This window comes from Pseudonaja textilis, chromosome 5 (genome assembly GCF_049901715.1).
Source record: "Pseudonaja textilis isolate UNSWEBS1 chromosome 5, rPseTex1.2, whole genome shotgun sequence".
NCBI classification, from domain to species: domain Eukaryota; kingdom Metazoa; phylum Chordata; class Lepidosauria; order Squamata; family Elapidae; genus Pseudonaja; species Pseudonaja textilis.
The window spans coordinates 29,723,220-29,867,398 of NC_141994.1; the positions used below are offsets into that span (position 1 = coordinate 29,723,220).

The window sequence follows — 144,179 nt, forward strand, 5'->3', positions numbered from 1 at the left end:
TTATAGAGCACAATTTTGTGAACTATGCTTAGATTGGACTGCAGGCAGCACAGTTCCAGATTGTCCAGGCCCAAAATTTCAAGCCTGGAGGCATAGAGAATGCTATTGTGAGTGGAGGAGTACTTTTCTCGAGAAATACCTCTGAACCCGGTCAATTGTGTTAATGTCCGATATACAGTGTGGGTTCCAGGCAGACAAGCTGTAATCGAGAATTGGTCTGGCAAAGGTTTTGTAAGTTAACAATTCTATGTTGCCAGAGAAAAAGCTTTGAAAATAAAGTTAACAATTCTTAAAGCCTTTTTGGCAATGCTGTTATTGAGCTCAGGGGCTTAGATCATTTAAGATAAGTACTCCTATGTCCTTGACAGTGAGAGTCATTTATGAGATCTCTTCCACCTAACTTGTATTTGGTGTTCTGATTTTTTTGCCAATGTGTAGGGCAGAGCATTTATTAATTGAAATTTGGAGTTGTCAATTGCACAACCATTATGACACATAGTCAAGGTTGCTTTGTGGGACAGCAGCATTGTTGGTGGTATTAAATAATTTTATGTCATCAGCGAAGAGGAAGCAGCTGCTTTTAATGTTGTTACATAGGTCATTGGTGTAAAGCAGAAAGAGTGTGGATCCTAAGACACTACCTTGAGGGACACCACTATTAACTGATAGGGCCTTCCCTATTTTGGCCATTTGTTGCCTGTTTGACAGGAACATGGCTATCCATTTGTGCAGGGTCCAGAGATGCCGTAAGAACTAAGTTTCAGCAGTAGTTTGTTGTGCACCACTGAATCAAAGGCTTTGCAGAAGTCTATGTAAATTGTATCTATTGCTTTATCCTAATCTAGATGTCTAGTCCAAATATTTCTGCAGTGTAGGAGTTGCAGATTACAGGACAAATTTTACCCGAAACCAAACTGCTTGTTAGAAGGTAGGTTGCTTGTTAGAACAAGGTTATCTGCATTTGATAGCTCAAAGAAACATGCTTTAAGCCAAATACAAAATTACTGTTTCTGATGAATGATTATGAATTTCATTTGAAAACATTGTACGAAGTCATAACAAGCTTCCATTGGGAACTTCTGCCAGGATACGTTTAGATGGATAATCATCATAAGAACAATTTGGGGTATGACTAGACTTTTATCTGATTAAAATAAAAATAAAAATCCATCCATAGCTCAACAAAAAAAATTAAGAGCTTTTAAAATGGACAAACTCTGAGTATGTTTTAATTAATTCATTTACATTAGAATACTATCTATTACAGATCCGAAACAATTAGCAAGCTATAGCCTAACAATGGCACAGAATACAGTAAATCTATGGAAATTATTACATAGTTTATTCTTGGGTTTCATTCCCTTTCTGTAAAATTTAAATCTTTAATTTAAATATTAATAGTTTGCCTCACTAGAGTTACTATGGGGATAAATGAAACAGTTTTGCTTTGCAAAACTTCAAAAAATAAATAAATGAGCTTCTTTCCATTGAAATGCAGTTTTTCCACTAACTTACCAGATAGTTGTCTTATGTGTATAAGAACCACGGGCATCATAGCATCTTGTCTACCATCACTCCATCGTCAAAAAGCTTTAGATACATGGCTATGTAAGGAACAAACAACAACAGTAAAAATCCTTCATGACTATCAACAATTTAGAGAAGAAGGCATCTTGAATGAGACATGATGATGGATTTTACTCATTATAATAATCTGTAAAACAGACATCCTATTAACCGTCTTACAGATAATCCAATAGAACAAATATAAATGTGATAAGTAATTTGTCAGACTCCAATTAAACACTGGAGCGGTTTAATCGCTACTAATGTCACTTTCAGCTGAAGTTCAATATTCTGTTGTCATGTCACCCACTGATTTTAAAATGCATGCGTAATGCACACCTCCATCTTTTCCCTTTAAAGGTGTTTCAGTGGGTTTCTTTTTTGGCATTTTATAACCCAATTCTGCAGTTATAACGGCAACTGTGCTGTACATTAGTTGGTTTGTTCCATGCAGTGTGCTGGATGGGATGGAAGTTTAAATGTTGTTGATGGCAGTTAGTAGACCTTTCACTTGTTTGCTATATACTTCGTGAATGGCAGGCAGTCTTTTTCTTTCTGTGTTTTCTTTGATGTGGTTTTCAATTTTTTATTTAAACATTTTCACTAGAATACTTAGCTCTACACTTTTGAGTTGTTGCACCTTCCTCCTGTATTCTTCTCCTGTGTTCTTCTGCTGGTTGGTCAGTTTGTTCAGGTGTTGGAACTGTTTCTTCAGCCTGTTCATCATTACTTGTTGTTTTCTTTCTAGCCAAAGTATCTAGATGTTGCATTATTTATTTTTACTATTTCTTTTATTCATTAGACATGAAACTCAGTCAGCTGAACATTTCAAAATGTATCACAAACACCAGTGACTGGTACTAATGGTTGATACAGGTTACTGCCAGCGTCCTAGGTATCAACCAAGTATCTTCTTAAAATATATGATGTTCTGAGTAGCACAGCTTTTTGCAGTTCCACTTGTGTTATTGCAGGAAGCTGCAATTTCTTGATGTGTTTTGTAAAATTTTTGGGCATGGTACCAAGTGCCTGATGACAATGGATAGCTCTGTTACATGTTTCATCCATAACCATGTAGTTTTGATGGCCAGGCTGCAATATTTTGGGATTTTTTTCAGTTCTTCTTCTTTGACTCTGGTGTCTCCTGGTAGAGCAATATCAACAAATTACATGCTTCAGCCCTTGACAACCATAATATCTGGCGTGTTGTGTTCCAAATGGCAATTGTCTATATTCAAAAGTCCCACAAGATCTTCACCATCTCTTTCTCGACAACCTTTTGCACTTTATATTCCCTTGCCTTTTCAGATACAGGTAAGGCATATTTTTTTACATAATGACCAGTGGATAAATTTAGCAACTCAATGATGTCTAGCTTTGTAGTTAATTTGCGTGATTTTGCTGCACTCACATATTAAGTGTGAAACAGTTTCAACTTTGTCATTGCAAAATTGGCAGTTTGGATTGTCAGTGGATTTTTGTATCTTTGCTTTTATTTATTTATTTATTTATATTTTTATTTATTTGTCAAAAGCTTACAATACAACAGAAACAAGAATAAACATAAGTTTAAATACAAGAAATAGGAACTAATAATTGGGGACAATAGGACAGGGACGGTAGGCATGATTGTGCGCTTATGCACGCCCCTTACAAACCTCTTAGGAATGGGGTGAGGTCAATAGAGGTTAGTTTCAGGACAAAGGAGTGGGGGTTTGAGCAGGTGACAACAGAATCAGGTAGTGAGTTCCAGACATTGACCACTCTGTTACTGAAATCGTACTTCCTGCAATCGAGGTTAGAGTGGTTTACATTTAGTTTATATCTGTTGTGCGCTCTTGTGTTGTTGTTAAAGCTGAAATATTAATTAACTGGTAAGACATTGTAACATATAATTTTATATACTATCCTTAAGTACAATCTTAGTTGGCGTATTTCAAGGTTGTCTAAGCCTAGAATCTCAAATCTGGTGCTGTAGGGTATTCTGTTTTGAACAGAGGAATGTAGTACTCTTCTGGTAAAATACTTTTGGACTTGCTCAATTGTATTTATGTCTGATATACAGTGCAGATTCCAGACAGCAGAGATGAATTCAAGTATTGCTCTAGCAAAGATTTTGAATGCCCTAGTTTGCAAATCAGTATTACCAGAGAAGAAGCTTCATAAAATTAAATTTACTACTCTTATAGCCTTTTTGGCAATCTTGCTGCCATGAGCTTTGGTGCTTAGGTCATTCAATATGAGAACTCCAAGGTCCTTGACAAAGTGAGGGTCATCAACAGAATGTAAATCTTCCTGGCCAATGACTGAAATAAAGGACTGACTGATCAATGCAAATCATAGCATTGCCAAACCTGATAATCTTACTTCTTAATCGGATGAAGAATCACAATTACTGCCTCCCTATTATACAAATGAAATTGGATCAATCAGAGCAACAGCAATGAGTGGTTACAAAACCCTTTTTTAAAAACATTTAAAAAAATAAAAAAAAGAAAACAAAGGCTTTTACAATAGAATTAGCAGCAAAATCAGTTAGCAGTATTTCAATTCATCAAATATGATATATAAGAAATAAGAAATAAGCTGGTGGTCAGCTAGACATATTTCTATTTTTTTAAAAAACCAGAGAGACATAAGTTTTCTTGCTACTACAAGGAATTGAGTGGCCAAGCAGTTTAAAATCCCATTTCCTTAGTGGGGAAGCTTTCTGCCTTCATAACAGTAAATTATGAAAGTTAAATGTTGAAGGGAAATTAATTGCTTATTGTACTGTGAAACAGAGTCAAGCAATTCATATCTGATAGATGGGGCCTTTTAAACATGTCTCCAACATATAAAGTGTGGTGATTCTCTCTCTCCTTCTCTCCATAGAATTCTTCCATAGAATCAGTTATAAAAATAATGAAAACAGTAAAAGATACCTAGCAATAAGTAAATAACCAAACAAAGCAAACATAGTGCAATGCTCAATCCTTCCATACTTTCCATTTTCAAAGCTTATTGTACTATATTTTGCATACTCATTACCTATCCTCAAGGGGGATGTTTTGGTATTTAGTGTGCCTCCATAGGTACACATGCATATAATAATAAACTTAGAAAATGAACAGGTGTGTCCTTCTTTTGAGAGCCAGTTGGATATGGCGGTGAAGGCATCAAATTAGAAATCAGACACTATGAATTCTAGTCCTTCTTTGAGCACAAAGTCAGCTGAGTGACCTTGGACCACTCACTTTCTCTCAGCTCTAGGAAGAAGGCAATGGCAAGCCACTTCTGAAAAACCTTGCCAAGAAAACTGCAAGGACTTGTTCAGGCAGTCTCCGAGAATCAGACATGATTGAACAGAAGAAAAAAAAACTCTTTTCATCTGATGAGACTCATAATATGAGATTGACTTGTGGGAATATGATGACTTTCCCATTCTTAAATATTAAAATGGAGTTGTACAAAAAGTACTGCACTGAGTAGCGCAATGCAGGAAAAAAAAATCCGATTTTTTTTTCCCAGCCACCTCACATTCAGAGAATTGGGCTTCAAATGTACTTCAGAGGAGATGTTTTCAGTGAAATTCTCATGTTAGGGTGAGGCTTGTACTTCTGTGGCCTGTCATTCTCTGTTTTCTTAACAATTTTTTTAAAGTTGTTGATTCCACAAATCCTTTTCACAAAACTGCCACTTTCTTCCCACTTTCTTTGCAGTTCCATACCTTGGCCATATTTGTGTTACAATACACTGCTGGAACACAAGAAAGGCTTGATTTTGGCTGTTCAAGAGCAAACTATTTGAACTAATACAATCAAGGCCAGAATTGAAAAATAATCAAATAATTCAAAGTACGGATTGCAAAGAACAGAAGAAACAGTAAAAAATATATTCCACTACTGCAAGAAGATCGCACCAACTAATTATAAATAATGGCATAACCATAGTCACCAGAATGATTCATTACAACATCTATAAAGATTATCATGTACCAGTGATAAAAAAATTGGTGATAACATAGAATTAAAAAGTAAGTGAAAATGAGCAGGTTAAAATATTGTGGGATTTCCAAATTCAAAGTCTTGGCTCATAAAACATCATATACAACTGGTTGAAAAGAAGAAAATGTGCATAATCAATGTGGCAGGATGAAGGGGCAATAGAATAGAAAGTATCAGCAAACATCAAAAACTATCAAAGTTCTGAAAATCAAAATTGAAACACCAGCTCGAGTGATTCAGGTGGTAATCAACACACTGTATGCCATACCAAAAATTCTTGGATAGCCCTTAGAAAATGTGCACATTGACAAAAATGTTATCTTAGTTACAAAATGCCACACTGCTTGGATCCATACATATACTGCGCCAATACATTACAACATCCTAGATTCTTGGGAAGAGCTTGATGTGTATGAAGTCCAACATTAGTTAAAAAACTGTCAGCCATGACTTCACCTTGTTGTGAACAGACTAGGATAATTTAATAATTTACATTATTATTCAGCAAATCACTTATAATATTTATGACCCAAAGACATTTTCTTAAACATTTTTAGGTAAACATATTTAAAGTTGCAATATTAAGCACATTTAATTTGGAATAAATCTCATGAAATCTTTTCTTCAGATCTATTGATTGGGGTGGACTTACTCTCAGGCTATTATATTGTCAATGGAATGGCAACTAAGTGGAACATTTCATCAGAAAAGCTTCTAGGTAGCCTTTGAAAGCAAAGAAAAGCCTTGCAGCAGGACTCAGAGGAGTTGAAAAGTGAGTAATCTCAGCTGGCAAATATTCTTTCAGAAGTATTAACAAACTAAACTGAATCATATAGTATCAGATGAAACTGTGGTCAGTGACTTTAAAAATGGAATTAACAAAACAGTAACCTACATGATTTGCTTGACACCTGATTGTTCAAAAAACATTTCGATTTCTTTTAATTGGCTATGAAATTTCCAAATAACTGAATCCATTTGTTGCTGTGCATTTATATGGATTATTCTGACTAGAAAATATGTGATAATGTTTATGTTATAGGAATTATTCTTATTTATTTATTTTCCTACAGCCCATCTTTACAAAAAGCAAAACAAAACAAAATAGACTCAAAGATATATTACATAGATATACCTTCAGTTTCTTTTAAAAAACCAGGAAACACCTTTTTAAATAAGGATGGTAAAAATCATAGATTTTCTATATTAAAGTTAATTTTTAATTAACCCCATTAATCATTAATAGGCTTAACCCCATTCCTATGTAATTGAGCCCAGTCCCATTAATTAAAAACATGGCAAATTATATTTTATTTAAACACCATACCGAAAGCAAACTTTTCCAGAAGTTCTTGAAGGCAAATGATAATGAATAATCTGTACACATACTTCATATAAAACTATATTCATTCAAGACAAGAGGTTCATGAATTACAAAAAAAGACTCCCTCTTGACATGTATTTCTATTAACATTTCACTAACCAAAAAAGGTCTGCAGATGTAATTTCTCCTTTGAAGCAACATATGTTTAAATTAGTCTTTGACTAGCCTTACTGGAAAATAGTGGATGTTTGCATAAAAGCTTGATTTGTTTCAGAATTCTGGTATATTGCAGAATGCGCTGCAAAATTGTCATTACAAAACCAGGACTCAGTCAAGCTGTCTTCATGATTACCTATTACCACCATTAACTGCACACAGTTCCTATCCATTCTTGCAGAACTTGTATTTTATTAATTAGTAAAGGTGCATTTATAATTTATCCAATTCCTCATGCATACCTCTTTCTTCCTGGCTACAAATGTCCCTTCCTGCTAAGTATGAAACTAGGGTTTCTTTCCATTACAAATTAAGCTGGACTTTATGATAATAAAGAGCATCATTGATCTGGAATCATCAATAGGAAAAATTATAAAATTATTTTTTGGTTTCAGAGCCTTATAAATGCAGATATGCTGGTGATTCTGTAGTATATTAAGAGAAATAGACATTGCTCAATTGTGTTTTGATTCATTTAAAGAAACTTACTATCATTAGACACAATTGTATATATAGAAAAATGAATATGTAAGCTGATGAACTAGATTTTTCATGAAGATAATTTTCAACTACAAAATCATATAATCTAGCAGTTCACATTTTTTCCAGCTAAATATTCAGGAGAGTGTCCCAACTGAAGGAAGCCCCCCACCCCACCATCCCCAGATAGAAGAAGAAACCACGAGGTAGCAAATAATCCAAATACAATACAAATAATTAAATTATAAAGGGAAGAAAAGCCCTGTCTGGCTCATTGGCAGAACTCACACCTCAGGCAAGCTCAAGCTCAAACATTTGAGATGAACCTAACTACAAAAAAAAAACACCACACACACACACACACACACACACAATTAGTACTAGAATATAGAAAAAGAGCAAACATAGTAGCTGTTGCTTGTTAGACCAATTACCAGAACAAATAGACACAGGAATTAGATTTTTCAACCTTGCTTCCTTTCAGAAATAGAGATTAACCTTCCTCCTTCCAGATAAAGTTGAATAGGGAAAATTATCCCATCAATAAACACAGGATTAAACATCACCAAGCACAGAATTAAACATAACTAAAAACCAGTTTTAGACAAAAACTCAAAGGGTATATAACAATCACATTTGAATATCAGTCTTTCTAGCTAGCCAAGAAACTTTGCTGAATGTCAATCATCTTGGTTTCTTGTCATTAAAAGACCTCTTTCGGGCAGCTCTGCTTCGTTATTCCATTTATTCTTCAAAGCATTGTTTCCTGGCTGGAAGAATCCTCATCTGGAAGCATTTTCCTCCCAACACAACAATTCAACAAACAAAATGGAAACCACTGAAGTTAACTAAGATTAAATAGAACCTCTGGTCACAATCATAATTCATTCCATAACTTTGGCAGTTTCTTCATCTTCTAATGTTTCATCTTCAGGAATTTCTGGATCAGGGATTGTGTTTGATTGCCACCTGAGTGTGTGTTCATGACCAGGTTCAAAAATGCTGTGATTTTTTTTGGTCAGAACCCAATTTGGTCATGGTCAGAAGCATTCGTGACCAGAGGTTCTACTGTATTTCTTATCCGTACATTTCTATCCTGCAAAAACATGTGCCTAGAATCTTAATAATAGCTAAAATAAAAGCAATCCCCTATTCCCCAAGAAACAGTAGAAATAGCTTAAACTGAATGTTATTAGGTAGAGCAGAATTAAATTCTCTTTCAATATTTAATTGTTTATAGGAATTATAGGTAGTAAGATCCATTAGATATATCTTCATTAGCTATCAGGAAGATGAGGTTAAGTAGCATGCTAATTAAATTAGGAGATGATAATAAATTAGAAAATGTAGCAAATGCCCTTTCTTTAGTAAAGTCACTTTAGTTTTATATAGGTCACAAAGCTTATTACAAACTGAGAAAAGGAAATTGTAGCCTATAGTGCTGCTGAATATAGCAGGCTTATTTTTTTAAAAAAACAGTAGCAAATGGTATAATAAAGTTGCTTGAAAATATACCTGGAAAAGATTATTATTAAATTTATATGCTATTGAGTCCCAACAATTCTGAATGGTTTACAAATGATTTTTAAATAGTGTGACAATAAAAACAAGAAACAGAAAAAGTTAGAGATGGCAGAATAACAAACTGGATAAAAACAAAAGAGACTAGTATAGGTTGAAAGTAAGTTTCAGTCATCTTTACCAAAGGCCTGGCTGACTTGACAGCCAGGTCTTCGGGGCCCTTGGAAATCACCCGGACAGTGGGGGTTGTCCAGATCTTGGAGGATTCTAATGATTCTAATGAGACATTGCAAAAAGAAAATGCTTTCTGGGGACCCAATAGAGGGCATTGCTTAATTGGAGGAACTTTGGAGCTGCCAACCCTGCAGAATCAAAATGGCTGGGTAATCAAGTAATCAGGACTATGCCACATTGAGATCCAGCACTGGAAGCAAACTGGCAATCAGTGAAGCTCACAAAGCAGAAGTATACCCATCACTGCTTATTCTGCTGCATTCTGGACCAGATGAAATTTCTGGGTAATCTTCAAAGGCAGGCCTGTGTAGAGGTTATGCAGTAATCATGCTCTGAGGTAAACGAGGCATGAGTGAATGTCCGATTTAAGAGTAAACAAACATATTTTATTCCACTGGTTTTTAATACTTTAATTCAGATTTTTGCATAGGTTTCCAATTGTCTATTTCTTCCCACCCTATTCCTGCCAAAACTTTAAATTTAGCCATTTTGAATTATGAATCTTCGTTTAATGTAAAATACTTGGCAATGAAATGGAAAGGCAAAAGTAGAGAGTCATAAATAACGTCATTGCTCTAGCAGCATAGAAACAGAGGTACATACATATGTATATGTATACCTTTCTTCAATTTGCAAACAAGCCAATACAGGTAGTCTTTGACTTACAACAGTTCATTTAGTGACCAAAGTTACAACAGCATTGAAAAAAGTGACTTATGACCATTTTTCACAGTTACAACCTTTGCAGCATCCCTAAAATTCATATCTCAGCAAAGTCAGAAAGTAATTGGTCTAAGTCTTGTGTGGTTGTTCTGACCCAGGCTTCATCAAACTTAATAAAATACAAACTGTATTTAAAAGTAAAATATTTTTAATGTGACGCTGGGAATTATTTGCATTCCCAGCCAAATCATCAGTTCCTTCAGATAAAGAGCACACCTTTCAGTGCTGTCAAATGATGCCAAGAAACAGAAGTCCAATTAAGGCTAACATAAACTAACCCCAAAACCTAGAAAAAACTGACCAGAGTACAGAGCTTCATGAAGGACTCGGAGATTACTGAACTGCTTTGCTTCCTGCAAAGCTCTCCATCATTGAGGACTGACTTTTATCCCTTATGGGAGGGGCAATCACCTCCCAGCCTTACTCCTGAATTTCCCCTTCTGCTTCAGCTGCTCTCACTTTCTAGAAGCTCTGCACACATGGGCACTGGGAACAGGTTCCCCAGGGTCCTCTGTTTCGCTGTTGCCAGACTCCAAAAACTCAGAAGGCACCACCACACTCTCAGATGCCCCTGACCCCATTCCTGCATTGGATGCAGGACCCTCCTCCAAGTCCTCACCAGACTCCCTGACTGGTTCCCTTTCATCCTCACTGTCTAATACCTCTGCCATCTGCACCAGTTGCCAGTGAACCACAACACTGGCATGGCTTGCTTTCTAAAAAAACATCAACATGTACTTTGTTAATCTAATTATATTATGTTTGGTTAGTTAGTGCTTCAGCTCTTGGACATGCTTTAGTAAGGCAGTCCTCTTTAGGTTTAAAGTTTTTTAGATTAGGCTGGTAAGGAGCTGGCTGGCTGTTCTCCCCAGCCTGGCAGATTCTGGCTAGGTGGCCTTTTTTGCTGGCACTTGAGGCAGATGACGTTTTTGAAGTGGCAGTTTGCTCTTGCGTGGTTGCCTCCAAAGTTCAAACAGTGTTGAGGTGAACCTTTTTTCAGAAATGCTGTTCCTCTTTTGGGCCAGCTGTGGACCTTTTAGGCATTTGACTTCTTCATAAAAATCTGCGTTGACAGCTTCTTCATAGTGTATTGCTGTGCTGGTTCTTCCGCTGGAGTAGCTGCTGGAGCCTTGAATTTCTGCCATGGAAAGCATTGACATTTCTGCAGTTTGAACTTCTTTGATGGCTACTTTTAGGCTAAAGTCAGCTTTGGCCAGGAGACGCTTTTGTAAATAGAGGTCTCTAATGCCACAGACCAACTGATCTAAAAACATGTCATCCAGGTCTCTGAAACCACAGTGAAGGGCAGCTGATCTGAGGGCAGCCATGTAATGACTGATAGTCTCTCCCTCAGCCTGGTTCCTCCTTTTGAAAGCATGCTGGCCAGCTATGCGGGATGGTTTCAGCATGTAGTGGTTGCTTAAGACTTCTTGTAGCTCTTCCCATGTCATGGCTTTGACAGACTGTGGAGCTAGCAATGCAGTAGCGGTATCGAAAACAGTCACTCCACAGAAACTGAGGAAGTATGCCTTCTTTCTGTTAGCTGGAATATCTGTGAGTTCTGCGGTGTCCATGACACATTCAAACCAGTTGATGTAGGAATTCCAGGTTTCAGTCACAGGGTGAAATGGTGGAAACGTTGGTGGCATGGACATATTCTGAATTGTTTAGTGACTTAGGCTCAGTGACTTTAGTTCAGTGAATGAGTTTCAGCTCTCATTGCCTCAGCAGATGCCTCACTCTGCTAATCCCATCTTTGTTGTCAGTTTTGTATTTGGCGCAGGAATAAAAGAGGCAGAGGTGAGAGTGAAAGGCTAACAGCTTTATTGTAACATTTGCAGGTTGCCGCAGCTTGCTGCTAACTAACAGACAGCCGGCTGACAGGCAACAGCTGATCCCATTTGACAGCTCCTTTTATACTCATCTGTGGAACAGAATCAACCAATCAGGAACACTCCCGCTTAAAGTGCAGGAGTGAAAACTTCAGCAGCATGCAATAGTTATTGTACCGGCCACTCAGAGAAACAGATAAGCATACATTCCCATGGCCATCTTCCACTGTATTGTGGTCCGCCAGCAGCCTTTGTAGATGACAGCAGAGTCAGACAGTGGGGAGGAACATGGGCCAGTCCGGGAGTCTTGGGAGGACTTGGACGAGTGTCCTGTGTCTGATACAAAGATTGGACCAGAGCCATCTGGGAGTTATGTGCTGTCTCTGGAGCCTCCAGAATCTGTCAGCAGCAAGGCAGAGGAACAAGGGGAGCCTGTTCCCAGTGCACGCATGCGCAGAACTTCCAGAAGGCAAGAACAGTTAAGACAAAAAGGATGACTCGGGAGTAAGGCTTGGAGGTGATTGGCCCTCCCATAAGTCATAAAAGAGGAGCAAATAGACATGAAACTTTGCAGGAAGCAACTTTGTACTGGTTGGTTTGAAACCTGAAGCTCTGTGTTGAATTTGTGCTGGGTTTGGCCTTGTATAACTAATTGGAAATTTAGTCATTGGCAGCATTTCAGGGAAGATAAAGGTGCATGCTTATCAGACTTATCCTGAAGGAGTTTGGAAGACTTCCATGGGACTATTTACAAACTGTTTGAGACTCATTACAGGCTTTGAATGACTAAAATTCATGGCCGTTGAAATAAAGAAAACAGGGTTTGGGGCTAATGTGAGTTTGTTAGTGTCTCAATAATCCTTGGTCAGAACACACTGGCTATTAAAGTGAAACAACCCACATGGCCATCCCTCCTATACATTTCCCAAAAGGTGAGAAAATCTCAGGGTGCTTTGGCACCAGGCTACAAGTTATAAAATAGTTGTCACAGGCAATAGTAATGAATCAGATTAAAGGTCCTCCCCTTCTCCCAATTGAATGGCAGTATCACTTTTAGGGATCTGACATGCTGCCTTCCTTAGAAAACGGAGAAATCCATGTGTGAAAAGATAGAAGAAAAAAACCATTATAGTATATTAAGGTTTGTTGGGGTATTGGGAGTGAAATTTTTTCAGTAATGTAGGGGCCCTAACATGGTGTTTAGCTACCCTTCATTTGGGGATGGAGGTAAATATTTCCAAGAAACTAAGTCTTGAGTTTTCCCTCTGCAGATCCTAGAGTCAAAGATTTCCTTGATTTCAAAGTGTTGTTCACCTTCTATCATGATGGGTGGTGTAGATGCAGGTGGTCTGAGGGCTGAGATTACCTCTCGTTTGAGTAAGCTAATTTGAAATACTGGATGGACTTGTCTGATTGTCTTTGGAAGGAGTAGTTCTACTGTTACTGGATTGATGATCCTAGTGATAGGGAAAGGTCCAATGAACTTTGGCCCTAATTTCTTTGATGGCTCTAATGATTGTAGAAATTTTGTAGATAAATATACTCTGTCTACAACATGGAAATATCTGGGTTCCATTCTTTTCTTGTCAGCTTGAGTTTTAAAAGCCTCTCTAACTTCCCTTAAAGTTAATCTAACTACTGGCCATGTGTTTTGCAAAGTATCCATCCACTCCTTAAGTGGAAGGATGGTGGGTTCTTCCGTGGGTAGTTCAGGCATGGGGCTGAAATTTTGGCATGTTACTACTCTAAAAGGGATAAAACCAGTATTTGAGTGTACAGAGTTATTCAATGCAACCAGCAAAAGGCCAACACTCAGTCCAATTATCTTGTTGGTAAATAAAGCATCTTAGATATTCCTCCAGAACCGAGTTCGTTCTCTCAATTTGACCATTAGTGCACATGTGATGCAATGAGCACAACTTTGGGTGGTTCAAAAAATCCCATCAAAAATTTGGAAATGAATTGGACCCCTCTGTTGGAGATGATTCTTTGCGGAGCTCCATGAAGATGATAAATGTGTATTAGGAGTAATTTGGTTAGACTTTTGGCAGTTGGGATCTTTTGGCAAGGTATAAAATGTGCTTGCTTCGAAAACAGTTCTGCAATGACCCAAATAACAGTTTTCTCCACACTTTCTGGCAGTTCTACAATAAAGTCCATAGAAATCTCTCTCCAGGGTGCTGAAGGTTCAGCTACTTTCTATAATAGTCCTGGGGGTTTCCCTGACGTCTTTTGTTGCTGCAGAAATGGGGCAGCTAGCTACATAATTCTCTATGCCCTTTTTTAGTGATGGCCACCAACATTGTCTTTTAATTAGGTGTAACATTTTCACAAATCCGAAGTGTCCAGCTAATTTAGAGTTGTGGCCCTTGCCGTCTTGTGCAGTCTTTGGCTAGCTGGAACATACAACTTTTCTCCCATCCAAGCTAAATCATCTTTCATCAAACATCTGGATTTGTGGCTCAAAAACCATTCATTGGTGGCCAATGCTTGTTTAAAAGTTTGAGTGGTGTCGTTGTCCATTAATGTCTCCTGTTTTGCCTGGTATCTGGTGATTATTTCAGTGACCAATTGATTGTTTTGTACTATGGACTTGATTATGTCTGGCTTTGCAACGTTGTATTGTGGTTTTCTGGATAGTGCATCTGCCAGAAAAAAAATTCTGACATGTAGATATTTGAGAGTAAAATCAAATCTTTTAAAGTACCGAGCCCATCATACCTGTTTTGGGGAGAGCTTCCTTGGGGTCTTGAGGGCTTCTAGATTTTTATGATCAGTCCAGAGTTCAAAAGGGATTTTACTCTCTTCTAGGAAATGCCTCCAAGTTAAAAACATCCACCGAACTGCATAAGCTTCTTTCTCCCAAATGGCCCACCTTTGCTCAGCCTCATTCAACTTTTTGGATGTGTAGGCACATGGTTGTAGTTGGTCTTGCTCATTTTTCTGAAGCAGGACCGCCCCTACTGCCACATCGCTGACATCTGCTTCTATGATGAATGGTTTCTCTGTGTGCAGATGCTTTAGAATTGGGTCTGCTGAAAACAGCCATTTAAGTTTTTCAAATGCAGCTTGGCATTCCATTGTCCAGTTCAAAGCTGTTTCAGTTTTGCGTTGTCCTCCCCCTTCATTTCGGTATATATTAATATGTTGTTCAGGTAAACCAGGACTCCCGTATACAAATGCTCATGTAGCACTTTATTTATTAATTGCATAAACACTGTGGGTGGTCCTTGTAACACAAATGGGAGCACTTTGAATTGGTAGCATCCGGGGGGGGGGGTATTAAATGCTATTTTCCACTCATCCTCCACCCTAATTCTGATTTGGTAGTAAGCCCCCTTTAAGTCCAGCTCTGAAAAAAAATTCCCTTTAGTGAGGTGTGCTAGAATATATGTCATGCCCCTGTCAGAATCTGATTCAGGGGGAGGCCGAGCAACTGACAGGGAGTGGGAGTGTGGCTCCATTGGCTGTAGAAGAAACTGGGGAAGGGCAAAGGCCAGCTGGGCAGAACAGGGGAGAGGTAGAGCAAGGGAGAGGGAATTCAGAGGAAGACCCAGCCCCGCCCCTCTTCATCCCAGGGCATACAGGGAGGAAAGGAGAAGGGAGCAACTTGACTTGTGTGGCTTACGGGGCAGGAAAGGGCCCTGATTCCCTTTCCTGGGGGTTTGATTTTGGGTTGATGAAACCCCTTGCTAGGTTTTTCTCAATGAATGCCCTCAGTTCTTCCAGCTCCCTTGGGGACATGCTATACATCTTGGGTTTAGGGAGTTTGGCACCAGGTAGGATTACTATCACACAGTCAGTGGAGCAGTGGGGGCGGGGGGGAGCTTGTCAGAGCCAGATCCCTATATTCTTTGGGTATGCCTTAGATCAGCGTATAACCAGGCATGGCTGTTTCTCAGTGCTCTATCCTCCCCCCAGTGTCTTTAGGTGGATTCATAGCAAAACTCATGTGCATCTGAAGTCTTATGGTACCTTGCTTCCAGTTAATTCTGGGGTTCCATTTTTTTCAGCCACGCAAGGCCCAAGACTAGTGGCCATTCCATGCCAGGTGCCACTATAAATGTAAGCATTTCTTTGTGGCTCCCTATGCCTATTTGTAGAGGCTCAGTGGCAAAAGAAGCTGTCTCACCCGCTAGTTCCATCCAGTAGTTTATATACAATAGCTTGCCTTCTAGTTTTAGTGGTGGTGTAATTTCTTCCTTGGTAGTTCCTTGATTAGACTATTGTTTTCAGACAGATATTGGTCTAAGTACTAATCCCTGCTTATCTTCATTCTATTTCATGTCACTACATGTAGTGTGCATTTTTTATTCCTTCCCCCAAACCAGCAGCTAGTCATGAGAACATTCAAATAATTTCTCCCTCACTATTTAACCTCAAGGCAGGAATTTATTTTGCTCAGGGATTTAGTCAACTTGCTTAATAATCAGGGTTAGTCTGCAGTTTAGCTGTGTGTACATTCTGATCTAAGAGAGATCTCTAGAAGCTTGCATTGCTAAAAATATCTGTTACAAAGTATTTGTTTTATTTTTGCTTGATAACCTGAGCCAGATTTTGTTTTAACAAACACTCAGTGGATCTGACACTCTGAAAGCTTGGGAAATTAATGCTGGAGTCAGGACTTCAGAACTGGTGAGGCATTAGTTACAAAGAAATGAATTAAACGTTCATTTTCATACTTGAAACATTCCCTAGATACATTTCTCACTTGAACAAACATAAAATATGAGCAGGTTAATCTCACAAATTTACTGAAATGGTCATCTTTCATCTTCCATTGTAAGAAGATAAAAGGAGGTCAGAAGAAACATAGAAGAAAGAAGGGGGAAAAAAGGAAAGAAAGTATAAGAAAGCTATTTTTTTGTTCATTTTTGTTATATTCTCCATTTAGTTTTGACAGACTAATACACATGGAGGTCAAGAAATATATTCTATATTTTTAAATATTATAATTTGCATTTTAAATTGGAATATCTTCTTTAGTGCCCGAAAATCCCAAAATGTAATGCTAATCAAATCTTAGAAGGAGTTTTCTTTTCATGATAGCTGCCATTCTAGGATTCATTTCTGTGTTGGCATCCCTCACAACAGAATCTTTCCATGCATGTATTTCATTATTATCTAAATTAAAAAGATGTCCCTTATACTATTTGCTTGTAAGTTATGCTTATATGTGAGCTATACTGTGTGGCCTCTATTAAGATGGATAAAAAGACAACTTCATACAAAATTGTTTTTTTTTAAGGATTATCTAAGAAAGGCAGATGGGATATCTAAAATAAAACATCAAAGATTTACATTTTTATCAATTATAATCTGATATTTTGAGGAGTAGGTTGTTACTATCCTATCATTTCTGATCAGTTACTAACAGTAAAATGGAGAAACCCAGACAAAGCAGTCATATGAAGCTGGAAGGAGTTACTTCTGTGACAAGAGCTAGAAGAGCTAAGTATATAGGGATGGGCTGAGCTTACATGCTCAGTTTTCTAATGCCAAAAGGGCAAGACATGGAGCAAGTTGATGAAATTAAAGATAATATATGCAGTCACATTTGGGCAGAGTGAAGATCTACTGGACAGTAAAATCATTTTTGGCTTGAAGCCTGTGAAAAGTAGAATTAAATAAGCCTTGGAGAATAAAATAGATTGGAGAGGCTTGCCTTTCATAAAATAATAAAATATAAAACTTGCTACATAGTCTCTGGAGAATATGATAAAACTGAAACTGAGGGTGGAATGAAGAGACCAAATGAACATAATTGTGTGGCAAACACATTTAGAAAGCTGAGACCAGGATCCAGTGTAATTTCGTGTCACTGCGATGAAAATAAATTAAACATGGGTTTAATTCAAGATCAATTTGCTTTAAAGAATATCCAGGAGCCTCTGAAAAAAAATAAAACATCCCTTTTTTGTTCTTCATTTATTATTTTTACCAATATCATTATAAAATTATATACTGTGCATTGTGCAGAAATCAGTTATGGATTGGGAACAGGGAACACATTCATTTTATCCAGTAGAAGAAGATTATATGCTACACATAAAAAGGGGCAGAGTTTTGATCATACTGTTGTAGCCACATTTTTTTTTTTTACTATATCCTGCAGATATCCTTGGACTATGCAGAAATATGCAAGACTGACGTGTTACTGGGATGGGCAAAAGAGAAAGAACCCACTTGGAATATATTTTAGCAGTTTATGATTGGCTTTTAATCACCAGGCAAACTGTTATAGGCCTTTTAAAATGCAATAAACATCTGTAAACATCTGAAGAAGTATTTAAATCATCTTGAAAAGTTCTGCCTTATCCAAAAATATGAGTCCAAAGTTTGCGAAGTGGTGTCCCAAATGTGACTTTTAATAGGGCTACTGGTAGACAGCAAGCCTGATTATTCCTTTTCATTTTAGCAGTCTGATGAATTTGGGTAGGAGTGCATGGATAAGAGAAGAAAGAATCCATATAAGAGAGTATAGCTCGTTGAAATGTGGAATCCTTGGTGCTCTCTTAGCTTGGTTGTTTGCTTACAAATGTTTCATTATTCAACTAGGTTACCTAGTTGTTAATGGGTAATGAAATACCTGCAAGCAAACAGCCAAACTCAGAAAGAACCAAGACCTCCATAGAAGAAAGAATGTAGGTTTGGGGTGAGAATGGAGGACACTGCATATGTATAGTTATCTATGAATATTTAGATGCACATCTAAGAGTTTCTCATTCTCCCTTTGAAAGATGGCACAGATCACACTTTGTCTCCCTGTCACAAGCTATTTAGAGCCTTACACTGTGTTTGAAAAAGAACTCTATTCCAGACCTCCTCTTGCATAAATTTAGTAAGGACTGACATAGATTAAAGTAGCAAAATCTTAGCACTTGATTTTGTAATTAAGGGATGAAATAAAGTGCGTTGGCACCCACAAAGGAATAACCCCAAACAAGAGATAGACATATATTGAATAGATGTTACATTATATTCCCACAGTGAACTATTGTAATGAGGTATTGATATGCCAACCACTTGAAGTTCTCAGGCAGGTACTGAATGGCAGTTCTGAGAGCTTGGGGGTTGTTGTGTTATCCCTGAATGCACTCATCTGGCTTTACTCATTTCACACAAATAACTATAGTAAAAATCACTGAATGAGAAAGCAGATTATAAAGATAATGAATGGCACGCACCCGGGTAAGTCTCTTGTACCTTGTAGAATTATGTTTGCTGGAGATGTCAAATATATTGGTCAGGAAGAATTGTCCTGGTTAGTATTTTTATTCTCTGCTTTAAAAAAGAAGATTTAACATTTCAGTCATAATGAGGGAGCAGGTGAATTTAGTTGTGTTTCCGGACAACTGTATACTTTCTCAGAAAGAAATAGAATGAATTTGGTGAGCTTTGTTCCTTAGTAAAGATGCCACCTTGACAATGCTTCTAAATGCTACCAAATGTATAATTTATGTATAATTATAGGATTGCCCTGCCCAGGGGTGGAATTCAAATTTTGTAACAACCAGTTCTGTGGGCATTGCTTAATTTGTGGCTGTGGCTTGGTGGTCATGTGACTGGGTGGGCGTGGCTTGCTGACTGGACGTGGCTTGCTGGTTATGTGACTGGGTGGGCATGGTTTGATGGTCACATGACTGGGTGGGTGTGGTTTGGTGGCAATGTGACTGGGTGGGCATGGCCATGTGGCCATGTGACTAGCAAACCAAATACAAATGGTCCTCACTTAATGGTTGGTTGCTCACCAAGTGATCTAATTCATGACTGATCTCCCCACAGCTACTTGACCTGTTTTTAGAGTTTTGACAGCCATACACACACACAGACACAGATACAGATATACACACACACACAGAGTCTTCTGAAGCCAGGGTTTGTGTCCTTCCTTCCTCTCCTTTTTTTCTCTTTCTCTCTATCCCTCCTTCCATGTATTTATATATCCATCTCATTCACTTTCTCTCTCTCCCTCTCTCCTTCTCTCCCTTTCTTTGTTTCTTTCTTTCTTTCTTTCTTTCTTTCTTTCTTTTTCTTTCTGTCCCTTCCTTCCATCCCCCTCTTTCTTTGTCTGTCTCTTTTCTTCCTTTTCTTTCTTTCACTTTTCTTTCTTGTCTCTTCCTTCTCTCTCTCTGTCTCTCTTTCTTTTTCTTTTCCTCTCTCTCTTCCTCTCTCTCTTTCCCTCTTTCCCTCTTTCTCCCCCTCTCTTTCCCTCTCTTTATCTCTTTCTCTCTCCCCCTCTCTTTCCCTCTCTCTCTTTCTCTCTCTCTTCCTCTATCCCCTCTTTCTTTCCCTCCCCCCTCTCTCTTTCTTCCTGTCTTTCTTTCTCTCTCTTTCCCTCTCTCTCTGTCCCTTCCTCCTTCCCTCTCTCCTTCTAAAGCTAAGAGATCCACTTGAAACACACACACATGCACACAAACACACTTCCAACCTTGCTCGTTAACTTACGTTCTTCCCGGCCAGTCTCCTAGAGTCCCAGGGACCAGGTGCAATTGTCCATATGCACCTGGTCCCACATTGCCCGGAAAAGCTGGCAGGCAAGCTTCCATGTCCCACAAAGGGGCCAGGGGTGGGACTTCCTCCCCTCCCTCAAGCATTCATTCAAATGCTTGAGGGAAACAGTCGTCTGAAAGCTTACCTTCCTTCCACAGTTGGTGGCAGAGGGAAAGGTGAACCAGCCAGGGCAGAGCCATTGCACTCGGCTGCCCACCAGCCTGCATCTTGTCCCCTGCTGCTGCTCAGATTCTCCGCAACTGCTGGGGCTCGCAGCTGCCAGGGGGTTTGCAGGAAGCAACCAGGAAACATGCGTCCACCCACATTGATGCTCTGCCAGCCACCCCTCCTTCACTCGGCCAAGCATTTTAGGTGAGTGTGGGCCACTGAGGAAGATCCATTCTCACAAGGCTTGACTTGCACCATTCTCACAGAATGCGGCCCGCATTCAGCCAAAGCACGCAGGCCGGTGGGTGGCAGAGGGAAGGGGCGGCAGGCAAAGGGTTGATGGGAGCCCAGGCAGCATAATGCTGTGGTCCCTGGTCGCCCCTGCCCCTCGCCCCTAGCAGGCAAGGCCAAGCAGCTGTGGAGAATGTAGGCAGGGGGCAAGATGCAGGCTGGTGGGGACCTGAGCAATGACAGGTCAGCCCTGGCTCACCTTCCTCTCTGCGACCAGCATGCCAGGTAAGCTGGAGGCTGGGGACGGTTGAGGGAGGGAAGCTTGCTAGGCTGTGAGTGCCACATGGGTGGCACTGGCGACAGAGCAAGCCAGGGAAGTGGGATGGGGGGAACCTTGCTAGCCCGCAAGTGCCATAAAGGCAGTGCTGGTGGCTAAGCAAGCCAGACAGGGGTGGGGGGGCAGCTAGCTAGGCCACAAATACTGAGGGTGGTGGCGGCATGGCAGTGGCAGCAAAGGCCAGCCTGGGAGTCGGGACTCAACTGGGGCTGGCCGCAGCAGCAGCATGTGGCGACCGGAGCTTGCAAAGCCTCACTCACTTAGGGAAATCATGGTGGAAGGCAGACAGTGATGGCTGGCAGGCATAGGCAGACTACAGACAGCAAAGGCAGCGATGGCAGCGATGGCAGCGATGGCAGCGATGGCAGCGATGGCGCATGGCCGAGACAAGGAGGGGTGGGGCGAGTGGGGATAGAATGCAGTCAGCTTGTCATGCATGCATGCAATGTCGCGCATGCGCGATAAGGACTGACTGGGCAAGGAGCAGAGAAGCAGGCAGAGAGGGCTGGGGCCAGCCAGGGGGCCCTTTTACTGGTTCTCCAAACTACCGGGAATTGTAACAACAGGTTCTAACTGAACCAGTCCAAACCTGTAGAATCCCTGGCCTTGCCAGGCTTATACCAAAGAATCCAGAATTTCCATAAATATGTTTTTAAAAGATTTAATTTTTGTTCATTTCTAAAGCTTAGAAAATATTTGATTGCGCTGAACAATACTGGAAAGAGAACAGGTTGAGAACATGCTGACATGGAGTAAAGTGAGGATATGAGAAACTTTGCACAACATACTGTAAATATATCATTCTGGACCTTGAGGAACATCATAAGTTGATACTTGTACATTTTATCATTCTCCAGATATTTTTGTGGATTTTAAAAAAAGTAAATACTCTCTGGATGCCAATTTTCAAATATCACATTGCTGTGCCTAAAACTTTCCTTGAAATTTCCCTCTTCCTCTTTTAAACTGTGAAAAAACCACTATCCCTTATTTCCAGAAGAAATCTACTATAGAAGGCTATTGCTCTGACACATTTCATTAATATCAGTTAGATAAATTTCACCACAGAGACCAATTTAAATTGATTTGCACCAATAAGTTGTTGATGACTACTAGTTCTCCAAACAGACTGTGATCGAATGTGCACCTGCAGAAACAGAGAGGAAAGATATTGCCCACTCAGAGCATTCACAGGAAAAGACCTGGGTTAACAGACTGTGCAGTCTCAGGAGTGGGGAGAAGAGGAAAGTGGTTCAGGATAACCACACTCTAGAATTTCTCAGGATATATCTAATAACTTAGAAAGATACAGCTTTAGTTTGGCAAGATTATGTATATTGGTGTGTGAGCAAATAAAAGACTGGACTCAATTGAACTTCAGGGTCTCAATTCTGGGCTTGGCCTTGTTGAAAGGCTTGAAAATGCCTTTCTTCCAAGGGTTCTTTTTTTCCTGCTGGGAGTGCTCCAGAGTAAGGACATAGACAGGCAGCTACTTGGAAGGCAGGTTCCTTTAATTTTCAGGAAGGCAAGAGATAGCAAGAAGTCAGCGTTCCTGGGGCTAGCCAGCTTTGTGTAATAAACTCCTGATTTTTATACCTTTTCTCCTTTTGTGTGTGAGTGCTTAAATCCTGTCAGGGGGGGTTGTCTTCATTTCCGTCAGGGGGTAAACTCTGCGGGGTGGTTTGATTGGATTATTAGTTCCATTTCTTATATTTGTTTAGTGGCAATCTCCTGTCTGCTATGTGTCTTTTGTCTATTTGTTTTGCTGATTTGGCATGGCCTTTTGTTTGTAAGGGATTTCTTTTTCTTGTTTCCCTAGCTTTAATTACTTGGCTTTTGTCTAGGGGGCTTCTTTCAATACCTTTTATCAAATCTCTTTTCCTATGCAAGTTTGCTTTTATGGCTAGCCTGATGTTCCCCTCGCATTTTTTCTGCTTGGGTGTCACTCCTGTCCTGGTGAAGTTCCCTTTCCACAATCCTTCATTTTTTTTTTTTTTTTAAAGGGTGGTCTCTGATTGAATGTCTGGGTATACTTGTTATTTGTGATCAATCTGGATCATTATCATAGCTGCCTGTCTCCCCTTTAATTTTCTCTTCTGAGAGGGAATACAGGCCTTTAGGCAGCTAAGGCAGGGTGGTACACAGACAGAGGCAACACATGGGGGCTCCAAAGACACAAATGGTGACTGCGGTTGTTATGAGGATTTTGAGCCAATGGAAATCTGGCATCCATGAGAAGAGCCATGAAAAGTCCAGGAATGATTGCTCCTGACCAATATTCTGAGATAGCTCTTTCAGGTGGTGGATGTCCTTCCCTACGAGTTCTGAGGTTTCGTCCAGATTGAGGCAACACATCCCTTGGAATTTTTCGCAGCCATAGTTATGCTTCAAGAGAAGGAAGCCTATTGCTGCCCAATTCTCCAAGGTGGCTTCTCTGACCTCCCTCAGTTCTCTGTTAAGGGCATCCAGGGCATGGGAGGTCAAATTCAAGCTTTTTGCCAGGGTACATGCTAGTCTATTCAAATTTTAGAATTTCGCACTGCCAATCCAGGTACCCCTACCAAGGATATTGTCAATGAGATGTATTCTGTTTTTGTGGGAAGGGAGACCTTGGAATCACAGTCTGAGTCTAGGGTTTGGAAGGCTCTCCTGTGTCGTCTCTGTAAGGATGACATAAGCATGGTTAACCTTCCCAAGGTGCAGGGGCCATTTGTGGCATTTGCAGGAAGGTATGAGTAGGCTTTTAAGCCATAAAGGAAAAACCATCCTGGTGGGAGCTTCAGGTAACTATATGAAAATGATATGGTCTCTGTATAGTTGCATTTTAGTTCTGTGTTGCTAAGACTGGTGTATTCTGTGACCCTAGGTGTGCTGCACCCAGTGACATTATGATTTCCCTCCTGCTAAGCAAAAGTTCTCTTGCTAAACATTCCCATATGTTTTCCTTTCTCTGGCATAAGCTTTGGTTCCAGGAGCGCAGTTTCTTGTGTTACAAATGTTACAATTATTACAGATAATAATACATAGAATACATTGCATTTCATGTTCCCCATTGCTAGATTTCTTTTCTTCCCTTCCTCCCCCCTCTTTTTTTTTTAATAGCAATATAAAAAATGTAAAAGGTCAAGTATCAAAAAATTATGAGTAAAGTCCTTTTTGTTAAAAAAAAAGATGAAAAAAGGTTTAAAAAAAAGGAAAAAATGGAGAAGGTGAGACAAAAATTAAAAAAAGTTTATAACTCAGCACCTGAGAGTCCAGTTTTGTGTAATGCAACCTTTGCACTTGGTTCCTCACAGTGGTGTGGTTTAACAGTGTTGAAGAATGCTGCAAGCGTCCATTGATCTATGTCCCGATCTTTCTTGAGTTTGATGGGTGGGATTGATTGTGGTGGAGTTTGGCTATGGTCTATGACTGCTGGCTTTGCATGTGTCCAATGTAGCCAAAAGTCTCATTCTGCAAACCTTTATGGCAGTGTGTGTAGTCAGTAAAACTTGGTGGGGTCCTTTCCACCTGGGTTGTAGAGGGGAGGTTCTGGTGAAGAACTTGATCCACACCCAATCTCCTGGCTCGTATGGATGCAGGGCTTCTTCCGGGGGTAAAGTCTGTGTCAGCGCACTCTGGGTCCAGAGGGTCTGTAGTCTCTTTTGCAGGGCTGTAAGATAAGAAGAGAGAACCCTATCCCCCCTATCTAAGCAAAGGGAATGAGGATCTAGGCTGAGAATGAGGATCCTAGTAGGGTATGGGGGGGGTTGACCAAAAAGGATCTCAAAGGGGGGAAATACCTATATCTTGTCTTGGTCTGGTTCTGAAATAAAAGAGGGCAATTGGGAGCACTTGTGGCCAGGAGAGGTGTGTCTCCTTTAAGTAGTCCCACTTCTGATGTATCCCAGCCCCATAAGGAGCGTGGCAGGCTTTTTAAATCTTCATGGAGTCCTGTGTTGCTGGTTATCAGCATGATTGTCTTGTGTGTGCCTTTTCCTGGGATTTCCAATTGCAGCCCCTGTTTTCCACATGTTATGGTAACTCCCATTTTACACAGGAGATCCCTTCCTAGTAGAGACAGTGGGGACTGGGGGCAAATAGTAAATGCATGGTCTACTGTGAAAGGTCCTAGTTCTACTGGTACGTTGTGGGTAAATTCTACGGGGATTATTTTCCCCCCCACTCCCATTATGTTATCCTGAGCCCTTCAGCCACTGAAGCTTTATATGGTGGTTCAGTAATTAATGAAGAGGTGGCTCCGGTATCAACTAAGCAATTGTATTTTTTTCCTCCTATAAGGATAGTAACAATGGGTTCCCCTTCTGGGCCGTTTTTTAAAGGGATAGCTAGTCCATTGAAGGTAGCCATGAATTCAGTGCTTTCATTATCATGCTCTAGTCAAGAAGGGGGTAAGTCTTGTTCTCTCCTTTGCTCCCATTGATGTCTACTGTTATTATTTTTTGGAGGAAAGGGAGCGCTGGGTGGTGCCTGATGACTGAAACTTTGTTGCTCAGTGTAATGGGCTGGATTATTGCCTGGCCTCATGTTTCTAGGTGGTGGGTGATACCGGTTGCAGGGGGGTGGGGTGTTGCCTACATTGCTTGCTGAAATGACCTTCCTGTCTGCACCTATAACAATGCTGACATTTGCCTTGCGACCATCCTGCTTTATCGCAATACTAGCATTTCTTTGAATTATAGGGGGTTTTACCTGACATTTGTCTGGCATCATGTTTCATTACAGCAAACATTTTAAAGTCTTCCTGTCTTTCTACTCATCTCTTTCTATCTTTCTCTTCCTCTTTCAGCTTGTCTCTTTGATCATAGACAAAGTTAGCAATCCTGTGCAACTCTGCTATGTCTAAGGTTGGCCAGTTAGAGATGAAGCAGTGGAAATGTTCTTTAATATCTAAGGTGGACTGATCCACGAAGGCTGAAGCTAAAATCCTTTGGTCCTTAAGGCAGCTAAGGTCTAGGTGGGCATATGCAGTAGCTGCTTCTGACAAGCGGACCCAAAAGGCATCAGGGTTTTCCTTTTCCCTTTGTGTTGTTTCTTTTGAAATTCAGACTAGTTTAAAAGGTTTTTTTTCTTATTTCCTCTAGAGCTTCTAGTAAATTATCTTTTGCTCTAGTGTATTTGTCCCATTGATTGGTATCATTATAATCCCAGTCAGGGCGATGTATTGGCCCTGCGATGTGGGCTGGGGCTGCCTGACCAGGGATAGTTGGTGGTTTGGCTATTTGGACTTTTTTTTTTCTCAAACAGTTTTAATAGTTCGTCTTTCATTAGAAAGACTTGTAACAGCTGAGTCATGTCACCCCAGGATGGATTATAGCTGTCTATGATAGATTTCAGGGTTTTAATAACTGTTTGAGGATCAGCCCTGAAAGCTGGGGTATCCTTTTTCCAGATGACTAGGTCAGAGGCAGAGAAGGGAGTGTGGGTAAAAACATATTCTAGTTGTCCCCTATTTCTGCCTGGCACTGGCTTGCTTAAAGGGGGAGCCATAATCCGTGCCTCAGTATTCCCTTCCCTGAAATGGGTTTCAGGTTTCTTTCTTTCTTTTTTATTTTTCTCAGTCAGGTCTTTGGTCCTAACAATTTCAGCCCAGCAGTACCAATAGGGTATTTGGCTGGGCTTAATGCATGTTCTAAGTGCTTTCAGGGTTTTATAATCTAAAGTACCACTATCAGGCCAAATTTGTCTACCCATGTCATCTCGCAATAAAGCCCACTTTTTGCTAGCCCACTTTTTGCAAATTCTTTTCACTTCCAGTTAGGACAGGCACTTGCCTTTCATCCCAAGCCTCAAGTAATTTATCCAAGGGGGTCTCTTCCATTGCCCTCGAGCTACAACTTCCCATATTCCCTACCTGATGTGGGGATTACTTTGGTTTAGCCGGGCTCCCGCCATCAGTTTTCAGACAAAAAAGGTCTGGAAAGGACTCCGGTTTCCCTACACACGGAGTACGGGCCCCTTTCTCGTAGGGAAACTCCGCCGTCAGTTTTAAGACCCCCCTAAAAAACGGGATCTTGGAGGACCGTCTGCCCCCTAGCAGCACGGTACGGGCCCCTTCCTACACTCCGCCGTCAGTTTTCAGATCTCCCTTAAAGGTGGGGATCTGGAAGGACCTGCTCTGCTTTGTAAGGCAAACTATTTCCAATTTTGTTTGCCAGCAGCCGGTACGGGCCCCTTCTAAATGCACAGGGCTTTACTTGCGGGATGCACTGGGACTATTTATTCTGCTTTCTATTTATTTCCCAACAACAGTTCCTTTCTCAGCCCACTCGGTTTTTCTTACGTCCTTCAGAAGGACTCACACTCTGTGATTACCCCTTGCGTTCCCAAATCCAGCCGGTCATGGCTTGTTGGAGCTAGCAGCTGGCTGGGGTGTGGCTGGCAATCACAGAGGAGGTGAGGTCCCACTGTTTCAGCAGAGAAAACCCACACTCACACACCTGGTACACTCACGCTTCCACTCCCCTCCCTAGTAAGATTATAAATTTGAAGTGGTACTCACCTGCTTTCAAGTAGCTGTTGAGCAGAAAAAAGCTCAAGGACTCCCTTTACTACCCTTATGCCTTCCGGGCTGGGTCCGTGGATGTTTTCCCTGGACAAAGAAGGTCCATGCCGGCTGGGTTTGGATCTGCGGGCCCGGTCCGGTGGCAGGGTTGGCTGGAAAACCTTCATGGTCGCCAATTGTTGAAAGGCTTGAAAATGCCTTTCTTCCAAGGGTTCTTTTTTTCCTGCTGGGAGTGCTCCAGAGTAAGGACACAGACAGGCAGCCACTTGGAAGGCAGGTTCCTTTAATTTTCAGGAAGGCAAGAGATAGCAAGAAGTCAGCGTTCCTGGGGCTAGCCAGCTTTGTGTAATAAACTCCTGATTTTTATACCTTTTCTCCTTTTGTGTGTGAGTGCTTAAATCCTGTCAGGGGGGGTTGTCTTCATTTCTGTCAGGGGGTAAACTCTGCGGGGTGGTTTGATTGGATTATTAGTTCCATTTCTTATATTTGTTTAGTGGCAATCTCCTGTCTGCTATGTGTCTTTTGTCTATTTGTTTTGCTGATTTGGCATGGCCTTTTGTTTGTAAGGGATTTCTTTTTCTTGTTTCCCTAGCTTTAATTACTTGGCTTTTGTCTAGGGGGCTTCTTTCAATACCTTTTATCAAATCTCTTTTCCTATGCAAGTTTGCTTTTATGGCTAGCCTGATGTTCCCCTCGCATTTTTTCTGCTTGGGTGTCACTCCTGTCCTGGTGAAGTTCCCTTTCCACAGCCTGATATAGACTGTGATATGGTGATATAGCCAAGGTATGATGGCTCTTACTACATACAGTCTTTCCCACTTTTCAAGCCTTAAAGGTGTTGCACTTCAGCTTCCAGTAGAGTTGAAGACTGAGGATATTGAGAGTTGTAGCCAAACATACACAGAGACACAACCAGCTAAATAAATGTGGCATAGCCTGTTCAAAAATCTTGTTCTTCATAGCTTCATGTACTACTATGATATGATATTCCTTGTATGTATAATGCAATTCTCGATAGTTTATTTTTTGTTGTTAGGATTGCAAGGGATTCCTTGAAGATTTGAATAGTAGATATGCCACACTGCAATGTTTTGAAGAGAGAAATAAATATAATTGTTTCCTTTCAGAGCCTCATAAGATTAAAAGGTCTGTATTTCTATGGACTGCTTGTTGTGTGATACTAGTCATTTAAAAGGGGTAAAAAAAGGTTTCCTCCTTCTTTGGAACAAAGCAATATAGGTAATCCTCATGTAATAAACATTTGAAATTATTACAGATCCTCCAAAGCTATATATGTGACCCCATTTCAAAGTTACAATGGCTGAAGCCATTTGCCCTTACCACCCACAAGAGGGTTGCTGTAGTACCCCCCTGCCTCTCTCAACCCCAACCCATTATAATGAAACCCTGCGGCACTTATGCCTCCTCCCTACATGTCAATCATGCCCCACACTTACCTGTTGAAGCACTCTGGACCTCATGTTGTGGAAGAAGAGCAGGCCATGTATCCCCAGGCTGTGCAAAGACAATCCAAATGTGGCCGCCATTTGTCCTGCCCTCTGATGGGCGAGCACAAAATGGTGCCCACCAGACTACTTTGTTTTGCTGCCTTAGAGAGATCTGCACAGTGCTGCAGAAACTTTTGAACACTGCAGAAACCTTCTGCAGCACTGTACAAAACTTGTTAAAGCATCTGAATGAAGTAATTTGCCCCAGGTGATGCAACAGTTACCCAAATGTGACCACTATTTGTGGGCAGCACAAAATGGTATTTGCTTTCAAAACTGTGCCAGGCAGCCATGCAAAGAAGGAAGTCAACCCAGCACTCTGGAAATCCTTGTTGTTCTTCAAAAGGTAAGTGAAGAGAAGGCTGTTTGGCCTAGTGAGATGGGAATCAGGCCTTAAACTTGGTGAGGACCAAGTGGGAGTAGGAAAAGTCTATTGAGACCCCAGGTGCAGGAAGTGAGGCATGGGGCATCTCAGGAGGGAGAAGGCCTTGGGGGAGCCAGGGCAGGCCAACCTAGACCTGTGCTAGGCCTCCAATGACTTCCCTTATCCAGGAGACATCCCACACTCCATTGAATGATCTGCAAGTTCATTTAACATTTCACTGAGGAGAGCAGGGTTCATGGTTGTTAGGTGACACATTTCACCTAATGACTGCAGTGACATGTGATCATAATGGACAGGTTCCATTACAGTCATATCTCAAGGTGTATCTGCAGTGCACATTCAAATGGGAATGTGTCTTTAGTTTGTATGTGAATGAAATATTCTATCACCATGCTTCTCTAGTACTGGACAATACAAATGCTATTAAATGTAGTAGTTAATGTAATGTAATGTAATGTGTTCTGCTGACCAGTGCTGAGGAAATTTTTAGTGTAGTATATGAAAACAAAAACTAATAAATATTCACATTGTGCACTGAGATTGGGAAGTGGGTATGTGAGCAAATGCGCATTTGGATATTGCATGACTGTCCAGATTGCATCTGAAATATAATTTCAGATTAAGTCAGCCTCAGTTTTTTCTTGAGAAAATACACATTGTCTTGGCCCAATCTCATATAACTGCAATTAAGATAAATAAGATGATAGTTGTATAGCTTAAAAAGTTCAGTAGGAATTATTTGACCCAATGAAACATCTAAGACTTGAAACCAAAGAGATTAAACTTCATGAATTTCATGATAAAACTATCTAGAATATCTTTGGAAACTAGCCTTCAAAGATCATTTCAGTTAGGATTTATGAGTTGGAAGAAAAGCAAAAGGTGAAGGCAGAAAGATGTCAAAGCGTCTGACTTAAAACATTTTATCATGTAACAAACATGGCATTTAACTTATTTCAAAAATGAGGGGTGGAAACTTAATAGATAGAAGAATAAATTGTGAAGTCATAAATGTAGGAAGGGCCTAGGATTTGGAGTATAAAATATGCATTCAGAGGTAGATATAATCATACAGTAGTGACAATATTATATTAACATTTTGGGGGAGGTCCTTGGTGCCTTCTGAGTTGAGTTGTTTTCTTGCAGCTAAGTAGTGTTGATATGCTACCTAGCTTGGTAATGAAATGTCAACAAGAAAACAGCCAAGCTCAGAGTGGACCAAGTTCAATCTGAGCTACAAATATTTTCTTCTGCCAGTACTATCGTTTTTACAGTTCTGACAGCAGATCAGGAATGGATGATGGAACAATTGCTGTTGTGAATACTGAAGGCAGCAGCATCATACAGTACAAAGGGTACATTCACATGTAACAATTGTATTATTCTCAGTTCGGTGGGCACCCCTGTAAGCCTGTGATATAGCTAATTAAACCTACTACGGCAGAAATGAAAGCGGTTTACCTCAGAAAAGCTGGGGTTTAGGATAAGTGATTTCCAAATCACATGCATTCTTGTTTCATCCTGCTTTTCAGTTCTTAAGTTTTTCTTTCTCCATCTAGAAAACAAATTGTCACAATTTTATTCTATTCTTTCTTTTTTATTGTTTATTGTTGTCATTTTAATCCACTAGAATATTAGAAAGAAATTGTGTTAAAGGGTTGATGAGCTTAACAGTTGTCTAAAAGCTTAAAAGAATTTAACCAAATTTGGTCTGGCAGAAGAAGCTGACATAAGAAAAATTATGTTAAAACTGGCCAAGATTCAATAAGGGGCAGAACTAAACACATTTCAGAAAAAAATGACCCCATTTGGTTTGGAATCATTTTTCAACTTCATCATAGGTACTTCATCACTATGATAGAGTGAAATAGGAATTCTTGCTTTTGATAATAGAACTTTAAAATAGAACTTTGTTGAATATATTTAGCTTAAAGAGAACAAAATATATCTAGTGTATAAATTATAGTGAGAAATTACCACTTTTAGAGGTAATAGAGGATCGTTTAAGCTAACTTAATTAATTAATACTTACCAAATAATATAAAGTGCTAAATAATATTGTAATTAACTACAAGTTAATGATATTATATTATTTAAAATGGATATAAGATTGTGATATAATCTAATCAAAGTATAGTATTTAAAGTGGATATAAGACTGTGATATAAACAAACGATATATTGAACAGTTTTGACCATAATACTAAACATTAAAAGAAGGGAATAATTGAAAGATTGGAAAGAGAAGTATAAAATATTATTGAGAAGCAGGAGTAACTAGGTGAAAGTTAAGTGGATAGTAGAGTGGACTAAGCTATATAAATTAATAAAAATGACAACAGTTACACGCACGGGAAAGAAAATACCATCAAACCCCTCTTTGGCATCAGCATCACCTTTGGGACAGAGATCAATAGATACAAAGTTAGGAGCAGAAAAAGCAAGTAACCCAGCCAATACTCAAATGATACAGACGACACTTTTGACAATCCAAGAAACAAAGTTTAAGATGCAAGAGACTATCAATAAAAACCATGAAGAAATGAGAAACAACATGTACAAATTAGAGAACAAAATAGGTGAAGTTCAACAAATCATAGAAAAAAATGAACAAAGAATTACAGCGGTTGGAATTAGAATGGAGCAGACTGAAAAAAAATGGAAGTAGTAGACTACTTGGAGTGAGTAACATCATTATCCTTGAAGAAATAGGAACAAGGTTATTATTTTACATAAGACAGTATCTCATATCATATCATATCTCAGAAAAAAACTATCTTGTAATCTGCAACTCTTACATTGCAAAAACATATGGACTACACAACTCGATCAGGGCAAAAAAATAGACGCAATCTACGTAGACTTCTGTAAAGCCTTTGATTCAGTGGTACATGACAAACTACTCCTAAAACTAAAATCTTATCTCTGGACAACCGCATAACTGGATAGAAGCATTCCTGTCAAACAGTCAACAAATGGTCAAAATTGGGAGCGTGCTATCAAATTCTGTACCTATCAATAGTGGTGTCCCCCAAGGCAGTATTCTAGGACCAACTCTCTTCATATTCTACATAAATGAACTCTGTGATCACATTAAGAGCAACTGCATTCTCTTTGCTGATGATGTAAAGCTGTTCAATACCACAGACAATACTGCTACCCTTCAAAAAGATTTTGACCATCAGAATGTTCAAACAAATGGCAACTTCAAATCTCAACAAATAAATGCTCTGTCTTACATATTGGCAAAAAAATCAGAAAATAAAATACAAGCTGAATAGTCAAGACCTTGTTGATGATCCAAGCTCTGTAAAGGACCTTGGAATACTCATCTCTAATGATCTAAGTGCTAGAGCCAACTGTAACTACATAGCCAAAAAGGCATTAAGAGTTGTTAATCTAATCCTACATAGCTTTTTCTCTGGTAATATCACACTACTAACTAGAGCATACAAAACATTTGCTAGACCAATACTTGAATACAGCTCATCAGTCTGGAACCCACATTACATATCTGATATTAGCACAGTTGAGAAAGTCCAGAAATATTTCACAAGAAGAGTTCTCCACTCCTCTATTCGTTGTAGAATACCTTATGCCATCAGACTTGAAATTCTAGACCTAGAAAACCTTGAATTACGCCGTCTTTGGTCTGATCTAAGTGTGGCATATAAAATCATACATTGCAATGACTTACCTGTCAATGAATACTTCAGCTTAAACCATAACAACACAAGAGCACACAACAGATACAAACTCAAGCTTAACCGCACCAAACTTGATTGCAGGAAATATGACTTCAGCAACAGAGTGGTCAACATCTGGAATACTCTACCTGACTCTGTGGTTTCTTCCCCAAACCCCAAAAACTTTAACCTTAGACTGTCTACTATTGACCTCACCCCTTTCCTAAGAGATCTGTAGGGGGTGTGCATAAGCGCACCGTCCCTGTCCTATTGTTTCTTTTATTTTTCTTATATGTATCCATTTCATGTATCCATAACTATGTTTATACTTATACCTATTATCTTATAATTGCTTGACAAAATAAATAAATAAATATTTCTATTGCTGCTGCTTCTGCTGCTGCTCCTCACAAATGTGCAGAAGACTCAAAGCTCAGTGAGAACATAGTATGGGTCTTGGAGACAGGAAAAGAATTAGAGAAACAGAAAAAGATATAACTGATTATTTATTAATTTATTCAGAGTATGACAGCAATAAATTTGCATCTTATAATTTGTGTCATTTCATGAACACTGTGTTTGAGCATTTACATATAGTCAAAGCAATTTCAAATTACATTTTGGGCGATTTTTGTTTGTGTCAGATTGCTATTTATTGATACATATTATAGAAAAGCTTTGAAATGTATAGCAATAAATATTAAGTGATACTTCTGAGATTTCTTGTGCTACTATGCAAGCAATTTTTATTCATGTTAAAAAAAACATCTGGCCATATTTTGGCAAATTTGCTATATAAAATTTGATATCTGTCTTCGATATATGTATTGCATTGCATGGTGGCAGAAGTAATGGTCCTGTCTATCCTAGTGGAAAGAGCCCCTTTCTCTTTCTTGCTGCTACCGCTGTGGCTGCTGCTGCAAAAAAAGGAACTACAACAGACATTTATCTGGATATTATTGAATTGTTGTAAATGGTGGCACCTAGTTAACATTTAGGGAGCCTGTTTTGTAGTGCTTAAGGTATCAGGCCATGAGATATAGTCCTGCCATAGGCACACAGCCAGTTGAATGATCTTGGGCCAGTTACTCTTTCTCAGCACTAGGAAGGAGGCAATGGCAAACCAATTCAAAAATCTTGCCAAGAAAAGTGGAGAAATCTGTTCAGACAGTTGCCAGGAGTCAATATTTTAGAACTGTAATCCAGATTAATATCCTGGAAGAAATGCAATTGCAAATCACTTCTATTCTGTTATCAAAAAAGGATGTTGGCATTATTGATTTATTCTATAATAAATAGAATTTAGAATAGAACTAACCTACCAGGTCTTCAGTGCCTTCCAGAAGAGTATTAGAGCAGGGGCCATTCTAATCTCTGGGGGGATGATGTTCCAGAGAGAGGGAGCCACCACAGAGAAGATCCTTCTTCTTGGTCCCACCAGGTGTATGTCTCTAGGGGATGGGACCCACAACATTCTTTGCCTTCCTGCTCTGGTGGGTCAGGTAGATGTGACTGGGAAGAGACGGTCCCTCAGATAACCTGGTCCCAAGCCATGAAGGTTTTTAAAGGTGACAACCAGCATCTTGAATTGCACCTTGAAACAAATCGGCAACTAATGCAGCTCCCATAGGAGAGGTGATACATATGCACACCAAAGTCTGCACAAAACCAAGCAGGTTGCTGCACCAACTGGAGCTTCCAGATGCTCTCCAAAGGCAGCTCCATGGAGACCATGTTGTAATAGTCAAGACGGGAAGTAACTAGGGCATGAGTGACCATGAGTAGGGATTGTCAGTCCAGGAAAGGGCTTACAATCCACAGTTGCTCTTCAACCAGGAATCACGTGTTCAGGAGATTCCCCAAATTACACAAAGGATCTGTTTGGGGTAGTGCCACCTCATCCAAGACCAAAGGTGGCAATTCTCCCTGGGCCAAAGAATTCTCCCTAGAGCCACTTGCCAGGATTCAGTTTCAACCTGCTGCTCCCACAGCCTCCAGGCACTGAGAGAGGGAGGACACAACATCACTTAACTCACCATGGGCTGAGACATATAGCTGAATATCATCAGCATATTAATGATATCTCAGTCCATGGATGTACTGATCTCATCCAATGGCTTCATATAAATGTTTATATTTAAATTTTCATTTAAATATGATTGTATGACCTAAGATAGAAGAAAGTGTAGGCCAATAAAAAAAATGTATGATCGAAAGATGGTATATTTTTTCTGAAATGGTATAGAATAGAACACTAGTAAGCAGGTCTGTTTATGCTCCCTTGGCGACGGACTGAAATCTGCAATTGTCTACAGTTGTGGTCTGTGCTCGCTTCTGGAGGGCCCTGATCTACCTGATTTGGTGCCGAAGCCACCCCATAGAGGTGGCGGAGAAAGGGGAGAATGCCAGCTGAGTTGAGGCATAAACTATAAATTCCCCCTCCTCGGCGAGGCATAAAAATCCCTCTCCAAAGGCGGATGCAGCAGTGGCCAAAATGGCCACCACAAAGAGGAAGATCTGACCGGACAAGAATTGTGCAGGAGCGTAGAAGGAGGACAGCTTGGGGAACCAGGCTAAGCAGGATTAACATCTGAATACAAGGTGCCCTGGAGCTAGAATACTTAAGAATTCTTTGGAAAAGACTTTTAAAGCTGTGGCAAAGAAGTGGGGGGAGAGAGAGATCTGACAACTGGAAGTGGCTTTGAATTTTGAAAGAAAAGTTAGAAGAGGAAAATAGTGAAAATGATCCTGACACTCAATAGGCAAACTTAAACCTGAAATTGAAAGTGTCAAAAGGCAAACAAGGAGCTTTTTAAACTTAAAAGCCAGAAAAGAAGAAAAAGCAGAGGAAGGGGAAAGGGGGTTGGAACTTGGACATGGAAAAGAATGCCACTTGATGCTAAAAGAAATTAATGTGAACTTTTAAAAGACTTTTAAAGAATAACAAAGTAAATGAAATTTTGCTACAATCAAATAGAGCCCGCGGAAAGTGAAAGTGGAGCTTGGAACTTTGTAACAAAGAAAGAAGCAAGAAAAAACTGTTCTGGAATTGTTTGATCATTTTGGAAACTTTGAACATTGGATTATTACTGGATACAATTGAAATTTATTCTCGGAAGCAATCTTACAGAATTTGGTTGTCTAAAAATTTATTGAAAATTTATTGAAATTTATCCTGGGAAGCAATCTTATATAATTTGGTTGTCTACAAGTACAAGGAAGTGTTGAAAGATGGCAGAACTTTACTTGGAACTGAAAATGGAATTAAAAAATATGAAGGAACAACTGCAACTACAAGGAGAATTGTTTGGCTTTCCTCTGCAATTTCTGAAAATGGAAGTTTTGGACGATGAGGATCAGCGAAAAACTTCAGAGGAAGAAGAAGACTTGAATAAAGGAGAGGCCATCTTTAATAAAAAAAATTGGGACAACGAAGTTTGAAACTCAAAAAGGGGGGAAAGGGACTTAAAAATTGGAGATTAGAGGAGATAATCAAAAAAAGGAACAGTGTGAGAAATAAGCAAAATATAAGGAAAGAGCCGAAGGGAGGATTACAGAAGGAAGCATTAAAGAGGGAGGGGGACAAAAAAAGTGAGAAAAAGAGGGAGAAAATAAATGGGAAAAGAAGTTATAAAAAACAGAATCAGGAAATAAAGATTTATGGGACACGAACAAGAATTAAAGGGAATAATTTGATAGACACAGAGATAATGGTTGAAAATACAACTAAAATAGAGCATTCTGCATGGTGATAAGGGATTGTGTAAATATTTTAGAAACAAGAAATTATGTAGAAAGCAGGAAAATATACATAATTAAAGTGGAAGATGAAACAGGGATTGTTACTTAATGGAATGCTCAATAACAGATCAAATAAAAAAACAAAAATATGTAAAATACAATTGAATTATATTAATGTATATTAAGGATTTATAAAATATGATTGAAATGATTCATGAGATGGATTGTAAGGGAAATAATACCAGTTTTTCCTTTTTTAAAGGATGAATTTGAACTGATTAATTATCTTCTTCCTTTTCATTCTTTTGTTTTTTATTTCTTTGAAACTTAAAATTGTTTAGAGATAATTTAAAGGGGAAGTACCACCTTTAAAATCTGACTAAAAAGGGATTTATGTTATAATATAGCTATTAGGTCATGGGAATTATAATTGTTTAATGGGATAATTTAGAAGTAGAATTTTTAATGGGATGTGAAAGGGAATCAGCTATATGAAGGTGACGACGCACTTTAATTGGCAACCATAGGGGAAACCTTGTTTTGTAATGTTTGAAATGTGGATATGGATTGAAATTGTACACAGGACAGATAAAAGTATAAGTATAATTATTTTGAAAGTATGAAAACCTTGAAAAGGATATGGGATAGATTTAGATATGAATGAGACAATTATAAAATAAGCCTGTGGGAAGTATTTGAGGGGAAAAATTAATAAAGAATATTTAAAGTAGTGATAAGACATGAAATTGAATGTGAAAGATAAAAGATGAATATGTAACTGAGATTATATCTGTATGGAGATTTGAAAACCTGGAACCAAGCTGTTCACTTTAAAAAATGTTTTATTTTTCTTTGTTTTGTGAAAACCGAAATAAAATTTCTAAAAAAAAAAAAAAGAACACTAGTAAGCAGTGCTTTAATTATTTCCCTTACTGCTTAATGAAATATTTATTAGGTATTTGAATTTGAATACACTGGTGCTGCCGGTAAATAGTTGGCCCCCTCAGTGTTAACTACTGCTACAAAGCAGAAGCAGTTTGCTCTGTCCAATAATTGGGTAGACCAGGTTGCCATAATAGACCAGTCTCACTGGAAAAAAAGATTAACCTCTCCCCTGGTATAGCCAACAAAACGAAGAGAGCCCATGGCTTAGAGGTTAATACATCTATCTAGTATGCAACAGCCCGAGTTCGGATCCCTCTAAATATTTAGAGCTATTTAAATAGCTCTATCTAAATAGAGCTAAATAGTTTGAAATAGATCCATACTAGTCTTCCTTTATTTCTTTGTCAGTAAACATTAATTTAATAAAAAAATAGTTTGTTGTGAAAGCAACTGCCTGCAAAGTCTCCTGGATTGGGGCTAAAAGACGAAAGCGGAAGCAGTATGCTCCATCCCATAATAGAGTAGACCAGGTTGCCCTGATAGACTGGTCTCACCAGAAAAAACACTTACTGCTACAAGTCTTTTCTGAGAAAGAGCAGACTTGTTCCAGAAGAATTATGAGACTGATAAAAGTCTGGAAAAGCATTCATTTTAAAGAAAGGAGTTGAAAAATTTCATATGCCACAAAGTTTGCAATTCCAGAATTTTTACTATCACCTTTTAAAAAAATCTCAATTTTCAATCATTTCATTCAATCATTTAAAAAATGTGGAATACAATCACCAGACAATAGGTACTATAGTATTTATCTTTAAAAATAATACATTTTCAGAGAAAAAATTACTTACCTGAATTCACTGTTATTTAATTGAAACCAAGAATTGTACTGTGTAAGAGTAGAATGAAAGCTTTGGATATATGTCATTCTTTCTCACCAATTACATCATTCAGTTATATGCAAGTTGTAATATTCTGAGATAATTTTATTTAAACAATAGGTAGTAAACGTACTTCTGGATCATCCCAATGACTTTCTCATGGAGAAATACAGAAATGACACTGACCTTGTCTATAAAAGTCATGGTGTCTTCTGGCAAAGCTGTCATTTGATTTGATGTGACAGTTTGTAGAATAGGCAGTCAGAGAACACCAAGACATCTCTGTTAATACTGTTGCTAGGGAAAAAAACACAGCATTCACAGACATCTCTGGAAAAAATATTAATACTGAACACTGAATAACAATCAAGAATAACTAACGAGGAGAAAATTATGGTGCCTGGCTTCTTCTTATCTTTCAACTTTCTTTTATGAAAATGAAGGGTAAATGGAGAAATTGTTCACTTTTGTTAGCACTTGTTTAAATCCCAGCTATGTATAGAATTCTTTAATCTTATTGCGACATACAGCATTTTGTTTTGTAGGACAGTTAGGTTGTAGCTTTCTTAAGTCTAACTAATAACATAAGCCTAAGTTGTTTTTATATTTATTTTGTTTTCTGGTAAATCCAAACCTTTAATATAGCATTAATTCAACTATTTATTAACAAAAAAGAAAGAAATATAAAAAATAAAAGCAGAAGCTCCAGAAATCCTCCTTTCTCCATTTATCTAAGTCACATCATTAACAAATTATTTAATTATATTACACTGTTTTAATTCTTAAATATCTAAATTAAAAAGTATTTTATTTATTTTCAAACAAATTTGTTCAGTTTCCAGAGTAACATATATTATTACCATACATTTACTTGCCAAAACATAAGTCTACAATTTACATTACACCACAATTCAAGGAACTGTTATCACCTATTCTACATCATGTACCATTGAAGAGTGTGTATGTGCTTCCCAAGTTGTTTCAAAAATGACTGATGGAAAATTAAGAAACAAATGATGCTGAGAAATTCAGTAATGGACCTTATAAATTTTATTGAATAAAATAAAGAACCTCATTTCAAATGTCATATAGACTTGTGATGCATTTCAGCTTAAACTGCATGAAAAAAGTCTTGAGTGTTCATTACTTTCTTATTTTGAAGGACATTCAAGATTTTTCTCCACAGAAGCAATTCAGAAATATCATTTTTTAATACAGTTACTAAGCCTAGAAAGCAAGCAAAAACAAAATGGTTAGTATTGATTATTAAAATAAATTAAAACCATGATTTCTAAATCAAATTTTAGAGTCCACTCTAAAAGGGCAACGTTCGGCTCACCATTTTTTTGCTGCATATTCGTAATTCTTTGATGTTACTCTTTAGATTTATAATCTCTCATTGTCTGTACATTCAGAAAAAAACTGTTGCCGCAATGATGTCACATGGCTATAAATGAATACACTTTCCATCAGTTTCATTGCTAAACAAAACAGCAGCAAAGGTCACCTTGGAGTGGAGTGACTATTTAAAAAAACAAAGAGTATAAAGTGTTTCAACTTTTCACTGTGAATGAGTAACAGTCTTTAGAAATATTGAACAACATACATTTAAATAAACATAAAACCTTAACACAATGCTTCTTAAACATGTTTATGGTAACTATAGACAATACACATATTTTCCCACAAGATTTCAGCTCAGCAAAGATAAAGAACATAATCTTTAGCAGGGAGACAAATAACTAAAGAACTAGAGACTCTTTGAAATCCAATCATGTTTATTGTTATGAAGTAGTAATAAGCAACACTTCTAGGGGAAATATGCTAATTGAAGGAAAGTTAAACACTTCACTTGCTCTATTCAACATTTGATCTGTTGGTAGAATGATCATTAAAAAATTTAAATTAAATTAATTAAAATTAACATTAAGGATTGCCTTTCATCCTAACTTAAGAAAGTGAAGACTCTTGAAACGAAGTATTTCAAAAGGAACGTTTTATTAAGCAGATGTGAAAGCAAGCCATTCAAAGCAGCGTCTCAATACCCTTAGGCAAGGCAAGTAGAATTAAAGCAGTAGACACCCCTCCCTTTAGCCAGATGCAGATTCAGCCAATCCACAGATGCAAAGATGTTGTTGTATTGGCCGCTCTGAGAAACATATATTTCCATGGCCATCTTCTGTTGGTTTTCAGTGTGAAACAACCCACGTAGCCCTCCCTCCTATACATTTCCCAAGAGCTGAGAAAATCTCAGGGCACTTTGACACCAGGATACAAGTTATAAAATACCAGTTGCCACAGGCAATAGTAATGAATTGAATTCAAGATTTCCCCCCCTTCTCCCAATTGAATGGCAGTATCACTTTTAGGGATCTGGCATGCTGCCTTCCTTAGAAAAAGGAAAGTTCCACCTGTGAAAAGATAGAAGAAAAAAACATTATAGTATATTAACAAGGTTTGTCAGGGTATTGGGAGTGGAATTTTTTCAGTAATGTAGGGGCCCTCACATGGTGTTTAGCTACCCATTCATTTTGGGATGGGGGTAAATGTTTCCAAGCAACTAAGTATTGGGTTTTCCCTCTGTGGATCCTAGAGTCACGGATTTCCTTGATTTCAAAGTGTTGTTCATCTTCTATCATGATGGGAACAGGTGGTGAAGGTGCAGGTGGTCTGAGGGGTGAGATTACCTCTTGTTTGAGTAAGCTAATGCACAAACATAAATACTGGATGGACTTGCCTGCGTGTTTTTGGAAGGAGTAGTTCTACTGTCACTGGATTAATGATCCTAGTGATAGGGAAATATCCAATGAACTTTGGCCCTAATTTCTTTGATGGCTCTAATGATTGCAAGAATTTAGTAGATAAGTATACTCTATCTCCAACATGGAAAGGTTTGGGTTCTATTCTTTTCTTGTCAGCTTGAGTTTTAAAAGCCTCTCTAGCTTCCTTTAAAGCTAGTCTAACTACTGGCCATGTATTTTGCAAAGTATCTATCCATTCCTTAAGTGAGAGGATGATTCTTCTGTGGGTAATTCAGGCATGTGGCTGAAATCCTGGCCTGTTGCTACTCTAAAAGGGGTGAAACCAGTACTTAAGTGTACAGAATTATTGAATGCAACTTCAGCAAAAGGCAAAAGCTCAGTCCAGTTATCTTGTTGGTAATTAATAAAGCATATTAGATATTGCTCCAGAACCAAGTTTGTTCTCTCTGTTTGGCTGTTTGTGTAAGGGTGATGTGATCAGTTCAGCCTCTGGGCGGTACCAAGTAAGCCAAGAAATGCCCTCCAAAATTTTGATGTGAATTGGACCCCTCTATCACTTCCGGTTGTTGGCTTTGCTAACAGCAGGGATTCACCTTCTCTGCGATTCCTGCTGTGCTAGCCGCCTTGGTGCCTCTGATCCTGACGGATTTGGAGGCTAAGGCTGCCCTTTGGGGCAGCTGAAGAGAGGGGGGATCCGGACGGGGGTGAGGAACATCACAACCCCCCCCCCCCAGCCGGCAATAACCCCCTTTTCTCAAGACGGTTCCAGCAGTGGTCTTTATGGCCACCATAAAGAAGCCGGCAATTGGATAATAAAGAATGCGCAGGAGGGAGAAGGAGTTTTCTTTTTTTTTAAAGAAAGTTTTTTCTTGGTCGAACTGGGACTTTAAGGATATATTTAACACCTGGGAAAGTAATGACTTGGAAGCTATTGTTCCCGATTGATGTTTTTAGCTGCGAAGAAAAGTGACGAACAGGGGAAGTTACTCTCCCTCCCTTATGGAATTAACAAATGGAAAAGGGAAACCAGCCTTTTGGTAGAAGGTAAAACCTAAACTCCTTTGTTATACGTGGGAAGGGAGAGGCTTGCGAAAATCAATTTTTACTCTAAGACTTTGCTGGAGGAGATGCCTTGAAGATAAAGAGAATTTTCTTTCCCTAATTTGGCTTCACCCCTAGAAGAGAAACTGTAAAAAGAAGAAGCTTTTACTCTGCCTGGACTGTCTGATGACTGTGGGACTTTGGGACATTTGGGAACTGTTTTAAGCCTTGAAATAACTGATTGGTTTAAGAAGAGGATACAGAAAGAGAAGAAGAAACTTTAAAATGGCTCTATCTCTTGATGAACTAAAAAAACAATATCTAAAAACAAAGAAAGAAGGCAAAGATGTTATGGGAGAAGCCCTTTGTTTCCTAGATATGGCGCTTGCTATGTGTCAGCAAATTAAACAACAGCTTGAAGAAATTGAGGAAGAAGAAGCCATTTTTAATGAACTAAACGGCGTGACTAAGAAAGAAAGGAGAAAGAGAGGAGCGAAAAGGAAGGACTTAAGAAATAAAAAATATTTATGAAAGAGAAAAAGAAGATGCAAAAACAACAGAATGCTAGAAAGCAAAAGGAAAGAGGAATGCAGAAAGGGGAAATTAAGAAGACAGAGGTTTTGAGAGGAGGGGTAAAAAGTTTAGGCGGGCTAAGAAGGAAAGGGAAAAGGGGGAAAAAAGCTTCAAAGATATAAGACAAGATGGAGATAAAGAATTTTTTTTCAGGGATAATGGGTAATATATGGGTTTTTTTTTTTTTAAAAAAAGGGGGGGATTCTGCAAAGTACACATGAGTATTGTAATAGTGGTATTTGTATTATAAGTAGATAACCAGAACTTTTTAAGATCTAATAAAAGGCTAAAATATCAAGGTATAACTTTAAAAGGTTTAATAATGAATGATAATAAGTTTTAATAAAATACTAAAGGGAATGTTTAAAATATTAGTTTGAATATAGAGTTTAATGGATTGATGTGTTGATTGTTATGGATTTATTATTGTAGTATTGGTTTTTGAAATAGTAGAATGTACTAAGCAGAATCTGATTGGGATTTAGGTGTTATTTTAAATTTTAACTTAGGGGAATGATAGAAAGGCATCATACTCCGATTAGTGATTCCAGGGGAAACTATTCTTTTTTAAACTGGAAATGAGACAGATGTAAATGGAGAAATGGACAAAAGATATAAAAATATTTTTTTTTAAAAAAAAAGCAAGATTAAATATATAAAACAGAATTAAGATGAGGCAAAAGTGGAGAGGAGTTATATAATAGATATAGAATGGTAAATAAGATGGGTAATGGTATATAAGAAAAGCGTGAATACAACTGAGTCCATACAAAAAGAGGTAATCTGGGGCCAAGTTACTTTCTAGAAGAAAGTTTTATGTTTTTTATGTCTGTGTTTTATGTGTGTGTGTTTAATTAAAAGTTAAATAATAAAATCTCGGAAGAAGACTAGATGAGAATAATTATAAACAAGCCAGAGGGAAATATAAAGTTGATGACTGGATAGCAGATAAATCAGAAAGGAAATATGATTGCATAATGATTAAAGAGAAACAATGTGGAATTTGGTAAAGGGAATTTACGTGTTTATATGGAAATGGGATAAATTATAAGTATGTGATATAAAGCAATATGTTACCTGCCTTGTAAGGATCTACAATGGAAAGAGGTTTTATGTTTTAATGTTTAATGATGTTTTGTCTTGTTTGTTTGTTTGTAAAATCAATAAAACTTGTTTAAAAAAAAAAGAAATTATCCTTTGTCAGGATCCATGAAGATGATAAATGTGTATTAGGAATAATTTGGTTAGACTCTTGGCTGTAGGAATCTTTTGGCATGGTATAAAGTGTGTCTGCTTTGAAAACAAGTCCAACACGACCCAGGTAACAGTATTTCCAGCACTTTCTGGCAGTTCTATAATAAAGTCCATAGAAATCTCTCTCCAGGGTGCTGAAAGTTCAGCTACTTTCTGTAAAAGTCCTGGGGTTTTTCCCTAACGTTTTTTTGCTGCTGCACAAAGGGGGCAGCTAGCTACATAGCTTTCTATGCCCTTTTTTTAAGGATTGCCACCAAAATTGTCTTTTAATTAGGTGTAAAGTTTTCACAAATCCAAAGTGTCCAGCTAATTTGGAGCTGTGTCCCCTTGCCATTAAGTGCAGTCTTTGGCTAGCTGGAATATACAACTTTTCTCCCATCCAAGCTACGTCATCTTTCATCAAACAGCTGGATTTGTGTCTTAAAAACCATTCATCGGAGGCCAATGAGTGGTGGAATTCTCCATCAACATTTCCTGTTTTGCCTACGATCTGGTGATTACTTTAGTAGCCAGTTATTTTGCATTATGTCTGGCTTTGCACTATTGTATTATGGTTTTTTGGATAGTGCAGCTACCAGAAAAAAAATTCCCCTGGGGAAAAATCAAATCATTTCAAGTACTGAACCCATCGTATTTGTTTTGGGGAGTTTCCTTGGGATCTTGAGGGCTTCTAAATTTTTGTGATCAGTCCAGACTTTGAAAGAGATTTTGCTTCCCTCTAAGAAATGCCTCCAAGTTAAAAGCTCTCACCGCACTGCATAAGCCTCCTTCTCCCAAATGGCCCATCTTTGCTCAGTCTCATTCAACTTTTTGGATGTGTAAGCATATGGTTGGAATTGGTCTTGCTCATTTTTCTGAAGCAAGACTGCCCCCTACTGCTACATCACTAGTATCTGCTTGTGTGACAAACGGTTTATCTGTGTCTGGGTTTTTTAGAATTGGCTCTGCGGAAAACAGCTTTTTAAGTTTTTCGAATGCAGCTTGGCATTCCATTGTCCAGTTCAAAGGCTGTTTCGGTTTTGGGTTGCCCTTCCCCTTCATTTTTAAGAGGTTGATAATGGGGAGGGAAATCTGAGCAAACATGAGGATAAACTGGTGGTAAAGGTTGGCAAATCCCAGGAAAGTTTGTAACTGTTCACACGTATGGGGTGTTTCCCAAACAAGTACCGCCAGAACTTTTTGAGGGTCCATTTCTACACCCTAGTGTGAAATGTGGTACCCCAAATAGTAAATGTTTTCTTGGTGGAATTCACATTTAGAAAGTTTAGCATAAAGTTTGGCAAAACGGAGTTTGTTTAAAACAGCCCGGAGTAGTTTTACATGTTCTGCTTTGGTCTCAGTATATATTGAAATGTTGTTCAGCTACACCAGTAACTCCACATACAAATGCTCATGTAGCACTTCATTTTTAAATTGCATAAACACTGCAGGGGGAAGCTTGAAGCCCAAATGGGAGCACTTTGAATTAGTAGCAGCCAATGGGGGTGTTAAACACAATTTTTCATTCATCCCCCTCCCTTATTCTGATTCAGTAGTAAGCCTCCCTTAAGTCCAGTTTTGAGAAAATGTTCTCTTTAGCTAGGTGTGCTAGCATGTCTTTCATAGGGGGAAGGGAGTACATGTTCTCCACACTCATTATGTTAAGGTTGCAGTAGTCCATGTTGATATATTTTGAGCCACCTTTTTTTCTCTAAACAATACTGGGGCTGCTATTTTTGGTTGGGCTGGCTCGATGAAACCCCTTGCTAGGTTTTTCTCAATGAATGCCTTCAGTTCTTCCCGCTCCCTTGGGGACATGCTATACATCTTCAGTTTAGGGAGTTTGGCACCAGGTAGAATTTTTATCACACTGTCAGTGGAGCAGTGGCGGGGGGGGGGGGGGAGCTTGTCAGAGCCTTTTTTGCTAAAAATCTCAGCCAGATCCCTGTATTCTTTGGGTATGCCCTAGATCGGCGTATAACCAGGCATGGCTGTTTCTCAGTGCTCTACCCTTCCCCCAGTGTCTTTAGGTGGATTCTCTGAAAAACTCATGTGCATCTGAAGTCTTATGGTACCTTGCTTCCAGTTAATTCTGGGGTTCCATTTTTTCAGCCATGCAAGGCCCAGGCCTAGCGCTCATTCCATGCCAGGTGCCACTATAAATGTAAACATTTCTTTGTGGCTCCCTATGCCTATTTGTAGAGGTTTGTTGGCAAAAGCTGACTCCCCTCCTGGTACTGACCAATTTAGTTTGCAAAAAGCGATGGGGGTTTTCAGCTTTCTTAAATTAATCCCCAATTTTCCTACCAGGTTTGGGCTGATTAAACAGTGGGTGTATCTTGAGTCCAATAAAGTGAAGATTTTTTATCTCCCTGTCCCGGCTGGGGACAAACAGTCTTAAGGGGAGGGTAAGCAGTTCAATTGGTTTGCTTACCAGTGGCTCATCCTCTGGATTGTTTCTGAATGAGTTTGGTTCCTCCTGTTGAGATGCCAGATTTTCATCCTCAAGGATGGGAGGGGATTGAAACTCTATGGTTTCCCTGCTTCTCAGGGTGGTCTCCTTCCCATGCTGACCAGGTTTCACAAGTCCCCCCCCCCCGTGGGCATTCTTGTTTCTGGGTGGGTGCTTTAGAATGACATTCTGCAGCTCGGTGCCCTTCCTTTCCACATTTGAAATAGGCTGATGGTTTCGAAGCAAATGTGGTTTGCAGTTTGAAGGGCTTCTGTTTCCCTTGGGGTGGGGATTTCTTCCACACTTGTCCCGCTTCGTACTGGTTTCTGGCCAGGTGAGAAAATCTCAGGGCGCTTTGGTGCCAGGATACGATTTATAAAATATCAGTTGTCACAGGCAATAGTAATGAATAGTAATAGTAATAGTAATGAATCAAATTCAAGCTCCCCCCCCCACTTCTCCCAATTAAATGGCAGTATCACTTTTTGGAATCTGACAAATACCTTTGTCCTTTCTATTTAGAAGAAAATAGATTGTAATTTAAACAGATATTATAGGAGGTAGAAGCAAGGTTGCACTCCCATTATTTTGTGTAGGGAATAATTTTAATATTTAAGAAACATTTTTTCAAAATTACAATATGACTTTAGTGAACAATGTCATTTTCAGAGATCTGCACATGGAATGGACTACTATTCCATTTACCTTTTCAATAATAAATAAAAGAAAAAAAACAAGTGACAAGTTCCCATTCAGGACTATCAAAATATTTTGAGTTTTGTTCTATGGAATAAGATAATTAATATGCAATAGGTAAAGAAAACATGTGCAATGGGTAAAATGCAGGGTACTCCATTCTGAATTTAAATGCATTTTTATTATTATACCCTTCCTGCTTAGTATATTTGCAAACAAAATTTTCAAAACAGCAAAAGGTATAATGTTCCCAAGCTAAAAGTATTTTGAGCCTATAACTGGTGTATCAGCAATTCTTCCAACTCAAGACATTTTGTTTTTAATTTATTTTGGTGTTAGGACTACAAGAGGCTTGTGGAAAGGGAGATTATCTTATTTATAAGCCTGATCAACAGTGAAGCTCAGAACTTGGTTTTTTTTGCTGTATAGTCAGATTATTAGTGCTAATGCTGAAAATAAAAGCGTTATGCAATATATGCAAAAGAAAATGCAATTCTCTTACAAAAGCAGGTGGGACAGCCTTTCAAAGATTTTCATAACTACAGATGTTAGAGCAACTGGTCTGTAGTCATTCAATTCCTTGATGGAGGGCTTCTTTGGCACTGGGATAACAGTAGAGCATTTGAAGCAAGAAAGAACATAGCACATCCCTAGTGATTTATTGAAGATTTGAGTGAAGATGGGGGCCACAGACTTTTAAGCAAGGAGTTATCTTGTCGGGCCCTGGTGCTTTTCCTGGCTTTTGCCTGTGAAATGGATCTTGTGCTTTTTTTTCTGTGATCACCAGAGGTTGTGAACCCAATGGGTTGGGGACAGTTGTAGGAGGCTTGGCTGTTGGTGGTGTGTTTGAGATGGGGGTTGTGGAGATAGGTGGCTGTAGTTTCCTTTCAAACCTACAGTAAAACACACTCAGGTCATTTGCTAGTTGTTGATTTCCTTCTGCCTGGGAAAGAGGCTTGTTGTAGCCAGTGAGGTTTTTAAGAGTTTTCCACCTGTTTGCTGGTTCATTTGTTGAGAACTGATTCCTTAACTTTTCAGAGTACCTTCTTTTTGCTGCTCTGATCCCCTCTTGTTAATATATTTCTGATCTGATTCTGTCACCTTTTCTGTAGGCTTCCACTTTGGAACAATGTAGCTGCTTAAGTTTAGCTGTGAACCAAAGTTTATTGTTACTATATATTTGCAGGTTTTTTGTTGGTACACATTTAGTCTTCACAGAAGCAGGCATATGATGTTACAGTATCTGTGAGCTCATCTAGGTCTGCAGAGGTATCTTCAAAAACATTCCAATCAGTGCAATCAAGGCAAGCCTGGAGCTTCAGCTTTGCCTATTACTCTGCATTGTGATCTGGCTACTGCAACAATGCCATATGCTAATAATAATAATTTACAAAGGACAATAAGTTTACTTTGCTTTTTTGAGCATGGAAATAAAATAAAAGTCTTCTTCAGATTGAAGTTGGTTACTAATTACTTCATGGACCTTTTTTCCTGGCCACAATAGAAAAAAGATTTGCCATTGTCTTCTTTCAGGAATGTTCTTTTTTAACTTCCCAGTCTAGCCTACAGTCTTGGTATTCCTCATTGGTCTTCTATCCATTTATTAATGATGTCAGACCTTACTTAGATTTTGAATTTAAGCAAGGTCATCCTGGTGCTACCATCTATGCTTCTAAAAACATCTTCTGTTTTGTTCATATTTGGCATATACACAGTGGTGCTTCATAATGCAAGTATAAATATTTATTCTAATACAATGTTTTTCATCATGTTGCTTTCTGTATGCTCTCCCACTAAGATTTTAATGAGCTTTTCGTGTGAAAGTTATCAAGGGACTGTGACTGAAAAACAGCAGCAATTAGAATATATAAAATAGATGTACTGCAGGACTTGGGAATGTAAATCCATTAGTTTTGTGCAATGGGGGAAAGCTTCTACTTGCATAGTTCATAGATATTAAGAAGACCAATATTATTTTTTTGTGATAATTACACATACTGGAACATGTTTTTTGTTAATTAAGCGATGAAAATCGGGCCTTTTGAGCTAACATCACATACTCCTGACATCTGAGAAGCTTAACTTCTTTTCTGAAGGGCAATAGGAGGGAGAAAAATTGTAATTCCATAGTTGAGTTCCTTTTACAAAAGCCATATATTTTCTAAAACAAGATTTCCAGTTTTGTGTCTGATGAATGGTGTTGCTTCTGAACTGCCATAATTTTCAGCTCTCAAACCCTCTGAAGCAGTTGGAAGGAGATCCTTCATTGTCTTCCTTTCTTATAACTTGAAATGTTGAGAGCACGCAGCAAAAATCAACTGTTTCATGATTAAGAAAAAATAAATCCATTCTCACAAGATCAAAGGTAAAGGAAAAAAACATCAGCAGCTCAGAAATTGGCAGAATTTTCTCTATGAATTAGAACCACCATGGAGAAAAAAGAAGAAACCCATCCACCCCAAGTTTCACTGCAATTGAAATGGAAGTAAACCAGGAGTGGGATTCTACCGGTTCTCACCTATTCGCTAGAACCGGTTGTTAACATTCTAAGCAGTTCAGAGAAACGGTTGTGAGAAGAAATTATTGGCCTAATCCTGTAAGGAAGGCAGGAAGGAAACATTCTGGTGTTGCTTACAGAAACTGCCTCTCCGTTAACTCTTATTTCATTCTTGGCAGGACTAGGCGTCCTGTCTCAGGAAATTCTTTGGAGTCTTTTCCCCTCCTTTGCTGGTATATTGCTTGTGTGGAGTGACCATTCAAAGTTACAATGGCACTGAAAAAAGTGACTTATGACCATTTTTCACACTTACGACCGTTGCAGCATCTCCACAGTCATGAGGCCTGGCGAGGAAATGTGTGCCTTGATATGAGTGATGTGTTGGCCACATCCAGCCAGTCACATGACCACCAAGCCACACCCACCAACTAAGCCACGCCCACAAAACTGGTTGTTAAAAAAATTGAATCCCACCCCTGAAGTAAACCAACTTAGTTCTACATTGTTGCTGATGGCCTGAAAACAGGTAATTTCAAACTAGTTTGAAATCTTCAGTCTATACTAGTGCATTAATGGATTTAATGTGTTAAATGTATTTCATACTTCGTTCAAAAACCTACAGCGCCATAAGAACCTAATTCCTATTTATTCTTTGTAATAATTTTGGTATATTAAGAGATGATAAGTCAGTCTACGGCTACGCAACTCATGTCTACGCAAATGAATCTCTTCCCATTTTTAAAAAAAACTTTTTGATTCTTTGTTTTTTTTCTATTTTTTTATTTTCTTTTGATTTTCATCATTCTTTTCTTTAATTTCAAAAATTGTTTTGCTAATTGTATATAAGAATATAAACTACAAACAAATATATGAAAAAATGGCTGAGCAAAGTTTGAATCTGGGTTAAATTTTCTTATAACGTAATAAGATCTGTTATGATCCCAAGAGCCATTGTGTGTAGTGGTTAGAATGAAATACTGCAGGAAAGCCGTTCGATTCTCACCAGCTAAAGGTTGACTCATCCTTCCATCCTTCTGAAGTCAGTCAATAAAATGAGGACCCAGATAGTTGGGGGCAATTTGATGACTCTCTAAACTGCTTAGAGAGCTGTAAAGTAGTTTAAGTGCTATTTAATTGTAGTAAGAAATATTAAGAGAAAAATAAATCATGTTCTGATTTTGCCTGTTCTGGCCTTGAGAAAAAATAAGCAGTAAGTTTTAAAAAATTATGAATGCTAATGATGTCTTTGCAAAAAAAAGTACATTTTGTTTATTTATCACAGAGACTTTCCCAAAGTAGTGCCTTCCAGTTGTGTAGGGACTACTCCATCTAGCATAATCCATTCAGTATGGCTAACCCAATTGAAAGGCAACTGATTGGGTATGCTGATTAAAAAAATAACCTGATTGCACAGGTATTCAACTGAAATACCTGCAAGAGTAAAAACCAGGTAGTTTATTTTTTGAGAAATGTTTTCTAATGGCATAGAAAAGTAACTTAAATGATAGCCAAGAATGGAATTAAACACTAAAGATTGACAATCAATCATTAGGTAATGTACTTTGTGCCATTTAGCAGCTATCAAAATTAAAGGAATTATTTAATTTCATCAAGTTGCTCAGCTGTGTCATCTTCACAAGGCAGAGCTCAATTTAACTATGAACAAGAAAACAAACAGCTATGATAAAATTTGCGCTGACATTTGCAGTGAAAATTCAAAAAGCATGCCTCAAGTGTTGTTACCTTGGTTTGCTATTTGAATATGAATGCAATTCCAAATATGAGAGATTAAAGAGCCCATCAGCAGAAAGAAATGACAACAATAAATATTTACATGTCACAAAAAGGATTTAGAGACCATCAAGTGAGGTCAAATCTGGCTATTTTTTCCACTCAGATAATTTAGTGTTCTAGAGCCAATGCATTGTAGGAGAAATTTTTATAGATCTAATAACTTAATTTATTTTCAAGGAAATAATCCAAACCAGAGGTAGTATTCAGCAGGTTCTGATCAGTTCTGGAGAACTGGTAGCAGAAATTTTGAGTAGTTCGGAGAACCAGCAAATGCCACCTCTGACTGGCCCCGCCACCATCTATTCTCTGCCTCCCAAGTCCCAGCTGATCGGCTGAGTCTTCTTTAGTTGTCCTGCACAGGAGAACGGAGCTGGAAAGCAGGTTAGTGGGGTGGAGAGGGAATAGGATTTTGTAGTAATCTTCCCCCTGGAGTGGAGTGAGAATGGAGATTTTACAGTATCCTTCCACTACCAAGCCCACCGAGCCATGCCCACAGAACTGATAGTAAAAAAATTTGAATCCCACTACTGATCCAAACAAAATAAAAACATCAAATCTAAGTAACAGAACCAGTAGAACCTCTTTAGAACACTTTTATTTCTGATTTTATGGAACTAGATATTTGAGGCTTGCTCTGTAATGTCATCAGAATCAATTAAGTCATGGTAACAATCACAAAAGAGGAGTAAAGGAAATATGGAATGAATTCAAGAAATTCTAGGCTAATTAAGAGACAGGGGAAATATTAATATGTACAATAACAGCCTGACTTTTTCATAAATGCAATTTATATTTTTCTCTTAGGAACTATTGGCATTATGCTCCAAGCATGGAATCTGAATGCTCTATAAGTACTAGACTATTGGCAGAAAGTCTGCATGGGAAGAATTACATACGCCACTCGGTTTTTCTACTTTTTCTTCCTTAGATTAGTAAATCTATTTATGTCACATCCTGGATTAAGCAAAGTAGAAATCACAAATATCTGGTAAGATCCTCATTTAAAATGTTAGAATTGGAACTCATATTTTATTTTTATTCTAATCTATGGTTTATTCAAGAGAGACAATTCCAGGGATTTTAATCTGCATTTCATTTCAAAAGGCACACTGGAGAACTTTGCACAGTTTGTTTAATTCCTCTTGCTGCTGGAAAGCCAAGCAATGGTGACTCAGCTCATATAGTGAAAATCATAATTCATTAAAAATCTCAATTATCCTAATGGCTAATTAGGATTGTATTTATTTCATTGCCCCATAAATTGAAGTCATCTTCATTTACATTATTCATTGAATTACATTAAATTGAATTACAAAATTATTTGTCACATTGTATAAAATAATTTAAATAGTGTATTTGGAATTTACACAAAAACTGAACGTTTTCAAGATTGAACATTTAACTCAGTTCTAATGACATAAATGAATGGTTGAACCTGAAAAATCTCAAAAATCACTATTAAAGTTCTGAGACTGAGATGAAAATAAAACCCTACCTTCAGGAGACATCTAATTTCAGATAATAAAAGAATCTGGAACTGGGTTGGCAAAAGAATATTCAAAAAATGAGAGAACTCATGTAGAAATTGGTTTTTGTAATTTGGGAAATTGAAGTACTTAGATACTCAATTATTTTTCACTTACTAAAAACATTTTGCACAGAACTTTTATATTTTATCTTACATTTCTCAAACCCAAGAATAGAATTAAATATTCAAAAAATGTATGTTTACAAATGTTAATAGCATTATAATTATTATCCAAAGTCAATTGATTTTTCAATAAAAAAGATCAGCTATTATATTTTTTATGTTGGAGATGTAACAATTTAAAGAAACTTGCATATACAGTGGTCATGTCCACTAGTATAAATATTCCTTAATGATCACATATTTTAAATATGGTGAATAAGACTCCTGGAAGAAAATTAAGTTTAAAAGATAATGTTAAATAGCATTCAATAAGTTGGCTGTTTATGATTCCAAATATATCATATACAGGCTGTTGAGAAAAACCTAATTACATAATTTTGAAAATAATATATGAATAATATATGAATATATGTACAAGACTGTATGTACAAGGATGATTTAACATAATTAGTCAATTCTTAGCTTTTGAACTGTTTTTTTTTAATTAATGGAGAGATAAGATTGGACCATAAAATTGGTTTAACTGATTATTTAAAAGTTGAATTATAATACTTCAATGTCTTGAGGGAGATGGGATAATAAATAAATCAACAAATAAATAAGTAAATAATAAGATTTCTATAACATTGTAGAACTGATGAAAACTAAAACTTAATTTTATTGTATCATTGTATTTCATTTTTATTAGTTCTTCAAGTAAACAATTTACTTTAATTTTAAACAAATTTTAATTGTTTAAAAATAAATTTAAAAATATTCTTAATTTTTGTGTTGCTTTAAAAATCAGTGAAATATTTTTAAATGATATTTTTAATTAGAAGTCTTGCTGTAAAGGGTCCTAAAATATTTAGAATGAGCCTTAGTTGTTCTAATCGGATTTGTTCTGATAAAATGTTTCCATGTTTTTTTGTCTTACTTATTCCATTATTATCAATTATCATAGTAACCTATTGTGGACTCAGTTTCTTATTTGAAAATCCATTTATTTTCATTTATTGATATGCAAATCTTTCACCTTTTATAGCACAATAATTTAGGGTTGGCTTTAAAACTAATCACAAAGGAACTAAACTAAATGCTGAAAACCATATTTATGGAATTTGACTAAACTGAAGCCCATATTAAGTCTACTGCAACATAACAATTTATCATACTTTTCAAGTGATCTCCCCTTACATATAACTTTAAAATATATACCATATTAATCCCTTTACAATACCAAGATACCTAATTCTATATCCAATTCCTCCCCGGAATTAAATTTTGGATTGATAGATAGCAGAATTACACACTATACATTTCAAATCTGACTTTACTCATTGTAGTTTTCCACCATCCAGTGTCAAACATAACAAGGATATGAAATAATTGTGCAATAATTTTGCATCAAGTGAAACAGCACAGTACCCAAAGATGTTCATTCATCATATAATTTATTTCTAATTATTTATGTCAGGGATTTGCAATGAAGACTATTTACCTTTTTCATAAATTAAACAATGGAGATTTTGAAATACTTATACTTATTTACTTTGTGAATAAGTATAGATTATTTCCTTCTTTACCTTCTTTAAGACCAAGCTGCACTTTGAGCCTCAGTATTTCTAGATAGCATGGTATATATTAAATGACATATAAAATTATTTGTCATACTGTAATAACTCAGGGGAAAAAAGTTTACTGCTGCTTAAGGTATTTAATTAAAAAAACAGTGAAATTATAAAATAGAAGATTGAAAAAAATTCAACAAACCAGCCACTAAATAGAACTAAAATTTCTGAAGTAGGGAAGAAAAACATCAATCATTTCTAAATTTGAAAAAAAAATCCCACTCAGTAAACATCAAAGCATCTACCTATGCATCCAAGCAGCATCCAAACAAAAGACATCTAATTTTTTAAAAAAGAAATCTTAAAATCAAATGCATAACAGCAAATTTCAGAACAAAATTTACCATGCATCCCTATCTTCCTTCACAAAATGACTATTGTTGTTAATTATTATTTACCACCATCTCTTAAGGACTTGATGTTAATAAAGCCATCAATTAAAGTTCATACAAGGAACATTGTTTTCTTTAAAATTATACAAAACAGATATTTTAACAACAAAATATTGTGAAGAGTGTAGAAGAAAATTTTCATTTTTGACCAACCTTTTATTTACTTGTGAGGAACTGCAGTAGCTGATTAGGAAATGACATCTGACTAATGATTTATTAGTATAAGAATGATGTGTCCAGATAAGTACTATCTGTCAGCAATAATGATTAACAATGATATTACATTTACATTCCTATAAGAAAAACAACTTCAGTGTGTTGAAATATATAGCCTTGGAGCTTCAAGATTAGAATTCAAATTAAAGTGTCTAAGGCAGTGCTGTATCCAAAGTCAATTTCTGGAATAGTAATTTGATTAAACCAATGCAGAGTTCCACCAGTATTTGAACAGAGGACTGGAAATAGTTCAAATAAGCTATATCAGTACATTTCAAAGAGTTAGTTTGTAGAGGTTAAATATTTTGAGTCCAAGCCCAGGATCAAAAAGACTATTACTTTTTCAGCATCCTTTTAGCATCCTTTTCACTTTTTGCCAAAAAGTGTAAGTTCTTTCTTTTTGTGTTTACAAATACACAGTTCTTTCCATTGAAATCTTTATTTTAGAGAGTTTGTATGTCTAACTTTCTTAAACTAGTGATCTCCAGTAGCTGTTGGTTATAGAACATATCCTCACTGAACCAGTTTGTACCAGCAATTTTAACCTAAACCTCAAAAATCATCTTTAACTAAGAAAACTTCCAGCTTCTTTGTAATGAGTGTTATCAGTCTTGAGTTTGAAGTGGTTTTATTTTTTGCTATCGAGTTACCTGTAAAAATAAGATATAAAAAAGAAAAAATCAAATTTAGATGAACAAAATAAGATTTATAATGGCACAAATCTATTGATACAGACTTTATGCACAAAAAGCATTTTTAACATGCAAACAGAAATATGGGAATTATTAATAATGTGTATTTCAAAGCAAACAGAGAAACCTGAAACTGAAACAGACAGCAATAAGAAAAACAATTTCCTGAATTGTCAGGGGGAAAATGGTTAAGGTATTTAACTAGACAAAGGCCTGCTGAAATTATCCAATATTTCTATTTGAGTATGCCCCCTTGTGTTGAAATCAGATATTCTCCACCAAATCTATTATGAGTAAATCTTTAAGTTGTACAATTTATAATGACCTATTATTTACAAAGTGTCAAAAAACCCACAAAATATTAGTTAACAAACAATATAAATTGATAATTGCTAAAGAAAAGCAATCTTAAGTATTAACAATAATTCTCAAATATTTCATAATATTATAACATTTCATAATTCTCAAACACTATTACTTTCTATAAAGTATATGAAAACAATTCTAAAAATAGAATACCTAGACAATTCAAAATTAAATTATTGTGTAGGATTGGGGTAATTTTTGATGTTGGCTGGGATAAAAATACTCTATGAAGTCTCTATGAAGCAATACAAAGGAAGCTATGGTTAATGCACATAGTATTTTTCTTTCTTGAATTATTTTTTACCCAATGAATTCAATTTCTGACATTACTTTAACAGCAAACATAAAAAAGCATGATTCTCCAATCATAATTTTCTGATGTTTTCTGTTAAAGTACTAGCAGATATTGAAATCATTGGGGGAGTAATAATTCAAGAAAAAAATACTATGTGCATTAACCGTAGTTTCCTTTGTATTCCTTCATTTGGAAAGGAGACTTCATTAGAGTATTTTTATCCCAGCCAACATCATAATTAAAAGGGCCACTGAAAAAAAAGTATGCAAGTCTGAAGATTTTAAAATAATTAGTGTTTCCATAAACTTTTCTTTGATTAAAAAATGAATAGAAAAGAAAAAATCTCTGCCATATCAAACCACCTTTAAGAACGATTTCTGTTTTGTCAGTGGACTCAATAAATAATCATGTTGTTTTTTTGGTACAAAACTTCATTAAACAATGCTCTCTTTTCTCTCGAGGCTTGATCCACTGGATTGGCTACGGTAATAGTACATCGGGGAAATCTCCAATTTTGAGAGGCCACGCTCCTTTATGATGAAACATTCCTTTGCCTTCAGCAAAAGCCATCTGCATACAGCACTTTTATCAACTTTGAAGCATGGAAACACTGAGAGAATACTAAAAAGGTTGCTTTAGGAGTTTAGTCCTTTTTTAAATGCTCAAAAACCCTCTCTTATGCAAACAAGAAAGAAAGAAAGCACTAATGGAGTAAGGTTGTTATTTATGAAGGCAAGTAAGGAAAAAAAAAACACTGAACGTACCAAGGTAGGATGTATAATTCCTTATTGCCTGTCCTAGCTTGTTTTTGACCTGGTGCCCTCCAAATGTGCAGCTCTACAACATGTGCTGGCAGGAGAAGCTGGATTATCTGGAAATAACAACTATGGAGGGCTACCTATTCTGACCATTCCCAGGTCTGCAAGGTCTGAGGAAAAGCACTTTCCAATAGAATTTGTCCCAATATTAGCTGGAAGGATGGCAACCGCCCCAGGCAGCAGAATCTGAGGACAAAAAACATAGCCTTCATAAACTCATTGTTCATGATTTATGCTTCTCAAGTAGCATTCTGCTTCAGTGATGGGAAAACATTCTCTCATCACCAGTGTTGATATAACATTAATCTTACTATCCAGTTGGAATTTGTATTGAAAAAAGCGACACCATCTGCCAATGGTTAGACTAGGCTTATTTCCAAAACCTCCTGTTTGAAATCTTTAATCTGCAGAAACATAAGGACCAGGGCTTTCTACACATAAAACATATACTGTGTTACTGAGCTATCCTATCTATAGCATGCAGTAAAGTAGGACTAGTCTATATTAATATAAATATACTATATTTATGCAAATAAATGTTTCTTATAGCTATGTGATAATCACATTTTAATTCTTTTTGCTATCTTTTATCTGCAGGATTGATGGTTAATCAGAATCTGAATCAGTTTTAAGAACCAAGTAATCTGCGTTTGAGTCTCCAATGATACTTCCACTCAATGGGACTATTTTTTATTGACCAACCTTCTATTTCAAGTTACTCTAATAATATATACTAACAGCAAGGTTTTAAACATACTAATATTTTAAAATGGGTTAAAATGCAATTATATACAATATTCTCCTGTTACAAACTAGATTTTTTTTACTCCTGTTTTTTATTTCTTAGAACAATGGTCTCTAACCTTTGTGGCTGGGTGGTCCGGCAGGGAGGAAGAGAGTAACCTGGACGCACAAGTAGCATGCTGGTGTGCATGTGTGCCTCCCCACAGCTCAACATAAGTGGCGAGCCGGTGTGTGCACAGCTCAACATGCATGGTTTGAAATTGGAATTCAGAAGCAGATTTTAGACCCTACAGACTAAACAGGCAGCAAACTTTCAAAAGGAGAAAATGTTACATTACGGGAGATTAAATGATGGACTCTGAAGGATAGAAGGGATTGTTCTTGATGACTAAAACAATATTTTAGATTAAAATATTAAAGCAAATGTATGTCATCTGGATCCAGAAGCCTATGAAGGATCAAAGACATGACAGAATAACATCCAAGTGGATTTGACAATGATCCTTTCCAACTGACATACAGCATGTGAAGACAAATTATATCCAAAGAACAGCTACAACTGTATCACCCCAGTCTTTGAAAAATATAGACTGTGTAGACCCTGGGGTCATAGATCATCGATTTTTTCAGTCCATAGAAGGCCGTTCATGGAATGCAATTGGAAGGGGAAAAATATTGTAAATTACTGATAGTCTAGGAAAATCAAACAAGTAGATGAAAAGTGATTTAAAAACTAAATTGCCCTAGATCAGAAGCCCCCAACCTTTTGGACACCAGAGACTGATTCCACGGAGAAAGGTTTTTCCATGGACCGGAGGGTTTCATGTGCTGTCTGCATCCCATGGATGGGATTTTACCTGATTGCACGGCCTTGTTGCTGGCCTAATCTAGATGATGTCATAAACTAGAATGGAATAACTGTTAAAAGTAAGTATTGCCAAAGCATGGGAAGTTTTATCAATTAAATTGATTAATTTAAACTTAATTCTATAATAAATGGAAATGAACACCCTAATATAAAGGATCTCAGAGAAAGATTTCTGTATTGTAAAAAGGGGAATGTTCTTAAATGGGATCCCTTAGATCACTCAGAGAAGAATATGAAAGACCATTGGCTCATAAAGTTCATGGCCTTCATTATCTATGCACTGATGCTCACAGCATAGGAAACAAGATACACTTGAACTCTTCATACAGAAGGGCAAATATGATTTAATAAATATAACAGGGCTCTAGGAGTATGACTTCTATGACTAAAATATAGTAACTGAAGAATACAAATTGTTCAAAAGGAACAAAACCAGTGGAAAGCAGATGGAATTGCACTACATGTTAAAAATATACAGTACACCTGTTCAGAAATCAAAATGCTATTCTATAAATAAGCATAAGATGAAACAAAAACCAGTATTGCTATATCTGTTTATATTATTGGTCTCTAAACTAATGAGAATGCATAGATAATCTTCCAAATCTTTCAAACAGCCATGAAATAGGCCTTATTTAGTCAACATCAGTTGAAAAACAGACTTTCCCAAGCATAATCCTTCCAGGAAATTCCTTACTTCTCTTGCTGGCAATTTTCTCTTTCAGAAGATGGAGAAGACATAAGCATATCTCTTGACTTGAGACTAATTTAAGAAATACTAAATTCAGAGAGTAGTAGTGGTAATAGAAGCATTTGAGGGAAATGCTATGTAACATTGGTTTTCTTGATTGTTATTATTACCTTTATTGTCAGAGTACAACTTGTGTACAATGAGATTGGCTGAACCTCCCTTCGTGCACACACACCCAACACATAAGTGCACCAACGTGCCTACCGTCCCTGTCCTATTGTTTCTTTTATTTTTTTAAATTTTTCTTATATGTATCCATGTATTTATAACTATGTTTTTACTCATACCTATTATCTTGTAAGCAATTGACAAACCAAATAAATAAATAAAAAAAATAATCCAGACCCAATCTGATTACCCTATGTGACCTTGTTGCACAACGCACCAGCCCCGCAAGTCTGTCATATTATGTTGACATGAAGTTATTTTCCATTCAGTAGTCTGACAGCCCATGGGTAGAAACTGTTCTTCAGCCTGTTGGTACAGCTGGCTATGCTGCTATATCTTCTACCCGATGGTAGGAGAGTGAAGAAGGGCTGACCAGGATGTGAGTTGTCCCTGAAAATTTTCCTCACTCTTCTAAGGCAATAAGCCCCAGCAATGTCATCTCGTGTCAGGGAACAGCGCATGATGTTTTGTCCTAAGGAAATGGAGTCTCTGTTGGGCCTTTCTGGCCACCTGGGTTGTGTTGATTTTCTAGGTGAGATCTTCATTGAGGTAGACTCCCAAGAATTTAAAGGAGGAAACTCTCTCCACACAGCCTCCCTCAATGTAAAGTGGGGCGGGTTCCTCTCTCTTCTTCTGGAAGTCTAAATCATCTCCTTTGTCTTGCTGATGTTTAAGTGCAGGTTGTTTTCTAGGCACCATGAGGATAATTCTTGAACCTCCCCCCTGTATGCTGTTTTGTCTCCACCTGTAATGAGACCCAATATGGTAGTATCATCTGCAAACTTAATGATCACAGTGGATGGGTCAGACGATACACAATCATGTGTGTACAGTAAGTACAGATAGGGACTGAGCACACAGCTCTGTGGGGAGCCAGTGCTAAGCTTCAGGGAGGTGGATGTGACAGACCCAGCCCTCACTGTTTGTGGTCCGTCCCTCAGAAACTCTTTGATCCAGTCACAGATGGAAGAGGGAAAATCCAAGTCAGTCAGCTATTCGATAAGGATGCTCGGCAGGATAGTATTGAAGGCCAAGTTGTAGTCAATGAAAAGCATCCTGACATAGTTTCCGGGTTGCTACAGATGGCTCGCTACAGAATGTAAGGCAATAGCTGGTGTCGTCTGTCGACCTGTTCCCCCTGTAGGCAAACTGATGCTTGTCAAAGTCTGGTGGGAGGCATGTCCTAAGGTGTTGGAGAACCAGTCTTTCAAAGCATTTCATCACTACTGATGTTAATGCGATAGGTCTGTAGTCATTTAGGCAGTTAATTGCTGTTTTCTTGGGGACTGGGACAATAGTGGAACATAGGCTGTTTTCAGGGAGATGTTAAAGATCTTTGTCAGGACCCCTGCTAACTGATTGGCACAAGTCTTTACCACTATCCCCAGCACCCCATCTGGACCTGCAGCTTTTCTGGGATTCACAGACTTCAGTGCAGCTCTCACTTGATGTTCATATAGGACGAGTGGCTGGGAATCAGAAGGCTGGCAGGCAGAGGCTACGGGGTCTGGTCTTTTCACCTCATAGAGGGTGAAGAAAATGTTCAACTTCTCTACCAACGAGGCATCAGCATTGACCGTGTTTCTCATGTTGCCCTTATAGTTGGTTAGTTGCTTCAGGTTATTATCTGATCAGTGGTTGTCCACCCTATATTTGTATTGTTGTTTTGCTATCTTAATGCCTTTTCTAAGGTTTGCCCTGGCCTCTCTCTATATATCCCTGTCCCCTGCCTTAAAGGCAGGATCCTGGGCTCTCAGAAGTGTCCGTACCTTGGCAGTTATCCAGGGTTTTACAATTCCTATAGACTCTGATGCACTTGTCCATTGTTTCACTGTCAGTGCATACTTTGATGTAAAAGAGTATGGCATCAGTGTATTCATGCAGGTATTGATGTTCAAATACATTCCACTCAAACAGTCCTTCAGCTGACTGAGAGCACCCTCTGGCCAAATTTTAACCATTTTCATGACTGGCTGAGTTCTTTTCCTGAGAGGGACATACTTCAGGCATGACAGAAGTGAAAGATGGTCAGATGGACCCAGGTAGGGGAGGGGGATTACTCTTTATGCCTGTTTCAGATTGCAGTACACACAGTCTACAATGTTCTTCCCTCTGGTAGAGAATTGCACATATGGGAGAACTGTCTTTAAACAGGCTTGATTGAAGTCCTCAGCCATAACAAGAGCTCCCTCTGGGTGAGTTTGCTGCTGCCTGGAGATGACATCATATAGCTTAGAAAGCACCACACTGACATTGGCATCAGGTGGAATATAAACAGCTATAGTAATTATCACAGTGATTTCTCTAGGCAGATAAAATGGCCTACACGTGACAGTCATCCGTTCCACATCTGGGGAGCATTACATATAAACTACTCTGCTGTTAACACACCAGTCACTGTGTATATATACAGAGTCTACCTCCCTTGCTCTTACCAGTCACATTTCTATCAGAGCGATAAATGACTCAACTTGTCAACTCTACTGCCACATTAAGTATAGCTGGGTGTAGCCAGGTCTCTGTTACAATCATCACACAGCTTTTGCAGAGAAGCCTGCTTGCTGCCATCTGCAGCTCTAATTCATCAATTTTGTGGATGAGACATGTGGCGATGCTCAAAAAGACACTTAGCAGTGCTAGTCTATGGGGCTGCTTTCGGAGCTGAGCCAACAGACCAGCTCTACAGCTGCGCTTTTGTTTCCGCTCCTTTCGCTTTCATCGACACCGACCAAACCCAAGAACAACCCATGGAGATCCTGGAAGCTTCACTATGCAGTTCGGCATGTTGTGGGACTGCTGAAAATCACTGATAATCCCGGATTGACTTGCGAGCCTGATGTTTAGCAGCTCTAGGCGCGTGTAGGCAAATTTTGCTCCTCGCTCTACACTGTGCACACACATCAATACACACATCATTCCAAACACCATACACTAATACCGGGAGCTGGAGGCCACTGCGTGTGAATGCACCGCCATCTTGGTGGCAGAAAGCCAGGATCAGGAATGTGGGGAAGAAAGCAGCCTAACTGCCTGTTTGGTGGAAGAAAGGCAGAATCAGGCAGGATTGTTAAGAAATTTCAACAGACTATAGTTAAGCATGTACCCTTGGACTTCTAAAAGCAGTTTGAGTAAAGTCGTAACAATTATAAAAATATTTTATAAAATTATAAATTTTATTATAAAATAAAATTTTTATAATAAAATGTTTATCATAAAAGGTGGAGGATGGAACTAATACTAAGAGAGAAAAAGTAATAGAGGGCATTGAAGTTGCTGAAACCTTGGGCAAGAGTGACCAGTGTCTTAAACTTTAAAAAAGCTGATTTTAACAAACTCAGAGAGACCCTAAGAAAATTTCCATGGATAAAAATCTTAAAGGGGAAAACAATTCAAAAAGCATGGGAAAATATGATCATAAAAGCCCAGTTCAACACAATACCACTGAAAAAGAAAAATAACTCCAAGAAGAAATCTGCATGGTTGCACACAGTGGTGGGATTCAGCCAGTTCGCACCAGTTCGGGAGAACCAGTTGTTAACTTTCTGAGTAGTTTGGTGAACTGATTGTTGAAAGAAATCATTAGGGCAGAGAACCGGTTGTTAAATTATTTGAATCCCACCACTGGTTGCACAAAGATCTCTCTGATAAACTGAAAGGCAAAAAGGATAAGTATAAAAAAATGGAAAGAGGGCCATATAACTACGGCAGAATACCAGAAGATAGCCTGAATCTGCAAAGATGAAGTCAGGAAAGCAAAGGCTCAGAATGAACAAAGACCTGCAACAAAAGTCAGAGATGATAAGTTTCTTGCAACATATAAATAACAAGAAAAAAAAGTCAAGGAAACAGACAGTCCACTAAAGACAGAAGATGGCAAGGAACTAACAGGCAGTAGAGAGAAAGCAGAATTATTTAATTAATTCTTTGCACCAGTCTTCACACAAAAACAAACTATAGCCCAACCTACCAAAAACATAACTGTAAAAGACAGTCTAGAAATAAAAATTAAAATAAGCAAAAAAATGGTAAGAGAACACCCGTCTGATCTTGATGAATATAATCACCAGGGCCTGATGGATTACATCTCAGTTCTGAAGGAGCTGGCAGAACCGTTGTATCTCAGAACCATTGTACCATATCTTTTAAAAATCCTGGAGCACCAGGCAACTACCAGAGGATTGGAAAAGAGTTGATGTGGTTCCCATCTTCAAAACGGGGCAAAAAAAAAAACAGATTCAGGAAGCTACAGATCAATCAGCCTAACATTTTTCCCCCAGAGTCTGGAAGCTTCCTGGTGCCCTGATCTCGCAGGACTTCAGACACCCATTCTCTGCAATATTGGATGGGTGTCTGAAGTTGCATGAGATCATGGCCCCCAGAAGTTTCCACTCTTTGTCTGGGTGAAAAGTAAGTGCCCAGATGCAGACCAGAAGCTTCATTTGCATATCCAATGGGGCTCTTGCCTCAAAGCACCTCATCAGTGCTCAAACACTTTTTGTCCAGATGGAGACTGGAAGCTTCTGGGAGCCATGATCTTGCGTGACTTCAGGCACCCATATGCTTTTGCAGAGAATGGATACCTGAAATCCCACAAGATCAGGGCACCCAAAAGCTTCCAGTCTCCAGAGAAAAAGTGTTTCCACACCAATGAGAGGCTTGAAGCAATGCAATTTCCCTGTCTCAGTCTTGGCACAGAAAAGTATTTGCCTAACTCTATTCTGATTGATCCTGAGGCAAGAAACTAATAGAAATGGAACACAGCCTGGTGGGAATTTCCAAAAGTTGAAGATATCAAAAGGGCAATTGAAAATAATTTCAAAGAGTATAAAAATAGGAGTCAGCAAAAGAAGCTAATGAGGTTACAGAAAATCTTACTGAAGATGTAGATAAATGCAAGTAATGAATAGAAGGCCATACTACAAATGAAAGCACAGGTGTCAAAAATGCAAAACCTGAAAATGAACTGAAATCTTGGCAAAAGATTTAAGAATAACAAAAATGATTCTTCATAGCTGATCAGTGTTTGACAGTAAAGTGGGAACAGGAAAAAGAAAAAGCAGAGTCACTCGACTCATGGTTAAATTTAATATTCTTTAACAAAAAAAGTATGTACTTCACAATTAAACTATGACAATCAAGATGAAGGCACAGGATTGACGCTTGAGATTGAAAGAAGCATGGTCAGGAATTATTTCTTTACTTTGAATGAATTTGAATTTCAGATAAAGGGAATTGTCAAGTAGTGTATGAGATGGTCTGGCTTATATATCTTCCTAGAGCATACCCAGAAAATGATGAAGTACCAAATAATTAGAGAAAATGAAATATTGGAATTGTTTTTAAAAAGAGAAAGCAAAGGTGAATGTTTGGGATATTTTAAACTGGATTCATTTACTGAGCATGAGATTAGAGCCAAGGGTCAAATTGGCCCTTCCAACTATATGATGGTATGCAATAAAATTCAAAAACGTACCATCACTCTTCGACTCAGTTAGAAATGACTCATGGACTTGCTCCAAAGACATATTAGCCCAGAAAAATTCTAACATCACAATTAATGTGATGTTAATTGACACCTTATCAATTGCTATTTAACTGCTGATACTGCACATTCATAAACATGACATCTATAGGGATTATAAATTTATGCTGAAATGGATGCAATGTATTTGAGTTTGTTCGTTGTTATTGTCATTATTACTATTTTTGTTGTGTGAAACTTCTAAAAAATTTCTATTGCTAGCATCCCTGTTGCTCCCTCTTTTTTCCTGTACATTTTACACTTTTAAATTACACACTTTTATTCTGAGTAATAGTCAGAAAAGGCCATCTTTGCCATACTCTGGAACATAACTCCTAATATAAGAGCAGGAAATATTACCCACTATTGTTAATGACATCTATTCAATTACACATTAAGATAAAATGAACAGTCTGAATGTAGCAAATCAATTTCATAAAAATTCAATTCAATTTTAGCTAATATCCCTTCAAGGTTTTTCCAGGAAGGGTTTTATTTTTGGATTGTGTCCTAGCTTTTCAAAAGAGCAGCTGGAAGGTACATGTCTATTACAATTTCCTCATTTTCTTAATAGAAAAAGAGAATTTGACAGCAGTACTGAGCTGAACTTAAAAATCCTTGGAGAACACTAACATTCCAAAAGTGCTCAAATCAGTTCCAATCAACTTTATATTAATTATTAATATATCTGAAAATTAACATTTGCCTTTTGTTCAGCAGCACAGATTGAAAAAGATGTAACTCTTAAAATATGTATATGAATTAACTTTGATGTACTTCACAATATATTGTTTTTTAAAAATAGTGTATTTTCTTTGACATACTTTATATTATAAATACAAATAATTAGACGCTTTCATTTTCTGTGTACTCAGTGTGTAGTGATAGTATAATTACTCTGCTGTTTCAAGACTTTTTAATTTAAATTTGTGAATAGCTGTCATGACTCAGGTAGACTGCATATGAACTCACTAGTTAACACAAAATTAAATCTAAAATAATTTTACACCTTAGCTAAAGTTTGACAAATATAAATTCAGCCTGCATTGCATCATTTACAGTACAAGTAACTCAGAAAGACTGAAAGAGAAATGTATTGTTTAACCATTGTAGTACTGTGTCTACTTCTAAAGTGAGAATAAATTGGAGATACGGTAATTAACTTATGTGTCTGAAGTGGATCAATGACAATTTTCTACAAAGAATGGAAATGCATATAGGAATTTTAAACATAGCATGTTAGAATTGGGAGTGATTATCTTCCCAAAGTATATAATTTTCTCTACAAGATTATAATTCACAGTGAGAAATTTGTTACAAAGTAAATTCCCATATGGAAAGTAGTAATAAGATAATGTGACAAAGAATAAGAAGAGAGAGAAAACAGATCACTATTCAATCCTAATATTCCTATACTTCTATTTTATTAAATATTCTATTAACAAATATTTGCTTTATTCCAATTGAAGACAATTTGGTTTGATCTTATTTGCTATCATATTTTATGCAGTTATCCTAGACTTTGAGAATTCTGTGTCTGAAACCAATTTTCTTAATCACTACAGGAACTGTGTCACGTTATAATTTTCCTGTGGTAGAAAACTGAAAGTTCTTTTTCCAAATGATATTTTATTAGATTCTATTTCTCAGGAACAAAATAGGGTATAACAAAACACAAGAATCAAGAATAGATCAAGGCAGCAGGTGTATTAGATAAGGAGATGTAAGGAGATCTTCTGTAATTGCATGACAGAAGATGATATTAGTTGTTTTTTCATCTTATTTGCATAATTGATTAATATGACTAGATGACCAACAGAAAATAGATTGCTAATTTCTTACCGCTATTAACCTAGCTCTTACCAATGAGTTGATTACTCAGTCAATGAAAAACCGGCAATTCACTGTGAGAAAAAAGCACCATGGAAGAGGGATGATGTCTGAACAGCCATCACTGAATAGAAAATGCTTTTTCTGAGACTGTTACTACAAGAACATGCACAAGAACATGTTTTTGTTAAACAAAAAAAAATATGTATGTGCATTGCAAGCAATCCACATTGTCTTATTTTAGAATGAATTCTCACAGTCAGAAAAATATATTGATTATTTTTCACACTCTGCAAATTAGACATTTTTCTGAAAATGCACAGGTTCCACAAATGTAGAACCATTTGTAAGAATTTTGGAAAAGGAATATATTTTCCAAAAATCAACAACAATATGTGAGACTGTGTAAGCAACAGAAATTATAGGAAATTATAAGAAAACTTTCAAATGCAGGACATATTATTCAACATAAATATGTCCAGGACAGAAGATGGGTGACAGGAAGGGAATCCACCCAGTAACCCTCAGCTCTATTCAGTTGCCCAGACTCCACCCCCACAAGGGTTTATGGGGTTATTAAAAGGGGATGATGATGTCCAGAACAGAAGAAATAAACTTAAAAGGCAAGAAATAACTATCCCAAATTACATTTTGCCCCAAAATAAAGTCAAAATAAAGAGAGAGAGAGAGAGAGAAACAGCCCCAGAACACATTTGCTTTTTTGTCATCTAAAACTCTCATGCAAAAAGTTAACAAGCTTTATTAAATACTTCAAGACATGTAAATGAGTATTCCTGCACTTTTAAATTTATTTCTAATTTGACCTTTCATGCAGAAAAAAAGTATTCCGTTAGGAAAATATCTTGGCCACTGTACAGTATATCTCTGTAAAATCATATCACATAGCTTTCTGAAGTAAAAGATGTCAGTGATGCTTATTGCTATATATTCCAGGAATTTTCTGACTAGTTTGTTAATGTTCTAGGAGAAATTTAATATATAAGCAGTTTTGGTGGTTTATGACAAACTGGAGTGAATTTAGTTGTACCATTCATTAGACTATATATCAAATGTTTCTGCTACTGTTTAATAAAACTAATATTAAAGACTGAATCAATTTCAGAATAGAAATTCAAAGTGTAGAACCTAGGTTGTAGTCATAGCAAGTTAATTCAAAAAATAATATAACAATCCTATAATCCAGGGTTCTGGGAAGCAGAACTACAATATTGAAATATCACCTGACTTCACTAATACTTCCTGTTTTTAATCTAATTACCAAGTCTCTTGTTTTATTTCATATGTTGTTTCTTCATGAAAAACTGGTGTATGTTTTCTCTAATCTATCTCACTCATTTTTAAAAACATATGGAACTTCTTAAAATTTGTGGCATCTTGAGACTTCCAGTTTGAGCTTCTTCAGCAACAGACTGAAACCTCGTCTCTCCGAGGCTTCGATCTGTACTCGCCACTGGAGCACTCCGAGCCGGCTGGTTCCGGGGCTAAGCTAACCCACAGAGGTGATGAAGAAGGGGGAGACTGCCTGCAGGGTTGAGGAGAGCCGCATCTCTCCAGCTGGCCATTACTCCCTTTCCCAAAGGCGGTTGTAGCGGTGGTCAGAAATGGCCACCACAAAGAAGAACTCGACCGGAAAAGAATGTACAGGAGAAAGATAAGAAGAGAAAGTTTTGGTTGACCAGGTCAAACAGCAAAAGCCACAAATAAGGTACCCTGGAATTTAAACTTAACAACATTGTTCCCAAAGAAGATTTTGAAGCTGCAAAGGAGAGAGAGAAGAGAAAGGATTAGGTTTTTTTTTCTTCCCTTCCTTATACTGACAGCTAAGAGACTTAAGCAAGAAACTGGGAAAAAAGTCCACTTTGACATTAATAGGCATCTAAGCTGAAAATAAAAGTCAAAGGGATAAATAAAGATTTCTGGACATTTAAAAGTTTTTAAAAGCTGGAAAGGAGAAAAAAAAAGAATAGAAGGGAAAAATGGAGGAGACTGCCTGGAATTAAGGAATGGAACTGTAATTAAAAGGAACTTACAGTGAAATTTTAACAAGATTCCTCAAAGATACATTTTAATTGAAACTTGGTAACAAAATAATAGGACCCCAGGAAGAGAAAGTGGAAAAAAGAAGCAAGTAGAAACAGCCTTGGATTATTTGGATTACTTGGTGATTTTTGGTTTTTGCATCTAGATGACTAAAATTAACTGGGTGGTTGTTTAAAAGTTTTTAAAATGGTATCACTCTTAGAAGAACTGAAAACGGAACTTAAAAAATGGAAAGAAGACACACAAGAAGGGAGAAGTTCTTTTGGCTTCGTGTTTCAATTCTTAGAAATGGAGATCTGGAACTATGAGAAGCAACAAGAAATGCTTGCAGAACAAGAAGATTGGGACAAAGAAGAAGCCATATTTTTTTTTAAAAAAATAGATTTTATTGAATTTACAGTTTAAAAACACATTAACGGTACATTTACAGAATAGAAAGAAAACGGCTGAGGGGAAAGAAAGAAAACGCCCGGCCTAACACACCGGATAAAGGCCGGTTGGGGGGAAGGGAAAAGATATAGAGGGGAGAGGGGGAAGGGAGGGGAGGGAGAATAGGGTAAAAAGTACAATTAAATGGAAATGCAAAAGCACTGAAGGAACATTTTTCCACACGTGGTGGTCTTGTAGAACTATCCAGAAGAAGCCATCTTTAATGATCAAATAATTTTAAGTGGGGGGAAAAAAGAAAAGGGGGGAAAGAGAGTGAAAGGTTTAAGATTAGAAAAAACAACCAAAAAGAAGAACATTTTGAAAGATAAGTAATATTAGAAAGCAACAGAAGAGGGGATTACAGATGAGAGAGTTAGAAGTAGAGAGACGAGGGGGTAAAAAGGGGAGGGAGAAGAAGAGGGGGAAGAAGGCAAGGAAAAGAAGTTGTAAAAGACAGAAACAAGAAATGGAGAAACAGGGAAAAGATATAAGGATTGTAACCATAAGTTTGTTTAGAGATAATGGGTGAAAATTTAATTGTAAAAGGGATTCTGCAAAGGTACATAAGATACTTTGTTATATTATAAATAAAAATAACTTTAGAAAATATGGTGATGGATAAAATATTTATTGTAATGCAGTGGGGTGTTTGTTAATAAATAAATGAATTAAAATGATTGAGAGAATTAAAAGGGAACATTTTTAATTATTAGTAATGATTTATAAAAATATAAGTGAGAAATATGGGGAAAAAAAGAATTAACTATGGAAAGTTTGTGTGTTCTCAAGGAAATATGATATTCAACTGAAAAGAAATGTTAAAGATGTTAAGAATTTAATGCATATTAATGATAGAATTGAATTGGAATGGAATGTGTTTTATTTACATATATATATATATAATTTTTTCTTTTTAAGAATATAGTGTCTATTTTAAGAATGTACCAAGCAGAATTCAATTGGAAGTTATGTATTATATTGAATGCTATAATCTTAAAGCTATACATTGAAGCTTAAATAAGAGCTTGAATGGATAAAATTAAAGGATATAAAGGTGTCACACTCTAATTGATAACTACAGGGAAAAAATTGTTTAATAAGGAAAGATAATGTGAAATTGTAACAGGACAGACAAAAGTATAAATATAGTGATTTGAATTGAGATTATCAAAACAAAATTGAGAAAATTAGAAGGGGAAAAACTATGTAGAAAATATAAAATGGTAATAAGATATGGAATAGAATATAAAAATGAGCATGAAATTGAGTTTTGTGTCTGTATGAAGAGGTGATAACCTGGGACCATGCTATTTTCAAAAAAGATGTTTTATTTGTATTTTGTTTTTGTGAAAACAAAAATAAAATTTTCAAAACAAAAAAAATTGTGGCATCTTTACAGGTGATTCCTTCCATTTTGGCTTCTATTCTTTCTTATATGGAGCCAATTCTCCCTTCAGTCCAGGGAAGGGACTACATCCTCAGGGCCTCCGTCTGAAGGAGATGCATCTGTCAGGCAGCACCCCGAAAGCGCTCTGGAGCTGCTGCTTGCAGGGTAGGGTGGGGTTCGGCTTTCCTTGCCAAGTAGCCCCAGTGAAGGAGGCACATCACCAGGGGTCTCTACTCCTGGCAGCTCCTGGGTGGCAAACCCACCCAGTCTGAAGGAGGCGAAGTGGCCAGCTAGAAAGGAGTGTTCCCCTCGTGCACCCAATGCACCGAGGCTGCCAGCAGCTCAGGCCCAGGCCCAGCAGGCAAAAAATGGCCACTTGTGAATGGGGAAAGCCAGATCGCCATGGAAGCCCTGGTTACCCAAGCCCAGCAAATATGGGGGGAAGGCATGCGACTTGGCTGGGCTTGGGCGACCATAGCGCTGATGCAGATCGAGCTTTCCTTGCTCATGGTGGCCACCTTTTGCCTGCTGGGAATGGATGTGCTTTTACCACTTCTACTCGGCCTTTCTAGCAGGCCACTTCACCTCCTTCTGGCTGAGTGGGTCTGCCGAGCAACCCAGGAGCCCCCAGTGATGTGCCTCCTTCACCGGGGTTGCTCAGCAAGGAAAGCCAAGCCCTGCCCTGCCCTGAGAGCAGCAGCTCCAGAGCGCTTTCAGGGCACTGCCTGACCAACACAGCTCCTTCAGACAGACCCCCCGAACGTGTCTTGCAGCCGCCACCACCCTGCCACATCTCCGTTCCAAGCTGAGGATTGCAGCCAAATTCCCCATTCGGGCAGTGTTCCTGGAAGGCACACCTTGGGATAATGGGACTTCCCTCTGCATGAGCAGGTGAGTTGGCAGGGTGCTGTCCAAAGCGGTGCCTGGGACTCAAAGGCCCTCTTTCTCCAGCTTTGGGATGGGTGCCCTTCCTACCCTGCCCTGTGCCGTGCTTCAGGGAAGCCTGGCTGGGCACCGCGTATTGGGTCTGGTAGCGGATAGGGAAATGTCGTCCCCTCCTTTGCTTCCTGCAGGGACTGCTGGTGGAGCATCCCTCATGTGCACCCGCTGCTGCAGTCAGGTGTGCGAGGAGAACTTACTCCACACACAGGCCAAGAGCAAGACCTGCAAGGAGAAGATGACCAAGGGTGACCTGCTTTCCAACTGCAAGTCAAAACAGACAGTGGGACAGAATAAGCGCATCCAGCAGTCCAGATCACATTCCTTCCCACAGCCTCTGCTTGCTACTTGGACAGCCAGCCCAATCCTGGAATTTGTTCTCTAATTATCCTAATGTTGGAGTGGAAATTAATATACAGCATATGCAATGGTTCAAAGACTAAAAGTATCACCTCCATCCATTCAAGAGTCAATGACAAAAACAAAATTCTCTTTTTAATCAGGACCTGCTGAGAGTTATTCTAGTGATGAGGCAGCAGACAGGTAGGTAGTTAGGAACATAATCTTAAGTAGGACAAAAGGACCCTAGGAGAAATAATTGCCAAGAAATAGGAGGTGAGGTTAGTATGGAATAAATCACTCTAGTTTCTCAAAATAAACTATAGATCTGTACTAAACCTGTAAAACACAAGTACATTCACCAAAGCCAGAACATACACTCACAGTATAAAGTTATCAAAAGAAGCAATGCACACCACAACTCTCAATACTTTGCAGATGCATATCTATATACTACCTGTAAATTTAGAATGCATCTTGATACATATTTTTACCATGTTAAATATCCTATAAATTGTAAAAAGTATTGTTTAAACATTGATATATATTCAGGGGTGGATTGCTGTGGTTCAGGAGAGCCCCTAGCTAAGATTCTGTGCAATTTGGAGAATCCCCAAATCCCACTCCTGGCTGGCCCCACCCACCCACCCAGCCCACCCCTCCCAGGAGTCCCCACACAGCCCGTTTTGGATGCAGGTAAGTGCAGGGCATGCATGGAGGCTTGGGGATGGAAAAAAACAGGCCTCCCGGAAGTTTGGGAAGGCCGGAAATGAGAGCCTCCAGAGAGCCTGCAGAGCCCAGGGAGGGCAAAAATGCCTCCCCACCATGGTGCAGGAGGCTGACTATAACATGCCCACCATGTCCACGCCCACCCAACAGTCGGGCAGAGAACCTGTTGCTAAAATTTTTGAAGCTCACCTCTGTATATATGTTATATGTTGTATATGTTGAAGAGTACATCTTCCTATAAGAAGGTTCCATTAAGGGCTTACAGCAATTATACTAAATTGTAAATAAACGTATTAATGGCGCAATATAGACAGCAATATTTTCTAAGGGCACCATCTATAACATCTGTTTGATAGCAGATACATTGAGTGGGTAATGGGAGCTGCACAATGTTATATTTAAAGTGACACCACAGGTAACCTCAGAATGCTTTTCCTTATCAGAAATGAAACATTTTCTATGATTTACATTTTTTAATTAAACAGTACTTCACTTGTTGCAACATAGGGTGTTACTGAGGCAACACCTCAATTATAGAATTGTTTCTCAAAGGTGGAATTGTGGCATTTAAATGGGAAATGAAAACCATTTTATCTCCCTGTTACATTTTATAATGTAACATAATTAAAGGTTTTTAACTCAAATTTTAGTTAATTTATGACATTTCATTTGTTTTGTTCTGCTATTTAAACTGCTTTTGGTCTCCTCATTAGTGGTGTAAAGCAGTTTAACAAACACTTTCATGGAAGTATAGATAAAATATGTTTAAAGAACAATCTGATAGCTTAACTTTTACTACAACTACCTGAATTTATACATACCTGCTTGTCCTTTGATAACAAACCAGGGCTGGAACATCTTTCAGTAGTTTTGACTCTCTCCTCATCAACACACCTTCTGACCCTTCCTGAGAATCCGACCAAGACTAGGATTCATTACAACTATTGCTCCAAACGTGGAGACAGAACATTTTGTGTGTGTGGAATATCAAAAAATGTCATCAGGCACTGCAGAAATCTCCTTTTTCTTGTATGGTTTTACACATTAGCCTAAGAAACAAACACATGTCAAGTACTAGGATGAGTTGTGTAAAACAGAACTGGGATTAATGGCAGAATATTTGTGAAGAAGAAAAAATACATTGTATCTTTTTAAATGTTTTAAACAAATACCATGTTTTCCTACTAAAACCAAATGACAAAAATATTATTCTTCAAAATCAATATATTGATATAATTATATTGCAGATAAACAAAGTGTTTAAAGTCAAATATATCATTCATTTAATTGATGTAGTGTTACCGAAGAGATAATGGATATACAGAAGAGGAAATTAATGGTTTTTTTTAATAAAAGGACCCAATTAACACATAATGTTTTGGAATATCATGGAGAAAAAAATCCAAGATATATATGAGCCATAATCACAGTATAACATAGAACATTGGTGGAAGATAAAACTAAAGGAATTCAGCTACTAAAAACTTTCTATTGAAAATTAAAAACAACAAATGGTTAATTTTTTTTTAAAAAAAAAGAGTTTTGAGTAGGTCATTATAAAATTCAGTCAGGTATCCAATTCAGTAATTCAGAAAACATTCAGTTTGTTTCAGACATAGTTGGAGCTTGCCCATAATTCTTCAAATCAACTCAGAGACCGAAAACTGACACTAGACATCCAAAATCCTATGTTTATAACTGATTATTATTAACACATTGCTAATATTATGGTGTTAAGTTTTCAGACAGAATGGTTGTGGTCTACTTTTCTTTTATTCTGATGGTTCATCAGCTGTGGCTGGCATCATCTGAAACAGAGTAAGTTACATTGAGGTGTACCTCTCAAGACTCACAATAAATATATGGTACTCTATTATTTGGAATAAAAAAAATCATAGGACTTTTCTTAAAGAAAAGACTACCTGCCCTACCTGCAAACAGTAGCCTTTTCATATTTGGAATATGATTCTTACTTTTTTAAAAATGTCACCTGAAAAAAATCAGCAATCGCAGACCCTTTTCTAAGCTTATATATCTTGCCAAATTTAATGTAAAGAAGAATATTTTCCAAATAATTTCCGACACTACACTCTTTCTGTGTTGCCTTACAGGGAAGTTTCATGTCTTCCTTTATTAATATTGATCTAAGTGCTAGAGCCCACTGTAACTACATAGCCAAAAAGGCATTAAGAGTTGTTAACCTAATCCTACGTAGCTTTTTCTTTGGTAATATCACAGTACTAACTAGAGCATATAAAACATTTGCTAGACCAATACTCGAATACAGCTCATCAGTCTGGAACCCACATTACGTATCTGATATTAGCACAGTTGAGAAAGTCCAGAAATATTTCACAAGAAGAGTTCTCCACTCCTCTACTCGTAGAAAACCTTATGCCACCACTTGAAATTCTAGACCTAGAAAACCTTGAATTATGCCGTCTTCGGTCTGATCTAAGTATGGTATATAAAATCATACATTGCAATGTCCTACCTGTCAATGAATACTTCAGCTTCAACCATAACAGCATAAGAGAACACAATAGATACAAACTCAAGCTTAACCACACCAAATTTGATTTCAGGAAATATGACTTCAGTAACAGAATGGTCAATGTCTGGAATATTCTACCTGACTCTGTAGTTTCTTCCCCAAACCCCCAAAACTTTAACCTTAGACTGTCTACTATTGACCTCACCCCTTTCCTAAGAGGTCTGTAGGGGGCGTGCATAAGCACACCAACATGCCTACCATCCCTGTCCTATTGTTTCTTTTATTTTTCTTATATGTACCCAGTTCATGTATTCATAACTATGTATATACTTATACCTATTATCTTGTATGCAATTGACAAATCAAAATAAATAAATAAATAATAAAAATAAAATAAATAAATAAATAATATCTGTTTTTACCAAGCAATCCCTGATCTACCAAGAAATAAGAATATTTGCATCATGGCCTGAATAACATAGTGCAAGATGCAGTGTTGAATCACTGTCCTTTTTTAGTCCAATTAATCACAAGAAGGATGGAGAAAAGATGAATCCTGCCTAATATCTTGTGTGCATAATTCCAATTAATTCAGGAAGACACTTGATTCATGCTCCAAACATGATCTTCCATCATTACTTTCATTACTTTCAGTCATTTACTTTCTTTTGCTACCCCGGGGTGGTATAATTGTCGTGCTTAAGTAATACAAGATATCCATGCATAATCTACAAGCAAAATAATAGACTCAAGCTGTATTAAACAGCTGAACTTACACAAGCTCCAACTCACCAAATTTTTATCATGCAACAGTACAGATGGAGATCCATTTCACTCTTTAGAGCTACTATCCCCTGGTTCCATGTTTAACTGTTGTGCCTATCAAAATATTCATTTTTGTTTGGGGGGGGACTAAAGAGAAGAACTTTTTACACTCCTCTTATTTTACAACAGTATTTTTCTTATTTCTTAGCTCCTTACAAGACAGAATTTGTTCCTTTCTTTGTTTAAGTCTTTTTTACAATACAGATAGTCCTCGAAGTATGACCATGTATGTTGCTAGGTGAAACATTGTTATGTGAGTTTTGCACCATTTTGCACCATTTGACAACCTTTCCTGCCATGGTTGTTAAGAGAATCACTGCAACTGTTAAGTTAGTAACATGATTGTTAAGTGAATCTAGCTTTCCTGTTGACTTTGCTTTGTCAGAAAGTCACAAAAAGTGATCATATCACCCCAGGACATTGCAACCGTCATAAATATAAGCCAGTTGCCAAGCATCTGAATTTTGATCATGTGATCATGGGGATACTGCAACGGTCATGTGAAAAATGGTGATAGGTCACTTTTTTTCAGTGCCATTTTAACTTTGAACAGTCATTAAATGAACTGTTGTAAGTCAAAGACTACCAGTAATGCAATGAAGTGGCCCATTATAAAATCCCAACTCTTATCCTGAAATTCAAATCACTGCCTTTACCACAAGAGTACGAGAAAGAACTAAAGGAGACATCTGAGATGCTGCCTCTGTCTGCTACTTCCAACATTTGCTATTGAAATATTATGGTCTCTTTCAAGACAATTACTAGCATATTCTCCTTCTTACCAGGGGGCTTTTCTGGGATGACACTTAGTTGCTATACCTGTACTCCATTGCATTTGCTGCTGTTTGCTTTTCAAAAATATTCCTCTTTGGAATAAAAATGGGGTGGCTGATATCAGCTACTGAGGGTGAGGAACCTATAACTATGAGAATTACATATTGTTATAGTTGTAGTTTTTCATCACTTCATATAGAAATATTGGAGTTGTGATGGTTGCTCCAAAACACTATTCAAATACAGAAGGGTACACAATTAAAAACCAAACAGATTGGATAAGACTGAACAGTGTCAGTTTTAGCTCTAACAGGTACCACATGTTATGCTACACATGATTGCGTTGTGTGAAGTACAGATGAATTCATACCCAATACCTACTAAGTAAAAAGTGTTATGAGTTTGCAGCAAAATTCAAATCCAGAAAAGACACAGATGACTGACTCGGCAGGATACATTAACTTCCTTTTGTATAAAATAAGTAAATGTACAATACCAGTACATTTACTTATTTTATATAAGTAAAGGTTTATATAAGTAAAGGTTTCAAGCAAACACAAATAGAAGCAGATACATTACAGCTCCAGTTCAGAGCAGAACTCTAGTTTCAGCAAGCAAGCAAATTAGTTTCTCTTTCACTTTAATGCTGAGCTCAGAACAGAGAAAAACCATGTCCAGATTCTCTCTTTTAAGTTTCAGGTCCCAACTCAGCTCTCATTGGCTGACCTTGTTACTAAGCTCTATTGCAGTTTATGAATACACTCTGAAAAAAGACTGCAGTGAAATCAAACAGCAAAGTAAACTATATGATTTATTTGCACACAATGATTAAGAACAGGTTCACAGAACTGAAAACTCAATTTAAAATGAAATGCCTGAAGAATGAGAGCCAAAATTGAGCAAGGAGAACAACAGGTAGGGAAGTAAAATTAGATCTGCAAGTAAGTTCCAGAGAGATGCAACACAGACAGTTGTTTCTTCATTACACACATCTGCCATACTGAACCTTTAAATTTATCATTAATGGCCTGAGCCACCTGACCATTATTTTTATGTTAGTTGGTCTCTTTTCTTTAATGGCCCATTTAATTCCCAACAATAGCCTCCCCTCCATCACAGAGACAGTTCATTTACTCTTTGGACAAGGATTTCAGAACTTCTGTTCCAATCTTCTGTTAAGTTTTTTACGGCAAGAAAGACCGGAAACAGATCAGCTTATCTGAAGAACAATAAGAACTTCTATTATGTTCTGTAGAAAAGCTAAAAAGCTAAATACTTTGAAAACATTCCAATAACTGCTATGTATGAAATGCAATTCTATATGTATATATAATGAAATCAAGATTAATATTTGGTTGCTTTCTCTCATTGTAATTACTCTCAGTGTAATGAAACAATTGTCTTTTATCTGGATGTAAATGGTAACTGGCCATTCCAGAGCTATGGAAGACTGCGACCCAAACTACATCCTCCTACATCAAGACAATGTCCACAAAAGCATGTGTACATGTAAAGTTTGGGGGACAATCCTGGACTTTGATTTCATTATACTGTAGAGGGAAAATGATCTGTTGCGTATAAGGCTTTACTCATGGCTGCAATAAAAATTCTAATCTAATACAATTTTATCTACTAAATAAAATACTTAATCTTGTGTTAAGTCAAACTGGTAAATATAAATCCTTTGAACTATATGTGTAAGTTGCACTACAAGCTCACCTAACACTCTGTAACACATATTTCATATAAACTGGTGGACTTACATTATGATCACATACTTACACAAGCACACATAATTTTCCGTACTATTCTTCTGAAATAAGAACTCAGAAAACAGTTTTAAAATTATTATTTTTTTCTGTTCACTTATGATATGTTTTATATGTTCTCAAGCTATTCAGTTTATAAGGGATGATTGGTAAATATTTATTGTTTTCTACCTCTAAAGAGTAAACTTCAAAGTTACATTTCTCCTCTAGGGTTTCTTAAGCTGATCAAACAAGCTGAAATAGTAATCATATTGATGGCAAAATAAATCATAATGAATATGAATTTATTATTTAACAACTAATTATGGGGAAAGGGGATTTTTTATTTAAAACACTTCTCAGAAATTTAAAACTTTATGCAAAATGTTGTTCAAGTCATGCCTGCTTGGGGAGAAAGGACACAATTATCTTGATAATACATTTATATTAAGAATTGAAGGGAAATTTAAAATACATAAGTTGTGCACATAAGTCTTAATGTAGATTTTTTTATATATGAATAAATATATTGGCATAAGCAAAAGACCTGAGAAAAAAATTGTAATATTTTATTTTATGCCTTTAAAAGAGCATTTACTCCTGGAGACTGCCCATACTATTCCCTGACATTTTCATGGCATGATTTTAGAAGTGATTTGCTCTTATCTTCTTCTTCCTACAGCTGAAAAAGAGTAACTGGTCTAAGGTCATCCAGCTGGTATTATGTCTATGGACAGACTAAAAATCAGGCTCTCCTGATTTCTAGCCTTACCACTCCACTAAACTAGTTTTCTAATATTATATAATATACAGGTGAAACTCAAAAAATTAGAATATCATGCAAAAGTTCATTTATTTCAGTAATGCAACTTAAAAGATGAAACTAATATATGAGATAGACTCATTACATGCAAAGCAAGATAGTTCAAGTCTTGATTTGTTATAATTGAGATGATTATGGCTCATGATGATTATGGCTCATGAAAACCCCAAATCCACAATCTCAGAAAATTAGAATATTGTGAAAAGGTTCAATATTCTAGGCTCAAAGTGTCCCACTCTAATCAGCTAATTAAGCCATAACACCTGCAAAGGGTTCCTGAGCCTTTAAATGATCTCACAGTCTGGTTCAGTAGGAATCACAATCATGGGAAAGACTGCTGACCTGACAGTTGTACAGAAAACCATCACTGACACCCTCCACAAGGAGGGAAAGCCTCAAAAGGTAATTGCAAAAGATGCTGGATGTTCCCAAAGTGCTGTATCAAAGCACATTAATAGAAAGTTATGTGGAAGGGAAAAGTGTGGAAGAAAAAGGTGCACAAGCAGCAGGGATGACCACAGCCTGGAGTGGATTGTCAGGAAAAGGCCATTCAAAAGTGTTGGGGACTTTCACAAGGGGTGGACTGAGGCTGGAGTCAGTGCATCAAGAGCCACTACACACAGACGGATCCTGCACATGGGCTTCAAATGTCGTATTCCTCTTGTCAAGCCACTCCTGAACAACAAACAACATCAGAAGCATCTTACCTGGGCTAAAGAAAAAAAGAACTGGTCTGTTGCTCAGTGGTCCAAAGTCCTCTTTTCTGATGAGAGCAACTTTGGCATCTCATTTGGAAACTAAGGGTCCTTGGGAGCCAATGACCCAGAGTCTGGAGGAAGAATGGAGAGGCACACACTGCAAGATGCTTGAAGTCCAGTGTGAAGTTTCCACAGTCTGTGTTGATTTGGGGAGCCATGTCATCTGCTGGCATTGGTCCACTGTGCTTCATTAAGTCCAGGGTCAACTCAGCTGTCTACCAAGAGATTTTGGAGCACTTCATGCTTCCTTCCACAGACAAGCTTTATGGGGATGCTGACTTTATTTTCCAGCATTTTCCTCTGCCAACAGCACCAAAACCTGGTTCAATGACCGTGGGATTACTCTGCTTGATTGGCCAGCACACTTGCCTGCCCTGAACCCCATAGAGAATCTATGGGGCATTGCCAAGAGAAGGATGAGAGACATGAGACCGAACAATGCAGAAGAGCTGAAGGCTGCTATTGAAGCATCCTAGTTTATTGAAGCATCCAGTGCCACAGGCTGATAGCTTCCATGCCACACCGCATTGAGGCTGCAAAAGGGGCCCAAACCAAGTACTGAGTACATCTGCATGCTTATACTTTTCAGAGGTCCGATATTGTTCTATGTACAATCCTTGTTTTATTGATTGCATGTAATATTCTAATTTTCTGAGATTGTGGATTTGGGGTTTTCATGAGCTGTAAGCCATAATCATCTCAATTATGACAAATCACAGTTTGAACTATCTTGCTTTGCATGTAATGAGTCTATCTCATATATTAGTTTTACCTTTTAAGTTGCATTACTAAAATAAATGAACTTTTGCATGATATTCTAATTTTTTCAGTTTCACCTGTAGATATACAGTATTTCCTGAATTGTTTACTGTAATGTTAATGTAGAAGACAGATAACTAGAAAACTGGTAATTTAAGTCTATACAATGCCAAGAAATCAGGTTCTCTTGAAGATTATACAGTTTTTTATTCTGGAAAACTCAAGAGCTAGGTATTTAATAAGTCTCTATCAGTTCTAAATTAGTTGCATATACTGTTAGTCCTTTGTTTCTGCTGTAGAATATTATTCTCAAACGACTGTCACAGATTCTGTCTGCACTCTACTTTCTCTTTCAGATGCATCACACAGCATCTGCTCTGGTTTTTGAATCCCATTGCACTCAGTATTAAAAAAAGCTGTTCAATCTTATCTGCAGAAACTTGCATTTTTTGACATCATTCTACAATGTAAATCATTTTGTAATCTTCCCATTGCTTTTTCTACAGATTGCCCCACAAACTCAGCAATTTCTCTTTCAAATTAAACCAGCTGAGAGTAGCATCTGGAATGATATTTCCTTACTTTTTTCCCACATGTTGATGATTCTCTTGTCTAACAGAGACTTTATTTCAACTTTCTTCAATTTTGGTTTATTCCAGATGTGTTGGCACTGCAACATCCAGAATTTCTAGTCTGGGGAAAGTTGTAATCAATCAATAATGTTGGTATACATACATATACTAATTTTCTAAGATAAATGAAACATAACAAATCATAATATGTGCTATATTTCTATTTCTGAAAAGAAGAAAAAGAAAGCAGGGCTCAAAAAGGATGAAAAACTATAATCATATTTCTAGTATTTTTATCAGCACTGATAACAGTATCTGTCCTGCTTTGCAGTTACCTAAATTGCATATGAATGTGTGGTAATACTAAGGGAGGACATATACAGTGGTGGTATGCTACCGGTTCTGCTGTAGTAAAAAAACAAACTACCGGTACAGCCAAACCAATTTCCTAATGAGTGGATTTGCCATGTAGCCACAATTCATAGAATCTACTGTCTATCTTCCCTTGTTCTAAGTGTTCTGACCCAGTCTTAGCAAGTAATGATAAGCCACTTACTCACGAATACAAACAAACCCTTTTCAAACAGGGTAGGAACAGTCTTTCATTCATGTGGATAAACAAAAATCAAACGTGATTAGTTCCAACAGACGAGGCCAAGAAATCTGAATTGCTTGCTAAAAGTGAACAGTTGTCTGTGATTACTAGCCACTCCCAAACCCCTACTTCCCAGCCAGGGAGGGGCTGGCTAGCATTCACTTCTGCTTTTCCTTGAAAGATGGCTTATTGTTTTCCTTTGCTCTCCTATCTTTTCCACTCTGTGCATATGTACGTCTGGGATGGGCCCAATCTGTTCCTCCCTCTCATTTATCTCAGGCCCCAAGGATAGCTATCTCTCCATCTGGGGGAGGACAGAATGCCCTGGCTCTGCCTCTGCCTCTGATTCTGCTTCCTCATCAGAGCCTTCCAAAGGCTCCAAAGTTGACCTAGGCTCTCGCTCCACTTCCTCTGACTACAAGTCCAGTTTGGCTCATCACTAAGAGTGAATATTAAATTTCAAGGCATGCAGATCAATTATAAATAATTATCATGACAACAGTTAAATCAAAATAGCTGTTAGATCTAGATACAATAATACTTAGAATAATCCACCAAAGTAACATATTCATAAATAACTTACATATTGCCTTTGATAGATATCCAAGGCCAAGCCAATTATTTTTTTTCTCTATTACACCTATTCTACATCTGTATTGAGTTCAGAATTCTCTTTACAAAATCTGGCAACTATATTTCATGGGAAATTCCCACCTACCCTTGTTGTTTTCACTTTATTCCCAGATGAACAGCTCCACCCTTTTCGATCTGGGAGGACTTTGCATTCCTCCCCTTCAAGACATGGTTGCATGTGGCACCACCATTTTTGTTCTACAATTGAGGCTAAAGAAGAGGGAGAGAAAAGCCTATTGTTTTTAATTAAATCTTTTTTGCCTTAAATCAGAGAAATATTATCAGGATGAATATACAATATATACTGGTGATGAATATTAATACTGTACTGAGGTACTGTTAAATTTATATACTACATTGGACTAAAATAGTATTTGATCTCATCCATCATACTTTTTAAAAAAGTTTATAAGACATATGTGTGCATTGTATGAGCAAAATATTCCTGGCTGGAGTTTCTGTACCTTCTGATGTCTGCTATTTGCATCAGAATAAAACAAAAGGTAGTCTGATGTGCAAATAAACAAAATAAACTTAATACAATTCCTACTATAAAGGCTATATGGCCATTCATTTTTCATAAGGGCTTTATTTCATTTTCAGACTTCATAATTTATATCAAAATTTCTAGTTATCTTTCATTTTAAGTACTTTCACCATACTCCCAAGCCTTCTTCTCTCTCTCTCTCTCTCTCTCTCTCTCTCTCTCTCTCTCTCTCTCTCTCACACACACACACACACACACATTTCAACAATTGTTTTCATTTAAAAGAATCAATCTTAGAAGAGCTACAACTCAAAAAGAAAGAACAAAGCACCAAAGATATCGCACCATCAACACAGGAAGGAGCTGCTCGAGTGGTACCTGCTACCTGACCAGGAAAGCAGGAACACTTGACTGTCTGTGATCTTTCTTCTATTTTATTCTTATTACAACATCGGTGGAGAGCCACCACTTCACAAGTTCCAGTTTTAACATGATGAGCTGTAAAAAGAAGATGTTGAGAGAAGTAATGATTCAACATAATTAAGAAGGACATACAAATTGGAACTTACTTGCATTGCAAATTTCATTAGAAATACTAATGAATGGGTCTTTTAGTTTTCCCTAAACTGAAACATTTATAACTCTTTAGGTCTCAAAAAAGGAAAAGAAGGGTGTTCATTTGACATATCACACTGTGTGGCAAACAACAAATTACAGTTAACAACAAAACACTATCAAGAAACCAAACCAGATCAATTTTCTGTTTAGTTATCTTATTGCTCATCTGAAATGTGTAGAATGTTACACAAGAATCCTTCCATTTTAGTGGCTGTAACAATACAGTAATTACCTAATTAATATATCTCTCTAAAACCTGTTGCCCATTATTCTTCAAACTAGGATTAGCTCTGAGCATATCGGTCAAGCACTTCTGCATTCATCCAGTCCTCTCTACCATTACCAGTCTCCCTTTTTTCCCCTCTCTTTCAGATAAACAGTGAGTATTTGTGGTCCATGGGTTTCCTCTATCATCTTTGTCATCTTATTTGGAATTCCTCTATGCATGGCAGTATCTCTTTAATTTTCTCAGAAATTTGATGGAAATTACTACTGGCCAGCCTGGTTCCAGGTTTTCTAATAATATATATAATTATCTCTGAAGGCAGAATAACTAATATGATGCTTATTGAATTATCATTAGTAAGTTACAACTTTACTCCATCAAAGACTCAAGAATATGGTGACATATAAGACAAAGACTGCCGTAGATTAGAAACTTTCAATTTCTCAACAAATATTTATTACAAAAATAAAAGTAATCTAGTTTTTCTTCTGATTATGTAGCTCTTTCCATTTACCAAAGAATATATAAATAAAATCCAGGTTACTAGGCTAACAAAGAAATATAGAAAATTCTGAACATTAATTAATAATTATTATTCTTAGTAACTTCCATCTGATAGTCTTATGTTGAAATGGAAGGTTTAAATGCAGAAACTGATGCATAACAGAATATCTTAAGAATAATGGATATAAAGAGTGGGCAAAGCAGGTAATCTATGAAACTACATGGAGGGGTCCAAATTTTTCTGTTTTTTTTTAGGGGGGTTGTCCTGGTTATTAAGATTATACTAGCACACATACATATTTATTACTTAAAATGTTATGTTAAACTTACATAATGGTCCCATGCATACTCCCACTTCAAAATACCAGGAAAAGTTCAAATATTGGTTTTGAGGGCTACTTTTGAGGGCTCTTTGAGCTTAGACTATCTGTCTCTGATTTAATACAACCAACTTTTATATTTCAGCTTTGTGTCACAGTGGTTAGAATGAAGTACTGCAGGCTACTTCTGCTGATCACCAGCTGCCAGCAGTTTGGCAGTTAAGGCAGTTTGGGTCTCACCAGCTCAAGGTTAACTCAGCCTTCCGCCCTCCCGAGGTCTGTTTTTGCTGGCAGAGGGTCTCCGGAGGCTATCGTAGCCAAAAACGGAGTTCGGAAGCCTGTTTTTGCTGGCAGAGTGCTCAGATCAGTACAGGCTTCTGAACTCCACTTTTTAAACTTCATAAACTTATGAAGCATTTCTACCAAAAGATGACAGAGATAGAGTGAAGTTGGGTACAATATTTAACTCATGAAAATAAAGGAAGCTTATATAACAGAGGAAATAGAATAACATTTATTACATAAAACAATTTTGGTCTCTGAAATGTTGATCTCCTAGTTAGATTTCAGGAGTGACAAAAAAAAATCTAACTCAACTGCAATCTCTCTGTTATTTTACCCTTTTGAGTCTGAACATACCAACCAGATAAGTCATGAAAGCCTCTGTATATAGATAATTCTCTTCAGTCTCCTCCCTTCCTGAAAATACATCCATTATTGGGCATTACAGATTACTTACCACACAGCCCTTTTTCCTTATTCTGTATTTGACCACTTTTCTGTAAGAGCCCAGAAATACATGCCAATTTTGGGCTGAGACTAATAACAAACCAAGAACTGGCCAGAAACAATATAATACTCTATGTACAAGCCCACCTCTGCTCCCCATTATGAAGCATAAAAAATAATCCCTTCCATTTTCAGTTTTCTCAGAGATTAAACTAGACTGAAAGTTCCTCTGTGAGTTTATTTGCTTTTTTAAAAAATCACAGTTTCTATATGAACTTTTTATTTAGAAATATTATGCATACAACCTTTTGTTCATGTCCCCATATCCCAGGAAAAGAGGGAAAAGAGAAGTTGAAATAACAGTTGTTTCCTTGATGGAGCATATTCAACAGATTTTTTTTATGTGAGTGAGGAAATCCGTACCTCAACAATTAGCTTCCAAAGATTATTTGAAATAGTATAGTATAATAGTAGTATTATAATAAAGTATAATAAATATAATACTTAACGTGGTTCATAGAGCAAGTTCTCATATATTGTCTTTCATGGCATACCCACCACAAGAAGGATACCTAGTTGCATCCAAGATGCAATATTTTATTAAGATTCATGAAAGATAGTAAAGATACTTCACATTTCCTCCCCCAAATAAACCTAAAATCTTTTATAGCCCTTAGAAACTGTTAATGAATAGCTTACAATGGTCAACTTGCCAAATCTGTTGCATTATGCCAGGAATAAATCATCATCTTGTCTCCACTCCACCAGCTATTGTCATCTGTACAGGAAGATTTTTGTCTCTTTGGCAAACAATCAAGAAAAACTGCTTTGTAATTGTATTATCAAGATAGAAATTTCCTAATGTCCCAAAGAAAAGGTACAGATATCCCAAGTTGGTCTTCTAAATACAGAAATAAATTTCATGTTAAATTAACTCAGCTGAGTGGAAATAGCTGCATTAACAGAAAACTGGCCCAAATTTATCACAACAAATTCAGATTTATCTTAATCAACTATGCAAAACCAAAATCCATCAATGAGAGCAATAAAGTTTATTGTACTTTCTTTATTTAGATAATGTGTATGGCAAGTAAACAGGATTTTAGTATGGAAAATTCTATGTGAATATGGAGTTGGAAGTTGATTGCTAATAGACTACTAATAAGTATACATTGGAAGGAAATCATATATGAGATTAAACAAAATTATATGTTATGTCCTTAATTAAATGGTTTTTAATGTATTTCTGGATAAATATTAAGGGACACTTGTGGAGTTGTTCATATTTACTCAGTTGTGCTGAGTAAATACAAACAAAGCTGAATTGTTAGCTCAGAATCCAAATGATTTGCAGCAAATGTTAGATATATTGTATGACACAAGAAAGATTATAGATCTGAAAATCAAACTCCAAAATAGATATGTTGACAAGATAAATAGAAAAGTTTATGATGAAAAACTGAAGAAAGTAGATGAAGTTGTATAGTGTTATATAATTACTACTAGATATGGAAAATGGAGTGTTAGGATTGGTAGAAAAATAAACATGTATGTAGACCATTGCGCAAAATGAATATTTATTAAAAGAAGCAATTATTTCTTTAATATTTATTAAAAGAAGCTTCTTCTATTTTTTCATGTAGTAAGCAGGGTTGGATTTGTTAAGAGAAATATAAAAGTTAAATGGAAACTGTTGTGATAAGGCAAGAAGAGTTGGGATCAAGAATGAATAGATGTTAAATGAATTTTATTGAATTATTGATAAGTACAGAACAAGTACACTGAATGATGTTAAATATAGCATGAGACCAAGCTGCTCAAATACATTATTTACACTTACAAATTTTAACTGTTTTAGGTAAGCCCCTTCTTTTAGATCTACCTTAATCAAAAGCATGTTTTCTTGCTTAGAGCATTCTCCCATAGAATCTCATGTTATCTTATTTTTGAAATTTTTCAGTAAAATGTTTTGATGAATGTAAGAATGTTTGTTCCTGAGTTGGATTGTTGGCATCTGTCTGATTAATCCATTTCAAATTAGGTGTTGGATGTTTAAAAAAAAAATTAAATTTAAATTTGTTATTGTTAGCCTTGTTGAGAGTTTGTACAATAAACAGTTCAGTACTCAGCTGCAGAAAAATAAAACCCTTAATCAAAAATAAAACATATTAAGACCACAGCTTTTAATAACTCTATCAGCCTAAGGCAGCCACCAGGGAAAAAGTTTGTACAGATTTCTAATTACCTCACTTCTTATGAAAACTGGTATTCTACATTAAATTCAGTTCAGCTTGAACATTTGACATAAAATCTTATCTAAACTAATGTCTTGTGTAAAATGCAGTATCTTCCTTTGCCTGTGGATTACAGGATAATGTTTCTACAAGTGACATTCAAAGGCTTCTTCAGTTAAATTTATTTAATCTCAAAGAATCAAGAAAATGAGAGTTCTTCAGAAAAGCTCATTTTTCACATAGGCTACATATATCGCTGTTTACCCTGAAAAGATGTTAAAGAATGAGCCAGATGGTATTCAGGATAAAGTTATGAAGAGATATGAGCATGTAAAAGAATAAACATAATTCCATGAGGCTTCTTTCCAAATTTTTGATTCCAGTTTGCCTTTCCAAACACCCATCAGTGTAACTGAAAAAAGGTAAAAAGTTTGGTGGCAGGAAGATTCAGTGGTTGCTGTGTCAAGCCAGAGTCGAAGAAAAGAAAAACAGTTTCCCCAAAGTTCAGAATATCAGATCTCCAATGAATCTAAGAAGAAAAGCTTGCAAAACAAACTCAAGGCTTCAGGTTTAGCGAAGTGCTTAATAAATAAGAAGACATGCTGTATATTAACTCACAACAATTAGTAACACTGCTTCAGGGTAGAAGAGGTAAATCTAACTCCCAGGTATGAAATAATACTTTCTGGTTTTTTAATTGCTTTAACAATTCAGACTTTTGGTAATAAGCCAAAAGTTAGAATTTGGCAAGAAGATGTACCTCTGAGCAAACCTATACGTTAAAATTTTGATAAGAAAAAATCAGTAAGGGTTCTTGACCTTTTTAATTGTGTAAATTTAAGCTTCTTGGCTTTATAAGATAAACTGGACTATTTTATAATTTGTCTATTTCCAATTATTCATTAATGTAGCTTTTTTATTTCCTATTGCATAAATCTGAACAAATTATCACAATGCATTTATAAATATAACAGAACTGCACCATTCTAGATTATGATTCTGAAGAACTTTCTTTTAGTACCAAATAATCTGCCCTATACTCAGGGGTGTGATTCCAATTTCTCCATTTTTTGGAACCAGATAACTGGAATATCGAAGAAGTTGTAGTTCCATGGCCAGAAGCTGAAGAACAATTGCTTACCTTTAATGAAATCTTTAATTATGAAATTAATATCAACGATTATAGAGATTTCATAGAAAATGTTTTAAAAGATTCAAAGAACTATTCAATTCCTGACCGCATTAAAAAAAAGCTAAAGATATTGTCAGGATAATTGCTATAAGTTCAGCAGAAGCGGAAAGGGGATTCTCAAAAATGAACCTCATATGTTCAGAACAGAGAAGTCAGCTAACTGTTTCTAACATAACCAATCTGATGACCATTAGTGTGATTGGCCTACCTCTAAAAGAATGGGACCATCTTCCTACTGTCAAAAAATGGTTATGAGCACACTATCACACAGCCGATGATCCGAGGGTGAAAACTAAGAAAAGTGCAAACGAGGAGGGCGCCAATGAAAGAACATTGTGGAAACATCTCAAATAACACTTTTATGTAAGTAACTTGTGTGTACCTCCTTCATAGTTTGTGTGTGTTTGTTTTATTCTTATTTAAGTAGTAAGTGCGTGAAATTTAAAACTTAAGAAAATACTTTCTTTCTGCAGGTCATTCATTTGGCTAAACAAGTCAATGATGTGAAGACACAGAGCACTTTTATCATTCTTATGTAAGTACTTGTGTGTACCTCCTTCATTGTTTTGTGTACTTATTTTATTCTTATTTAAGTAGTAAGTTTTTTGTTGCTGTTCTTTTAAAATGTTTTAATGGTTTTGTCATATATTTTTAAACTATAAGCTTCCCAAATTGGTTGATTCTATGGGTACTATAGAAATTGAATAAAGAGATAAAAAATAAACTTGGTACTTGACCATCTAGAATATGTAGTCCTAATATGCTCTGTCTGTCCTCTGCATCCACAGGCTGCCAAAGGATCTCACTTTTCTATCTCATTTTTCTATCCTTACTACTTAGACTACAGTTTTGTTTTTTAAGACAAATATTGTATGTTGCTTATCACAAGGCTGTGTTATTATAAAGGCTTTTTTTTCTCAATTTTAATTTATTTTCTTTATCTGAATCACAGCCTTGTTACTTTCTTAAAATATGCAATTAACTGTGATTTAAAATAAGCTCCAAAACAAAGTGGTTATTTGAGGAGCAAATAAGAACAAATGTACAGTTGTTTTTATTATTTCTTATATACACCACTAGCCAAGTATATGTCACCAGAGTCTACTGGAGTTAAGTGGCCAATAAATTTAAATAAAAAAATAAATGTCATAACCTGGGTATGATTGTGAAGAAGAGACAATTCTCTCACTTCAGTGATAACTTCCACTGCTACAATTGATTATTTTCTCCAGCCAGTGGGGTTAGCAGCAGTAGATATAAACAGCTGAGTAAATAAACATGGCTAATATTTTCTGTTCTCCATCCTCATGTCTTTTCATATCTATCTTTAGCCTCAATTGTTTAATATCGTATCCTGTAAAACTTGATGAGACCCCTAAAGTCCAGGCTTTGGTATCTTTTTTCACATAATAAATATTCTGCAACTTACTTGAAAATAGGGCAGGGGCAATGGAAATACCAATGGAAAAAATTATTTTGAATTATTCTCATAACTTCGATAAATTGCACTTAAAATTTCATAGAAATGAGGAAAAAGAAATCCAATGGTTTAATCTTTGTTGTTGTTAGTTGCAAAATTGTGTCCGACCCATTGTGACCCCATGGATAACATTCCTCCAGGCCTTCCTGTCCTCTACCTTCTTCTGGAGTCCATTTAAGCTCATGCCTATTGCTTCAGTGATTCCAACCAGCTACCTCATTCTCTGTCATCTCCTTCTTCTATTGCCCTCAATCTTTCCCAGCATTAGGCTTTAATCTTACAAAGCAAAAAAAAATCTTTCTAATAATAACTATAATGAAAAATAAGGCATATGGAAGAGGAAAAGTTTGGGACATTTAATTTCATTATTTGTCCCAGAACATCTGCCATGTATATGAAATAAAGATAACCGAATATGAAAAGATATATATGATTAAATCAGTGGGGCACTATAGAAACACTAAAAAAAAAAACCTTCTGACAAGTCAGTTGGAAAAGTTAGATTCACTTAATGTCACTAATTTAACTGAAGTGATTCACTTAACTGTGGCAATAAAGGTTGTCTGACATGCTCTTGTCTGGAACCTTTTTTCTTCCTTACAGACAATTCCCCAAAATTAATTAGCTATTTTATAAAGGAGGGAACAGCCCTTAATCAAGGCAAAGTTGCTCAGAAACCTAAAAACATCTAAAATTTCCTACCTTTGCCTCAGCATTAAAATAGAACAGTGGATAAAAGCTTTGTCTAGAATTTAAGAGGTTGTTCCAAAATTCAGCAAATATGTTGATATTTCCTTCATCTAGCTATCTGAGGTCTTTTCTGGAGTTAAAAAAAAAATGCAGAGTCCACTATTCCATTTTTTAATCCATATATAGAATAGAATTCTTTATTGGCCAAGTGTGATTGGACACACAAGGAATTTGTCTTGCTGCATATGCTCTCAGTGTACATAAAAGAAAAGATACATTTGTCAAGAGTCAAGAATCATAAGGTACAACACTTAATAATAGTCCTAGGGTACAATAAGCAATCAAATCATACTAGAAAACAGTCAATATAAATCATAAGGATACAAGCAACAAAGTTACAGTTATACAGTCACAAGTGGGAGGGGACAAGTGATAAGGAGTGATGAGAAGATTAATAGTAATAGTAATGCAGACTTTGTAAATAGTTGGACAGTGTTGAGGAAATTATTTCTTTAGCAGAGTGATGGTGTTCACAAAAGAACTCTCCATGTGTACAGTTGTTCTGGTGTGCAGTGCTCTATGGCATTGTTTTGAGGGTAGGAGTTGAAACAGTTTATGTCCGGGATGTGAGGGGTCTGTAAATATTTTCACAGCCCTCTTTTTGACTCATGCAGTATACAGGTCCTCGATTGAAGGCAGGTTGGTAGTAACTGTTTTTTCTGCAGTCCTAATTACTCTCTGAAGTCTGTGTCTGTCTTGTTGGGTTGCAGAACCCAACCAGACAGTTATAGAGCTGCAGATGACAGACTCAATAATTCCTCTGTAGAACAGTATCAGCAGCTCCTTGGGCAGTTTGAGCTTTCTGAGTTGGCGCAGAAAGAACCTTCTTTGCTGTGCTGTGTTGATGACGTTTTTGATGTTAGGTGTCCATTTTAGGTCTTGTGATATGATAGAACCTAGAAATCTGCTCTACTGTTGATACTGTGTTGTCTAGTATTGTAAGAGGTGATAATATGGGAGGGTTTCTCCTAAAGTCTACCACCATTTCTACAGTTTTGAGTGTGTTCATTTCCAGATTGTTCCGGTTACACCACAGGGCATGTTGTACAACCTCCCGTCCACATGTGGATTTGTTGTTTTCTCGAATGAGACCAATCACTGATGTAACATCTGCAAACTTCAGTATTTTAACAGATGGATTATTTGAGAGTCTTTGGTATATATGGAAAAGAGAAGTGGAGAAAGCACACAGCTTTGGGGTGCTAATTGTACAAGTATTAGATGTGATTCTGCCTAGCTTCACCTACTGCTTTCTGTCTGTTAGGAAACTTATGATCCACTTACAAGTGTGTTCAGGTACCGCTAGCTGGTTTACTTTAGTTAGAAGAATGTCTGGAATGATGGTATGGAATGCTAAACGGAAGTCTATAAAGAGGACCCTTGCGTAGGTATTTGGAGATTCAAGGTGTTGTAGGATGTAGTGCAGAGCCATATTAACATATTTGAGGTAACAATGAAAATCAAATAACAGAACCTTGCAGCTAAAAAAACCGTCCTCAGCTAGGTAGATAAAAATAGTAAAAAAATAGAGGAAAAAATAGTAAGTTTTAAAAATGTTTCTGCTGAAAGTGAGCTGCTAAATGGGGTATGATAGCCAGCAAATCAACAGAATAATTTGCAAACTACTTACAAAGTTTTACCAGTCCAAGCCTGTTTTTTTTCTTAAACCAGTTTAAATAAACAGCTATGAGCACAGAAACAGATTAAACAGTTTATGTTGATATATCTGCAGTCACAACCTTAATTTCTCAAACAATTTATTTTACAAATTTAAATGCAATAGTGGCCAACAAATTAGATCCAAAGTATGAAAGTGAGAAAAAAATGTTATACAAAAAAAATTACAGTAAAATTTATTTCTCCCTGCTGTTACACTTTTGGAAAAAGTTGGCAAAATGCCAGTCTAATCTTTTGTCACCACCATATTTACAGGTCTTTCTGCCAAATACTATAACATTTTGGTCTTTTTAACTGTTCCTATAATAGTATCCAATAGTATCCAACAGCTACCATTTTTAATTACAGAAATAAGTAAAAGGGTTTTTTTTCTAAAGTTTTTTTAAAAACACCAAAGTAGCAAGGAAAGCCCTACCTGATAAATTTCTCAAGCTGGTGACTATATTGACAATCCATGTGCCTACAGATCTCATCCCAACACATCCGAAATGCATGAAATAGGGGAAGGCTATACTGGGGCAAAAATTATACTGTATATTTGTCAGAAATTCACTGATGTAGAAAAAAATTTGGTATTTCAAAAATATTTTTTTCTGAAAGCCTAAAATGTGAAATAAATACTTATTTGACAGTATTAGCAACATTATAAAACATACTTTAAATTAAAAATACATTAATTTTGTTACAGGACCTTAGAGCAGATACAAAACATGATTGACTATCTTCTAACATTAAGAGCCGAGGTGGTGCAGTGGTAGTACTGCTGGCTACTTCTGCTGACTGCTGTCTGCCTGTGATTTGGCAGTTCGAATCTCACCAGGCTTAGGGTTGCCTCAAACTTCCATCTTTTCAAGGTTGGTAAAATGAGGACCCAAATTGTTGGGGGCAATATGCTGACTCTGTAAATCACTTAGAGAGAGCTGTAAAGATCTATGAAGTGGAATATAAGTGTTGTAGTTGAGCAATGAGAGGCTAGACCAGGGCATGGATGCAACAAGACTTTATTGTAGCAATAAAGGACTGAACGTGTTAGCTCTGCCTAGAGCAGGCTCCCAGCGATCAGCGACTGGCCGGACCCTGCAGCTGGCTTTTATAGCCGGCTGTCGAGGGAGGCCAGCCAATGAGGGGCAGCAAACGCCCCCGCAGCATGAACGGACCTGGGTGGGGACTTTGGCAAGTTCCAGGGACATAACAATAAGTCTAAGTGTTATTGCTTTATTATGTCTTTCTTTATAGTTAAATTGGCATTTATTTTTTCAATTGGTCAAACAACTTAGATGAGCCAATCCAAAATTTATATGGTTTGAATGCAAATACTATGGTAGCCACAGTTGTTTCTTTCAAGTATTTGTGAATTTTGGTTTTGTTTTCTTTGTTTTTATGCTTTTAGCCACATGTAAGCCACCCAGTATTATTACTGCAAGTTGGGCAGTTATGTAAATGATCTAAAATAAATAAAGATAAATAGGTATTTTACAATAGTTCAAGAGCTTATCAAATAATTGATAACAGAATGGGCAAGCAATTGTCTTCAATACAACTATTTTCTAGAAATAAAATCAAAGCAAAATTACCGTTTCCCTATGTTGCAGGAATTATTATAAGGGAGATAAGAAAAACAAAGGATCATGAATTTACTATGTCTAATATGATAATATCTTTACTTCTATCAAAACCTCTCTTCCTTTTAATTGCAAAAATAAGAAAATCATTGTGAGCTATGTAATCCAAAAAAAGGTAAAATATGCAAACATATGGATTTCAAAAGCATAGCATTAAAACTATTATTAGTACCCTTATATATTTTTACTTAGAGCTTCCTTCTATTCATCTATAAATCAAAAGATATTGTTCCCTGAAGAGAAGACCTAATAAAAAATAAATAGATTATGAAAAAGCCAAAAATCCATATTCTATGGATGTTTAAACAGAATTCTCTCATAGATTACTAAGAAAGCAGATTTATTCTCACACAGTGAATCTGCAGAATCATTGGAACACTTCAGAACAGAATGTATTCTCTGAGGTTTTTCTTAGAACTCATTTATAGCTCTTCAAGGAGCTCTTTGAAAAAGGATATTTTATGAATAAAATCTTTTACATAAGCCTATTTAATTTATAAAGTATACCAACTTCAAATGAAAAGGACAAAAACTGAGATATAAAGAGAAATTCATGAAATTCGGGTACAAAAATGTCTTCATGGATAATTTGCAAAAAATTGAAGTAAACTCGTAAAAAAAAAATTTCAAGTGTAATTTCTATCCTGGCCAAACCACAAGCAAACTATTTTTTAAAAAACAGTCTAATTATCCATGGGTCAGTCCAGCCATCCAGCCATCCAGCCATCAGCCATCCAGTCATCCAGCCAGCCATCCTTTGTCTTCCCTTAAATTAGCATGCTCACTGTAGAATTTTGAGAGTTGAAGTCCACACATACTAAACTACAGAGGTCGAGAAACTCTGCTTTAAATCACTTTGTCCTACCACATTGATACATAGAACGTTGTTTCTTACCTTTGTTGTGATTTGCCCCAGATGCTATTTTCCCCCACAGTGTTACAACAAATATTATTATTAGCAGTTTTCCTTTCGTTGCTTTCTGCAAGTATCTTTTATTCATCCTAGAAGGAAAAAATACACAAAATGAAAAATTTCCAAAATATATTTTTTCACTTTATAAAAATAGTTAAAAACATTTCCAAACACATACAAATCAGTTACTTGCCAAATACAACAGGAAGTTAATCTCTTTAACATAAAGTCAGATCTAGTTCAGTTCATCCACTTAAATCTTTCTGCCCAAACAAAAGTCTCATATAATGGTTCTAAATATGTGAGATTCATGGATGGGCATTTAGCAAGTCCAGACAAAGATACTTTCACTTGAATGCTACCAAACCATGAATTCAAAACAAATTGGGTGCTTAATATGTTACTAATACTTTGACTGGAGCACCCAAAATTGGTTAGAAGATAGGCAACTATATAAATGTTTTAAATAAAAAAATAAGTTAAAAATACTTAATACTAAGGATCAGCAGGAGCTCATTAATTCTACAAGAACTATTAATATCAGTTCCTCATTCCTGCTTCCTTGTTTGGACTTTAAGCATTTCCCAAAATTTACATCAATGGGGATAGTACATAAATACTGTTAATTAATTAATATTAAATTAATTATTATTAAATTCAAAGAAACAAAAATGTACAATAACATAACTGCCCAGTTGTGGCCCAATTGTGACAGTGAGGCTATATTATCTATAATAGTTCCAGAAAAAACTATATGTATTACTCAAACAGTGGAAGGTTTATCGTTGGGAGATAAAGCAGTACAGAAATTTCTAAAATGTTGTGACTGACAAGAAGAACTCTGCTAATAACATTGTGCCTAATAGGCACAATGCTCCAAACCGTCATAAAAAACAAAGCACTTGGTGAAACATCTGCAATACAATCATTGTAGAAAGCTTCTAGAGCAGTCAGGACTCCAGAATAAAAGTCAGTTTAGCTTATTCTACTTACAGGCATTTCAAATATTATAATACACCCAGCCCAATTTCAAAGATTTCTGATTGGTAAAAATGCCAAAGATTCAAATGTAAGCAGTGATTTATACATATACAGGTAAGTTATATAGCTAAAAATGGCCCTCCATACACAACAAGGAGATAAGGAGATATAAGCTTTGGAAACTACAAAAAACCCATAATATTTTAGGGAGATAGTAATTTTAAAACACTCAAGCATGATGAACTAGTAAGACAGCTGAAAACCATATATAGCAGAAGCAATTCATGAAGAAATGAAACTGAAGACTCTTCACTCGTGACATTTTGGCACTGTAGGATAAGTTTAGCACTTCTGTGATTCTATACTATTGGCAAAGAAATGCTTGGGGGAAGCGAGGGCATCTGGGCACCAGGTGCTGAAATGGGCCCGTTTCTCTCTAGTTGCTGCCTAGGCCCACCGAAGAGAAGGCCAGCATCTACTGGCACTTAATCATGACAGCATTCCAGCTCTGGCCTGAAAGGGGCAGCTGGCATGGCAGGCAGGATGCCCGCTCACTTCAGCACCTTCCCCAACCCTCTGGTGCTCTGCTGGTGCTTTGGCCCTGGGTTGCCACCTTATGTACAGGCCCAGTCCCTACCATCTGACTCAGTTTTCACCTGAGTGACGTGATTGAAAATTTCCATTGTTCCTCTCTTGGACTTTTGGGAAGGGTTTTTTCAGAACACATCTAACCAGTTCGCAGACATCAATAAAAAATTAGATACTGATTCTATTGAACTGATGCGAACCAGCTGAATCCCACCACTGATTACACTGACTATCAATTTATTTCCAGATTATATATAAAATGTTCCCTATCCAGCTGGAGTCCAGGATTCCTGTCAGAATGTCATCTTCTAAATCGGGGTATCAAACTCAATTTCATTGAGTGGTGCATCAGCATTGTGGTTGCCCTTGGGAGGCTGGAGGCATGGCCAGGGTGGGTGTGGCTGGGTGGGCATGGTTGACTGGGTGGACATGGCCAGCTCAACATTGCTCATGTCAGGGGCCACCTCTTGGGGACCAGGCAGGCCTGCGGGGATCCAGGTGTCTCCGGCAGAGAGAAGCAGCAGCAAGGCTGGTACCGTGCCTGATTCACCCAAGGAGCAAAGACAGATGGTGGCATTGCAGCGAGGCAGCCCAGCTAGTCACCATCACTTCCATACCCCTTGTGTGCTTGACCCCTGCCATCCAACCTTGTCCTCCAGTGAGCCTTCTACCCACCCACCTGTTAAGTTTGAGCAATGAGAGGCTGAACCAGAGCATGAGTGCAACAGTACTTTATTTTACAAATAAAGGGCTGACCGTGCTTGCCAAGCCTGGAACTGGCTCGCAGCAATCAGCCCAGTTGGACCCCGCAGCCTGCTTTTATAGCTGGCTGCTGGGGAGAACCAACCAATGGGAATGGGGGAATATCACCCACACAAAGTGAGTGGACCTGAGTGAGAACTCCTTGAGTCCTCAGGACATAACACCCCTTCCCCCCAGATGGGAACACGCATAGTCCTTGAGGTAGACGGGGGGGTTGTGTTGGCGTCCGGAGCGGCGCAACTCGGGAACATTGTCTGTCTGTTCGGTATCAATCTGTGACGGTTGAGCTGGCATAGTGTCGCCAACACTCTCTCTGGACTGGGCATCCTCGGGAACCACCGGGTTGGTTTCTGGGGTCGAGCTCTCGTGGGTTGGATCAGGTTGGTCAACTCTCTGGGCGCTGTTGTCCGAATTTGGGCTGACCGGAACGACCGCTGGCGCAGACTGGTCGCTGGGTGCGATGTGGCTGGGCGGCGGATGAGACGGTTCCCCTTCGACTGGAGGCTCTGGATTCTTGTTTGCGAGGTTGCTGAGGCGCCTTCTGAGTTGGTCTATGTGCCTCCTCCAGACGCGACCATCCTCCAGCCTGACTCTATACGATCTTGGCCCGGTGACGGCGATGACCTCGCCCGGAATCCAAAGCGGGTCCCCAGCGAAATTCCTTGCGAATACCGGCTCCTGTAACATAAAATGTCTAACCCCCGAAGTGGAAGCGAGGGGAGAGTCAGGGCAGTATTGTGGGTGCAGTCTATCTAATACAGTCCTCAGGCGCCGGCCCATCAGAAGTTCCGCTGGGGACTTATTGGTGACTGCACAGGGGGTTGAGTGCTGGCTCATCAGGAACCGTGAGAGTTTGTGGTGCCAGTCATCTCTGCCAAACCTAGCGAGGGCCTCTTTGGTGGTCCTGACGGCCCTTTCAGCCAACCCATTACTCGCAGGGTGAAATGGGGCTGTGAAAATGTGGCGAATGCCAAGGTTGGCTGCAAAGCGGCTGAATTCTACTGATGCGAACTGTGGGCCATTATCGGAGACCAAGGAGTCGTGTAGTCCATGTGTAACGAACAGGCGCGTTAACACGTTGGTGATTGCTAGTGTGGTGGTCGTGGATAGCTGTGCCACGTCTATCCACTTGGAATAAGCGTCCACGACCACTAGGAACATCTTTCCATGCACGGGCCGGCCAGATCGATATGGATTCTAGACCAAGGGCGCTGGCGCTCTCCCATCTGGTAGGGGTGGCGATGGGGGAGCAGGACGGGATTCCTGGCAAATGCTGCAGGAACTTACCCAATTGACAATGTCCTCGTCTAGACCCGGCCACCACATGTAGCTGCGTGCCAACGCCTTCATTCTCACAATGCCGGGTGTCCTCGTGCACGCCTCCAGGACTCGGACGCAGCGAGGTCGGAATGACCACTCGAGTGCCCCACAGAAGACAACCCTGCAAACTGGACAGCTCCTGCATGCGAGTCTTAAAGGGTGCGAATTTGTTATTAACGTTGCCTCCCGGCCACCCCTCCTCACCCAGTCGAGCACCTGGGCGAGCGTTTGGTCTGCCTTGGTTTTGGCGGCGATGTCAAGGGCGGTGATGGGCAGGTCCAACTGTGTGATTTCAAAAATGGCATTGACAGGAGCTGGGTCTTCAGCCGGAGCGGGTAAGGGGCAGCGACTGAGCGCGTCAGCGTGGGATAGAGTTTTGCCCGGGCGGTGGATAAGTTTGTATGAGTAGGCCGCTAGGAAAAGTGTCCACCGTGTCATCCGAGGGGAGAGGACTTGAGGTGTCTGTTTGTCGCCGGCCAGTAGGCCCAGAAGGGGCTTATGGTCGGTGACCAGTTCGAAGAAGTGGCCAAAAAGGAATTTGTGAAACTTTTTCACGGCTGCAACAGCTGCTAGGGCTTCCTTGTCAATTTGGCTGTAATTTCGCTCCGTGGCCGAGAGCGTCCTGGAGAAAAAGGCGATGGGGGCCTCGGCGCCATTGGCGAGTCGGTGACTAAGGACCGCCCCAATTCCAAAAGGGGATGCGTCTGCTGCCAGTACTAAAGGAAGGTTGGGGTCGAATTGGATGAGCACTGCCTCTGACGTAAGTAGTGATTTGACGGCGTTAAACGCCTGGTCTTCTTTGTGCCCCCAGTGCCACGGTGACTTTTTGTCTAGTAATCTGTGTAGGGGTTCGGCTACTGAGGCTTTATGGGGCAAGAAGGATGCATAAAAGTTTAGGAGCCCCAAGAAAGCTTGTAGTTCCGTTTTGGAGGTCGGTGTGGGAGCTTCGTGGATCGCCCTAACCTTGGACTCCAGGGGGTGAATGCCAGAGGCGTCAATTTTATAACCCAGAAAGTCCACCTGTCTAGTGGCAATGGCGCATTTTTCTTTTTTTAACTTGAGGCCATGCTGTCTGAACCTCTCTAACACTGCTCGCACTCTCTGGAAGAGTTGGGGTCTGTCCTGGCCGAGACCAAGATGTCGTCGAAGTAGGGTACTACACCAGGGAGGCCCTGTAAAATCCGCTCCATGAGGGACTGAAAAATACCGGGGCAACACTTACGCCAAATTGGGAGACGCTTGCATCGGAAGGCACCCCTGTGAGTGACGATGGTCTGAAGTTCCGCTGTTTGGTTATCAACAGGGAACTGTTGATATGCTTGAGACATGTCCAATTTAGCAAAAATACTGCCCGGTTCGAATGTGTGCAATAAGTGCTGAATGACGGGCACAGGGTAGGCGCTAACTTGTAAATATTTATTGATTGTTGTCTTGTAGTCCGAGCAAATTCTCAGGCTACCATCTTTTTGAGGGGTGTGATAATGGGCGTCTCCCACTTGGCGAAATCTGTTGGCTCAATGACCCCTTGTTTTAGTAGTTTATCCAATTCAGCGTCTAGTTTTGGTCGAATAGCAAATGGAACTCTACGTGGTTTTAATCTGATTGGGACTGCCTGGGGGTCAACGGTGAACGAGATGGGGTTCCATTATAACACCCCAGCTCTTCGCTGAACACATCTGCGTAGTCAGCGAATAAGGAGTCAGTGTCTGAGGTTGAGACAGCATGGACTCCTGTTAACCCTAGGCCGAGGTGGGGAAACCAATCGAGCCCCAATAAGGTGGGTAGATTGCCGTTAACTACCACTAGAGGTAGGTGGCCTTTAAAAGCTCTAAAACTGACAAAGAACTTGCCTCTGCCGATCACGGGAATGGCCTTCCCCTGGTAATCCTTCAGACCGAACTGGCATCTCTGAAGCCGGGTAGTAGATAGGCTGGGGTGGAGTCTCTTGAGGGTGTTCCACGAGATTATTGAGAGCGCTGACCCTGTGTCAACCTCCATGTGGCACGGTTTACCTTCTAGGGAAACGGAGAGAGAAATTTTACTAACAGTGTGGCCAGTACGCCTGGCAAGGTGGTGCGTGCGACAGTTTAATACTTGCCTCTGTGGTCCCGAGTGCAGGAGGACGGGGTCTGTGTGCAGCGCTTTGGGGGCTTGGCAGACTCTCGCAATGTGCCCCCTCTTATGGCAGTTGTTGCAAACGGCTCCTTTAAACTTGCAGGTGGCCCTTTGATGTGATCCCCCACAGGCTAGGCACAGCGTGATGTGCTTGGGTGGACCGGTGTATTCTTGTTTGGCCCCTACCTGCGACCGTCTGTCATTGGTGAGGCGATGGACATCGTTCTCATCGTTGTGGGCTTCCTCCGCTTCCACCTCTTCGGAATGGACTGGGAACGATGCTAGCTTGGCACTTGGGCCCTGAATTTCGGTGGCTGAGTTCATTGCTAGCTCGGCTGCTAGGGCCTCCTCTACCGCTTGCGCAAGGTTGAGGTCTTTTTAGCTAGCAGTCGCCTCTGTAGGTTGAGATCCTTGACCCCACAAACTAATTGATCGAGGAGCATGTCCTCCAGGTATGTTCCAAACCCGCAGTGCAGGGCTGCTGTTCTGAGGGCGGCCATATATTGATTGATGGTCTCCTTACTTGATTGCTTCCTCATACGGGAACGTGAACCTCCTGGCGATTTGTGAAGGTCTGGGAGCGTAGTGGTTAGTGAGGATCTCAAGCAACCGGACCACGGAACGTTTTTAATTCTCTCGGCGCTCACGAGTGCTGCGGCGGTATCGTAAACGGTGGCTCCGCAGTAGATTAGGAAATAGGATTTTTCCGATGCTCTCCCGCATCCGCCAGGCCGACCGCATCGATGTAATGATTGAAACGGTTCTTATACGATTCCCACTTCTCTTCGTCTGGTTTAAACGCGGGGAATACTGGGTTGGAACTCATGGTGCTGGAACGGCTGGGCTACCTGCGGAAAAAATCTCTCTGGGACTACGAGCGCTCGTGAGTTACTAGTGAAATCAGCTCTGGAGAGGTTTTTTGCTAACCTCTCTTTCTCTCTCTGGGTTACCACGTTGGCTGCTAGCCGTTGGAGGTGTCTAGATTCGCGCCAAAAAAGTGGGCGTTAGTGACTCTCTACAGCGCTGTGCTGTGATTCCTACTGGCTCGAAATTCAAATGACACCCGTTTGAATTTCGCGCCAAATGCAGAGCGGCTGCGGCTCGCAGCGCTTCACTTTCCCCGTAGCGGGGCTAACAAGCGGCTACAGACGCTTCTAACTTTTTGACTCAGACCGCTTTCTCTGGCTGCGGATCTGCGTTTGCTCTTTTTGATCGCTCGTTTTGTTAGCTGACCGCTCTCTCTGGCTGCGGATCAGCGTTTCCTATCGCCAGCCGATCGCTCTCTCTGGGCTGCGGATCGGGTGGCTAGTGACTCAGCGGTTGCAAGGTGCATCTGGTAGCCATCCCATCCTCGTCGCCAGTGTTAAGTTTGAGCAATGAGAGGCTGAACCAGAGCATGAGTGCAACAGTACTTTATTTTACAAATAAAGGGCTGACCGTGCTTGCCAAGCCTGGAACTGGCTCGCAGCAATCAGCCCAGTTGGACCCCGCAGCCTGCTTTTATAGCTGGCTGCTGGGGAGAACCAACCAATGGGAATGGGGGAATATCGCCCACACAAAGTGAGTGGACCTGAGTGAGAACTCCTTGAGTCCTCAGGACATAACACCACCCATGCCAAATAACCTTGGTGAGCAGGAAGGGAGGGGAATAGGCTCGCTGGAAGATAAGGTTGGACAGTGGGGACCAAGCACTTAGCGTGGCTTTGATAGCAACTGGCTGGCTGGCTTGCCGCAAATCCACCATCTGTCATTGTTTGCCCATGGCTGCTACAGCTGGGACTTGGCAGGTGGCCATGTGGTCGCCCTGCACATCCAGTAGGCCAGGTCATGTGCCTCCCCCACTGTGTCTCTGCCTCTGTATGCTACTTGGAGAGCCAGCCCAGTGGTTGTAGTGCTCCACCTCCACCTGCACTGCATGGACTGAGGAGCCCCATAGTGCAGCAGCCGAGGGGCCGGTAGGCTTCTGCTGCTGGACATACTTCTCCTACTATGCATACGCTGGCAGGCATCCACCTGGGGCGGGCTGTGGTCAGGGCAGCAGGGACTGGTTCCTCAAAGTCTCTAGGGTGGCCCTGCAGGCCAAATCTGGATCCATCATGGGCCTTATGCTTGACATGTCTGTTCTAAATGATTCCTCTGTTCCTCATAATTAGTCAAGATGATCTGTGGACTTTTTCCACCTTTGTTATGTTCTTATTTTGCAGTAGTTCAGTTTGAGCTTTGGTGTATTCTCTGGGATGTAATCCTAATGTCTGCTGTATTTTTAAAAAACATTTAAAATTATCTTTTGGAGAGGCATTGATGACAATATAAACTTATTTTGGGGATTATACATCAGCAGATTCCAAATGTCACGCAGTCACCTTGAACTATAAGATGTGCCATAAATAGATTTAATAATAATAATAAGTGACAACCTTCAAATAAATTGGGCCATCAACTTAATCATATTAGCAGAGTACCAGGTTCAAAAAGGCTGGATCTCCTGAGAACACAGAACAGTGGTATTATTATTTTTTAGTTTTTTGTTTTTGTTTTACATATATATTAATTTGGTTTATTTAGATTTTTAGATTTTTTATTTAGATTTTTATTTATTGTTTTGTTTGTATTCTGTTCACATTTTTTCAGTTCCTCTTTTCTGTAGTATTAAGAAAATAAAATTATTTATAAAAATATTTTAAAAGGTTAATTTATAGAAATGCTGTGAGAAGAACAGTATATTAATATTTTTCTTCTGCAGATGGAAACCTAAATCTAAAATTTAGTAAATGAACTTCAAAATCAAACCAGTGAATTAATGGAAGAAATGATATTTTAAACAATATTGCATAATTCATACACATTATGCAAAGATATAGAAATGGATCTGATGTTGGGGAAAGCAGAAGTAAAGGGAAGAGGATATGCAGGAGCAAGATGGATGGACTCAGTTACAAGGGCGATGAGTGCACTTTGGAAAGATCTGGGATATCAGTTTAGGGATAGATCATTATGGAGCAAATCAATGTGTTGTTAGTAGCTGAAAACTACTTCAACATAATTCTTAGCTTTCTAAACATCACTGTTTAAAATATAGCAGTAATTCATACTTCATTTTTATTGTAAACGAAGTACAAATAGACCACGCTGTGACCATTTACCCACATTATGCAATTATTTTCTCTCCAATCTATATCCACTTATTTGTAAACAGTAACAAGCAATCAGTTCTAATGATGGCTTTGATACTTCTGGAAGTAAGCAAATGATGTCAAACTGCATTCAATACAATTTTTTTTCTTTTTTCTTTCATTTTTATCCTGTCTTTCAAATCTGCTCTATATTCAAGGCAACATTTTATAAATAAAATCAGAATATACAAAGTTAAAATATGAAACTAAAATTAATACTAAGTCCATAACATGGGACAAAAAAAGTGTATTCATAATGCTCTGAGAGAAGAGCTAAATGTAATTCATAAGAAAGAGTAGTCTATTGCTACGGAGCATAGCAAGGAAATACCATGTCCATGACTGAAAGATGAGGCTCTACAGTGGAGGCATCACGGAAATGACAACTGTTGCAGATCATAACTGCAGTCTTGTTCATAATGCAGTAAGAGATGCCTTAGCAATGCCTTGTTACTAGGACTCCTCTATAATATTGCATGGACATATGATACAAATTGAAAAACAGAATCAGCAGCAGGAAGAGGTTTCCACTGAAGATCACTTTAGTCTGCTTTTGTAATAAATAAATAATAAATTGTACTTTTTAAATGTGAAAATAATTTAATATGTTACTGTTGGAAAAAGTTATGGGAAAACTTTCATACTTAATATTAGCAGTTTCAGATAAGTGTCATATTTAATATCATTCTATACAAAGGAAGTATAAAACTATTTGATTTGAATTATGTGTCATATAATTGGATGCAAAGCTTTGGAACAATATAGTTTTGTTTTTTAAAAAACTGTTTTCAGGACTTGAAGCATACAAAAAGAGAATTTATCATTTCTTCATTTAATACAAGAAACAAATTCTGAGCTCTGAGCCAATTGTTTTATTTTCTGTAAGAACTGCAATTTAGCATATGAGAATCCTAGAACTTAATTGACTGTTTTGCCACTCTCTTAAAAAGCAGAGCAATACCTATCTTACAAATATATGTTAAGATGCATTTCAATAAGAATACTAATTAGTTAGTACAACTGATAACAAAGTACATTAAAATATAATTGCTAAGATACTTGCACAAATAGATAATCACAGAAATTAAAGCCATAATACTGTTATTTTGTAAACTCAGGTTTCAGTTTAATGGCAAAATGCTAATGTAATAGGGTACGGGAAAACATGATATTCTAATGAATTCCAGAAGGGTATCCATGTAATGTTATTGCAGTAAAAGTCATGTGATCACTCCTTGAAAACTAATGAATTGTGACATAAACATTTGTGGACTACAGCCAAATTAAATTTATCTATGATCAGAAGCTCAAACCAACAGGGTTCTAATTTTGAATATATGATGTTGCATTTAGATGGCTATATAGCACCACAGGAACCTGATAATATATCAACCACTCAGCAGTTCAATAGTCTCTCTCACTGAGCAAGTCAAGGTGATTTCTGGTACAGCATAAGACTACCTAGATTTCTTATCTCCCATAATGATAATAGGCTTCTCCTAATTAGTATCTAGCCTCAAGCATACAGCAGGATACATGCTTGCGAGAAATTTTGTCCAGGTGGTCTTGGTATTGTAAAAGCATAGAAACTTTCTATTTCCTGTAAATCAGTATATCATCTTCTAGTTAGCTTTGGTCTAATAAATGCCAAAGATCACTGCTGAAGTGGAAGAACAACTAATATTGACTAATAGATCTTGTTTTAATCTGAGGAATTTTCCATTCTCTCTGTCACAGATACTGCAAGACATCTGGTTGATTTGTGCAACATGGAAATGTTTGGATAGTTTCCACTATAATTCCTAAGTGCTCTCTTCCTTCCACTAGAACTCATTCAGCATCTTGATTTATCAGGAAGCTAAGAAGCAGATAGACAGAGTACATATGTAGGAGCTCTCGTGTCTAATCAGCTGTACATGGAGTCAGGTCTGTGTTCAAGTTCATTTGAAATACTATATTAATGAAAACATCAAAGAATGCCTTTTTTCAGCTTCCATTGCACTGACACAGCACACTCCAGCATATCTTCCATCAATTTGTAAGGTTCATATGAATCATTTATAGCATATAGATCTTGAGAATATGACCAAAGAATGAAGCGGGATTATATCTACCACTAGTTTAGTTAACCATTGTGCTTTCTGGTCCACAAATTGGGACTGGCTCCATAGTTAAATGAGTGGTCAATGCTTCCTTAAATGTGGATGTGCCGTTGTATCTTAATGGAGATGTAATGGTATGTGGGAATGACCTTGGGAGACTGGGCCCAGAGATGCTGCTTAGGGAATCATCATATAAGGGACAGTATAATTCACAGCTGAATAATCCAGTAGAACAAGATGCTCAGAAGAGACTCTCTCTAATTTCCAAGTTATAAAGGGATGGGGAAAATTGCACTTTCAGAGTGTGAGTTTCTGCTAATGTAGCCTTACAATATAATAGAATTACTGATCTTGTTTTCTGTCTGCTCACCTAGTAAAGCTGATACCAGACTTTGTTGAAAAAAAAACTCCTTAAATGTAGAAATACTCACTGATTATAAATATGTCCAAAATATTTGATTTTGTGATAAGATGAAATAAAATAAATTATAACCTAAGAACTCCACATATATCTGAATAAAACTGGTTTTCTGGATACATTCCTTTGAAATATCATGCAAGTTACAATACTGAAACAGTTTTTTTTTTCCCAAAGTAAATTTTTATTAATCATATTTCCACCATCATACCACACTTCCATTCACTACAGCATTCCAGTATCGGTATTCACTCATATTGACATAGTTTCTAATTATATAGGTTACTATTCTATATTCTATAGTATATATTATACTATTATATAATTATTTCTACATTTAACATATAACACATATATAACACAATACAGAACGGACACAATACAGAAGCCTGATGATGGCAGATGAGATTTTGCCGAAACGTTGTTACAACTTTAAAAGCACAACTACAATGATGTGGGAAAACACCCAAACAAAGCTGAATACCATACATGTAAGTACCTGCAAAAACTTAAGAGAAAATTATCTATATCTATATCTATATCTATATCTATATCTATATCTATATCTATATCTATATCTATATCTATATCTATATCTATCTATCTATCTATCTATCTATCTATCTATCTATCTATCTATCTTTGGTTATTCAGGTTTTCTCCCGTGTAAAATTGGAAGTATCTAGGCAACGTTTCGATGAAGTCTCATTCATCATCTTCAGGCTTGTGTCTCCGGCTTTGTGCTTCTCAGAGTAATGTGAGCTTGCAGCTGCTTCTTCCTTTTAACTGCTAGTGGGGGTGTGACTTGATTGGGTCATCAGGCTTCTGTATCATCAGGCTTCTGTATTGCATATTGCGTATTGCATATTGTATATTGTATTGTATAGCCTGATGATGGCAGATGAGATTCTGCCGAAACGTCGCTACAACTTTAAAAGTACAACTATAATGACGTGGGAAAATATCCGAACAAAGCTGAATACCATACATATAGATACCCATGAAAACTTAAGAATATATATATATATATATATATATATATATATATACACACACACACACATATACATATATACACACATATACATATATGTATGTGTGTGTGTGTGTGTGTGTGTGTGTGTATACATATATGTGGATCTTTGGTTGTTCGGGTTTTCTCCCGCGTAAGATTCGAAGTATCTAGGCAACATTTTGATGAAGTCTCATTCATCATCTTCAGGCTTCTGTCTCCGGCTCTGTGCTTCTCAGAGTGATGTGAGATTGCAGCAAAAAAAAAAAAAAGGAAGAAGCAACTGCAATCTCACATCACTCTGAGAAGCACAGAGCCGGAGACAGAAGCCTGAAGATGATGAATGAGACTTCATCGAAACGTTGCCTAGATACTTCGAAGCTTACGCGGGAGAAAACCCGAACAACCAAAGATCCACATACAAATACCCGTGAGAACCTCAGAAAACATATACATATATACGTATATACGTATGTGTGTGTGTATATATATATATATATATATATATATATATATATATATACACACATACACACACACACACACACATGCATACACACTATAGCTCCTACATACTCTTCTTTAACAACTTTATGTCAGTACTGAAACAATTTTTACTCTATTTGTTACATGGAGGTAGATGAGATCCCTACCACCTCTCCTGGATCTCTCAATGGCTTTCAGAACCATATTTTTCTGGATCACCTACAGAGGTGGTATTCAACAGGTTCTGACCAGTTCTGGAGAACCAGTAGCAGAAATTTTGAGTAGTTTGGAGAACCAGCAAATACCACCTCTGACTGGCCCCACCTCATCTACAGTATTCTCTGCCTCCCGAGTCCCAGCTGATCGGCTGGGTCTTCTTTTGTAGCCCTGCACAGGAGAATGGAGCTGGAAAAAAGGTTAATGGGGTGGGGAAGGAATGGGGATTTTGCAGTATCCTTGCCCTGCCATGCCCACCAAGCCAGACCCACAGAACCGGTAGTAAAAATTTTTGAATCCCACCACCAGGCTGGATGAGGCCTTAGGACCACTCTTAATGGTAATGGTACGTCTTCTTGGATATATCCAGAGAGATGTGTCAGACACTACTGCCAAGCACCTAGATCTTTGGCCTATGGTCTCTCTCAAAATTCAATCTTGTTCCATATCATTTGACATATTTATGAAATTGCTGTAGAAAATCATTCAGTATTATGGAGTAAAGGAGATAACTATTTTGATCACCACTATATTTTAAGCTTCCCACAAATAGAAGATAGATAGATAGAATACTTTATTGACCAAGTATGATTGGACACACAAGGAATTTGTCTTGGTGTAAATACTCTCAGTATACATAAAGAAAAGATACATTTGTTAAGAATCAAGAATCATAACGTACAACACTTAATGATAGTCATAGGGTACAATCAACAACCAAATCATGCTAGGAAACAGTCAATATAAATTGTAAGGATACAAGCAACAAAGTTACAGTCCTACAATCACAAGTGGGAGGGGATGGGTGATAAGGAGTGATGAGAAGATTAACAGTAATAGTAGTGCACACTTTAGTTGAACAGTGTTGTGGGAATTATTTATTTAGCAGAGTGATGGCTTTGGGGAAAAAACTGTTCTTGTGTCTAGTTGTTCTGGTGTGCAGTGCTCTATAGCATCGTTTTGAGGGAAGGAGTTGAAATTCTAAGGAACCAATCAGTGCTCTTTGGTATTATTCATCTCAGTAATGGACAGTTGAAGGGGACAAGGTAAAAGTAAAACTAGAAAAGATGGAAGTGCTGTTGATAAGAAAAAAATATCTGGCTTATAAAATTAAAATGAAGCTTCTCTACATGCAGTTGTGCTTACCTAGAAGTAAAATACTCCTAGTTTGGGAAAGCTCTAACAATTGCCACTGAAATATAAATTACAACTTTAATTCAGCTAGAATAACTGTCAAGATTGAAGCCTCTTATGCTTCTTCTGAACCATATCGCTTTTCAACTTGCTAAAGAACTGGGGAGAGGGAGGAGGAGAGATGGAATGCAGAGGCTCCAGACTTTCACCATGAGAACCAAGTACCCACCAAGGACACTTCTGCAAAGATACGGATTATTCCCCAAACAAAAGACTGATTCATAAATTTGAGCTGGTTTTGGTTCTTCAATGATGTATTTAATAAAGTTTTGCTTTTGGGACCTTGAAATTCCCTGAAAGTGTCTACTTCTGTTGAGTTCATTAAATGGACCATTGACAGTAACATTTTCACAGGATGAATCTTGTGAATTAATTATTTATTTTATTAATTAAAATAGGTAAGACACACTAAATATATAAGGAATTTATGTGACATTCTAATGTTTCATATTTGAATGATCTTGCATCATCCTGAGCCTGGAGAACATAAGCCATTTCACAAACCATCTCATTCAAAGTATGAAATGCTGATATAAAAGCAGCAATTACGGTACTGAAGAAAAGGATATAATACCTGCTCTTATCCATTAGTGGCTGGGTTGCCACTTAAAATGATAAGCAGAAGAAGAAGCTTTTTTTATCCATTTAAAAACTGTATAAGACAACAATAGTCTGGCAGCAAAGCAGTAATAGTTGAGAGAGCTAGCCAACAACAGTGATGTTAACAAAAGCCCAATGTCTTTTCACATCTCTGGAATACAATATATTAATCCAAAGCTGATGATAAGGCATCTTTTAAACTATCTGAAAGATGACATTTCCAAAGTGTTGATTGTAGTACAGATATGGTAAATATGTTCAAAGTATGTTAGATGTTCAAAGTTTACAGATTTTTACCTGTTCCATGCCTAGAATAAGATTTAAAACATAACACAGAGAAGAAAGATTTAGAGCAAATGTAGCTGTAATCTACAAATCAATCTCTATGTGATTTACACAGATCTACCTGGGTATGCAACTGGCAACTGTTTACAATAGTAATTTTAAGATCAAAATTAGATCATTAGAATCACTATTCAGTAGTATATACTTCAACAGAATATAAAAGTAAGCCGGGACCCCTACTTTATGTACTACTTATTCTGTAGTATTCACTAAATACTATGTAATGTAATGGCTTCTATGGCTTTGTTTTATTTGGCCCGCAGGCCTTGAGTTTGACACCCCTGCCTTAGACAGATCAGATAGTTGAGAGAACATCTCCCTATGTCTCAAGAATCTATGGTCTCCACTCAGGGGTGGGATTCAAATTTTTAACGGTTCTGTGGGCGTGGCTTAGGTGGTGGGCATGGCTTGGTGGTCATATTATTGGCTGTGTCACTCACATCGAGGCACGCATCACCTCGCCTGGCCTCTCATGGGGATGAGGATGCTGCAACAGTCATAAGTGTGAAAAATGATCATAAGTCACTTTTTTCAGTGCCATTGTAACTTTGAATGGTCACTCCACACAAGCAAAGTACCAGCAAAGGAGGGAAAAAACTCCAGAGACGTTCCTGAGACAGGAAGTCTAGTCCTGCCAAGAATGTAATAAGGGTTAACAGAGAGGCAGTTTCTGTAAGCAACACCAGAAAGTTTTCTTCCTGCCTTCCTTACAGGACGAGGCCAGTAATTTCTTCTAACAACCGGTTCTCCGAACTGCTTAGAATGTTAGCAACCGGTTCTAGCAAATAGGTGAGAACCGGTAGAATCCCACCCCTGTCTCCGCCTCTATATGCCTGACATAGAAGGAGCTTATTACTTCCCCCATTTTTGGTCTCTTGCTATTTCTGGGGCTCCCACCATCTCATAAAAGAGGAAAAAGCACTCAACCTGATCATCATCAGATTCCTGCAAGGCCAGTAGTTGCTAAAAATGGGATTTGTTGGAATATTGGTCATGAAAGTGATGTATCAACTGTGGCTCTGTTGGTATCTCCCATGATCTTTCTGACACTGACTCTGAGCCTTTCTAGTATACCAAGTTATACAACCTCTGCATCTAGGTTCTAACAACACTTCCACTTCATATCCTGCTTCCTGTTTACTAGAATTGGAGGATGGATAGTGTCTATAAATCTAGGGTGCAGGGGATCCTGTTTCACAAGAAAGATGGATAGAATACAGGGTGGATTTTCATTGATTCTGGCAACTACAAACAAAAAGCTACAGGGTTGATTTGCTTAATCTCTGAGAAATAAATGTTCAAGGTTACAACAGCCCCTCTCCTAAAAAAAACTACTTATGACCTAGTTTCACAGTTTCAATGTCATTTCTTCCTCCCATAGTCATGTGACTTCATTTTAGAATATGAATGAAGAGGATACCGGCACACATTTACAGCAATTTGTAGGATCCCACATCACAATCACATGCTGGGATTCTCTTTGACTTTACAGAAAAAAAAGTACTATAGTGAAAAATGGGTTAACTTAATAACTGCCACATTCACTTAACAACCATTGCAAAACAGGCCATAAAATCAGGTGGTGATCTGTTTTATGATTTTCACAGCTTACAAATGTAATTGCAAGGCTTAGTTATGGTCATAACTCAAGGACTACTTGGACAAATGATGAACATGTAATTGTTATAATGTAATACACTTATTAAATTTGAAACAAGAAGAAAAATAAATGAGAGAATAAATGAAAGTATGATAAAGTAGGCTAAAAGTTTTGGTCATAATGTACAGATGGAACAATGGTAAAATATGTGGTAGAAAGCCTACTAAGATTCTCAGTCCTCCAAGTCATGGTTGTGTAGGAAGTTAGTACCCACCCCTCTCCTAGAAAATTGAAATATCTTAGGAAATATTAAAAAGGCAGAATGTTTCCCCTAAAAAGAGTAGAAACTCAGAAGCAGAAACTCACCTCAGAAGTAGAAGCTCACCTTTGTTAATGGATGGGCCATTAAGGCCTGGGCCAGAATATTTTACATAACAAAGATCTCCAGGTAAAACTATAGCCATTGCCCAAAGCCCTTTCGGTGCATCATCATCCAGCAAGGCTCAACCAAGCCTGAAACTCAGGACAGCCTACAGAGTTGCCCCTGTATGGCTCATGGGAGTCTGACAACCAATCAGAATACAAGCTCCAATTCAAATCCCAACAAAGGTTATAAAACCCAGGCACTCTCAGCATATCCGTCCTTCCTTCTCTTTTCCTTCACCTTGGAGCTTCAAGCCATGTGGTCCTGCTGTCCACCATTAAAACATCTTTCCTAACAGCCTCCATGTTTCCAGTGTTTTTTCCCCATTTGGAACTGAACCCAGAAGGATATTTCTTCCAACAGTTGCCTCAAAGGTGATTTTTCAAGAGGCAACTGGTCTTACCAGAAAGTCCAGTTGCCTCTTGAAAAAGCACTTTGAATGTGCTTGAAAGGATTAAATTTTACACTATGTTATAATCTTAAACAAAAATTTAATAAAATGCTGCATTGTTGGTATATGTCACCAAAGAAACTGCCTAGAATGTATAAAGAAACTTCTATGCTGGAAATGTGATAAGAACATATTTTATCTTATTTGGTAGCTATATAAAAAGTTGTAATATCTTGGATTCAAATACAATGATTCAGAGGATTTTAAAGATGAACATACAATTGAGAAGAAATTTCCTTTTGGAATTGACAGGCAAATAGTTGAAAAAACATCAAGGAATTTTTTTTTGTGAATTATAACTGCAGCAAAATTATTGTATGCACAAAAATGGCAATATTCAGCACTATTCATTATGGAAGAATAGTTTCTGAGATAATTAAAATGACTTCTTCGCTTAAAGACAACATCTTCATTTATTACTGTCTAGAAGCTACTTATGGGGTTTTCTGCATAAAATAGAACAAATAATTATTTAATATGATTTATCCTTTTGATGATTAGACATGATAAATAATAGAAAGAAGACATGTAACCATAGAGGTAAATTTATAATTGTACTTAAAACTGCTGTAAAACAGATTAGGAGCCACTACTTTATATCTTTTTTTCTTCCTTTTCTTCCTTTTCTTCCTTTTCTATTTTTCTTTTTTACAATTTTTGCTTTCTCTTTGATTTGTTTATTTTCCTTTCCTTTTTCTTGCTAATGTTGGCTTGTATCAGTGGTGGGATTCAGCTGGTTTGGTCCAGCGCACTTGCCTGCCTTCCCCGTGGTCCCCAAGGCTGAGCGTGCTTGCCTGCCTTCCTCACTGCCTTCCCCACTGCCTTCCCTGCTGTCCCCGAGGCCCAGCAAACTTGTCAATCTTTCCCACAGTCCCTGAGGCCTAGCATACCTTCCTTCCCCACTGTCTTCTCTATGGTACCCGAGGCCCAGAGCGCTTGCCTGTGGCTGCTGCTTTATTGCTTGCCTGCTGGCAAGCAATGGATGCTGCAGAGACAGATTTCCTACATACCATTCTAAGCCCCTTCCCCCCTTCCCCCCGCCCTTGGGCTGACAAAATAAAAGCCATGACTACCTGCCAAGCCTGCCTGCGAATGCTGGCAAAATGAGGCTAGGGGGAAAAGAAGAGAAGGGCCAATGGAAACACCTCTTTTTCTGCCTCCATTTGTCTGAAATGATGTAGGATTTCCTGCCTAAGCAAGGGTTGGACTAGAAGACCTCCAAGGTCCTTTCCAACTCTGCTATATTATTCTATTCTATTCTACTCTATTCCATTCCATTCTTTTCTATCCTTGTACATTACTGTGTTTCAAGCCAGCATTTCTTCACATATGGCATTTAGAAACTGGGTGATCCCCATATGCAGCTCTATTTCTGGCTCAAATATCACTTTTCCAGGGATTCCCTAGCTGTCATGGTCTTTCTCTGTATCCTTTCCTCTTTCTAGGAACCCTGAATTCAGAATGATCTAGGGTACAGGTGTCAAACTCGATCATATCACATGACGTATTGAGATGTATCGCAATGTTTTTTGCCTTTGTGGAGCCAGGTTAGGTGTGGTCTGCATATGATGCATTCGGCCGGTAGGCCGCTAGTTTGATGCCTCTTATCTAGGTCAATGTGGTTTCTCATATAAAACACTCACAGCCATGGGGCTATCATGAACTGGAGCAGCAATCCAGAAGTGGCACAGTGGTTAGAGTGCAGTACTGCAGGCTACTTCTGCTGCCTGCCGGTTGCCTGCAATTTGGCAGTTAAAATCTCACCAGGCTCAAGGTTGACTCAGCCTTCCATCTTTCCTTCCTGTATCCCACTTTAATGTCTTGCCTGTCTATGATACTAAACTGAAGGTACAACAGCACCCCTTTTGCTGAATGAATCAGCTGTGATTGGAAAAACCTGAGATAATGTCCTTTTAACAGCAACTTGAGCCTACTACTGTAACTCCTTTTGCTAACAGAAATTTCACTTCCGACAATATCAATATCCTATCATCTTGAATCATAACCCTAACACTTCCAGGAGAGCTGCAAAAATTTATTTTAGCTGCCAATCTCTTATGCAGCAAAATGCTCTCTAATTTTATGATTACACAAATATAACATTTTCTATGGTTTCTATGCTATTGCCTGTTTGTAAGATTTCTATTATATCTCATTTATCACAACAAAAATGTGTGAATTTGTAACTCAGTAATTAGCATTGCAGAATTTTATTCATAAAGTGGTTTTATAATTTAGGCAATTAATTTTAAGTATTTAGACAGATTAATACTAGGTCCTGTTGGCCATGATTGACTGACTGATATGGAACATGGCGGGAAACAACATTCAGCTTCAAATGCTGAACAAAAAAGGAATCTCATTTAAATTATTTGCTGATATGACTTTAAACAATTTATTTAATCTTTACCTCTTTTTATGTAAATATCCTTCAACTATGGGTTTAAAAAGTATAATTTAGTGCAGATTTTAGAAAGTATAATTAGATGCCCTGTCATATGGGAAGACAAATTAAAGGTACAATTCACTCTGCTAAAGCAGACCTGCCACCAAGGAGCAACTAATCTTTTGCACAATTCTTGCAACAGAGTATACTCTATTCTCCATAGGGCACATGATTATAGACTTGCAAGGAAACTGGGAGCTAAATTGTTAATCAGTGCAGCTTTACTTTTGCAGTTAAAAAAAAATAGCATGCCACATAAATAGCAAAATCTGTTAATTCACAGCATTTTACAAACTAGCTGCTGGTTTGACATCAGCTATTACCCATTATTTTTACTACACCTAACAGTACCAAGCTGTTATCGATGAGGCAACGGTGTATTTCCAAAAAATGTACTACAGACAGGATGGAACTTCTATGCAACCCATTAATTTTGCAGAATGTATACATGAATGTGATGTAAATCATTCAGCAGAAGCCAGCCTAAGCACAGTATCTGATTAAGTTTGCTGATATTGCCATATATATTTTGGAAAGGAATAGAAAACCTGACAAAAAAACAAAAATATTTGAAACAAACAGAAACAGATGTGCACATACATTAAAACACTCAGTTTTGAATTATAAATTCACCTGTCTTCTGAGAAAAGTCATTATCACTTTATATCGACTTAGCCCATTCTAACTCTTTCAGGTGTGCAATCCTCAAAATTGATACTCATTCCGAGTTAGGGATATTGGAAACTGGGATCCCATGATAGTAAACTAAGACAGGGTGGAATACGGGTAGTCTTTGAGGTACGAACCTATTGGAGCCTGGCCATTAGGCTCTGAGTAAAAAAAACCCTCATCAAATGAATCAGACTCAATTTTACAATTGTTTAAAATGAAATTAATTAATTGAATCAAATGACTCATTAAATGAACGAAGATCTGACTTACTATTTCCTCCAATTTGTTAATTGATTGCTGCCTGAAAAGAGAAGCTTTCCCCTTTGCTGCTGGCCACCCATCAGCTGTTTCCGGATCAACTTTCAGCCTAGAACTAAATTGTCTCCAACAGGCTGCACAGATCTCAGTTTGCAATGCTTAAAAATCTATTTGTTGCTACCAAAAAAACCAACAACACCCACTTGCCACTAGCTTAAGAGTCTCCAGCCTCAGAGGGAGGTGAGGGAGGAGTTTACAGAACAGTTCACTTGTAACAGTAACAGAGATGGAAGGGACCTTGAGGTCATCTAATAGTCTAACCCACTGCTCTCTTAAGACAGTACAGTATTTCTGATAAATACCTATCCAGTCTCTTCTTAAAAGCTTTCAGTGATGGGGCACCCACAACTTCTGGAGGCAATTTAAATTTAAAACTTACAAACTACAGTAATATATGTTTATCTCCAAAATAAAAAACAAGGAAAGACAACAGTTACAGAATGCATTGTGTAAATGCTGGCTAGCATTTCTACAAGCACTTTAAAGGCAAATGCAATCACAATTTATCTTTGCAGAGGACTGTACTTACAAACACAATAGCGAAATACAGTCCTTAAAAAGCAGAGCAGTTCCCAAAGTGTTTGTTTGCAAGGACCATAGAGTAACATTTAAAACAAAAAACAATAATACTTACAGAAGCAAATATAGCACTCCAAGCTTCAAGCTTGAACCAAACAAGAGCCGAGCAGTATGAAAAAAAGCAAAAGCAAACCAGTGCCAGTTCGGGTCTTGTTTGGCTATCTGACCAGGGACAAAACATAAACAAAAAAATCCTGCCAGCTTCTTGTAGTCCCCATTGGCCTAGGCAAGTCATATAAAAATGGCCATTGCTGCAGCAGAAACTGAATCCAAGTCATATGGCTACACGGGCCTCTTTTGGGTCACAATTTTGAATTTTGATTATAAGTACCCTTTGTGAATAAATTCATTTCTGTGAAAACTCGCTAAATAAATGTTCGTACCTGGGGGATTACCTGTACAGAATTGTAAGGGACCTTGGAGGTCTTCTAGTCCAGCCCCCCGCTCAAGCAGGAGGTCCTATACCATTCCAGACAAGTGGTAATCCAGTCTCTTCTTCAAAGCCTCCAGTGATGACGCACCCATAACTTCTGAAGGCAAGCCTGGTTTTTTGTTCATAATTTTATTATTTTTGTTTTCTAAAGAATAAAATATCTATATCTGCCTATATTCTGCCTTATTTCTGCCTAATTTCACTGTTGCATGAATTCAGCTACTGTGCTTCTGAATGTTTATTAACTTTTATTTATTTATTTATTTATCTTTTATCTCATTCCAATTTGACACTGAAAAACTGTTGGAAAAAAGCACTGACACAATAATCAAGCACATTCCTCAGTGTGTAAATTGGCATAAACCTATAACTTTGATTGGTAATGGGTTCTGAAAGGCCACTGCAGATGGATGTTGTACACTGAAATTGCATAATGGCATCTCACTGTTGCTAAATCAAAGAAAAACTTTTGCAGAGAGGCTCAGAAGAGGCACAGAGGGGGGAAAAACACTTCATACCAGTTGCCTCATCTACTGCTCTAGCCAAAACAATTGATAAACCATAATATACCAATAGGAGAAAGTAGTAGGAAAGATGAGAGGTGAGAAAGATGAGAAGGTGAAAAAGATGAGAAGATGACAGGAATATAAGAGTTAAGGGACTTTTGTATATTTCAAAAATCCTTTTTGATTATTCTGTAATTGGAGATGCAGCCTCTACTGAATAGGGCATACTCCTTTCAAAGAACTAGGCTTATTTATTTATTTTATTTATTTATTTTATTTGTCAATCGCTTACAAGATAATAGATATAAGTATAAACATGAGTAAAAATACAGGAAATAGGTACGAATAAATGGGGACAATAGGACAGGGACGGTAGGCATGATGGTGCACTTACAGACCTCTTAGGAATGGGGTGAGGTCAGTAGTGGTTAGTTTGAGGTTAAAGGAGTGGAGCTTAGAGGTTGTAACAACAGAGTCAGGTAGTGCATTCCAGGCATTGACCACTTTGTTGCTGAAGTCAAACTTTCTGCAATCAAGTTTGAAGTGGTTTACATTGAGTTTGTATCTGTTGTGTGCTCTTGTATTGTTGTGGTTGAAGCTGAAGTAGTCATTGACTGGTAGGACATTATAGCAGATAATTTTGTGTGCTACGCTTAGGTCCAACCGTAGGTGGCGTAGTTCAAGGTTGTCTAAGCCCAAAATCTTGGGTATTCTGTTGCGAGCAGAGGAGTGTAGAAATACTTCTGGACTCACTCAATTGTATTAATGTCTGATATGCGGTGCGGATTCCAGACTGATGAGCTGTATTCAAGTATTGGTCTGGCAAAAGTTTTGTATGCTCTAGTTAGCAATTCGATATTTCCAGAGGAGAAGCTTCATAAGATTAGACTTACAACTCTTAATGCCTTTTTGGCAATGAGCTCTGGCGCTTAGATCATTTGATATGAGAACTCCAAGGTCCTTGACAGAGTGAGGATCATCAACGAGGTCATATCTGCCTAGTTTGTATTTGGTGTACTGATTTTTTTTACCAATGTGTAGGACAGAGCATCTGTTGGTTGAGATTTGGAGTTACCAGATGTTTGACCATTCAGACACATAATCAAGGTCACTTTGAAGGATAGTAGCATTGTCAGTGGTGTTGAATAGTTTTACGTCATCCGCAAAGAGGACGCAGTTGCTTATAAGGTGATCGCAAAGGTCATTTATATAGAGTATAAAGAGCGTGGGTCCTAGAACGCTGCCTTGGGGGAGACCACTGTTAACTGGAGCAGGGTGTGATATGGTGCTCCCTATTTTTACTATTTGTTGTCTGAGAGCAATGCAGTAAATCCACTCATGGAGGGATCTGGAAATGCCATAAGAGTTTAGTTTTAACAGTAGTTTGTCGTGTACCACTCAATCAAAGGCTTTGCAGAAGTCTATGTAAATTGTGTCTATAGCTTTACCCTGGTCAAGTAGAGTGGTCCATATGTTTTTGCAGTGTAGGAGTTGTAGATTGCAGGACAATTTTTTCCAGAAACCAAATTGTTTTTTGGAGAGTAGGTTGTTTGACTCTAAGTGGAGAGTGATGAATTGGTTAATGATTGATTCCATTACTTTGCACGTGACACAACACAGTGAGATTGGTCTGTAGTTTTCAACCAGTTTATCTTTTATCTACCAACATTACCAACATTGAAATTATGTATTGATTTTACCTAGTTTCTGCTGGTATGGTAACTATATCCCTTCCTTTGAGAAGCATATCCAAGGGTGGATTTCTACTGAGTCTGCACAGTTTGGAGAACCGGTAAATTGCACCCCTGGTTGAGGAATAACAGGGTGGGGATGATGAGGAATAACTGGGCGGAGCGCCCCTTCCTGCCCACCCACTTCCCATCCTGCCCAGTTATTCTTCATCTCACCCACCACTGCTAACCTGCCTTTACCCACCATTGCTGCCTGCTTTCCACCAATGCCTGCCTGATCTTCCTGGGTGAGTGACACCACAATATAGTTGGGAATGGTGGTGTTTTGCGAGATCTGAGGGTGGGTTAGCAAAGTGCCGCTGCGGCAGCTTATACAAGGCCCCCAGATCCAGGATCGCTGCCTCTACCACCTGCGGGCCTTGAGCAGCCCCCCCCCCCACTCTCCCAAAGCATGCTGAAGGCTGCCTGTTTCCTTTGGGAGGATCATGTTGTTAAGTCCCGTCATGCCTGCCTGCCGCTTTAAGTGTGAGCACCTGCTGCCCCAGCCCTCCAAAAGCATCTCCAAATGGAACAGTGACAGCTGGGGTGGGGGGCATGCTCAAGGTCCCGTTTCAAGGGCCCATCACGCTTAAAGCGGGAGGCTGCCACTTTAAAGCCTGCCGCTTGAAGCGTGATGAACAGGCCCTTGCAACAGGACCTTGAGTACCACACCACCCCAGCTGTCACCGCTCCACTTGGAGATGCTTTTGGAGGGCTGGGGCAGCAGGTGCTCACACTTAAAGTGGTCCCATTGCAAAGTCCCGTCACACTTGCCTGTCACTTTAAAGCCACCAGTTTAAAGCCTGCCTGCCACTCATTGATTTCCATTTAGCATCGCCAGTGCCTCCAGCTCCAGCCACGCAGAGGCAGACGCGAGTGTGTGCTTGCCATTCCCACCTACCCTCCCCCATCCACACGTGGTGACTCTACCCCCAAGGAGGGAGAAGACTGCAGTTTTGCTTCAGCCCACCCTGTTGCTGAATTTCACCGCCACCACCTCCTTGGCCGGCAGCTGATTGTGGGACCACTATCTCCTCAAGTGGCAGCCTCGGTGTTACTCACTGAAAATGGGGGGGAAAACACACACAGAGAGAGAGCTGCCCCACACTAAAGAAACTGGCTGCACAGGGGGAATCGACCAGCTAAACGCGCAAAACAAGGTGCCTCGAACTGCCCGCAGTTCTCCTTCCTCCTCTTCCCACCCAACGCTCTGCTTGCTCTGTGCGTGGGTCTGCCTGGCTGCATCTTTCCTATGCTGCCTTCCCCTCAGTGGTGTGTGTGTGTGTGTGTGTGTGATGAGAGTTTGGTGTGTGTGTGTGTGAGAGAGATAAAGACAAGGAAGGAAAGGAAGGAAGGAAGGGCAAGAAAGAGAAAGAGAGACAGAGAGAGAGAGAAAAAGAAAGTAGAAGAAAGAAAGAGGAAGGGAAAGAGGGAAAGAAAGAAAAACCAAGAAAGAACGGAAAGCGAGAGAGAGGAAGTGAAAGGAAGAAAGAGGGGATGGAAGGAAGGGACAGAAAAAAGAAAGAAAGGGAGAGAGGGAGGGGAGAGAAAGAGAGAGGGGGAAAGAGAGGGGGACAGAGAAAGAGAGAGAGAAAGAGAGGGAAAGAGAGGGGGGAAAGAGAAAGAGGGGGGAGAGGGAAAGAGAAAAAAAGAGAGGGAAAGAGAGAATCCCACCTCTGAGTACTTCTGCCCGGATTGTTTTTAATTTAAAAAGTTAAAATGTTGTGGAGCAAGTCATGAGCCCTTGGCATCATCCACAAGGAAAGCCTTTAGATACTATTTCAGTAACATAAGTGTTTGTAGGAAAATGTATAGCTGCAATTCAGAACTTTCTTTGGAAATATTTCTGTTCTGTCTAAAACAAAAAGGGGATGGAAGAAGGTTAATGGGACAATTTGGTACAATGCTAGCAGTTTGGATTCTGTATATATTTTGTGACCTAGCCATTGTAGTACAAATTGTAATGACAGAACATATTGTGCAGTTGCATAAGTCACAGGGTTTGTGTCATGATGTTTTAATTCTTGTTTCATCACTTGCCTCATCCCCTAGTGGCTTATGCTTATCCCTGCCATTTTATGAGAATATTTATGACATGTTCCATAGCTTTGCCAGCTCTGACATAGATAAATATGTATTATTTTTGGAGTAAGGGTAGGATAAATGAAATGGAAATTTAGAAGGAACTCCATTTAATATGCAAGAGTTTATTTCTGAAGGTAACGTTAGCCTATAAGAATGATATTACAAGGTACCTTGACTTGAAAAACACTATAGTGATTTTAGCATACTCTTAAAAATATAAGTACTGGTTTATATAACTCTACAGAAAAAAATCTAGGAGTGATAAAGAATTCATATTGTATATTATAATAAATAACGTGTTTGATCTTTTAGAGTAGTGATAATCAACCTGTAATAACAGTACATGTTACTCCCAGTGCCCCTCACCAGTAGTCTGGTATCCCGGTATCCTGGGAATTACAATTTAGCAATCTATGAATGCCACAGGATTCTAATTCCTCTTATATTGCTTTATGGTGGTGTTTTATTCAAACTGCTAGATTACAATGGTCATATAAGAATTGGAGAAGCAAAAGTATGCTTTTCTTTTAAAGGCTGAGTTGTTACAGAGGTCAGTATCCTGTTCATGGAACTCTTTGCTAATTCCTAGCATTCCTAAAGCTACTCTTTAGATCTTCGGCTATGCTTTTAAGCAGAGAGGAACCTTGCTTAGGACTGAAGCAGTGCAGACTCAGCTAGCCGATGGCAGAAACACAGATCTCTAAGTGAATCTGTGATTCTGTGAGCAACTCAATCTGCCTGACTGCTTTGCCTGGTTTTGGGTAAAAGTTGCTCTTTTTTAATAAAAAAATTCAATATTTATATAAATATTTATAATATTTACATACAAGCCATGCCCAGACAGTCACATGGCCAGCTGCCCTGGCCTTGTCCAGTCCTCCCTGTAGCTCCTCTTAACTGCCAAGGCCTCTCCCTGCCCTCTCCAGGCCTTGGAAACAGGCAAAAAACACTTGCTAAGCAACTGGCCAATAAGCGAGGACCTGGTCATTAAGCAAGGACCACTTACATTTGGCTTGCCAGTCACATGGCCACATGGCCACACCCACCCCAGTCACATGACCACCTAGCCACACCCATTCAGCAAGCCACTCCCACCCCAGTCACATGACCACCAAGCCACAACTACAAATTAGGCCTCCCCCACAGAACCAGTTAAGAAATTTGAATCCCACCTCGAGCATATCTAACAATTCAGTCCATATATTGCATAGAAATATATTGGAACTTAGATTGGCACATGTCCTTCTGGCCTTTAGAAAGTGCCTGAAGACTTAACACCCATCCTGCACAGCAGTACTGATGAGCCTTGACAATGGCTATATTAAATGGCTATTTTATTTATAGTCACTGCTGACTTTGATTGTTTTATTGATTTTTTAATCATGTTTCTGGGTTAGCTTTATGCTGTTCGTTTATTTTTACTGCTTCTTTTATTTTAATTGTTGTAAGCCACCCAGAAACATACTTGTGAGATGGCCAGCTGTACAAATTTAATCAACCATTACTAACTATATCTGTTTAAGACTTAAGTCCTATGGTTGATGTAAGGCCTAACTGGCCCATTTCACCTTTGCTTTGGAGAAATTTAGAAAAATTATATATCTAATTTCTTCACTTACAAATTTGTGCTCAATGGTGTAGAAACAATTAAACTAGCTTCCACTTATAAAGTTTTTAGTGTCACTGAACCAGGATATTGAAAGATTGCCTCTACCCCCAAAGTCTGACTGTTACTCATTTACATCAGAATCTCTGCTTTATATTCCACAATGCACAGAAACCAGAACGTAGGATCAATAGTGAATTTTCTACAGCAGCACATTACTATGGGATGTCAGGACCATCAATGGAGTTTCAGATTACCAATAAAAATTGTACTGTTTTGTCTACCCCTTTAAGGGTTTTCAATGTTATTTAATATTTATTGATTACTTATATCACACCTTTATTATTTCTACAAATAACTCAAGACAGCAACCATATCCAATAAAACAATATAGTTTTGATTTATTTTTCTTTTATTCTCTTTCATTTTTAATATATTGGTATTTTAAATCACACTGGGTTATAAGGATCTTTATAAAGTAGTTCACTAATGCTTTTATAAATAAATAAAATTAGGCACACAAATTTTATCATATTTTTAGTACTAGGCAATGGCATTTCCATTCTCTGCAGGAAGGAAAAATGTTTCTGAAAAATATTTATGCACACAAAAAAATGCCACACGTGGATGTAGTCACTAAAAGAAAGTATTTGTCTCGTATTGCTTATCTGTCATAGAGTCTATAACATATGCAAGGAAATTTCTGTTTTAAAACAGAGGAGATGGATTTTGACAACTATGTCCTATCTATGGATTACAACTTGCATATTATTGTGTGGCAGGTTGAGAAAATGATGAACTTGGAGATTTTCAGTTAATAACTCCCATCTTTATGCTAGCACACACTTAATTAAGTAGTTAGCCAGTGTGCTGTAAATAAACAATGCAAACATTCAGTTTATGCAGTGTGAAAATGACTTGCCTAACCAACCCTCATTAACTGGAATAGCATTGCTAAATGAACACAAACTCTTTATATGCTGTTGTAGGAAGTTAGCACCCACACCTCACTTAGAAAATTGAAATATCTTAGGAAATATTTAAAAGGCAGAATATTTCCCCTAAAAAGAGTAGAAACTCAAGAGCAGAAACACCTCAGAAGCTCACCCCCACCTTTGTTAATGGGTGAGCCATTAAGGCCTGGACCAGAATACTTTATATAACAAAGATCTCCAGGTAAAGGTATAGCAAGAGCCCAAGAGCCCTTTCAGTGCATCATCACCCAGCAAGGCTCAACCAAGCCTGGAACTCAGGAAAGCCTACAAAGTTAGCTAAGACGCCCACCCTTGGGAGTCTGACAGCCAATGGGATACATTTCTTGCACAGGAACAGGAAACACTAAGGTGGGGCCCAACAGAGGATATATAAGGGTCTCTTAGCATCTTGGCCGGCCCTTTTTTCTCTTTTCCTTCATATTGGAGCATGTGATCATCCTTCTTTGGAGCTTTGAGCCATGTGGTCCTGTCTACCATTAAACCATCTTTCCAAACAGCCTTCATGTTTCCTGTGTCTTTTTCCTCACCTGGAACTGAACCCAGAAGGATATTTCTTGCAACACTGTCAAACATTATCTTGTTAAGGATGAATTTGTTTGCTTATTAGAACTCTCAATCCTATTTAAAAATACACGTCTAGCATTAAAAATGGGCAAAGCACTAAACAAATGTATACTAATATCATATATATCTTTATGTAGCTAACTTTGGGTACCAATTCTTTACTGATTATCCTTATTGTTAGCAGGTATTTTTTGTTGAATAAAGAAAAAAAGAAGAACCTTCTGATCTTCACAACAGTTACAAATAAATTGATCATTTTCTTTTGTCTTTAAGGTTACGTCATGATTGCCTTCTTCCCGTGATTTGCTACCCTTTCTAATCATCAAACCCATAAATCACCAGTTTGGGTTTTTTTTTTCAATTTTCAATCAAAAGGGCTTAACGTTAATAAATCAATCAAAAATAGCATCAACAATTTGTTCGTTTCTTAATCAGCCATGTCAATTTTATAAATTCTGCAAACTCTGCTATTTTCACCAACCATTTCTCCATTGTATACAATTGTGAGTAAGATGTCTGCTCCTGTTGTTTCAAACCCATAGAACAGGGGTGTCAAACTCGCGTTGTCATGTTGTCATCACGTGACATGGCGTGACTTTTTCCCCCTTTGTTAAACTGGGGGTGGGGGTGGCCAGCACATGACACAACTGGCCCACGGGTCACGAGTTTGACATCCCTGCCATAGAAGCCTGTTGCCCTGTAGTCTCTTTCTCAGGAATAGCCATCTAAAGCACAGGTGTGTGATCTCACATCCTCTTCTTATCTGTATGATTTTGTCCCAATTTTTGGCTTCTTCAATTCACCCTACTTTCCCTGGAAGTCAACACTATTATCTTGCAGCTCTTATTCCCATGTAAAAACATCTTTTACATTCTTTATGAATGCAAAGTAACTAATCATACAAAGTGGAAGGACACCCATTCTCCATTGATACACTACTTACTTTTCTTTATAAATCCGTTTTAAATAATTCATATTTTTAATTTTTTGTTTATAAATGTTTGATTTAATTTCATAGGTTAACGTAAATGTGCATGTGTGTTAGAAATTAAAATTAGAAATTTTAAAATATACTAATCTATTGCATGGACTGATCTGATGTAGATTTTGCATTATATTAGGGATGACCTATTGACATTAGGCAATGCAAATGGTAGTTGTAATTGGGTTTTACTCTTAGTAACTTAATTTTTGTGTAGCTTTCTTGGCAACAGTACAGTATAGTACAGTACAGAAGTGATTTGTGATTGCCTTGCTGTGGGATGTTTTCAACTTTCCAGGCTAGCCCACAGAGCTGATATTTTAAGGATGATCTCCCATCCAAGAATAATCTGGTTTTCTTGCATTCAATTAAAATCAATTAAAAGCAGGCCAGGGATGCTTTGTGAGTTGACATAGTGCTTCTGTTTGGTAAGTAAACTCAGCAATGTGCATCTAATACTAAAATCTTAAATCAATAAATGCCTTAAAATTAATACAAACCAAGGTATAAAATACAGTAATTAAATAATGCAAACATGTATATTTGTGTTGATAGTATATTATAGTAATATTTGCTGTTTTTTATGGATCGCTAACTTGTAAATAGTAAAAGACTTGTGCAGTCCAGGGACGCTTTGAGCATGCCATTGGGAGTGCCAATTCCCAGAAGGACCATTCATAATAAATGACCACGAACCGATTAGATATGATCAACTGGAGAATGAAGTGGCAACCCATTCCAATATTCTGCCAAGAAAATCAAACTGATATTTGCAGCTAAGACAATATCACTATGATATTGAAAGATGTGGTTCAAAGTTGAAAGAGTCCAATGAGAAAAAGAGCACAGAACAAGAACTAATAGCGCTGATACTTATACCTAGGTTGGAATAAAACTGAAAGGAGGTCCACTTGCTAAGATCCCCAGAGTCTGGCCAAGTTGTAAGCTTATTTATTTAACTGATATACATACTATAACATGATAAATGCTAGACTAGAAGAAATAAAAATTAGAATTGAACTTGCTGGGAGAAGTTATGCCAATGATGCTACTTTTGATGACTGGAATGGAGGAAAAGTTAAGAAATCCCTTGTTAAAGATGAAGGAAGAAATGCAAAATTAAGTTTCCTGCTCTACATTAATTTTAAAAAAACCATAAGATGTTAACAAGGAATGCAAATTAGAGAAGTTGTTAATGGAGTAACAGACTTTATTTTCCTACTTCTTTGAATTCTTGTGTCACTGATTGTCTGATGTGGACCATCAGATGTCCATAAGGTCCTGACATACTGTAATTGAAGTGATTGAATGCCTAAAACAATATTTCAAAGGTATCCATAAGATGGAAGGAAGCAAGTAAAAAAATTTGATTGATTATTTTACAGATTTGTGTCCTATACTGAAATTCAAGTAACAAAAGGTCAGAGTTTCTATTTCATCATTCCATTCATCTTCACAGTTTGTAGCAGATACCTACAAAAATTTCTGATTAATTTTTCATCTTATATTTCCGTGTTCTCTCCTTGGCTATTTTTTAACACAGTACTCTTATGAATAAGATATTTCTTTTAATCTTATTTGAATAGCCTTGTAACTTAGCTATATATTTAATGAAGGTTTGGTGAGAAGGAAAAAAAATGAATTCTTCATAATATAAATGATATTCAATAGTAGTTGTTTCACTGATTTTTTTTTCACACAATTCTCCATCCCCAAAATGCCGAACCTCCTTTGGATATAATATTAAGGGAAAGGCTCATTAGAGTACATCATTTTCCTCTCTGATATGATAATCAACTCTGAGAAATACAATACAATGAAGGAGATAGACTCAATCATTTTGGCAATAAGGGACACATGATAATGGGTACCAAATGTTCCTTCGTACCTTACTAATATAAAAAACTGCTTATAAGTGATTTTATCGGAAAATATGTGTTTTCAAGCAATGCATTATGTATATAAGAAATACATAAAGGTATTGAGCCATGTATTCAAAAAAAGTGGGGTTTAATGTTGGAAAATATTACTTGTTCTTTTTGGACATGTTAACATGGTTAGTGAAATTGCGATGATAAGACTGATGACATAAGATAATTCAATTAAAAACAGCAAAAATATGAAAGTTCAATACTGCTTTGATATAAATTTAGACATTTACCACCAATGAGTTCAATGCCATGAAGATGACCATAAAAAAAGTAAGATGCACTTATGTACAATAGAGCCACACCTTGCTGTTTTTTAGGCTGTAAATCTTCCTTGAATATTCAGCACCATACATACATACATACATACATTCCTGTTTATCACACAATAGATTCAACGTCATCACATGATGTATCACAACTTTTTTCCCCTTTGCTAAACTGGATATGGACATGGCCAGCATGTGACACATCTGGCCTGCAGACCATGAGTTTGACAGTTGCTCAAACTCTCAACCTGGTGCATTCTAAATTATCTGTATGATTGCAACATCTATTTATCCTAATATTTTCAACATGTCTCAAGAATGCAATGTTGGGAAAGGATTAAATAGAGTACAATTACTAAAGCTAATAAGAAAAATGAAATTAATTTCTTGATTTAAAAGGACAAAACTTGATAAAAATAAGAAGACAGAACAAGAATACAAATTTCTGTAAGCCGTAGTCTGAACTAAAAAAACATTTCTTTATTTCAGATACTTAATTATTTAAACATTTAAACATCTACATTTAAATATCAGCTGACAAGTTCATATAATTCTATCATGTTAAATGCCTTAAAATAAAAGCAGTCAGACTAGGAAAACAAAGTTGGTTTCATTCTCAGTAGGTTCCTTGATAAGACAAAAGAGATGAGTTCTATATGAGAAGGAATAAAAAGATTAACAAGAATCCAAAAAAAGATTCACGCTGCATCAATTATATTCATAGTTGTTCCCTTTTAATTTTAAATTATATAGTTGAATATTGTAATTCTACCTGTAAACACATTACTACCATAATGATGAGGGGGCAGCGAACATATTTAATAAATAAATAAATAATAGATATAAATTCTTAAATTGACCTACTGACTATATCCACTGACTGAAAAGAAACAATACTAGGCACCATTTATAAATATTTCCCACTGTTAGATAATAAAATAGTGCTTACATTACCACTTCATAGTGCTTTACAGAACTTTCTAAGTGGTTTACAAAGTCAGCACAGTTGCCCCCAACAATCTGTGTTCTCATTTTACTGACCTCGGAAGATTGAAGGCTGAGTCAATCTTGAGCTGGTCAGGATCCAACTGCTGGCAGTCAACAGAATTAGCCTGCAATACTGCATTCTAACCACTGCACCACCACAGCACAGATAAATTACACTGGACATTTTTTTTCTTGCTAATTTCCATGCAACAAATGACTAATCCTACAGATGGTTGCTTACTGAAGCCCACATAAGCTAAGATCAGTGTTGCCCGAACAAGCTTCAAATGGTTTGGCTATTCTACCTTTTGGTTTGAGGGATGTCATCTCCCAATGACAAAATAAAATTTCTAGCCATCAAAGAACTTATAGAATGTTTTGTCCTGATTCTGTTCAATAGAAAAAGCTCAGTTTAACAAAACCTCTATGAAAAAGCCAGTGTCAGTCATCTACTATTTTGCTCACTCTGGGAAAAGATAACCACCATGGCCAAATATCTGTCACACCAGGGGTGGGGGGGATCCTGTTTTGCAAAAAATTCTAACCTGGCAAAATTTGTCCTTCTTATCCTCCAGTTTGTCTACACAAACATAAGTTGGCAACAAGTTTTACAGTGTCTTTCAAATATAAATGACCATTTACTTTTACTAGGATATTATTTTAATTTTTTTTCTAAAATTGTTGGTTATTAGTAGCAGTGTGTGTTCAGGAATATGTTTACATTTTCTATGGTTATGTTATTTCACATTCTGAATTCTAGAATTGCCTCATGGAATTATTTCCACATATTTGCTTAAGCTAAATAAGATATGAAGTGAATGTAGTGAGAGAAACAAAGGCAAAAGTTAAAGTTAAAATAATTTTAGTACCAATAAATGTGACAATGATCTTATAAAGAATTTTAGAAAAGATTCTGAAAGAATTCCTTTATGTTCAGATGCAATATTTACAGATGCAGAAAATCCCATATATTGATTAAAATCTAATATTCCTCCTGTATTTCTGGTTTATATATTTATTCTTTTCCCGCCACAGATTTGGATATCTCTATTAAAATATGAAGATGGAGATCATTAATGAAGATATTGATAGACATGTAATATCATAAGAGAACAAACCAGTGTGCTGCACAGACTATGTGTATATTTATGCAAAATGAAGTTGAATTCAAATTAAATTTTAAGAAAATAGAATGCCTTGTTTTAAATATTCCTTGATCTGGACATTCTGTATTATGTTGTTCACAAACAATAAAACAATACAAAATTAGAGATTTACTTTAATCAAATGCTCTTGGATTAGCTATAGTATTTGTTTTCAGTGATTTGCCCAGTTTTTAAAACATATACAACATATTGCTGCATAATCAAGCCAGCTAATTAACACATTCCTGATTTTTTTTCAAAGTAAAGATAGGTATAATCTGAACTGTCTTTTGAAGTAAAAAAAAATCTCACCTACAATCTCTGTAATGTTTTCATATGTGGGAAGTCAACAGTGAAATATGTTATATATCTATTACTGAAGTTAAAGTTATGCTTATTGGAATCATCTGACTAATCCCAAAAGAAATTTGTGACTTTCTAAAGATTACATTAATTTGTCACAACTGACAGCATGTTCAATAGCAAATCAGTACAGAAGAGGGGAGGATTATTCTATTCCTATAATGTCATAATTACATTGGAAAAAAAATCAAAACAAGCCAACATCTACTGATTGTCATTCATCTCTATTTATTATGCTCCCTGATTAAATTCAACAAACAAAATAATGAATGGCATTAGAAGCTGAAAGAAATGAATGTTTTTTAAAAATATTTTTCAGATCACAAAGCCAGTGATCCAGCCACTTTAGATCTAATTTAAGCTTGGAAGAATAAACTTCTGGTCCTGGTGCCCAATTCATATTGGATCCTGCAAAAGAAAGGAAGTTGATAAAAATATATATTTGATAGTGTCACTCCTGATCCTGTAGCAGTGAGGTGTAAGATCCCTGTTCTTTGGAAGATGCAGTAGTTAGAACTAATATCATTGGGAACATCACAGGCTGCCGACTAAATTATAGTTTTACATCTTCCTCTTTAAAAAAAAGATAAAATCTAAACTTTTCAAAGCTTTTAGTAGTCACATGCAAAACAAATAATGGAAGACATTAAAGTATCTTGTTCAAATCCCAGGTTGCAATTTAAAATGATCTCTCATAGGAAATTTAAATGGACTATACAGATTTTGGCAGAAATAAGATGATGTTGATCTGATTCTAATTTAGAGGAAGTGTTAGGCAATTTAGTGAGAATAGAATAGAATAGAATAGAATAGAATAGAATAGAATAGAATAGAATAGAATAGAATAGAATAGTCACTTTGAATGTACGCTAATCGGCATACATTAAAATGAAATTTCGTTGCATACAGCTTTCAAAGGGTCAACACTTCCAATATACATTACATAACCATGACAAAATGAATGAATGAATGAACAAACAAGCAAATAGACACAAAATTATGCATATTTATTTATTTTATTTTATTTGTCAATTGTTTACAAGATAATAAGTATAAGTGTATACATAGTTATGAATACATGAAATGGGTACATATAAGAAAAAGAAAAGAAAAATAAAAGAAACAATAGGACAGGGACGGTAGGCACGTTGGTGCGCTTATGCACGCCCCCCTACAGACCTCTTAGGAAAGGGGTGAGGTCAATAGTAGACAGTCTAAGGTTAAAGTTTTTGGGGTTTGGGGAAGAAACTAGAGTCGGGTAGAGTATTCCAGACATTGATCACTCTGTTGCTGAAGTCGTATTTCCTGCAATCAAGCTTGGTGCGGTTAACCTTGAGTTTGTATCTGTTGTGTGCTCTTGTGTTGTTATGGTTGAAGCTGAAGTATTCATTGACAGGTAGGACATTGCAATGTATGATTTTATATACCATGCTTAAATCAGACCGAAGATGGCATAATTCAAGGTTTTCTAGTTCTAGAATTTCAAGTCTGGTGGCATAAGGTATTCTACAATGAGTCGAGGAGTGAAGAACTCTTCTTGTGAAATATTTCTGGACTTTCTCAATTGTGCTAATATCAGATACGTAATGTGGGTTCCAGACTGATGAGCTGTATTCGAGTATTGGTCTAGCAAATGTTTTGTATGCTCTAGTTAGTAGTGTGATATTACCAGAGAAAAAGCTACGTAAGATTAGGTTAACAACTCTTAATGCCTTTTTGGCTATGTAGTTGCAGTGGGCTCTAGCACTTAGATCATTAGAGGTAAGTATTCCAAGGTCCTTTACAGAGCTTGGATCATCAACAAGATCTTGACTATTCAGCTTGTATTTTATTTTCTGATTTTTTTTGCCAATATGTAAGACAGAGCATTTATTTGTTGAGATTTGAAGTTGCCATTTGTTTGACCATTCTGATACACAGTCAAGATCTTTTTGAAGGGTAGCAGTATTGTCTGTGGTATTGAACAGCTTTACATCATCAGCGAAAAGAACGCAGTTGCTCTTAATATGATCACAGAGGTCATTTATGTAGAGTATGAAGAGAGTTGGTCCTAGAACACTGCCTTGGGGGACACCACTATTGACAGGTACAGAATTGGATAGGACGCTCCCAATTTTGACCATTTGTTGTCTGTTTGACAGGAATGCTTCTATCCAGTTATGCAGTTGTCCAGAGATACCATAGGATATTATTTTTAGTAGTAGTTTGTCATGTACCACTGAATCAAAGGCTTTACAGAAGTCTATGTAGATTGCATCTATTGTTTTGCCCTGATCAAGTTGTGCAGTCCATATGTTTTTGCAGTGTAAGAGTTGCAGATTACAGGATAGTTTTTTTCTGAAACCAAATTGTTTATTGGAGAGTAGGTTGTTTGACTCTAAGTGGAGGATGATGGATTGGTTAATAATTGATTCCATGACTTTACAGGTGACGCAGCATAAGGAGATTGGTCTGTAATTTTCAACTAGGCTAGGGTCTCCCTTTGTGAAGATGGGGATGACTGTGGATAGATAGATAGATATAGATAGATAGATAGATAGATAGATAGATAGATAGACAGACAGATATATATATATATATATATATAGATATAGATATAGATATAGATATAGATATAGATATAGATATAGATATAGATATATATTATATGACACAGAGAAACAACACAGTCTAGTCCGGATGTATACATGTACATGCCAAGAAAAACAAATCTTGTGAGTTTACCAGATGGATATAAGGAACAAAGCTGTTACAGAATTGTATAGTCCTGCTAGAAATATTTCAAAACCTCTTCCCAAAGGGGAGCAACAGAAACAGGCCGTAAAGTGGGTGTGTTGGGTCTCTAACAATGCTTTGAGCTCTAAGCACTTAGCACTTATAAACAGTATTCTGAATAACAGGAAGTGAGCTTCCTATAATCTTCTCGGCTGTCCTTACCATTCTCTGTATCTGATGCACTGTTGCCACAAAACGAAACAGTGATGCAATTTGTTAAAATGCTCTTTTTATACTTTTTAATCACAAATTTATTGATCAGAATAAATACATTCCAAATTAAAATTTGGAGTCATCCTGACAAATTATTCTAGTTTAACAAATAACATTTGCATCAATTATAAATAATATACATTACTGACTGTTGTAGTGTTTGCTTTGGTTCAAAAGAATATCCCTTGGCTTTGTGTAAAAGGCATACAAGGAATGCACCCTCTGTCCTCTCAAACAGAATCAGCACCGGGAGAGGCATGACTTCTGTCCTGCAGAGCAAAGAGAAATGCCACAGCCTGTTGCTCTTCTGGGTAGGAAAAGTCTTCCTTTTTTTAATAAAAGAGAAAGCAGAAAACTAAAAAAATAGAGAAAGAAGTTGCTGTGCCTGAGTTTGGGAAGGGAATGAAGTATAACACTTTGCAACCCTCTCTAAGATATAGCTTAAGGGACTAGGTAGAAGTTGTGGTAGGTTTAGGTTATAGTTTCAGTATGTCATTATCTTCAGTATTATTGATAAGTCTCAACTGCCACTGTTGTTGGAGATAGAGCTGGTGAGAGAGGTGCCAGCACCGGCGGGAACCATGGAAGCTATGGACTCCCTCACCCGAGAAGCAGCTGAAATGCTGTCAGTGGAAGAATGTGCTCAAACTGTTCCTCCACCCACTGGAAGGGCCATTCTCCGCTACCGCTGCACCGCGATGTCTAGCACAGACTCCAGCCTCTGCATCTTGCCCAATTTCAGCAATCCGAATGCGGCATAAGCCACGGCGAAGGCAGAAGGGAAAGTGATGGAAGCAGAGGAAGCAGCAGCGGTGCAAAGTGCTCCGCTGCCGCCGAGGCTGACATCCATGACAATGATGCCCACCCGCTGTCCTGGCCTGCAGCCAGCACTATACCTGGGTCTGCAGCAAAGGCTCTTGGCAGGGTAGGGAGCCCTCCCCACTCCGCCATGATCAGCCGTTAGGAGCGGTTGGTGGCAAGGTGTGGCTGCTCCTAATGGCAAGTTTTCCCCCACCCTTCCCCCCCATTTTGCATGTTTTAAATAGGCCTAAAAATTTTTTTGGGGGGGGGCTTAATTTCACCTCATGCATAGAAAACATGCTGGGCCTTCCTATTGGGGGGGCGTATTGTTGGAGAATACATACATACATACATACATACATACATGTTCTGTCTCGCCTTTCCTCTTTGATGAAAGAGTACAAACTCACACAAACACAGGCAGGCAAGCTGGCTCAGACTTCACAGTTAATTCTTTGGAACTGATAATATTCTTGGCATTCCAACACGTCCTGCCTGCCAAGTCCGAACTGATAGTAAATAAAATTTTACTCACAGAAAATCACAAGGCAGTCCACAAAGAAAATCTGAAGTAAGGTTAAACTTTGTCCCGTCCAAAGTTCCAGGAGAAAACACACCTACTTTTATCCCCTGTGGGGTTTGGCTCAATGACTCAACTCATTCTCTGACCCTCCCACACCTCCTACGTTGCTGTTCACGTTTCTCCCTACGATGCTGCTTAGGATTGAGCCAACACTCTTCCTCTTGACTCCCTGTCAGGGGCTGCTCCGATGTGCCTTCCTCCTGATTAATTTCAGGCTGTTCCTCTCTGTTGTCTGATGGAACCTGAGGCATTATCAGGGTGGAAGGTCCTGGGGAGGAAGGCATTCCCAGTTCCTCCTCCTCATCTTCCAGGTCCTCTTCCTCTGACAGCATAGGCTCGGGAATCGGGGCCACAACACATACATATGATATTAGATTGTACAGGAAGGTACTCCTTTTTTCAAAAAATTTTTTTAGTATTTTAACATTTTATGGAGTTATATGATAAGATAGAAAATACAAAAGTAAATAGGAAAGCAGTGGGGGAAAGGGAGGAAAGAGGGGAAGAAAAGTGACGAAGGGTTTGGAAAAAGAAAAAGAAGCATCGACTTCTGAATCCTTCTGCTGTAATAAAATAAAGCTTAAAATCAATAAAATCAAACCTCAACTTTTTTCATAGTAATATTAACTTGTCATTTCTATAAGGTTCTGTCAATCTAATTGGTAAAATCCAAAATCAAAGTTTCATTCTTTTCCACCTCAAGTGCAAAGTTCAGAAGCTGTCTCCATGTGGAAATGAAGGTACTTATATTCTGTTTTTTAGTCAATTTTACCATTTCTGCCAACTCCACCAGCTTCTGCAACCATTCATCCATGGTAGGAATTGAAGTATTCTTCCATTTTTGTGGTACAGTTTCTTAAAACGCTCTCAATCGTGCCTCTGTAAAAAACGGCCAGGACAGGAAGAGAAAGATGTGCTCTCCTCATCCAATACAGGAAATGCAGATACCGGTTCGCACGCTTCACTAAAGATGACATGTGGAGACACCAGTTCAGATTGTTAGCTATCTGCACTCCCACATACTTAATACTGTTGACCACCTCTATAGCTGCATTCTTAATACTGAGTGGAGTATGACTATGCCAGGTCTTTCTAAAATCTACAATATCTCTTTTGTTTTATCAACATTTAGAACCAGGTTACTTTTATTACCAATCCACCAGCGCCTTCACCTCTTCCCTATAAGTATCTTCACTGTCATCCTGGATAAGACCCACCACTGCTGTGTTAGCATCACAATATGATTCATAGCAGATTTGGCACAGCAGTCGTGGGTCGTCAAGGTAAAACAGTAGCTGACTCAAGACACAGCTCTCTGGGGAACCTGTACTCAAGGAGATGGAGTTGGAAACTTTTCTTCCAACTCACACTAACCCTACATCATTTCTGACCCTACATCATTTCTGACATATGACAGTCCAGTCCAAAAGCTGTGCTTTTGATGAAATGCAACTACAAAAGTTCACACTGCATTTTTCGCTATTCCTCAGAACTTTTTTTGATCCATGCCAACGTCATGTTTAAATATACATGTCTATACTCTGTGTGTGTGTTTAATTACATAATAATTGCATAGTTTCATCAGATGCCATGTATCTAATTAGGTGAATTGAAAGTTATGGGGGGGAAAACTAAAGAAAAAGAGTGATACATTTGCTGCCGTGCAGGATCATAAAATCAACATCATTAAATTTATATGTATACACACACACACACACACACACACACACATGTTTTCTTAAGTTTTCGCGGGTACTTACACGTATGTTATTCAGCTTTGTTCGGGTATTTTCCCATGTCATTATAGTTGTGCTTTTAAAGTTGTGGCAACGTTTCAGCAGAATCTCATCTGCCATCATCAGGCTTCTGTATTGTGTCCATCTGTGAGTCAGACTTTTACAGTTGTTTCAGTTTTAAATTTGGGGCTAGCCTACTGCTGTGCCAGAATGTTTTTTTCTTCATCCTGATTGGTTGGGAGTCTTGGTCTGTGTTTATTGGTCTTGGAGTTTGCTGTGTTCTGCTTGATTGGTGTTTCTAATATCTTCTGTCTGTTTTGTGGCTTTTTTTGTGTCTGGGTTCTGCCAAGTAACTATTTCCTGCATTCCATGTGTGCTTTCAAACTAGTATCCATCTGCCCATTTTCAACTTTAAATAAACCTATGACCAATCAATTGGACAGAAACAGTGGAGATAAAATATGCTTCCATATAAATCTTGGGGTTTTGTAACTCATTTTCAGACTGAGAACAAAAAAATCAAAATTACTAATATTTATTTTGTATTTTATGATACTTTATAACCTAATTTAAAATATAGACAAAAATACTAATATTTATTTAAAGCATAATCTGACACAATTGGATGAAAACTTCTTTTTTTGTTGTTCCCAGGTAGACATAACTATCATTTCAAACACTGAAGAAAATTGACTTGTGAAAATTTATGCAAGAATAAATGTGTTCACCTTTGAATTGTCAATAAATCCTTTGTTTTTCTTTATTTCATATATAGTATAAAGAAAGAACATTAATTTGTGTCATTCATTTCAGTGTTTTAGCAGTTATCAAGAAGACTATGCATCTCTAATTTCTTATGCACTGAGTATGACGAACACTACAAATGTCAATGAAAACTACTCTCTTAGTAAAATATCATGTCTGTCTTAAAACATTGGGTTGATATCATTAAACACATTTAGTTCCCTATAAATAAGCATACTTAATTAAGCCTTTTATTTTAACTTGTCAGTGCATCTAAATTAATGTAGTCTCTTGTGTTTGTTTTAAATTACAAGAAGTAGAAAACAGCAGGAAGTTTTTCTTTAACTTCTATTTAAAGTTATTTAAATAAAAAAATATTTAACTTCTATTTAAAGAAGTAATAAATATATGCATTTTTATATTGCCCGACAAAGCAACGTTTTCTAAAAGTAATTTACAGATAAGCAGATTTTATTCTAAAAATAAAAGAAAAATAAAGGCTAAAATTTTAAGAACTATTTAAAAGCTCTCTGGAGGGAAAGGATGCATTTCCAATGAAAAAGCATTTCATAATAATGGGGAAATTACAAAAGCTCTCTGCTGCTTGTGATGGACATTAACTGCAAAATCCTTGACAAGTATAGTCAAAAGATTGCAAAATACTTTGAACTCCTCAGAAAAGCTTGCTTTGCCTGATTCCTCCATTCTTTTTTCTTTGATGCTTGAAATCCACCATTCTGTTCAGAGTAGTTTATACAAGTTTCTGAGGTTTGCCTTTGTTCATTTTTTGCTATAAACACTATAACGTTAATTATGCTGCAGCCCTTATGACTTTATATAATTAGTATTCTTTTGGAGCTAAATATATATTAAATAGGGGCACATAGGAGTAATAAATACAGGAGCTTTAGATACACCCCAGGTTCCTTTTTCAATCAATGAAAGTAATCCTCTTTCAAATTTGCCATTCCACACCCTTCAGTGACCATGCAAAGGATTAAATCTTCTTTAAGAAGGCGTGCGAAAGTATGACAACACTATTGAAACATTTTCACCTTGAAAATGCATAATTTGCCATGCTGAATCTTTAGAGAACAAAGGTCATTCTGTATGCCACTGATTTTATAGAAGCTGTAACACCACTGTGATGCCTGACCGTAGCTAACTATGTGATTTAGACTAGAACAATGCTTATAGAAGAAGGGTAAGAATATTAAATGTACTTCATAATATGAAAAACTGAATTTCACTTTGGAAGATCTTTTCTTGGATGAACTTGAGTTAAGTACATGCTTTTATCAAGAAAAACAAATAAGTACAAGGATAAAACATGGCTAGGCAAGATCCAGAAGGAAAGCCTTTTCTGCCCTGGCATCTTGGGAACATCCTCCTATTGAAATCAGCCTAATCTCATCCTCGTTGTTGGGTTTTCATAAGGCTTTATGCCTCAACTTGGTCCTCTGGGCATGGGATATAGATTATACAATGACATGTAGGAGATTAAGGAAATGCCTAGGGAATGCCAGATTAGAGATGGTATAGTCCGCAGCTGCTTAATGGGCAGAGAAAGAAACTCAAAAAGGCACCTCCTTAATTTACCAGACTATAAGAGAGACAGGAGGAAATTTGATGTCAGATTTCTCAGGTAGACTAGAAAGAAATGCAACCTGATGAGATTATTCTACTTTATTGTAAAGCTATATTATCTTGCAAGTACAAATTTTGCACCTGATCATTCACTAGGCAGCATTCCTCCCCGCATCTCTCAAAGTTGTTCCCACATATGATATGGCATATAAATTGGGTAACGCTCCCTGCTTTGTGTATTGTTTTTATTTTTTATAATGTATACTTTATTTTACTGTAAAGTGAACTGTAAGCCACCTAGAGTCACTTATAAGTGAGATATAAATTGCATGAAATAATAAAGTGGAAAATTCTGTTACTTAAATTATTCACAGTTGATAATTTTATAAAATAGAAAAACTGGAGAGTATAACTCAGTTGGAAGTTAGGGCCTGACACAGTTATTCTATTGAAGCGCTTCACTGCCATTGAAGAACCAGTAGATTTGAGAATGCAGAACTGGGATGCACAGAAGCAGGATCCATTTCTGGCAGCATGCCCTTGTGACTTAGCTAAGGTGCGGAGAATAAGACGACCCACTGGTCCTAGAGGGAAGACATGCTCCATTTCCAGGACTGCCTCTACATACCAGTAGGGCCACTCTAGGGTCTTGTCTTGCAGCAGTGCCATGACAGGCCAGCAGCGGGCCATTTTAGGATGTTCAAAACCCTTCATCTGGTTTCATGGATTTTGGGTGGCCACGCCTTCGCTGGGTATGTGGACTTGTGTGTGCAGTATAGACAAGCCAAAAATGCCACCAGTGCTCCCCTTGGACTGTTGCAGCCCTTGCCCACGCTGCAGAAACTGTGGGAGGAGCTGTCTCTTATGGATTTTTTCACTGAGCTGCAGCCATCTAAGGGAGCCACCACTGTGTTGGTCATGGTAAATATGTTCACTTAAAATTACCCATTTTATCCCATGTTCGGGACTACCCAAGGATCAGTCCACAACCCAGTTTTTCATTTGCCATGTATTCCGATTACATGATCTGCCAGACCATGTTGTGTCAGTTCGAAGAGCACAATTCACAGCATGGTTCTGGCAAGCTCTACTGAAAGAACTCAAGAGCCAGGTGGTCTCTCCTCAGCCCAGCCTTTGGAGACCAATGGGGGTATTAAATTAATAAATGCCACCCTCGAGCAATATCTCCAGTGCTTTGTAAATCAACAACAGGACAACTGGGCAGATCTGCTAGCTGTGGCTGAGTCTGCATACAGCAACTCACAACACACCTCCACCCAAGTGGCCTCATTCTTTGCCAGTTATGGCTTTCACCCATGCCTCTTTTCTTTAGCCCCATCGGACTCTCAGTACTCATAGTGAACATATTTCTCCAAGAGGTTCGAGCTGCGCACCAAGTGGTGAAATGCCAGCTCAAGAAGACCAAGGAGGACTACAAGAAGTTTGCTGATAGTCACTGAAGACATTCCCCTGCTAGCCATGAGGGATCAGATTTGGCTTTCCACACAGCACCTACCTTTGAATTAGCTGTCCAAAAACCTGGATCACCATTATTTGGACCTGTTTCCTGTTGAATGATCAACTGTGTCACCTTCAACCTAACCTTGTTTCAAAGCATGAGGATTCACCCAGTGTTCCATTGGTCCATGCTGATGCCTGTGTCAACACAGTCCCCATTGTCCTGCTGCACTACCACTGGGTCTTGTGGCCACACAGGGACCTTCGGAGTGCAAGGTGGACAGCATTCAAGATTTGTGTTGGATGCAGGGATGCTTCTAGTATTTGGTGGCCTGGAAAGGTTAGGGATTGGTGGACTTCACATGGGTGAACGCCAAGTATGTCCATGCCCCCATCTGGTTCAAATATTCCATGTCTACCTGGAATGCCCTAGTCTGCATGGTCCTGGGGGAGGGGCCCTGCGGGGGGATAGTGTAATGGCCCCCTCAGAGCCCAGTATGGAGGAGGAAGAGGACAAGTTGAAACTGGGACCGTCTTATAGGAAAGGCAGAGCAGTGGCTGAGAACAATCCTGTCACAGGCCCCTCAAGCATTGGGAGAGGTGATTGACCAGACAGAGAGCTGCCTGCTGACCAGCAGCATTGCTGATAGGCAGCAGATCTCCTCTAATGATGAGAAACAGCTGTCTATTCCATTCAATCCAAAGGCAACGAGAGTCAAGCATAGGCAAGCCCAGAGAAGGGCTGCAAGAGTACTTAGGTGGAGGTTACCCCACCTCTCTTCGTAAAGACTACCTGGAGGGGAGTAACTTAAGGAGAAGCCATGGGGAGTTAGTCTTTGCCAGGGACAATTGTTTACTATGGCTTACACTCCCTCAGGTTTGACTTATGCCTGTTTGCCTTGCCTTTCTTGGAATATTGTTCTTCACATTTTGTTTTGGACCCAGCCTTTCTCTTGCAGCTGCATTTGGCCTTTGCTTCGCTGTGCCTTTGGAACTGTTCCTTGCCTGCCCCCTGTTTCTTATCCTGAAGACTGCCCTTGACCTGTGCTTGGACTCTGCCTTGTGGATTGGACTTCGAACCCAGAACCTTGCCTTGTGAATGTGCTCCTTCTCTGTGGGCCTTCTTTGTACTACCAGGGCTGTATCTGGGAGACTGAGAATAGCTGCCTTCTGGGTAGCATTGGGGGGGGAGTCTTACCGGTTGTTGGGAGGCAGTTGGCTGAACATTTGTTAAGATAAATCAAGAGCTCTCTAGAGGCCTGCCTGGGTCATAATAACTAGTCAGATCATTGAAAACAATTTTTGCGTTGAGATCATTCTATTAGTAGTTATTTTCAGATTAATGTAAGCTTTATCACAATGGTAGTCACAGCATGGATTTCCTAAGGATGGGTACAAAGAAGAGGCTTTCACAGATTTATAGAATTCCTGTAGGGGATGTTTCCCCTTGAATTTCACCTATGTCTGCTTAAATGTATGCCCAGAAGATTAGCATAATTAATTTTTCCTCTTCCAAATTTAGTACAAGTTAAAACCACAAAATCAAGAGCACAGGTGTCTGCCAGTTTTTATTTCTTTTCCCTGAAACTGCTTTCAAGTGTTAGTGTATTCATTTTGGAAGAAAGAAGCTCATTAGGGTGAGTGTTTTATACTCAATAAGTATCTGAACAGTAAACATCAGTTAACTCCCATCAATAAGTGAATGTCTTGTGTTGATGAAAAAATTAAAATAGAAATTATGTATTATGTAAATCATGTAGATTATATTAAAACTGTTTACAGCAAGCAGTTGGTAATTATAGTGACTCATGTTGCATCTGGCATTGGATGTTTCCACATAACAATAACACACTTGAAAATATACAATGTGCTTGATTAGTTCTCTTTTTTCCTGTTTCCTACAGCGAAGAGACTAAGTTAGCCTTAGGGCCAAGATCCAAGGCAGTCAAAAGCTGAGGTGTTCAGTACTCAATGGTCCTGGTATCTCCACTTGGCTGATATTGAAACACCAGGGATCACCAGGAGTAATAATGTATAGCACTGCATATTGCACAGTATTTTACATGTGATATAGCAAGGAGGTGACATGGTTATGAATGCTCAATTCATTATTTTTTACTTATAAATCATCCACTTTCTATAGCAAGGTGGATGGAAGTAGCTGGTGATAGGATTTAACTAAGTTTAAAAAAAGGAATTGTGCATAGGTTAGCTTTGATCATAGAACAATTCATAGAACAGCCTTCATCAGACTTTGAATTTTGTTAATGGAGAAGAAATAGTAAAACACAGAATATGGGTTGGTTCCATCTTCATATATGGACTGGGAACATTTGTTTTTCAAAACAGACTAGACACAAATAATAAATATTAGTAACTGAATATAGCTGTTTTAAGACAGCAATGGCCAAAATTCCTAGCCATATTCTGTGTTTCTCAGCTTCCACCCCAGCAAGAGGAATTTATATGAAGCAGTAAACCCTTTGCAATTCAATACCAGGTTACATTCAACAACACCTTGTGAAAATAGAATCTTTCTTCCTGGTACAAACATCTAGAGAAAGTCTGCTAGGGGGGGTCTCTGTTTCTAATCAGGTGTATC

The 144,179-nt window shown here is 37.9% G+C and overlaps 1 protein-coding gene across 2 annotated transcripts; it reads right to left on the bottom strand.

Moving 5' to 3' along the window:
• Nucleotides 1-54,813: 54,813 nt before the first annotated feature.
• Nucleotides 54,814-118,173, bottom strand: TAFA2 (TAFA chemokine like family member 2). Of its 2 annotated transcripts, XM_087934431.1 has the most exons (8): nucleotides 118,143-118,173; nucleotides 117,152-117,348; nucleotides 96,268-96,374; nucleotides 84,366-84,518; nucleotides 83,619-83,743; nucleotides 74,374-74,601; nucleotides 57,733-57,972; nucleotides 54,814-56,265 (listed from the first exon to the last, which is right to left on the bottom strand). In XM_087934431.1, exons 3-6 carry the CDS (start codon nucleotides 96,371-96,373, stop codon nucleotides 74,590-74,592), a joined length of 396 nt encoding a protein of 131 aa, XP_087790557.1. In that variant the 5' UTR covers nucleotide 96,374; nucleotides 117,152-117,348; nucleotides 118,143-118,173; the 3' UTR covers nucleotides 54,814-56,265; nucleotides 57,733-57,972; nucleotides 74,374-74,589. The 2 variants fall into 2 exon arrangements, with proteins under 2 accessions (XP_087790557.1, XP_026559707.1); XM_026703922.2 differs by lacking the exons at nucleotides 117,152-117,348; nucleotides 118,143-118,173 and adding an exon at nucleotides 117,461-117,610.
• Nucleotides 118,174-144,179: the final 26,006 nt, after the last annotated feature.

What these genes read in the sequence shown, in the direction of transcription:
- TAFA2 (XM_087934431.1), bottom strand. Translation starts at nt 96,373, where the DNA reads ATGAATAAAAGATACTTGCAGAAAGCAACGAAAGGAAAACTGCTAATA. An exon ending in TGGGGCAAATCACAACAAAG is followed by an intron (nt 84,519 to 96,267) that starts GTAAGAAACAAC and finishes TTCTTTTTACAG; the next exon opens with CTCATCATGTTAAAACTGGA. An exon ending in AGCTCCTTCCTGTGTTGATG is followed by an intron (nt 83,744 to 84,365) that starts GTGCGATATCTT and finishes CCTCTTCTTTAG; the next exon opens with CCTCAATTGTAGAACAAAAA.